The sequence below is a fragment of the Uloborus diversus genome, chromosome 4 (assembly GCF_026930045.1).
Source record: "Uloborus diversus isolate 005 chromosome 4, Udiv.v.3.1, whole genome shotgun sequence".
NCBI lineage: Eukaryota > Metazoa > Arthropoda > Arachnida > Araneae > Uloboridae > Uloborus > Uloborus diversus.
The window spans coordinates 7,704,408-7,848,586 of NC_072734.1; the positions used below are offsets into that span (position 1 = coordinate 7,704,408).

A 144,179-nucleotide genomic window follows, 5' to 3' on the forward strand; every position below is an offset into this window, starting at 1 on the left:
CGAATGGAGCTCCAAATTTTGCCGAATAAGCTAAAAATTTCGCCAAATGATGATAATTTTGTCGAATGGAACTCCAAATTTTGTCGAATGATGATAATTTTGCCGAATAGAACTCCGGATTTCGCCAAATGATGATAATTTTGTCGAATGGAACTCCAAATTTCGCCGAATGATGATAATGTTGTCGATAGGAGCCCAAATTTTGTCGAATGGAATTCCAAATTTTGTCGAATGATGATAATTTTGCCGAATAGAACTCCAGATTTCGCCAAATGATGATAGTTTTGTCGAACCTAACTCCAAATTCTGCGGAATGATGATAATTCTACCGAAACACCAGACAAAACTTACCGAATAAGGAAATTTTTTGGAGGTCACAGTGACCTCTCAAAAAATGCTCGGTCTCGGTGCTCCTGATAACTTGGAAAAAAAACCAAAGAATACAATTATGTATTCCCACACAGGAGCTGAGTTGTCGGTGCTGCTTGTTTCGTATTAAAACTTATAAATAATTCAAATCTTCGGAATGAAAAAAAAAAAAAAAAAAAAAATCAAACGTGTAATGTACCAGACAGTCCAGTTATCACATCCTGAGACTGCAGTTTTTTTCTTATTAGAACTTTTCAGTCTGGATTAGTGAATAACCGAGTCGGAGGCAGATAACGAAACTGCAGTCTCTGGATGTGATAACTGGGTTGTCCGCTATATTCATGTGATACTTGCCCTAGCCCTGACTTAGGGGTGGTAACTCACTGTTAAATATCAGAAGTGTTTTTATTTGATGATAATGCATTCATCCAACTAAGAACTAAGATACATTTATTGTATAATAGTGCTTAAAAATAAAATGACTTTAAACGCTATTATATCCAAATTTTCCCAGAATATTTGTTTTAGAATAAATTTTTATGATTGATTACTTAAAGATTAAAATCACTTTCTGCAAAAAAATTCAATGCATAACTTGAAATAATTGTATACCAATACTATTACATAAGAACTCGGAATTATAAAGAATCTCAGTTATTAATCTTTATCTTCTTTACTAATAATAAAGCTGAAAGTCTCTCTGTCTGTCAGGATCTCTCTCTGTCCGGAGGATGTCTGGATGTCAGGATCTCTGTGACGCACATATCGCGTAGACCGTTCGGCCGATTTTCATGAAACTTAGCACAAAGTTAGTTTGTAGCATGTGAGTGTGCACCTCGAAGCGATTTTTCGAAAATTCGATGTGGTTCTTTTTCTATTCCAATTTTAAGAACAAAATTATCATAAGATGGACGACTAAATTACGAAATTATCATAACGTGGAACCGTAACATGGGCACAAGCCAATTGGCAAGATACGAAATTATCATAACGTGGAGCCGTAACATGGGCACAAGCCAATTGGCGAGAAAATTCACCATACATTATTTGTAAATATACAGGCGAACCAAAAGACCTTTTAATTTTTCTATTACGGGCAAAGCCGTGCGGGTACTACTAGTTTATAATAAACGTAAATATGTAAGTAGTTTCAGAAATGACTTCAATATTGACCCAAGCATTTAAAAAAAAAAAAATCAGCAGCGGGACTGCCGACAGAATACATGCTTTTGCTTTTGTTGAATAACAGCATATAATAGCCAAAATCATTGATCGAGAAACGATCAATGGATTATTGGAATTGATCGTAATCCGTAATTAATTATTGGAACACGTTAAATTCAACGTCACACCCCCGTCATACCGTGATGGGTTATTTTCTAGTAAGTTTATAATGTTGAAGTTGATAATGTTGAATTCATAAATTTAACTGTAGCAAAACATATCACTCTTCCAAAAGAGTTAGATCCGCCAACCTTTTAGTTTACAGCCGAACGCGCTAGCCGATTGCATCACAGAGGCTTCGTTCTAGAATTGTTCAACGAGTTAACTTTGAAGGTAGAACGCCTTTTTATGTCTTTTTTTTTTTTTTCAGTTACTCTCGGCGACAACGTGAAATAAAAAGCACAGCCAAAAAAAAAAAAAAAAAAAGAAACTGTCTTAGATAATAAAAAAAAAATTATTCTTATTATTTTAATTTTTAAACTAAGAAGGGGAAAAACTTGCCCCATTCAACTCCAACCATGTTTTAAAATCATAATTGCATTTTTAAAATGATAATACTAAAATGAAATTCAGGAGTGAATAAAGAAATATCAAATCATAGTTGGGGCAAACCTAACCTAGCAGCGTCGCAATGCTCTGATTAGGATTTTCATTGTAAAATACCGAATTACAGGTATAATTTAAGAAAATTATACCTTTAAATAATGATATCTGGCAACCTAGGAGAGTTATTTTCAACGCAAAAGAAAAATCCACATTTATTTTTAACACAAGGAATTCCGATGTAACCTTGTTTGCATCCCAATTCTTTTCTATTTTATAAGATACTAGCTGCGTTGCCTGGCTTTGCCCGGTCTACCTTGAAAAAAACCATTGCGTCAAGTGAAGTATCTTCAATAACCAGGATTAAATGAAAGAAAAAAAAAACCATCATGCAAAATTTTCTCGCCAAACAATGACGACAGATACTAAAATACTTTTAAGAAATAAAAATAAAATGAGAAAGATTGATTTAAAAGGCGTAACCATGGAAACACAAAATAAAATAAGTTTAAGAATTGAAAATGAGAAAGATAGAAATAAACAATGGATTCAAAAAGCGTTACCGTGGAAACGCAAAATAAAATGGTTAAAAACTTGAATAGAGAACAGACTTTTGAACTTCATTTAATTCGCTTGTAATTTTTTTTTTTCTAATGGAGATAGAGGATTAAACTTTCGACCTTTGGTCGAGTTAGATCTGGAGTAAGAAAAGCAACTCTTTCCAATGCTGTCAAAAAGAAGACTGTGGGACAATTCCTTCATTTTTTATTGATGGATTTAATGAAGAAAGTAGTGCCTAAATTTCAGCTAAGCCTAAAAAAACTCAAGCTAAAAACGTAAAAAACTGCCACGGCAGTTAAGTTAGAGCATTGGAACAAATTGCGTAGAACGCGGAGAATTCTTCCCTTTCCAACGATATGTAATATTACTATTTGCGAGTAATTTTTCACCCCATATTCGGGAATTCATGTGAAATTTGGGCCTAAATTGGAATAAAAAAAGAACTATTCATCGAATTCTTTTCGAACTGGTCTGCAAACCTTCTCAGGACTTAAAGGAAACAAACTGAAAATTTCAGCAAAATCGGCCGGGTAGTTCTCGAGTTTTGCGAGTTCAAACGCACAGACGCTTTTTGGGAACTTCATTTTAGTAGAGGTTCCGATGAAGGAGAGGGGGGGTGGCGGTCCATGGCAAATTACGCACCAGTTTTCACGGGGTGTTTTAAGTGGTCCTTTTCTTTTTTGGGAACGGGGGGGGGGGAGCTCTCCTTCTAGACGGATACTCCGTAAAATTTAGGGAGGGAATGGGGAAGAGGCGCGCCCTTACTCTTGGGGACACACCTCGCCCAATGGGGGCTTTTCTTCAGTCAAAAGTACTACTTTTAGTTATTGAAATGCACAGTATGAGCAAAAAAAAAAAAAAATAACATGGACCCAAAAAATACTTTCATTTTCCCAACAGTTTTTTTTTTAATTATTTTTTTTAAATGTCCGATTTTTCAAACAAGGCGTGGTCTTGATGACGTCACAAATGATGCACTTTGCCGCATCTTTCTACTACGTTTCCACGTTATGATAATCAAGCAGCGAATTAAAATTGCGCTCTACGCTTGCTACCAACCATATCGTTGCCAATCCACGTGAGTAAAGATGCGAATTAAATATTTTGGACAGTGAATGGCAACGCTGAATGGCATTTCATCATTTGTGATGTCATCGGCAGAAGCGTCAAACGATGAAAGAGCACTGATTTAAGTAATTTTTTAAAAATATTAAACTTAAAGACATTATTTAAAAAGTGGTCTGATTCTATGTTTTTAAGCATGTTCTTTCCGAAAAAAAAAACTTTTAAATTTTTGGAAACGACCCCATTTAAATTATGTTTTCTTGCAATCAGGAATTGCGATAGGACCCTACTCGTTAAGTTTCTAGTTTCTACAAATGGAATGGATATGGCCAAGAAATTTGCACCTGTCATATTATAACTCGTGATTTTCTAGCTTAGATAATACAGTAGTCGCTGCTTATATGAATCACGTTTGTTCTAAACAGTTTGGATTCCATAAAGCGGCTGATTCGATAAAGCGGCAAATTCAATAAAGCTGGATTTTGTTCGTTTTTGACGATTTGATTCATTAAAGCGGCTGATGTAATTAACCTGCGTGCACTGTACGAGGCATATCCATGAAACGAGCTGATGTGTGCATCACACGATTTCCTTTTACTCCAATTTAATGTCATTTTCACATTATTAGCAATTTTAATATAATTTAATAGTTTACTCTCTAAATATCACCAACAATGGCCAAATTGAAACCAGATTAAAAAAAAAAAAAAAAATTTAAATCGCCAAATTTGTCGCCAAGTTGGCGACAAAATTTGGCGACCAAAAGACGGACATTATATCGCCAAGTGTCCGAAAAATTATAACACCACTCGAGTTTACATCGAAATTAACAATGATTTCCCTCATAAAGGGGCAAAAGACCCCTTTTGGAGCATACGAATGCAACCAAAAATTAAGGTGCACAACTAGACCCCACCAGGAGTCTACGTACCAAACTTCAGCTTTCTCGGACATTCGTTCTTGAGTTATGCGACATACATACACACATACGTACATACATACTGACGTCACGAGATAACTCGCTGTAATTAACTCGAGGATCGTCAAAATAGATATTTCGGGTGTCTGTACGTTCGTAGGCACATATCCACGTGTGGTCGGGTTGAAAAAAAAACTCAGCATTCATTTGGGGGTGAGCAAAATGGAAATTAAGGCCGATTTTTGGACGAAATATTTTTCGCGAATACAATACTTCCTTTTTTGTAAAAGGAAGTAAAAAGTAATGGTGATTAGGAATTGGTAAAGTAAACGATTTAATGGCCGATATCCACCAGTACACTTAGCACAAAGATTATTTACAACGTAAAACACGAAATGTATTTTTATTTCTTATCAATCCTAAATGATGAGAATTAGAAACCTGGAAATCTTGAATTTTTGTTTTTTAAAGTGTATTTTCCTGAAAAAAACGTAATTTTACACAAACTCCCATTTTTTTAAATGTAAACTCTGTTTGAATTAAGCCTTGGAAAAAATATTTCAGACGACTCGTAACAAATCTCAGACAATTTGTAACTATGACTACGAAAATTTCGCTCTCCAAATAAATTTTTAAAACAACTATCGTCATGATATGAAAAATCAGAGCAGCATCAACTTTGATCAAGTGAGTAATCGATAGTTCGTGATTGCTCAAAAAAAAAATAAATAAATAAATAAAATAAATAAATAAATAAATAAATAAAATAAATAAATAAATAAATAAATAAAATTAATTTGAATTCTGAAATTTTGAATTCAAATTATGTTTTTCGCAATCACGAACTGAGACAGGACCCTACTCATTGGAGTTATTGTTTCTAGAAACGGCTCCTGTTCCCCCCCCCCAAGCCTGCCTCTCCTCCTGGGCGGTTACGTGTGCATAGTTGTGTGTGTGCGTAGACCTGTGTGTATGCACGTAGGCGTGTGTGAGTGTATGTGTGTGAAGTCGTATGTGTGTATGCGTGTGAACGTGCGTGTGTGTAGGACATGGACGCCTCCGACCAGGAGATCGCATAGCTCAAAACCGGAGCAGCCGCCCCGCGCCGCCAGCAGAGGACGGTGGGCGGTGGTGCTGCAAGGCTTCTGGTCCAAGTTGAAAAAGGCACGGACACCTAAAACGGTCAAATGAGAACAATAAGCAATCATGATTGCTCAATAAGCAATCATAATTGCTCAATAAGCAATCGTGATTGCTCAAAAAAAAAAAAAAAAACCTTAAAAAAATTTATTGAAGTTCACCACTTTTATAATGAACGAATCAAGTAGTTAATTATCAACTTGATTCAAATCCTGTCTCTTAGTACTATTTATACTTTTGATTTGATCCGATATTTTCATATTTTTACCAAGAGTAAATAAAATCACGGAACAAGTTTAAACTTGTTTAAGAGAACGAGTCGCAAAATCGAGTGACAAATCATAATAGTTTATCTCAGAGTTTCGTAATTTTTTGCAACTTTTTTTCATATTTAACAAACATTTTATTTGTTTAAAATCAAATACGTGAAAAGCAAGATAAAGCGAATTTCAATGAAGTTGAGTCGGAAAAATAAAATTCCCAATTATCTAAAAACTCTTTTTCATAACATTCGAGGGATGTCTACGACAGTCGAACCCGCTCATAGCGAGCCCTGTTTTAACGAGAACTCGGATTTAGCGAGAAAACCAAAAAGATTTGATCGGTACAATATTAAGTATATGGGAACAAAACTCTCTTTTAACGATCCCGCTTAAAGCGAGCAATATTTTTGTAATTCATAAAATGTCTGTTGATTTCCATCTCGGAAAATTATTTTTGGAAAAATTCCATGAACATTTTGAATTTAACAGAGAGAGTTATGACATAAATCATGATAACTGGTGATGACAGAGCCTTTTTTTTTAAATTCGTGGAGTAGAGGAGCATTAAAAAATTATATATTTTCTGAAGAGAGTTATCATTTCCGAGACATACTTCGGAGGATATTGTAAATGAAAGTCGAGAGAGAGAGCGAAAGAAAAAAAAAATTGAACTGACGGATTGAATTCAAATTATGTTTTTCGCAATCACGAGTGTATGTGTGTATGTAGGAGTGTGTGTTTGTGTATGGGGGCGGTATGTGTGCGTGTAGGCATGTGTTTGTGAGTGTGTAGTTGTGTGTGTGCGTAGGGGGTATGTGTATGTGTGGGTAGTTGTGTGTATGTGTAGGTGTGTGGGTAGTTGAGTGTGTAGGTGTGTGTGTAGGTGTGTGTGTAGGTGTATGTATTATGTGTGTGTGTGTGTGTGTAGATGTATAGGTGTATGTGTGTGTAGGCAAGTAAGTGAGGCAACCTGGAGACTGTTTTCGCTAGAGGAACAGCATCGGGAGGGGCCGGTCGAGGGTGGTGCTGCAGAGGGAGGCGGAGGGGGGGGATAAAATCATAGGAATTCAAAACTCAAGTGAGACCAATAGGCAATCGTGATTGTTCAAAAATGAAAGCGACCACCATAAAGACAAATGTAAAGAATTTGAAGTTAAATAGCCCTCGACATTTGACTTTTAAAGTGCAGAAAAACTTCTTTCTATTTTGAAGCCACGGATTAAGATGTTTTCGGAGCCCACGTTTCTCGAAAACAATAACAAGAAAGAGACATTATGACGGTTCAAAGCAAGTAACCAACTTCTTGGATACTGTAGAGAAATAAAAAAAAATGCCTGCTAGCTTTGTTATTTTTATTTATTTTTTACGAACCCGTTTTTTTACGAGCACTGTTATGACGAGCAAAAATCGCGTCTCTTCGCGTTCGTTATAAGCTAGTTCGACTGTACTTATGTTGCGAGGAGTGATAGAGATAGGATTGTGGACCTTCTCTGTAGTTTATTTTGTAGTCATACAGTAGAACCTCGTTTTACGCGGGCTTAATTTACTCGGTTTCAATTATACGCGGTTTAAGACTTGACACCTTTATTTTACGCGGATGAGTTTCGGTTTTACGCGGATGCGGCAATGCAAACAGATAAAATTTTCCCTTCTTTCAAAATCCAAACTTCTAAAGATTGCAGATTACACGTAATAAACTGCATTTTGGCGTGCTAATAATCGAGCTTGGGCCACTGGAGACATTTTATGCGATTGCTTCCAGAGCTCTTTCCAGAAGTAAAGTCATTAAACTCACACAGTTCAGAAATCACTGAAAGAAGAGCTTTTAGGAGTGACAAAGGAAGTCAAAACCTACGAGGATACCGACTTCGGTGATACACAACCAAAAACTTTCACATTGAAAAATTTAAGTCATTCCTTTACAATAGAAATGATCTTTCTGATTTGTTAGTGAAGGAAGATTCTATCATGGAAATGATGCAAGTGATCATGGATGCGTTAATGCTCTGCAAAGAGTTAAAGAAGAATTCTTAATGACTGCCAAAAGACTATCGTAGCCAGCTCCTTTATAGAAAGAAAACGAAATTAATTTATGTCCTCTTCATGCATGTTATGCATAAAAGTTCATATAAGTACACATTAAACTTATTATGTAATCAGTCATCACTAGAATGAAGTGTTTTGTCATCTACGGAACCAAACTCCTATTTTAACACTATTATTAGGTCTCGATTTACATGGCATTTCCGCGGAACGTAACCCCGCGTAAAACGAGGGTCTACTGTACAGTAAAAGATATGAAGGCGTTCAAAGTTATATTCCGCATGGTTCAAAGTTAATGTACATGACAACTAAAGGAAGCTCGTTTTTACGTGCGAAATCAAAGAGAAACTGAATAAACTTGATTTTTTTTTGCTTTGAAATGACCAACATTGTGTAGTGCACAGGGTTGCCAAATTTAAGTTCAGTAAATACGGGACAGGCTTCTAAAAGTGAAAGAGGGGGGGGGGTGATATTTTTGTGGTTGAGGGCAATTACTGGTTATGGTGTATTTTTAAAGGGTGATAAACAATCATGTTTCAATAACTTCCGAAAGATTCCTCTCAGTATGTGTTTATTTGTTAGTACACTTTTGGAATAACTAACTCAAAGAATATTTCAAGCAATAGAACGAAGTTCAGTACATAGATCGACGTTGATAGGAACAGGTGCTAATTAGTTTAGTAACAATTTTCATTTTACTTAACTTTTTTTAGCTTAAAACACTGTCTCCATACTATAAAATTTTTATTAACCAGAATACGGGACCAAAGCCGTCCCGTATGGAAAATCCCCGGGACGCGGGACGATTTTTCAAAATACGGGACTGTCCCTTGAATTCCGGGATGTCTGGCAACCCTGGTACTACAGGTTCTCAAATTTGCGTTTGAAAATGATAAAGCTGAAATTAAGTTTTTAAAGTAGCTTACTGTTGTATGCTCGTTTCTTTCAAAATTATTTGTTATAATTAGCTAATGAATGGAAAAACCAAACGATATGTAAAAAATATTTAATCAGAAAATTTAAAGATGTCAAAATATACTTATTTACAACAAAATGAAAATGAAATCGTATAGTAATATTAAAATACGTTTTAAGCATTTAAAATAACATAAAAATACAAGACTTAATGAAATTCATGAAACCCCTGTATGTTTTACATACGCGAGTATGCATATATACAAATATAATAAATTCACAGTTATATGAGAAACATAGGTCGAATATTTAATGAAATATTTTTCGCAGAAAAATTCTTTTTCTTCTGATCATTGGAAATGCATTTTTAAAAAGCTTTCTTGTAGAACAGTGGTGTCCAACCTACGGCCCGTGGATCACACGCTGCCCGCGGAACTGACCTGTACGACCCGTCGTTTCGTTCATTGCTACAAATCTCGGACCATGATTAGTCTATTTCAAATTTAGAGCCCAATAGCCAGAAATTTGTTTCTGGAAAACAGCTACAAAGCTCGCATTGATAAAATAAGCTTCAAGTAATACTAATAACAATTCGTGGTTTATTATTTTCTTGACTTTTTCCCCCCATCAAGTTTTTCCATGTTATCTAGAAATTTTTTAAACATCTCGAATTTCTTGTTACGTCAGCGAAAAAAAATCTCACATGAGACCCTTGGGTTCGAAAAGGTTGGGCACCACTGTTGTAGAATATATCAATAAAATTAATCACAAGGCTTTCTTTCTGTTCGCTTAAACGTTCGTTTTCCTGTTGTCCTTATCGGCAAGATGATTTCTACGAAAACTTCAAGAATTAGAAAAGTAGTTGCTATGCATTTATAAAAAAATGAGGTCCATTTGGCGAAGAACTGTTTGATGCCTCAAATGAGGAAATGCAGAATTTACCACCGAAAATATCGTTTGAAGATGAATAAGTTCCATCTGGGTCACATGCTTTCAACAATTTGAGGCACCGTTACTAAAAGTTTCGAATCTTTCTTCAAAGTTCTGCAGAATACAGCGAATCCAGCAAACAGCAAAGATAATTATATGGTGCTTTTCAGTTTAATGCATCAGAGAATATGCGAAAAATTGCACAGTTGATTCTGATGCATCATCTTCGAGGTCTGCAGCAATGTTCAGTTCTACCATACTGTTCGGTTAAGTCGAAGATTTTCCTCTGAAAACGGCAGCGACTTCTTCTACGGTTTTGCCTTTTGTTTCTGGCACGCGGTTGTACGTGAAAAGCCAGAACATCGCCAATAAAGCAGCAAAGATGAGGAACGTATATTCGCCAATCATTTCCTATTTAAAAAAAAATCAAGAATTGATATTAAAAATCAAAAGAAATACAAAGTTTGAACAAAAAGTCATCAAAGGGTTCATTCCAGGGTTGGCTTTCTGCCGGCAGAAACTAGTTTTTGCCGTGCCAGTGGCAGAAACTGGTTATAACCGACAAAATTCGGCAGAAACTGGCAAAATCTTCCAAGTGCCTTTAATAACTCAAGTAATTACTAAATGATATTTGTTTAAGTAAACTAAAAAATTAAACTTAATTTCATCATCGCAAAAAATGAAATCTTATGCTAGTGCCCTTGATTTGGTTCAGAAAGGGAACTTTTCAATTGCAGGGGCTCGAAATATTTCGATTAATCAAACAAAGGACGAAAAAAAGAAAAAAACCATGTGGGTGCTAGGGAAAGAGAAGTGACATACAGAATTAAACATGCATTTTTATTTTTTTTTATTTTAAGAAATTATTATGTACTTCTTCAAGAAGAAAGTGCCTGACTTTTACTTGCCAATATTACCGAGATTTTTTACCTAATGTCGCAGCTTTGCAAAACAAATTGGCCCCCCAATGCAGCAGATGAAAGTTTCACGAACATTGCTTGTTCCTTGATGCATTGCCTGTTAGCTCTTCTGTTGCAAGAATATTCTCTTCTCATTTGTGCATATTAAATTCAGAAACTGCTTAGAGTTTTTGAAACCACCTTTTCTTAGAGGTAACTGAAGGGTCCAAACAATCTAACATTTGACTTTAAATTTTAGATAGTTAACCAAAGCACAATTTAATTACAGTATTAATTATTCTTTCCATGCATTTTCTATTGTATGCCAATAATTTTTTGTCATTTGTGAGTTTTTGCCAGTTTCTGCCGCAAATGTTGCAGAAAGTGGTTTTTGCCATGCTGGTTTTAACCGGTTTCTACCAGTGGTTTTAACCGCCTCGGCAGAAACTTGCCAACCCTGGTTCATTCGAAATAAAAGCGAAATGAGTGTATCTCACAAAAGACTTTAATCTATAGCACCAAATAAAATGTCCAACAAAGAAATAATATTTCTTTTTCTCGAAGTTTTTTCATTGGTTCCCAAACTCTCTAGAAGGCTATGGGAACTTCCCATAACTTGAACTATCAACAACTCGAAGGTTTAAGCCGGTCCTTTGGAACTTCAAGGACAACGGCATGTGTGAGGGTGGTACAGTCAACGCTCGATAACTCGGAAGCCCCAAAGAACCGGCCAAAACGCTCGAGGTATTGGGAGTTCCCACAGCCTTTTTAAGAGTTTGAAACCAAATAAAAACTTTGAGATAAAGGAGCATTCGTGCTGTAAGGCTTCGAGTTATCGAGAGATGACTATAGTATTTTTGCGCACAAAATATTTTTGTTGCTGTTCATACATATGTTGCTGTTTTGGGCTTTCATTTTGTTTGCTGTTTCATGGGAAAACAATCCCGATTTAAGGTATTCTAGACAAATATTAATGAAAGGGTTTGGTCAGCGCCGTTCCCAAAGGTTATTTTGAAACTTTTTTTGGAAGTTATGACTACATTTTCTGAAACATGCGCCGGGCCCGGTTGCAGAAATGTTTCCTTCAGAGTAGGATACTAGATTTTAACCAAACTCGTGTATTAAGAAAAAAGTTGACGAATTTTTAAATACAGAGAAGGGAACAGGAATGCAAGAAAATATTTATGTTAGAGAAACATGTCTAAAAAGCATCAGCTTTACAGTTTATATGTCGTAACGTTGGAGAGAAAAGGACAAAAAAATCAGCCAAAAAATCAGCTACTATGAAACAATCTAACGACCAAACGGCACGACCTTGAAAATTCTTGCTATAGGTCCATTCTCAATGAGTGCAGGTAAAGCGGTTTGACTACATAGGCCCAAGTTTCTCTGCAACGAGGGTCCAAAGTTGCTAGTTTGGCCCCAGAAATGCAATGGCGTTTCCATTCGAATTTCTCTTAACTCGACACTATGTTCAACCTCCCAACATCTTTTTCATCTTTGTTAGTAAATTGAGTATAAGGGAGGACACGTATTTATTTATGGGCATGATCTAAGTTTGTTGAAAAGTCGAAACAATCTTGTATTTTCGTTCTTTTGTGTGCCATGTGCAATAAATCAGTGTTTTCTCTCCTCCCATTTTTTGCTTATCAATGTGGGATATCTTTGAGAGCAGACAATAAATATCCAGTTAAAGTAAATGTTTTTGTTAGCAAATGATTAATATATAATGAAAATAATTAGTTTCATTTGCAAACGATAAATATCCTGTTACTATGTTATTTTGACACTTAAGTTATTGAAATTAAAAGTAGGAGCCAATTGGAATTTGAGAACCGCTTATCAAAAACTAGTATTCAATTTAATTGAAATATAAGCATGAAAACTGTTCATTCTACAGTATAATAGCAGAAAAAGCGATAAAAATGGTAATTTTAAAGGAAATTCCATTGCATTTCTGGGTCCAAATTATCAACTTTGGACCCTCGTTGCAGCCGAACTAGGGCCTATGCAGTCAAACCGCTTTACCTGGGCTCATATCTAGTTGGAATAGACCTATATCTAGAATTTTGTCCAAATCAGTGACCCTCAAGGTCGTGCCGTTTGGTACTGAGTAAACAAAGCTGTCAGTCTGCTTTATGACTTACACCACTGTCGCTTTCAATCTTACAGCTGTTTTGGCTAGTAAACATAATTGGTGCTGCTCATAGTGGCTAAATATTGAACTACTGAGTGACTTACACCACTGTCATTTTCAATCTTACAGCTGTTTCTGTTAGTAAACATAATTGGTGCTGCTCATAGTGGCTAAATATTGAACTACTGAGTGACTTACACCACTGTCATTTTCAATCTTACAGCTGTTTCTGTTAGTAAACATAATTGGTGCTGCTCATAGCGGCTAAATATTGAACTACTGAGTGACTTACACCACTGTCATTTTCAATCTTACAGCTGTTTCTGTTAGTAAACATAATTGGTGCTGCTCATAGCGGCTAAATATTGAACCACCGACTTACATCACTGTCACTCTGAATAGAGTGAACTTAAAAGGAACACATTTCCGTACATAACCAAAATTTGAAAATTTTTGGCAATGATCCTAGTTGGAATAGACCTATATCTAGAATTTTGTCCAAATCAGTGACCCTCAAGGTCGTGCCATTTGGTAGAAAGTCAAATGTCCCATAATTTGCTGTGAAAGACTTGGAGATTTTTTTAATATCTAAGTTTAAGATGAAGTGTAATCTGTGTAAGTTGAAAACCAGCGGTGCACTACTTTAGTGGTCAACTCAAAGAGATTGATTTATATGATAAGGACTAATTCCGTACCTGAAAAAAGCGGTCAACTTAGACAGGTGGTCAACTTACAAGGGTGGTCAACTTAATGTACTTACAGTGATTGGAAGGAAGCCGAGGCTGACGATGAAGTTGGCCAACCAGTTGACAGCCACTGCAATACTTGTTGCTATCGGTCTAGCGCCCTGCCCGAAAAGCTCCGCAACCAGAAACCATGGAATGGAACCTAAGGGAAGAAAATTTTGCTTTTAGGCATCCGAGTAATTTTCAATAGAAAAAATTCTTGAATTCTGTGAGCTATAGAAATTGAAGACTTTGCGCAAGCGACACTCGTTTTAGGTTTCTCATTTCACCATTCGTGCGAGTAAAATTATATAATTGTTTAATGGTTCATTCGTTCCCCAAACACAAGACCGAGCAAATTTCTCCCTGATTTTGGTTCGACGTTTCACGGATATTTTTACAGTGTGGGCAGTTTTACATATTTGTGCACGTACTGTTCATTTTCCTAAGGCATTGGTTTATTAGGCACGAATCGCCGACCTTCGGTGTCGCTTATCGCCGAGAGGAAAAGTTGATTCTTCTGCGCATGCGCGCCCGAGCTAAATCAACGTTGTGAGTGGCCACGCCGGAATCACTTGACTTGGATTTCAGCGTCACGCCGCGTAGCGACGCCAAAGCTCGGTAATTTCGCTTCTAGGAAACCAAGGCTTAAGCCGAGACTTAGCGCCAATTTGCGCATGCGTCAGGTCTGCTGCGATTTTATCAAAATAGGGAGGGAAACCCGGAAGTTAAAAGTGAAAAATAATGTGTTCTAAGACAGCAAGTGCGAGCGGTAAGTGACCATCATTCGCCCCTTTCGGAAATGGAATCTGTCCTGAGTGGTAATCTTCGCTTTAGAGAACGGACAGTAATGGTGGATACAAGAGAAGGGTCATAGGGTCGTGACCCCCCCCCCATAAACCAAACCGTCATCAATATTATCCGTCCACTTTGTGTTTAAACAGTTTACTGAAATCGTTTGCAATTTATTCACAATCTTTTCAATTTATTAATTACTAGTGGTACCCGCACGGCTTTGCCCTTAGTTGAAAATTCAAAGGTCATTCGGCTCACCTATATATTTTCAAATATTGGATGATGAATTTCTCTCCAATTGGCTATGTTCATTTGCTCTCCCATTCCACGTCATGATAATTTCGTAATTTACTCGTCCATCTTATAATTTTGTTCTTAAAATTGGAATAGAAAAAGAACCACATCGAATTTTCAAAAAATCGCTTCGAGGTGCACACCCCCCATGCTACAAACTAACTTTGTGTCACATTTCATGAAAATCGGCCGAACGGTCTAGGCGCTATGCGCGTCACAGAGATCCTGACAGACAGAGGGACTTTCAGCTTTATTATTAGTAAAGATAAAGATTTTTCGAATTAACTATTTGAAATAATACTTCCTTTCATTGCTTATGAAAATGATTAGTAACTTTATGCCTCAATAAATGCCTCATTGGCCCCCAAGCGGTTTCGGAAATTACACATAAAACCGTAAGTTCACTCATGGGGAGGGGCATTCTTCCACGTGACCACGCCCCCCAAATGGTGGCTTGTATCCGTAGTCTGTGTGCACTTAGTACGCATGTTTCATCGTATTGAACATTGATAAATGTAATGAGAATGCAACCGAACTATTTATATTTCGATCAATATTGAAAGACTGAAAAACATTTTGCGCATATACTTTTTTGCAAAGAGAAACAGATTGATATGACTGTACGATATTCTAAAGTTATTAACTTTTGATAAACAATGGTGAGTAACTTACCTGGCCCACTTGCAAACATTATTATGAACCCAATGATGCACACAATACTAATATAAGACAACCAAGGAGCTTTATACTGAAAAAAAAAAACCGAAAAAAAACAATGTCATTAAAAATCAGATTGCATTTCAAAACTTTGAAAATACTACGTTTTATCTTTACAAAACAATACAGTATTTTAAAACCAAGTTACATTTTCTTATTTAAGTATCAAAAATAATTTTAAGAAACAAGCTTTTTCTTCATTCTTGTGGTCTCTTAGGTAAAAAGGAAAAATAGTTAAAACATCTGTTGATTAACCGATAGACAGTAAGACTGCCGTGGCAAGGTACAGCGCAGCGTCTGCAGAAATGAAAGCTTGAGATTTTTGAAGAAACGCATTTTGGATTCAATACTGACAATAGGGAAATGTTGGAGTTCGACGTTTTGTCGTGCTTTATTTTCAGTGGAAACTAATTAAGCAAGCTTTACAAATAAAGTTACAAGTACAATAGATGACAAAAACCAAATAAATTGAAAAACATTTTCGATACTTGTGCTTTACCTTCCCATGGCAGAATACATAGTAGTTAAAATTATACAGCTTATTTTCATGAATAAGTATATATGTATAGAGTGGACTCTATTTTGAACATTCATGAGACCGAACAAAAGTGTTCAGATTAAGGGGGTGTTTGTTATGGAGGGAGACGAACTCTCGGCAAATCGCTAGAGGGCTGTGCGGTTAGGGAGCAGGCTACTTGACGGAGTTCACATTAGTTGATGCGGGATTTAGTTATAATTCGGTTATGCATTATTGTTGTTTTTCCGCTTTTTGTAAAAAAAATTATGAAAGAATTTAAAAATATTTTAATGGATACATCAAAGTCGATTATTAAGAGAAGAAAAGCTACATCTTGTTTTACACCAGCATGCAAAAGTAGTTACTGATCAGGCAGAGAAAACGTTTCGCTTTTCAAAGAGTTTCCGAAGATGAGGAGAAACTTAAGAAATGAAACTCTTTGATTTCGTCTAAAAAAATTTAATGGTGTAGTCTGCGCTATAACCCCCTCCCTCCTACCCTGCGCAGCTAAGGGTAAATTGTTGGAATCGCTGGTTTATCGAGCTGATCGATAGATTTTCTTATCGTAGATCTAAATATGCAGATTTAGCTCAGGTGTCCCCCCCCCCAAAAAAATACGACAGAGAACTTTCCCTCCCTTCAAATGTTCGAAGCCCCATCCCAACCAAAAAAAAATTCCCCAATGACACTTAGTTTTTAAACAGGGGCGTAGCTAAGGGGGGGTTTTGGGGACAAACCCCCCCCCCCGAAAAGTTAGTCTCAAAAAAAAAGAGAAAAAGAAGAGAGAAGAGAAAGAAAAACAAAAAGAAAAGGAAAAAATTCCAAGCGATTATACATATATATATATATATATGTATATATATAAGAAGAACCCCCCCCCCCCCCCCCGAAAGTCGGATCTAGCTACGCCACTGTTTTTAAACACCTCTGAAAGTTTTGATGGCTTAATCTGCAACCCCCCCCCCCCCACCACCTTGGCATCCCTGTTAATTTCTGGAACATTTATTTTCCGAGATGGCCGATAGATTTTGAAAATTGCAGATGGTTTCGCTATAGGTGCCCCCCCCCTCTCCCAGAGCAAACGCGCATCCCCATTCCCAAATTTTAGGAAGCACCCCACCCGTCAGAAATGTTACCCCCCCCCCCCCCAAATGAGACTTTAATCTTTTTAAAGCACTCTGTAAAAATTTTAATGTCATAAACAGACTCATACCTCCCGCCCCCCTCCCCGCTTCAGTAAAATAATTAGAATTAAATTGCTGTAGCTGAAGTATTTACTCACGAGATGGCCGACTAATCCTCAACATAACAGAAACATATATGCTGATAGTTACTCTATGGATGTTATTTCCCAAGAGTGATGGCGCAAAGTACCCCTCCCCCTTCATTTTACCCTGCGTCCCCCCTGTAGAGCTTTTTCCCGATAATGAGACTAAAATCATTTTGAAGCATCTTCTATAAAAAATTTCAATAGTGAAGTCTCCACCACGAACCATCAACCCCCCCCCCCCCCTTGCTATAGCTATAACTATTAGGAAACAATACAGAAACATTAAATTAACAAAATGACCACTGGCTCTTCTATGCAAAAACTTTTGTTAGGAAAGCTCGCCCCAAGGGCAATAGCATTCCCTCTCATAATTTTACAGACCCCCCCCCCCGGAAATGGTTTCCCTAAAATTGAGACTGAAATTCTTTTTAAATGCCTTTTTTGAAATTTTCGCTAGTGTAGTCTCCATCATGACAATGAAAGAAAGCATAGCAGAAAGAAAATCATGGGTCAATAGGGCTTATATTGGAAATTCTGAAAACGAAAAAAAAAAAGTTTTATTCAAAAGTAGAAATAACTAGTTTTGAAAGTAAACTCCTCAATTACCGTCAAGGCCATGCAGATGGTGAGGATCAGTATGACGACCATCATTCCGGCCAGACCAATGAGGTGCAGAGTCCTGCGGCCAGCCTTTTCAACGAGGACCATGGATACGATGGTCATCAGTACGTTGATGGTGCCCATCCCGAGGGTGGCGTAAATGGCCACCTGCTGGCTCAAGCCGGCGTTCTTGAAGATGTCTGTAGAATAGAAGATGACCTGAAAAACAAAGAGGATTTCGTTCTAAAACAATTCATGGTTCTTTGCTTTTGGTAAACATGACGAACTTCTATTACTACGGTACAACTTAGTTTATCCGAAATAACTGGAACCAATGGCAATCCAATAATCGGAAAATGTGAATAGGTGCCAAATAAATAAATAAATAAAACCCTTAAATAGGTAAACCTTTTTAACATAAACTTACAGTTTGACCATCGATTACATGGAAAGGCTAATATCCGGTTTATAGGCGGAAATAGACGTATCTATTAGTTTATAGGGGTGTTAATTGGTTTGTTTCAGATGTGCACTTTTGCATCTTTATTATTTAGCCTAGTTTTGTAAAAATGAAAATTTGCTCGCAGCAACATTTTTTAAAACTAAAGTAGATTCGATCTCTATTCTCACGGCAAAAGTTAATTCGCAACTCCAACGAACTATAGGGGGCACTGAAGTCACTGTCTAATGGCAGACTTAAAAACTAAAACAAACGCACATGGTAACGGAGAAAATGCTAAAAGTGTTGTGATTTTTGTTCGTACGTATGATTTTTTCGCTTTATTCTTTTTAAAATTAATTTTCAAAGTCTTGTGGATATTCTGGCCCACGTAGAAAGAAATGAGAATTCAAGAAGCATTACTAAACGTCAAAGATTAATGCAAACTACGTAGCTTCGTAGTTCTAAGCAGCTATTTCCACGATGTTGAATTCGATATTTATCAATTCTTGATAAAACTAAATAATAATTGTGGCCTGACAAGAATAACAATTAATGCTAGAAAATTCAATATGACATTACAATTTGTTATCGAAAGAAGATGATACTTTTTTGCCTTGCTTGGCTAGCGCTTATTGTTTTCCATTTGTAGCCGAGTTCGAATTCCCGAATCGGTTCATTTAAAAATTTTCTGTATCGATTTTTCTAATTTCTGAGTTACGATTTAATTGTGTCATGTTATGCAAATCATCTACAGAATTCTTACGGATATATGGCGGTAGTTTTCTTTTCAGTTGATTGACCATTATTTCTTTTTACTTATCGAATTTTGTAATCTTACTACCATTTTATTCCACTCATGATGAAAATTAAAAATGGTTTATCTAAAAACGCGAAATCTCGCCTAGGCTACTTTGCTCGCACAATACTAAAACTATAACCCTAAACAAATTTGGCGAAACCTTTCAGCTGAGAATAAAAGGAATAAAGTAAATTCTTTCTCGGTTATTCATTTTGTTCTACGATAATATATTCAAGAAAATATTTTGCATACTGTCCATTCCAACTAAATGCTGCTGTAAAATATGGTAAGTTTAATTAATTTAAGATTAAAAAAAACCCCATATTCTTACAAATTCATACAAAACAATAAAAAAAATTTTACCTTGTATAACGTTATCCAAGTTTGTTAATCCAGAATTTTCGCTTTCACCAATTATTAAGGAAATAATGAAAACTAACATTATTTTGAGAAGATCAAGAATACTACTAAGGGACGAATTAATTTCTGTAGCTGAAAGCAAACTAAGACACATCGATTGCGTTTATAAATACTCAGAACAAACTGCCTGTGTTTACGTCAACAGACACACGTGGAACACAACGTGGCAAAGTTTTAGTTTCATTTGCAGTTTTGTAAATCACCGCAAGGTAGCGTATTCGAGCGCTGGAGTTCCGAATTGATTTATTTATTCACCACAAAGTTTTGAGCTTACCATTTTGCTTTCACGTTCCTGAATGAAATGGAAATATTTTATTTTCTTTTTGTTGTTTCCATGGTAACTATCTTTGTTTCCCCTTACTTTATTTCTGAGAATGCAATAAAGGAATAAGGCAATTCTTTTATTTTTCCAAAATTTAATTATTATTTTTTTTATTTTTAAATTTCAGATTTTTATAACAAAATGTTTCATCGTGTGACGTCACGAGTGAAGACTGCCATCTCGAATCGGAACGTGTGGTTGTCTTTTCTGGTAAGATATCGATTTTTGGTGATTTTGCATTGCGAGCAAGCATTATTAGCGGAACGAGAATGTAGTCAGTTAAATAAAATATTCAGTAAAAAGCGAAGTTTGGCAATGCCTTGGAAATTGATTCTATTAATCCTAGCGTATTGTTCACTTGTGACGTCAGCAACGAAAAGGAAAACAGACTAAACATCTTTTAAGACAGAAAATAAGTCGAAATTAAGAAAAAAGTAACTCACCACATGCCAATGCTCTTTCAGAAAAAAGATTTTTTCCTTTTCGAATGTGAGTGGCGTTTATTGGAGCACAGGCGCGAAAACGCGTCATCATCAGTATTAGATAACAAAAAGAACGAATGTTGGAACTATGGAACTGGATGAACGAGGTTCTACTGTACTTCAGAACAAAGTAACTATGGTCAGATCACTGTTTATAGTGATAGGGCCCCCCGTAGCAGAGCCCAAACAGTACATAGAAACTTAGAAATAGGTACAGCGAAACCTGTGTAAGTTGACCACTTGCGATGCACTACTTTAGTGGTCAACTTAAACAGGTGGTCAACTTACAGAGGTTGAATTATATGATATAGATCTTATTCCGTGCCTGAAAATAGCGGTCAACTTACACAGGTGGTCAACTTACAAGGGTGGTCAACTTTACAGGTTTTTACTGTAGTACGAAACTTGTTTCCGCAGCGTCAATGAGCTTCGTACTAACTTTGTATCCAATGTGCAAAGAAACACCTTCCAATTCAACACTAGTAGCCGCAAATAGCTGGATAACCCAAATGACTAAAAGCGCATTTTGTGGACTTGTTATAGTTTGACCACGGAGAGTTGGCGGATGAATTGGAAACTAAACACCTCAGTATGTAGCAGGTATGAGCGGCGAGATCACCATAGCAGTAAAAACTTACCTGCTTGCGCGTTTTCACCGATCATACCGACTACAAAATGAAGTGTTGTGTTTCCACTTCCGATTCATCCGCCATTTCTCCGTGGTAGTCATAGAAAAAGTTTGTGAAGCATCTGGAAATGGATTTGATATCACGGCTTATCAAGAAACCATTTACGCATAAGAAACACGAATATTTGTAAAAGATGGAAAATCAGAACGCAGATTTCCTGCTGAAATCCCCAGGATTTTCATCTACATGATCAGGCGAAAAATTCAAAATGTCTCTTAGGCCATCAATACACCGCTGCAAAAACAACATATGTAGAATTGAAAAAAAAAAAGTGGGGGGGGGGGGGGCATAATAAGGAGATTTTACCACTAAGAAATCTATTGAAACTAATATGATTAAACTTAAGTTTTAACACTTGGATTTATAGAATTTTTCAAAAAACTCCCAACTGTTTTGTTTATGAATTGACGCGTTTCTTGAACTCTAACCAAGCCCCTAAACGCTAGTCTCATTTTCAAAATGTACGTTTTTTTTAAATAACTAGTGGTACCAGCACGGCTTTGCCCGTAATAGAAAAATTAAAAGAACTTTTGGTTCGCCTATATATATTACAAATAATCTATGGTGAATTTTCTCACCAATTGGCTTGTACCCAAGTCACGGTTCCACGTTATGATAATTTCGTATCTCGCCATTTGACTTGTGCCCATGTTATGGTTCCACGTTATGATAATTTCGAAATTTACTCGTCCATCCTATGATAGTTTTGTTCTTAAAATTGGAATAGAAAAAGAACCACATAGAATTTTCGAAAAATCGCTTCGAGGTGCACACCCCCATGCTACAAACTAGCGTTGTGCCAAATTTCATGAAAGTCAGCCGACGGTCTAAGCGCAATGAGCGTCCATAGATATCCAGACAGAGAGACTTTCAGCTTTATTATTAGTAAAGAAAACTAAGACTCTTTATACTACTGCTTGTAGCTAACTTGTTAACAAGGCCAACGTATCTATTTTATAACTTCAGAAAATATAGCTGATAAACAAAACTTAACTCACCGCATTAATTCCCGAAAGTTGTTGAGAGATCATAACGACCACAGCAATGACTAGAGGTTTCCGCAGCATATCGTTGGTCCACATTTCTTTCAACGTAACCTAAATTTAAAAAAAAATAAACATTTCAAAATTATCAACATTCAAATGGAATAAATTTTCATGTTAAGGGGTTACTACCTCAAAAATGATGAAACGATCAAAAAATATTTTATTGCTTATTTCAAAACTAAAAACTATTCTGAACACAGGGGAAAAGTTTCATTACTTTAAGTCAAATATTTAAAACGTTATGAGTGGTTTTAGGCCATGCTTCCTATGTGTTCTTATGCAAAAGAAAAACTTCAAACTGCTTTTTCTCGATGATGATTTTTTGGAGTTTTCATGTCATTAGAATCCCTAAGGATTTTTTTTTTATTAAAGATACAGCTTTAAAGTAATTACTTTTTGCAATTGTGATAACATATTTGACAAAACTGTGCATTGGATAAGCATTTTATAAATTACTCAAATGTTTAGAGCATGTTAAACCTTTAAAAACAAAATTGTAAAAAAAAGCTTTGATATTTTACATAATTAATCACAGAAAATTTTCTAATAAACTCATAAGCAAATGAATGCACAGATTTTTAGAAATGATTATAGTGATCGTTTAGCAAAAAAACTTTTTTTAAAATAGTGCAAAAATAAAAAAGCCTTATGCAGGGCCGGATTTAGGGGAGGGAAGGCGGGGCTATTGCCCCGGGGCCTCCACAACAAAGAGGCCCCCACAGTAAAATTTTTACAAAATATCCTAACTTTCACGGGTCGAAAATATCGGATATATACATATATATCAAAATATTCGGATATATATCAATGTATCGGATATTTTCGAAAATATGATGATTTTTTCGAACCCTGATTAGTGGTCTCCACTCCTTCGTTGTCCTGGGGCCTCCACACTTCCGAAGCCGGCCCTACCCTTAGAAATTTTTAAAACTTGAAACTTTCCTCCATTTTTTGAATTTTTAAAACAAGTAGGCAATATTTTTAAACTTAGAGAATAAATTATCGATTGCAAAATAAGTATGCATGTTATGGTTTCAAAAAAATAAAATTTACTTCAATTGAAAAAAAAATGTTTGAAAGGTACTGTGACCTTTTGATTACTTTAGAAAAATAGTTCTTACTTTAGGAACTAATTTTATTTGCTCGTATTCTGCTCGCATTTCATCCATTTCGTAATGAATTTCATCAGTGCCTCGCAACCACTTCAAAGCTGAAAGAAAAACAAAAACGCTGTTTCAGTATGCCGGGTCTATCTAAGTATTTAATGAATACAAAAATTTGTGTAACACCGCTACACACACACACACACATAGATGAGTAAACGCTTAAGGCATTTTGAAACACATTTATCATTATTAAAAATCTACGGTAGCCAGAGTGAAGTATCGGGGTGCTGCCTAATTGGTGAAAGTTTAGAGGCTAGAGGAGGGCCGCCGAGAGCAAGATGGACTTCTTGTCCGTTTAGTTAATGGGTCCATGTCCCCCCATAAAACTTGTAAAATTTATAGTACTTCCGATTTCTAGCCGGGCCCCTAGTTTCAGGCCAGGCTGACATGGCCTCTCGTTAGACCTGAGTCAAGGAAAACAAATGTCTGCCATGGTGGATCAGTCGATCAGATTTCTGCTTTTTAAAACTAGGTCTGACCAGGTCCCTTTTCCCTTTTCAAAAATACTGAATCTACCTTCTTCCGCTGTGTAACCCCCCACCTTGAGTCCCCTAGGAGCTGGTTTGGAACTCTATGGAATTCACTTCCAAGATGAACTCTTGTGACCCCCCCCCCCCCCAGTGTGACAAAAAACTCAGATTCCGGCACTTGTTAAGCAATTGGCTGGATACTCTCTCTATATCCATGAAATTCCTTATTCTTCTTTGATGATCTATACAGATGATAGCAGGGGTGATATGGGAATTTCGGGAGTGTACTGTACATACTTATTCCTACCGGAGCTTTGGAATCTTTACTAATAACTAGTGGTACCCTCACGGCTTTGCCCGTAGTTGAAAATTGAAAAGTCATTCGGTTCGCTTGTATATTTACAAATAATGGATGACGAATTTCTCGCCAATAGGGAAGTTTTCGATTTTTCAATTTTATTTTTATATGATAGAGTAACATGTATGAACATCATAGGTGAAAAAAATTTTGCGATACGATAAGTAGTTTTTTTTTAAATTAATTTTTAAAGTTCAAGCCCTTGTGACGTCAAATGGCATAGGAAGTGACGTCATGCGCTCTTCCGATAGGAGAGAAAAGCTAGCGAACCGGTTCTCATGTCATAGGAGAAACCGAAGAACGTGCATTCGACTTCGAAGACGAAACGTAAAAGGCTTATCTCCTCGCATCAAACTCCTCGCGTTTCTGGAACATTAAACCTCTCATCCTCTCGGAAATATTCGAATATCATCATTGATATTATTTGAGGAAGATTATTTAGATTGTGCTTTAACGAATCCGGCCTCCATAGTGTGTTCAAAAGGATTACTGAATTTCTAAAAAATAAAAATATCAGCGCGCTCAAAATGTCCCTAGCGAAAACAAGGGATCTTCGGCGGAAGGCTGCCCCATTCGCGCCCTGTGACGTAGGCTCGTGACGTTTCAGAAGAGCGCTCTTTTGCGCGTGGATTTTTAAAAATTCATTAAAAATCAACCACGGTGTTTTAAAATTCGGCGATGGTGAATTTTTTAGTTTTGAGGGTCAATTAACAATATCCAATAGCCAAAATATGAACATTTAATAGGTTGCAACTTCCCTATTGGCTATGTTCATTTACTCTCCTATTCCACGTGTTCGGAAGTGTCCTTAAAATTGAAATAGAAAAAGAACAAAATCAAATTTTCGAAAAATCGTTTGAAGGTGCACACCCCTATGCTACAAACTAACTTAGTGCCAAATTTCATGAAAATCGGCCGAACGGTCTAGGCGCTATGCGCATCACAGACATCCTACAGACATCCAGACAGAGAGACTTAGAGCTTTATTATTAGTAAAGATAAAGCTGAATGTCTCTCTGTCTGTCAGGATCTCTGTGACGCGCACAGCGCCTAGACCGTTCGGCCGATTTTCATGAAATTTGGCACAAAGTTAGTTTGTAGCATGGGGGGTGTGCACCTCGAAGCGATTTTTCGAAAATTCGATGCGGTTCTTTTTTTATTCCAATTTTAAGAACAAAATAATCATAAGAAGGACGAGTAAATTACGAAATTATCATGACGTGGAACTGTAACATGGGCACAAGCCAATTGGCGAGAAAATTATTTGTAAATATACAGGCGAACCAAAAGACCTTTTAATTTTCTATTACGGGCAAAGCCATGCGGGTACCACTAGTTCGAAATAAAAACCCAGACTTTTGCTCAGTGTTCATATCAGAGCTTATTGCTATCAGCAAAGGCTTGCAGTGCGCAGTTCAGATGAAGGAAAGATTGATAGATGTGGATTTTGACTGATAGTCGTGCCTCGATTCAGCATCTCTATAATTGGAATATAGTTGGTGATCAGACTAGTCTGGACATCTCGAATCTTCTTCACAGACTTCATTACCAGTGGATTCCTTCAGTGGCGTAGCGAAAAAAATCCTTGGGGGGGGGGGTAATTTTTTCTGAAGTTTAAAGTAAAGCCATGCCCTCAAGTTTATACACTTATACTGTGTATATACATAATATATATATACATATATAATATACATATATAATATACATATGATATATACATATATAATATACATATGATATATACATATATAATATACATATATAATATACATATATAATATACATATGTAATATATATATATAATATTCATATATATATATATACATATATATTGTTTTGGGGCTCATGGGGAGGGTTCTAACCCCCCTATCCCCCCCCCCCATGGCTACGCCACTGGATTCCTTCACATGTCGGTGTTGAAGGCAATGAAAGAGCCGAGCCACTGGCTAAGTCAGCTGCAGAGGAGGGTGTGAGTCCTCCACGGGGATCTCACCTTTTGTGACATTTCCACCAAGGCAAAAATGGAGTTAAATATGAGGTCTTAAAAACTGCCGAAATCTTAAAAGTCGCCAAATTTTGCGAGTTTCGACGAGTAATGGAAGACAACTCTCAGACGCTTTGCTGACGTATGTCTTGAGCAGTGATGTTCCCATCAATGTTTCTGAGGGTATGCTTCCAGTAATCCATTACGCACAATAATGTTACAAATTCTGTAAATAGTAATTATTTTTGTGATTAATTTGTGGTAATGTAGCTAAATTTGGTGTTTATTAAATTATCTTTCATCTAGAATTATTGTAGTAACGTAACCTGTAAATAGTTTCATGTAATGAATATACAACCCCCTGACATTTGACTGAAGTACACGGTCCCCCTATTTTTTCATTGATAAAATTTGTGAATGAATAAAAAGAAAGTACGAGATATTTGTAGAATGTCATCGAAACTTCTCAATGGATAATTGTGGAAACTTTTCAAGGATTTATAAATAGCCTCTAGCATAAAAAGTGAGTCTCGATTGAGAAGTTGTACTGAGAGTGTATTAGCTCTGTTTATTGCGAGGCATTTCGTTGTGTTGTTTTACGTATTTGGATGTAAATACATGTGTAACCGTTGAGTTTACGGTGTTGATTTATATTTGCTTAGTTGCTGATGATTAATTTGGCAGTTGTTAACTATCTTTCCTCTACATAGTGTAAATAAATCTGTTTTTCTCAAGAACTGTGTCGTCCTTTCAAGAAAGTTGGAAGTCGCGCCGGTTCCGTAACAATATGTTTATACGATCACGTACATAATATGTCATAATATGAAGAATATTGAAGCTTGAGGTTATACGCTATACGTCTCAAAAATGTTTGAGAGTATACGGCGTACATTGAGTATACCCTATGGGAATACCCCTGATCTTGAGACATTCAGACGGTAAAATCGTATATTGCTTTGAATTTCCTGCTAAGCCTTTAAATTTGGCTATTTTCTCAAAATTTCGCCAGACTTTGTATCTTCCTAACGGCGGGGTGGGGATGGGGGACGATTTTTGTGCCAAAATATGTCTCAATATGCTCTTTTGATTGCTACATATTTCAACTTTTTTCGTTTTTACACTACTCGTGTGGTTCTCTGGGGAGTTCTTTCGCTTGAGTAAAATACGACGCGTTGTTCTGCTCCAAATTACTGGAGCACTACATTCAGAGATCAAATTTCATTTAATTAAAATGCTGTACAAGAAGAGTAGTATAAAAAAGCATACCTTATTCAACTAACGATTCACTTCACCAATAATTATTCTCTGTGAAACATTTTCAGATGTAGATATGCCAGAGAAGACAATCATCAAGCTCTAGATTCATGGTTCTCAACTTTTTAACATGAATTAACAATTTTAATCATTAAAACAATCGGAAGTACACTGGCTATGAAACAAACAGGGGCGTGCACAGAAATTTTGGGGCCCATCACAAATGACTTTGCCGGGCTCCCTCCATATTGTTTACCCCTATATTTCATGCCTAGTTTAAAAATATTTGGCCCCTTTCAGGCTCGGGTCCGGACCAGCAGATGTTCCCCCCCCCCCGTGCACGCCCCTGAAAACAAATAATGAATTTGTCGGTTAATTGGCTCGAACGTCATCAATAATATGAAAGCAAACCTTTTTGTGCTGCTACATCTTTGCCCTTATTGATGAGGATAAATTTCGGCGACTCTGGACATAACGGTAGAGCAGCCAACATGAAAACGGATGGCACCATGGTCAGACCTAAAAAGAATTTAGTTCCAATTACATGGGTGTTTTTTTTTAAAAGAAATAGTAAAGTTTACAGTCTGCAAAACAGAAGGTACAAAATTACTCCCTTTCTGCCACTTTCAAGTACGCAGAGAAACAACGTGATACCAGGTCACACCAACAACCAAAATATGAGAGAGTGGAAGAGATAGAAACAGAGAGCGTTGGTGGGCAGGAAGACATAGAGCGTTATTGGACATGAAAGCGTAGGAAACAGTGGAGGACATGAAAACGTAGGAAACAGTGGAGGACAGGAAGATGTACAGAATAGTATAGAACAGGCAGATATATAGAATGGTGGAGGAGAGGATGATGCACAGAAGGGTGGACGACAGAAAGGTTCACAGAAGGGTGGACGACAGAAAGGTACACAGAAGGGTGAACGACAGAAAGGTTCACAGATGGGTGAACGACAGAAAGGTTCACAGATGGGTGAACGACAGAAAGGTTCACAGATGGGTGAACGACAGAAAGGTTCACAGGAGGGTGAACGACAGAAAGGTTCACAGGAAGGTGAACGACAGAAAGGTTCACAGGAAGGTGAACGACAGAAAGGTTCACAGGAAGGTGAACGACAGAAAGGTTCACAGAAGGGTGAACGACAGAAAGGTTCACAGAAGGGTGAACGACAGAAAGGTTCACAGAAGGGTGAACGACAGAAAGGTTCACAGGAGGGTGAACGACAGAAAGGTTCACAGGAGGGTGAACGACAGAAAGGTTCACAGGAGGGTGAACGACAGAAAGGTTCACAGGAGGGTGAACGACAGAAAGGTTCACAGGAGGGTGAACGACAGAAAGGTTCACAGAAGGGTGAACGACAGAAAGGTTCACAGAAGGGTGAACGACAGAAAGGTTCACAGAAGGGTGAACGACAGAAAGGTTCACAGAAGGGTGAACGACAGAAAGGTTCACAGAAGGGTGAACGACAGAAAGGTTCACAGAAGGGTGAACGACAGAAAGGTTCACAGAAGTTGAACGGCAGAAAGATTTACAAAAGGGTGGACGACAGAAAGATTTTCAGCATAGTAAGGACGGGAAGATGTGGAGAATGGTGAAGGGTATGTAGAAGAAACAGCTGAAAAAGATAAATGATTGTGAAACTATAACTCTTTACTGTAGATTGAAAGATATTTTTAAACGTTCACACAAACTTATCAAGCAATGGATGTCATGAAGGTGTGAAATCAAGATAACTATTTGGATTAATACAATGAATTGAAATTGGAAAAAAATCGCTTGCAGAATCAACTAGGGATATTGTGTTCGGAATTCACGAACGAAGTGAAAAAACAAATCCGTTTAGCTTCCTGATAACTCATACATCAGAGTTTATTCTCCTGAAGTAAATAAAATCATGATATCGTGGCTGCCTTAATTTCTAACTTAAGGGTGAGCGCTCTATTGTTTTAGGCTTTAATCCGTAGTTTCATGCGCAAAAAATCTGAATTTCGAAAAAAAAATGCAAAAATTCACATTCAGCTCAAAATGTACAGAAGCTTCCTTTCAACCAAGTGACGACAAGTGAAAACCTTTTTTTCCTTTCAAATTATTGGCATTAACCTACATCTCCCTCCCCTTTAAAAGAATAGGAATCCCCAGCAATGGCATAGACATTGGGAATTATTGCCATAGCAACATCATACGCAAATCATTGTAATTTGAATAATTTTTCAATGAATTGCATAAAATTTCCATAATTCTTTACTCAATAAAGGTAAAACATTGAATTAAAACTTCAATATTGAATGCGAGTTTAATTTATTATCCAATCACTTCTTTGACTACTCGTTACATTAATATTTCGAAAGCAAACGATTAACATGTCTAGCCGATACTCCGACTGACACACAAAAAAAAATAAAAGTCTGCAGCAGGGGGGGGGGAATCAAGAAAAAGTATTTTTTTGGTAATTTGTGTGTGTGATAAAATGTATTTAAGCATTTTCTTCGCAGTATCTAAGTTTGGTGCACGGCAAGGTATTTTAATTCTATAAAATAAATGTAAATAGGGAAGTCGTTTAGAATACATTTTCTGAAATATGCTCCTGCCTAGTTTGTCCTTTCATCCCATTAAGGATGGTATGACATACTGTCGCACCGCGGCAGCGAAACAGACAATTTAAAATTTTGCAAAACTGTCACGTTGATTTAAAATTAAATTAAATATCTTTTCTTGCCACAAATCTCGCACAAAGTTAGCTCAAAAACAATATAATCAATAGCGACACATCATTAAATTTCCTTTGTTTAGAAGAAAAATTTTCAAACTTTTAGTGCACATTACTATTATTTACAATAAAAACTAGCCCCTAAACATATCAAATTTTTGCACGCATTATAATATTTAAGACTTTAAAAATACTTTTACATAAAACCTTGATTTTTTTTTTCAATGTTTTTTTTTTCAGGTGTGACACTTTTGTTCCGGTGTGTGATATGTTCCCCTAAGCTCAAAAATATATTTTTTTAAATATTGAACTCAAATAATTTGTATTTTTTCCCCACGTTATTGAAATATCAGCAGAAAAAAATGTAATTAATGTCAAAAAAAAAAAAAAATGCAATTTTATTTTGAAAACATAGCATATGAAATATAGACCGAAAGCAACGCATTCAAACAGTCAACTTTTTTTTTGTCCTTTTTTTAAATTTATGGTGACCTTTTGGCTGAAGATTGAAATCAAGTAATGTCGTTAATTATCTAAATATTTCTGAGATAAATAACAATTTAACCAAACTTGGAAATGGTTCAAGCTTTGCATTGCTATGTCCCACCTATTTAAGCAAATTCCACTCAACCCATTTCACAAAACTTGACGTACGAGGGAGGTAAGAAACGTGTCTGACCTTATTTCTTTTTTTTGGTGGGAAAACCTTATGGATATGACCACTTAGAGCAGGAATTAAAACAGAGGGAGCAAGTCCAATTATTGACTTTGCAAAAACTGACCCAAAGGCCCCAAGTCACGTGGCTCAACAAAGACAAATGATTGGCACGCTTTGTGTGAAATTAGGGAAAGAAACCGGATTTCTTCCAATGCCTTAATCACGATATTTGAGGGGACTTACGAATGAAAGTCTACACTCCCCTCACCTCTTTTCTCAATGTATGAATTAGTGATGTTCCGGATATCCGTATCCGCGGATATCCGAGGAAAAATAAAAATCTGTTCCTTTTCCAATCCGTTACTTTTTTGACGGATCTTAAACGGATCTTTTCTATTCTAAAAATTCTTAAATGTTTGAATAAAGGACTCGTAAATTCCGTTTAAAGAAGGTTTTATTCCCTATTTTAATTATAAGGTATCAATTCTCAGAAGCCAACTGCTCTCTGAGACATGTTTTTTTTTCTTAAATCTTAGGTTAATATTAGTTTTTGTTATTGGATTTGGGGTTTCTGTTATTTTTCATTTAGGTTTTTGACGGCATCCTTCAAAAAAAGTGAGACAAAATTCTCTATTTACTGTTTGTAAAGGTGTTCCCGGCTCTGTTATTCCCCCGGTCGGAGTAATTTGGGTGGAATGGATCAGCACTGCATTTATGCTGAAAAAAAATGCGAAAAATTATTTATAGCCTATCCAGTAGCCAGGGGCGTAGCTAAGGGGGGGGTTTTGGGGACAAAACCCCCCCCCCGAAAAGTTAGTCTCAAAAAAAAGAGAAAAAGAAGAGAGAAGAGAAAGAAAAAAAAAGAAGAAAATTAAAAAATTCCAAGCGATTATATATATATATATATATATATATATACACATACATACATACATACATACATACATACATACATATATATATATAAAAGAAGTAACCCCCCCCGAAAGTCGGGTCTAGCTACGCCACTGCCAGTAGCAGCTTTACATTCTTGCTCCTGTATCCTACATCTACCGGGCAAGCTAGAAATAATTTTTCATATTCTATCTAAGCATTAATGCTGCGCTAACCCGTTCGTTCCAACTCTTCATCAATTTTAACGGAGATTTCTTCAAAGAGTAAATCATAGTCTTTATTATATTTTTGCCGCAGTTGCCTTTTTTGAAGAAACTGCCATTATTCTGACGGGAATACCTTCCGTAAAGAACTTTACACTTTGATAGTTAATTTGGGCAAAAAAAATTTGAGATCCGTATCCGTGGATCTTGACACGAATGATCCGGATCCGTATCCGCGGATCTACTTTTTTAACGATCCGGCACATCACTAGTATGAATTAAGCTTGCATGCAAGATCAGACTTTGAACCTTTGTGCACATGTGGGACTTTGTTCCCCTGTGTCAGCAGAGTCAGCCACTGGCAAATAGTGTTTGATTTACGGAAAATGTTGTGTAGAGCCTTGGCCTTTGAAGGATATCTTAATTTCAAGCAAAATGACGAAACGACTGGAGCACCGCCAACCTCTCAATCTGCTTTTGAGAGTTTCGAGCTAGGTTCGCGAATTTTTCGCCCAAAACTTCGAAGTCAAATGCGAGAAAGGTGCTGAGAAATAGTCACCGAAATTCGTCTGAGTCTTTCAAATCGTTTTCAGTTGGCTGTCGCCCAGTTTCTGCAACAATTTGGTGCACTAGTGCTGCTCCAGCCGTTCCGTCATTTTTCTTGAAATTAAAAAATCCAACGGGAGCCTTACACACTAACTCAGTCAAACTGTTTCTTAGCGATTAACGCTAATGAAAGATGAGAAAATTTACGGATGCGCACAAAGGCTCACGTTCATGAAAGCTCGTTTGAGGCAGTGAGAAGCAACGGGATGTAAGTTGCAAAATTAAAAATTTGGAGATAACCAGTACAAATAGTAGGTGAACCTCTCCTCTGTCTTGGGACAAGAGATAGTACTAGTAGCCCTGGTAGGTGTTGTTATACAGCAGGATTTAGGAAAAAATGTCCTTAAAATTCTTATCTTTAAACGCGTTTTACTCAAAACTTGAAAATGTCCACTTGCATCCCTTTAAAGTTCTCACTGCCTCATTTGATTCATATTCATGCGGTTTCTACAAAAGAAAAAAAAGTCGGATACTTTTCAGACAGCCCTTGCATATAGTCGAACCTCGATATAAGGTCACCCCTCAGGACTTCACGAAACTGATCTTATAAGCGGGGTGACCTTATAACCGATTCATGTATATTTATTGATAAATAAACATGTACATTCATTAATTCCTTTTTAAATTTAATACGTTCAAAAATATCAGAAATTAGGTTATAATAGTTCAGTAGATTTGAACCAATTAAAATTTTGGAATCAATAAGAAATTTCGAAACATTTTTTAGAACTTTTATTTAGAGTAAAGCTGCAGAGAACTAATGTGCAACTTACCTCACTTAAAACTACCATTAACACTGGACAAATTGGTTTTTTCTTTAATTTAAGCCCAATGTTTCCTCATTGTTTTCTGAAAATATTCCTCCGCTGCTCATGACTGGTAAAAAAGTGCGATATGTACACTCTGAGTATCCTCGTTATTGCTTCATATTTTATGTCACTATCGTAGTAGTCACTTTCTACTGCATTCGGTGCACTGCATACTATGTAAATAAAAGTACGACTTTTCACTTTTTAAGGATCGTATATCGCGGTAAATTCTTGGAAGTGAATCAATTAAGCACCGAAATCATTTAAAGAAATCAGACAGAAGTGACCTTATAAGCGATTAATGTATTTTGACCTGACTATATATCGGATAAGACATAACATAGAATTCCTATTCAGTGAGCCGGGAATTAAGAAAAGTGACCTTATATGCCAAGTGACCTTATAAGCGAGTAACCTTATATCGAGGTCTGACTGTATTATTTACTTTGCCATCTAATAGTTTTACGTGCAGTAAAATATTCCACCCCAAAACGTTTGGTCTTTAAAAGGTTAAAGTAAGCCCGTTAAAGCAAGTTCTACACCACACTATTATTCTACGAGACATTTTGTACTGTAACGGATCCGGCGAGACTTCCAACTTTCTTGAAAGCACGACACAGTTCTTGATTAAAAACACAGAGAATTTATTTACACTATGTACAGGAAAGATCGTCAACAACTGCTAAATTAATCATCGGCAATTAAGCAATTATCACACAACACCGTAAACTCAACGTTTAACACGTATTTACTTCCAAATACGAAAAACAACACAGCGAAATGCCTCGCAATAAACAGAGCTAATACACTCTCAGTACAAATTCTCAATCGAAAACTGAACTCTTTATCATGCATAACGCTTTTTATACGCACCGAAAGAGAACTCTCAAATATTCCAAACGCTTCTAGAAAATAGTAAACCGTTATCAAATTTTATCAATGAACAAAAAAGGAAATAGGGGGTCATATACTTCAGCCGAAAAAAAAGGGGTTGTATATTCATTACGGGAATCTATTTACAGGTTACGTTACTACAATAATTACAATTTACAGAATTTGTAACAGTACTTACCGAAAAGAATAGGCCATCCATGCTCGGTCCCAAGTATCTGAGGCATGCCGAATATCTGAGACACCAGAATTGAAAACGCGATGATGAGCTGATAGATAGTTCCCACCGCTCCGCGAAGGTGTACTGGGGAAATTTCTGTCAAGTACATTGGCGCTAATCCTGCGTTTAGTCCTGATCAGAATAGAAAGAAAGAAAATGTTAACATATCTAGGAAAAAAAACTTTGGTTAAAAAAGTTAAAGTAGAAAGTTAGAAAACTTTTATTCAAGTCACATTCTGAGCAGTCGAACTTTTTCGATGTCTATTTCAACCAGTCACGTGGTCCAAATAGCATCTGAGTCACCAATTAGATGTCAAATTTGTCACATGACCGAGTCGACTTGAGCCATTTAAGATTCAAATGCTCTATAACAAGAAATCGGTACGGACTTGGTCTTTCCAGAGAGAGAAAAAAAAAACGAGCTGATGTGTGTACATCACATGACTTCCTTTTACTCCAATTTAATGTCATTTCCGCATTATTTTCAATTTTAATGTGATTCAATTGTTTACTCTCTAAATATCACCAACAGTGGCCAAATTGAAACCAAATTAAAAAAAATCGCCAAATTTGACGCCAGGTTGGCGACAAAACTTGGCGACCAAAAGACTGGCGATATATCGGCAAGTGTCCGACAAAATATAACACCACTTGAGTTTACATCGAAATTAACGATGATTTCCTCCAAAAAAGGGAGCAAAAGACCCCCTTAGGAACTTCCGAATGCAACCAAAAGGGAAGGTGCACAACTAGGCCCCACTAGGAGTCTACGTAGCAAATTTCAACTTTCTAGGAAATACCGTTTTTGAGTTATGCGAGATACATACACACATATATACGTACGTCACGAGAAAATTTGTCGTAATTAACTCGGGGGTTGTCAAAATGGATATTTCGGGTGTCTGTAGGTTCCTAGTCATATATCCACGTGTGGTCGGGTCGAAAAAAAAACTCAACATTCATTCGGGGGTGAGAAAAATGGAAATTAAAGGCTGATTTTTTAGTGAAATTTTTCGTGAATAGAATACTTCCTTTGTTGTAAAAGGAAGTAAAAAGGAGCATGGTTTTTATATATGCCTAGGGCACTGAACCTAATGGGGGGGGGGGGTAATTTTATTGCACTTTTCCGTTTTTGAGATAAGAGATAGAATTACAGCACATATAATCGTATATTTCAATGGCGCAAATTCCTCGTTGCCGTGAGTTAACGAAAACTAGCTCCGCAGCAGCGAAGCGGATCTTTGATTATACGCGGCTGCGCCCATGAGTCCAGGAGGTAGTTATAGCTTGACCATGGAGAGATAGCGGATGAATTGCAAGCGGAAACTGACCATTGCATTTTGTAAGAGATAGGATCAACGAGATCGAGTAAGTAGTAAAAACTTTCAGTTTTTGCTCGTTCTCGCTGATCCTTCCTATTACACAATGAAATGTTCTGTTCCCCCATCAAGTTCATCCACCATCTCTCCGTGGTCAAACTTTTGCTACGCAATGCTTACGAGACGTTCCGGTAGTTATTGGTCTTTCTGAAGTCGCGTTTCCTTTTGTTACGCTAGTGCTCGTGCTTCGGTCTTTTCTCCGCCGTAGCGATCCGTGAGACCAAAGCAGAAGAAAGGAAGTGCCGGGGAGAAAATGACACCTGACTAGGATGGCGCGCTATTGGTCTAAATGACCAACATAAATTTCCAAAAGCTATGCAACCTTGAAATACTGAAGAAAATTCTCAGAACTAAGTGTGTGGGCTGGGGAGAGTGACCTTCAGCTACACAGATGGGCCCCATTATTAGAATAAGGGGTGGTGGGATAGAGCGAAATATCTGACAACGGGCGGAGAATCGACCGAAGTGCGACTTCTCTAGGGTAAATAGCGTATTAGTTTTCAATTCCTATATTAAATTCGATGACCATGCATGATGGTTAAAGTTAGTTCTAGTATTTAGAAGGTGCATGAAAATCTTCTGCGCCATAGCAATACACCACTGCATGCTATACTTCAATCACGTATATCTCAAAAACGGAAAACTTGCGAAAAATTAGAATTCCACCCCACCAGAATTCTGCGCCCTTGATAAAGATAAGAATCAGGTTTCAGTTTTTTTTTCTGGGGAAACACGACCGTACCTTTCCCTTTTAAGTTTTTACTTCCTTTTACAAAAAAGAAAGTATTGTATTCGCAAAAAAATTCCACTCAAAAATCGACCTCAATTTTCATTTTGCTCACCCCCAAATGAATGTTGAGTTTTTTTTTCGACCCTACCACACGTACATATGTACCTAAGAACGTATAGCCGCCCGAAATATCCATTTTGACGCTTCCCAAGTTAATAACAACGAGTTTTCTCGTAACGTATGTATGTGCGTATGTGTCGCATAACTCAAGAACGGTATGTCCTAAAAATTTGGTACATAGACTCCTAGTGGGGTCTAGTTGTGTACCTCTCTTTTTGGTTGCATTCGGGTGTTTCTAAAGGGGTCTTTTGCACCTTTCTGGGGGATATTCATTGTTAATTTCGATGCAAACAGAAGTGGTGTTATAATTTGGGGGACATTTGGCGATATATCGCCAGTCTTTTGGTCGCCAAGTTTTGTCGCTAATTTGGCGACAAATTTGGTGATTTTTTTTCAAATCTGGTTTCTACGTAGCCACTGTTGGTGATATTTAGAGAGTTAACGCTTGAATCACATTAAAATTGCAATAATGGGGAAATAACAATAAATTAGTGTAAAAGGAAGTCATGTGCGCACACATCGGCTCGTTTTTTTAAGACCAAAAAAATCCTTTTAACTATGGTTGCTTCTTACCCGAATTGAGGCCGATGATGAACCTGCCGACGATGAGCATCTCGTAAGATCCCGCCATTTTCGAGAATCCCATCATGGCGGCGGCGACGAAGACGAGTGCGTTGTTGAGCAGTAGTCCACCCTTGCGCCCGAACCTCTCCGCCAGGAAGGCGGTGCCCAGGGCACCCAACATGCCCCCGAGGCAGAACACGGAGACCATGATGGAGAAGATGAGCGTGACCACGGTGATGGGCGGATCCTCGTCGTATTTTTCCCGGTATGTCTTGATGATGAACTCTTCCACCAGCTGGAAACAGAAATTGGTTTGAATCACTCTTGCTGCAACGACTTCCTAAGTTACGCCGTCCTCGATCCCGGGCTAAGGCAGAACTGCGAGCATGTACCGAGAGTCTGGCTTCGGCATTCAGAGAAACAAAATCCAAGTTGCATGGGTGGGACATTTTTAAGCACATTGGAGTACTAGCACTTTACCCTCAGTTTTTCTTAAATAATTAAGTTCCGCATTAAGAAGCTCAGGTGTAGAACAAATATTCATTGCACGATAAACAAATGTGTTGAAAGCAGAATATTTTTGATTAGGGGGGCGAGACGATAATTTGTGTGAGGGTAAGGAAACAGCAAAAGGTTTACGATAAACCGCAGTTTCAAAATCTGACTCAGTTCGAGAAACGAGAACATACAAAAATGGAAGGCAATTATCCTGTTCTTTTTCACAAGAGAATTGAATATGAGGATCAATGGAATTTAAAATAGATAAAACTTCATCAATGTTAAGTCGATCGTGGTTCATAAGAACAAATCAGTCATCAACATAGCGAACATAGAATTGAAACTGTAGTTTCTGATACAACTTGATCTCAAAGTAATGCATGTAAATATTACTAAGGATGGGGCTAAGTGGGTTTCTCATTGTTAGACCATCTGACATAGTATAAAATTTACCATTAAAAACAAAGGAACATTGCTTTAGACAAGTATGCGTGAGGAAAACTAAATCCTCCATTTCTTTAGACGTAAAATGAAATTCAGAAAGTCTACTCTGAAGGCTCGACCGGAACGTTCGTAAATAATGAGTTCACATCAAAAGAAGCCATAAAAGAATTATTTGGAACGAAATTCCGAATTTTTTTGACAAAATCAATCTGCGGGGATTTTTTTTTTTTTTTTGTGCGGTTTTCAATCAAATTGGTCCTTAGTTGACGAAATTCATGAAACTAGTGCGAGGTAGAGCCGCTATATATAGGTGGCCTTAGTGCGAAGTATTATATTCGAGTGACGAAAGTGATTTTGAACCAGTTGATCATAAGAAAGTTCGCGTGTTGTCGAGACTACACTGTTAAAAAAAAAAAACTGAAAATTCAGGTGGTTTTCTGACTGATTTTAACAGAATACTTCCGTAATGCTTCAAAACGTATTTTTTCCTGATAATAACAGAAACATCACGAAAAGAAGTAACGAAAACAGAATTTTTCCATCTCTAGGGTTGCCGCTGTGCTGTACTTCGCTCTGATTAGCCTTCAAGTCATGATAAATATCACTTTTGATAGTGCTTATAATTCGCACTGTTACATTTTGCTAATTAAAAGCATATTTAGAATAACAACTCCGTTGCTGTAGACAAAATAGATAGCTTGCTATTTCATGTCTGGAGAGTAATAGTACTCGTATGACAAAATTGTTTATACGCTTTTGAGCTTTGTAAGTTTGGAAAAATGTCGGCGCCATTTTTAGGTTGGCAGATGTGTTTTGATCGTCTTGGTGATTTGATGTGGGTTTTACTGAGTCAGTATTAGAATATCCTTGTGGTTTTAATATTTTGCTCACTACTTAGAACAATTCTATTCTTTAGTCATATTGTGTGTTCTAGAGCGGTGAGAATAGTTTTAGGATCTCGTGTTATCCATTTCAAATAAAGGCTATTTATTGGATTACTTGTATCCAGATGCAATGGAGATACTTAAATTTAGCACCGCTGGTCACATGTAAGTATTGTTGAATATCTTTGTACATGTTAATATACAAATGTATTTTTCTTGTTAATATGCATTTGATAGAATTCTGATGTTAGCTTATTTAGAATTTATAGAACTATTATAAAGTTATTTTTTATTGCTCTAACGCATTGCATTCTTGAAAGTCATTAACGCTAAATGCCGTATCTACCGGAGAGGTGTGCGAGCAAGATAGGAAAAATCACTTAGTTTTTTTTTTTTTTTGGGGGGGGGGGGGTTCGCTTCACAGTTTGGAATACTGAAAGTCACTATTTTAAATCTCTAAGTAAAGGTGTATTAATGATCTTTGAAAATACAATGAAAGTTTTGGCAACAATAAGTACTTAATTCAATTTGTTAGGCTCTTATCCAACAACTTATTTGAGATTATTGCAAGTTTCTTGGAAAAACAGTTCAGGTAAAACGAACTGATTGATATTGATATGCTTAAGTATGATGATTATGTACTAAAAATCTATGTTGCGATTCCAATGGGTGAAAAATTGGGATATCGTTGGGGGGGGGGGGGAGGCATGCAGCATCTGAATCAAAAATTCTTCACGTGCATGTCAATGATTCTGTTTTTAAATACAATAGATATGCGGTACTCTCTATCAGGTATATTATTAAATGATAACGTCAACCTGCTTTTAATAGTATTTTATTTGACATATTCTGCAAATAAAAATATCATATTTTTTCATGTATGTTTTTCCATGCCACCCCAGACACTGTACGAAGAAGGGAATATCGAACAGTATCAGCAGGGATAATTGGTGTCATATTCAAATCCATCAATTTTTCTGCTAGTACTATTTGATTAATTTGATTCATCTGAAGTTGATATAAAAAATTTTGGTCACGGATGCTCGGAGTAGAAATTATGTTAGGTAAGTTCTCTGTCCAGTTGTTAATTTAAAAAATCTTTGAGTAACAAATGCAAATAAAAAAAAGTAATAATTTTAGAAAGTTAACTATATTTGTATTATATATCATTTTAAAGAACTAAATTTTTGATGAAATGAAAAGTCAATACTTGACATAACTTTTTAAATATTTTTTTGAAAATAAAATCTTTTTACTTAAATACGGGAAAGTGAGAAATGGAAAAAATATCACAATGAAAAAATAAGGAACGTAAATTCTGTTAAAACACAGAAAGATCGTAAAAGGACGGAAAAATAAGAAATGGAATTTTCGTTTAGTCACGGGAAATTTATAAACGGAAAACTACAACTACGGAGAAATAAGAAATGGAACTTCTGTTAAATCATGGAAAGTCATTGAACGTAAACGTAATATTTACGGCAACTTTGCTGCCGGTACTTTCTCCGTTATTTTCAGGAAATTTTTTTAACAGTGTACGAAGGATAATGGTTAAATACGTTTTGAAAAATTTTGCATACGTAAAAATAAGAACATATGCAAATAAATTTTTTAGAAATGTTCTCACGTGTACTTTTTCTTTACTCTTTACTAATAATAAAGCTGAACGTCTCTCTGTCAGTCCCAGTGTTCGGAGGATGTCTGGATCTCTGTGACGCGCATAGCGCCTAAACCGTTCGGCCGATTTTCATGAAATTTGGCACAAAGTTTGTAACACGGGAGTGTGCACCTCGAAGCGATTTTTCGAAAATTCAATGTGGTTCTTTCTCTATTCCAATTTTAAGAACAAAACTATCATAAGATGGACGAGTAAATTACGAAATTATCATAACGTGGAACCGTAACATGGGCACAAGCCAATTGGCGAGAAAATTCACCACACATTATTTGTAAATATACAGGCGAACCAAAAGACCTTTTAATTTTTCAATTACGGGCAAAGCCGTGCGGGTACCACTAGTTACTAATAATAAAGCTGAATGTCTGGATGTCTGTGACGCGCATAGCGCCTAGACCGTTTGGCCGATTTTCATAAATTTCGGCACAGAAATAGTTTGTAGCATGAGGGTGTACATCTCGAAACGATTTTTCGAAAATTCGATTTTGTTTGTCTTTCTATACCACTTTTAAGAACATTTTAACGAGCAAATTGTCACAACGTGGACGGGAAAATTATCATAACATGGACGGGCAAACCACCATAACATGGACGAGCATGGAACAGCAAATTGGCGAGAAATTCATCCCTCCATTTTTCGTAAATATAAAGCCGTACGGGTGCCGCTAGTAAACAATATAATAAAAGGTTTGGCGAGATTCCGAGTAGCTGCGGTGTCTTGAATTCGTTTAAAAAAGCAATTCCTAGTTATTTCGTAGGTTTTTGGGTTACTTTCTACATGAGACTTTATGCGGTCCCTATCCACCACATAAAAATAGTAGTTTTAAATTGTGTTGCAAAAGCTATTTTTTGTAGCTACTAGTGAAGTTTTGAGGGATTTTCTAAATGCGATTTTTTATGCGGTCCCTATTCACCGCCCAAAAACAGGTTTGAGTGTATTCGAATACATGGAACAATGTGTTATAATGTGAAGAACTTCAGGAACACGTTTTAGAAAATTGATGGTTCATAACATGGTGTATAAATGTTTCCTGTATTAGAATGTATCAAATCAGAAAGCCAAAGTTTAAAATTCCGGAATAAAGCGCAAATATATGCGTAAATGTCACTTTTGTACAAACGATTTGAGCAAGACAGCAGTTTCCACCGTGTTATAGGTTTATCAATCTGAAGTAGTCTTAGCTGGAGGCAGGTGTCCTCTCATTGAAGCTGTGATTAAGCTAAAGGCAGCCTTATTAATCTTAGCTACCAGTTTGAAGGCAATCTCAGTTTCATGAGAGGACATTTGCCTCCAGCTCGGCTATGACTTTTCCAGACTCATGACTCAATAACAAGTACGAAACCGCAGTCTCTGGATGCCGTAACCAAGTTGTCGGTATATACTTGTAACTTTATATTTCCACCTTCAGCTTCACTTCCTATTCCGGACTGATGAGGGCCAATAAGCACGAAACTGCAGTCATCGGATGGAATGACTGAGCTGGCGGTTTATTCTATCGTATTATTGTGTTAAAACCAGGTTAAGCATTATAAACAAATAACGAACAGCTCATTAACGCAATCGAAGATCGCAGTTCCGCCTTTGTTAGAGATCTGTCTGGATTAGTGCCCATAGAGCTGAACGGAATAAACTTCTCAAATGAACTGAGATTACTTCCACATTGGTCATTAAAATTATTTAGCCACATGCTATTATGCTTAACATTTTTTAAATGGTCCTAATAAATGCAATTTGGTCCTGATTTTCATTTTCAAAATATTTTACAAACTTTTCTTCCATAGTACCAGATAGTGAAATTATGTTTGGTATGGTTCACAAATTCCAATTGAAATCAACTTTTCTTATCAAAACCTCCACATTAAGTTTATTTTTCAAGAGAATTTATTTTCACGAACTTGAAAAAAGTAGAAAGTTTCTGGTTTTGGCGTTTTAATAAAAGTAACTTTTGTAACCCTAGTAATGATTGAAAAACAGCTTGTATTCGTAATATTCTTTTCAGACAATGCTGTTAAAAATAAAATTCTATGTTTTAACAAGAAGTTGGTTCAAATCTAGCAACATTTAGCTGCAATCATCTTATTGGTGCCAATTTTACATTGCTTTTTGGTGGTCTCTAGTTTTGCAAGAGCACCCCTATATGGGACACTTAGCACCAATAAAATAGCTGCTGATAAACTTTCCAAGAGTTAACTTACTTCTTGGTGAAACACTGAACTGTTTTCAAGAGTGTAGTATACCATAATACAAGTATAGAACTTGACAATCGAGTTCTTTATAAGTTGGAATTTAGCGGTATTGAAAACTGAATTGAGTTCAAAATTCAGAAACTGGTTTTTACGAAGGAAATCACTACCCTATAGAAAGGTAAACTTGTCAAATTTTCGGTTCTTAATTTAAGTAGTCCCTATATTTAACGCTTTTCTGCAAGAAATTTTGTGTAACATCAATTGAGAAAAACTAGTGATCGATTAACTGATTTTCTAGTTTGAGCTATCAGCCACCTGTGTTATCAGCTCATTACCACCAACCGATTCGAACATCCGTTAAACACCCAAAACGGTGATTTAAGCATTTTGATTCGTTGGGGAGGACTTGAAACGGTGGTTCAGATGTTTGACCGAGGTTCGAATTAGTCGGTGAAAATGATCTTTTGTCATTTTATGAGGATGAAAGTTACAAGATTGAAAAAAAATACGAATTTTGATGTTTGAGAATCATATTTAAGAACTCACTTCTTGCGGCGCATTGACCACTCCTGTGTTGTAACCATGCTGGAACGATGAACCAAAAGCTGCTGCGGCAATTGCAAACACTAAATGCCCGGTTAGGCCCTGAAAAACAAAAAATAATCTATGCCACTCTTCCTGTTGGATGCAAAAAACCAAGACTTTGCATTAAAACTTTAAAGAATCCAAGCACACAAGGTTGGAATGGGGAGGTTTCCTTCAGTCAAAAGTACTACTTTTAGTCATTGAAATGGATAGAATGAGCAAAAAAAAAAAAAAAAGAAAAAGAAAAAAATAATAATAATAACATAGACCCAGAAAATACTTCATTTTCCCAACAGTTTTTTAAAATTATTTTTTTTAAATGTCCGATTTTTCAAACAAGGCGTGGTCTTGATGACGTCAAAAATGATACACTTTGCCGCATCTTTCTACGACGTTTCCACGTTATGATAATCAAGCAACGAATTAAAATTGCCCTCTATGCTTGCTATCAACCATATCGTTGCCAATACACGTGAGTAAAGATGCGAATTAAATACTTTGCACTGTGAATGGCAACACTGAATGGCTTTTCATCATTTGTGATGTCATCGGCAGAAGCCGTAAACAATGAAAGTGCTCCGATTTAAGTAATTTTTTTAAAATATTAAACGTAAATAAATTTATAAAAAAAATGGTCAGATCCTATGTTTTTAAACATGCTCTTTCAGGAAAAAATACCTTTAAAATTTTGGAAACGACCCCATTACAACCGCTTTATTAAGCTTCAGAAGCTTAAGCGAAGAGTTTAAGTTCATACAAAAATAAGTTTTCCTTTCGAATGGAATCATTTCTTTACACAAAAACTATTGAAACAAAGTTCTATTTATGACTTGGACAATTGAAATTCTTCTGGTATCTAACGAAACTAAAATTTCAATAACAATTTCAGGATTTTAAAAGTAGGGTTGGTTGGGGGAAGTGGTTCACTGGGGTAAGCGGGTCACCCCCCTAAAACTGAAATATGGATATTGTTTTTATACTATTTTATACTAAACATGTCATATTTCATCAAAGTGATTGGTTTTTGCATACACAGGGTGTTCCGTTGTTAACCTGCAAGACCTTTAATTTCGAAACCGTTAGTCCTAGCTGTATACTTCCAATTGCAAAAATGTTCAAATTCAGATGCAGGGTTAAGGTATTGTAAGTTTGAAGTAAAAATAAAAATGATTCGAAAAATACAAAATTTAACCTTTTATACGGGCCCCAGGTCCTCTAACTTATATTTAGGGAAATAATCTCCATTGAAAACTATTACTGACACAAAAACTTGACGTTTGTGCGACCAAAACTCATGGAGATATTCCAATTCAAAGCTTTAAGGGACCATACAAAAGATGAGATTGAAACTTACCTCCCTTTCAGAAGAATGAAAGATCGTCAAAGTAAGAAAAACAAGGTATTTATATTTTTCATTGCTATTGCGGCTATTCAAAAATAAATGCAAATGTTATGCCGTGAAATGCAAAACACATGACAAAACCTTGAACAATTTGAAAAACCACACTCTACGCACAAGTATAATTTTAAACACATGTTAACTGCTCTGTTTTCCCCCAAAAGGCGTTATTGACCGCGTGTGAAAAGTGGTGAAGTCACAAAACGCAGCGTTTCATATCTCTGTGAATATTGGTGTACTAATTTCAAACTTTTTGTTGGAATTGTTTTTCAATGGAAATTATTTCCCTAAATATAAGTTAGGGGACATGGGGCCCGTAATAAAAAGTTAAATTTTGTATTTTTTTGACTCATTTTTATTTTCACTTCAAACTTTCAATATCTTAAGTCTGCATCTGGTTTTGAACATTTTGGCAATTGGAAGTATACATCTAGGACTAACGGTTGCGAAAATAAAGGTCTTGCAGGTTAAAACGGAACACCCTGTATATTTGGGTTTCGTGGAATTTGTTTCTAGGTCATAGCACATAGACAAACACAATTTCTAAAAAATATTTTTTTGCGACATATTTCAAAGAAGTGTTTCCGGATTAGTTTATATTATTTTTTTATGATCATTGCACTTTCATGTATTGTTTAACTTAAAGTTCATGTTGCAACAAAAAAAAGTGTTTAAAAGGAGGGTTACCACTTACCCTGTAAATTTTTTGTTTTAAGGTAAGTGGCTCCTTTCACTATGTGGTAAGTGGGTCCCCCTCGTAATAGTGAGGATTTTAAAATCAAAAGCAACTCTGATGAAATATTTTAGTAGTGAAATACAAGACAACTATGATGACCTGGTAGGAATCTATAGTTGAGCCACAAAATTACTAAAGCTGGTGATTATGTATTTGTGAAACTTACAGCAAAGAAAACCGTAAAGAATTATGTAGATCTAACAGTTAGTAACAGTAGAAGTTGATGATACAAATTTTAAAAAATGCTGAATTTTCAAGAACGAATAGAAATGGTAACTTTTTATTGACCAGTTGCAGAGGATTTTGGAATTATTACTGAAGATCAAGTGATAATACATCCCAAATTCAAAATAATAGAATATCGGAGCTGTTTGAACAAAACTTGTCAGTGAGTCGGAAAAAATGAACGCATGTACATTAAAAAGACTAAAACTCGTTAATCATGAATGGGTAAATCAATTTAAACAAATTTTCAGATATTATTTTAACAATTTATGGATCATTAATACATTGAAAAAATAGATTTCTTATATGGGTTAAAAAATTAGAATAATCTATCCATTCAATGTGAATTTTAAAAAGTAGCGAAAATATTTGTATACCTGTTACCCTATAGTTTGTCACAAGTATGAAGCTTGGATAGTTTTACGCTCTTTTAAAAGACCTTGATTGCTCAAAATGGGTAACTTTAAGGTCTAAGAAAGGTGGCGCGTTCATTTAAATACCCAACTTGCACTTGTATTTGGTTAGAATAAACTTTTTCCCAAAAGGTGGGAAGTATTCTATTATTTTAAATTTGGGTTGTAGTTCTTCCTCAGCCAAATTTAAATTGACGCAGCTATTTAGTATTTCCAATTTCTTTTTCAACTTATAGTTTTGGCTAATTTACCAAAATTGATTTTGATAAACTGTACTACGTTTATTCAACACAGCTTCATATGTGAAAGTAAAATCTGTACCGATAGGCTTTCCATAAATTTCACAGATTTAATTGTTTTGTTTTACAATTTTACATCATACAGATTTAAAAGACAGTAAATATCTAAGAAATGGATGCATTTACAAAGAAATCCATTCTACAAAATTACATACTTTATGAAGTAAAAACCTCCTTGCCCCTTTTTTAGATATGCTTGATTTCTAATTCAAATAAAAGAGAGGTGATTCATTTACCCCTTATTGTGGGTTAAGTGGAACACCCATCTGATTGAAAATTTTTAAGTTATATTTTTTAACAAAGCGCTATTTTAGAAAATAAAAAACTTTTGTTTATCAATAATGTCCAAGACAATAAGTATATATATATATATATTTTTTTTTTGCTTCAAAACTTTTGTATAACGTTTCAACCCAGTAACTTTTACTGGGTGTCTTTACATCTAGAAGCTCACACCTTTGAATTGAAAAAGGGGTTCCTTGAAACCTCGAAACACGTGTATTCTGAAATCTGTTTATTTGTGCTAAACAACGTTGGATATTTCCTGTTATTTCTCGGCACAAAGGTATTTATTTATTGCTTAAACTTGCGTAAGTTCAAACTTGGCATGCAAACTATTGAAGGATGAAATTCATCACTACACATTCCAGTTTTTTTTTTGAGCAATCACGATTGCTTGTTGTTCTCACTTGACAGTTTTGAATCCCTGTGATTTTATTCCTCCCCCCCCAGCCACCCTCTGCAGCACCACCCGTCGACCGGCTCCTCACGATGCTGCTCCTCTAGCGAAAACAGTCTCCAGGTTGCGTCACTTACTTGCCTACACTTACTCATTCACCTACACACACAAACACATACACAACTACCCACACATACATACCCCCCCCCCACAAACACTTAACTACCCACATTAACATACCCCATATACACCTACACACAAACACGCATACATACAGACAACTACACATACACACACCTACCCACACACACATACCCCCCCCCCCACCCACAAACACACACGCCTTCATACACACACGCACTCGTGATTGCGAAAAACATAATTTGAATTCAAGATGTCAAAGTTCAAATTATTTTGGGTTTTTTTAAAGGCGATCCTCAGCAACATTTTAAGAAAAATTAAAGCGACTTTTAATTTAAGATTGTGTAGAATGCGCCATTGAAATCAAAGGGAGGGGGGACTATTTCCTATTTCTTTCGGGGAGGGGGTGTTTTTATTCTTGTGGGTTTTCACGGTATTTGGAGGGGGTGAGCCCCTGCTCTTTCCCATGGCAGCTAGGTTAGAAAATGAGCAGCATCAAGACAGTGTTTTATAATTCCACAGCTTTGAGTTGTCCATAAAGTAACAGAAGTTGCAAAATTCAAAATTGATTCAAAAAACATGTCACTTAAAACATTCAGTTACAGCTACATTAAAAATCATATTTCTCCACTGAATTATTTGATAACAGTAAGAAAAGTAACAAAAATGTCATTGCTCACTGGATAATATACATAATTAGGTGAATGTAAGACCCCAATATATATTTATATAGCGGCTCTGGGTGAATGAAAGGCCCCTATATATACGAGCCGGCGCGGCGCATCAGCTTAAGATCAGCCATTTTGGATCGGAGCGTGTGTTTGAGTGGTTGTCTTTTCTGGCGAGTTATTGCTTTTGGTGATTGTTCACTGCAAGCGATTATTAGCTGCACGTGAATTGTTCATTCAATAAAATATTATTTACTGCAAATTTGGCGAAGTACGAAACTTTGCTGTGGTAACCCTAGCTCTGCAACAATGAAAAATCCTATCCAAAATGGCTAAACTTAAGCTGATGCGCCGGCCTATCTATATAGCGGCTCCAACTGAATGGACTATAGTAACGTCACCACCCCCGAGTTTCTGAAACGTCAACAAACACGTAGCAGACAAAATTTAGACTATTCGTTCGGAACGAAATTCTTTAAATCGTGTTTTCCAGACCTTAAGTGTATGGGTTTCTTATCAGAAACGTAGGTAAAAACTCAGTTCCTTCGTTCCATTTATAACTTTTCTCATCACTCATCACACAATCATTAGTCTGTATAAAATCTATGCATGTTCAAAATGTTTACAAATGCTAGTGGTTATAAAGTAAAGCCCTACTCTTTGACGCTTTTTAATACGGAATCTAAAACATGTAGACGTTAAATTAAATGCATTATTGCTGCAACGTGGACAGCGCCAAGGCCAGCCCTTAGTCAGTTGTGTCACCTCTCCCCCCCCTCCCCCCCCAAAAAAAAAAAGAAAAATAAAAAAATTCAAAACTGCTTACTGGAAAACAATTAACTATTTTAAGTGACACAACAGTAAACACCAAATGAGTAAATTTGTTTCATCTTTACGTTTTCGTTCATTCCAGATTCTTTTCCCCCTTTTTAGCCTACTTTCCCAGTAAAAGTCAGAAAAAGAAAAAAGCACGAAAGAAGGCTTAATGCATCTAAAAATATCTCGAAAAACAAGAAAAAGTCAAAAATTAATAAAATAATTAAATAAATATCGAAAAATTAAAAATTGGAAAGTAGAGTATTGAGATGGGAAAAAATGTCGGTCTGTCTCTCCCCCCCCCCCCCCCCCTAATAACTTTTGAATGAATAGTCCGATTCCAACAAACTTCTTTTTGTTCGAAAGATCTCGGCGAGGACACCTCATCCCCTTATTTCACTTTTTGATTTGAACTATTTTTTGTTCAATTTTGAACAGTTCAAAAAAACTTAACATTAGCGCCTACGGCTAAATTCAAGGCAATTCCGAACTGTGAGGCGAATTTGCTTCAACAAACTTTGTACGTAAAAGCTTTTGATGAAAAACTTGTATATAAAATATCTTTTTGATTTGAACAATTTTCCGTTCAATTTTGAACAGTTCAAATCCTTTAACATTAGCGCCTACGGGGAAACTGAAAGTCAATGTAGATTCCGTACTTGAAGGCGGATTTACTTCAAACAAATTTTGTTGGAAATAGCCCTTGACGCCAAACCCCAGACTCCGAGAATTTAGGGGCAACTGACTCCGCATCCGACTCCTGTGCCCGACAATTAATAGGACTCCGACTCTCCGACTTCGAAGCTTTGGCAAAAATTTATACACGGAGGACAAATGACTGACTCCGATTCTTGGATATTCGTCTCCGACTCCTTTATCCCAAAATGAGATTGACTCCGCCTAAGCAGCTATGGTTTTCACTGTGAAATAATTATTGTTGATATGACTTGTTTTTATTTTCACGCTAAAGTTTTAATTTAGGTACTCAGTTTTCGGCGAATAAACTCGAAGTCATTTATGTTTCTACATCAAGATATGCGCAGTTTTTTTTTTTGACAATGAAAATTATTTCTTTAAGTTGACATTTTATTGTTTTTATTTATTTTGACAAGTGCATTAATTCATATTAAAATTATTTTTGGCAACAGGCGAAAAAAAACAATTTTTTTTTGATATGATGTATTTATTCTAATGAGCTTATTAATTATAATTATTTTTTTTTTCGTTTTGAAAGCTGTTAAAGAATTTTTTTAAATGGAAATAAAGTATTAACTGCTTTGTTTAAAAATGTGCTGCCATTTTATTTATTTATTTATTTTTTTTTTACGCATCTAATTTTTTTAGATTGAGTGAGGAATATTTTAGTCCTAAAAATTAGCTTAAAATATTAAAAAATATATATGTTTGAAACAATTTGTGATTTTAGCTATTTGAGAAAATTGATCAGGTACTAGAAAGTAGTATGGGTATACGGAAACGTAGGCTCGTATAGTTCTAGACGGAACTTCTTTCCTCCTTTCTTTTATGCCTTTCCTTTTTTCTTTGCGTCAGTATCGCCCTCCAAGACCCTGCCACCTAGTTTCCGACTAGGCTAACATGGCCTCTTGTAGGGCCTGATTATGACCAAGTAATGGTAAAGATATATGGGTGAGGCATTGAAATATACAAATGAGATATGCTTCCCTCAAGTCATTTTACAACAAAAAATAAACATAAACAAGGAGAAAACACAGAATGAGACCACACAAAAATATATGCGTTAGAACTGGACAATAAAACTACTAAACATTCACGCTCGAAATGAGAAAAATGCTGCAAATGTAAGCATTTAATAAATTAACCCAGTTTCAAATTCGATTAACTAACAAAAAGTGCCCCTTCAAGCTTTCAGTCGATAAACACGACGTTTGCTGTCTTTTCAGAGAACTGTTGCGACCCGATTTTTTTTTTCAACTACTCAAGCCGAAGAAAATAGGGCAGAGAAAAAATTTGAGGAGAAGTAGGGCAATCGATGAAGCGCCCTCCCCTGTAGAATCTTGGAAAAGAGGAAAGTGTTTTGGTGGCGTGAGAAGAGAGAAACAGAAATACATATCAACTCGTTCTGTATCTTGACAGAACATTATTCCTTCAATATCAGGAAAAGGAAATTTATTCTTTTGTTTTTTTTCCTTCAGACCTCCATTTTTTCTCAAACTCCGAAAAACGAAAATGCTTCAGTACTGACTCATTTGTTATGACTAACCCTTAGAAGTTTTTTTTTTTGAGCAATCACGATTGCTTATTGCCCTCACTTGACTGTTTTGAATTCCTATGTTTTTTCCCCCCGCCTCCCTTTGCAGCACCACCGTCGACCGGGTCCTCACGATGCTGCTCCTCTAGCAAAAGCCGTCTCCAGGTTGTATCCATGTCCTACACACACGCGCATACATACATACAGACACACATACACTCACACCTACACACATACACAAACACAGACACCTACACATACACACGCATACAGACACCTACACATACACACACAACTACCCACATATTCATGCATGCACAGACACATGCCTACACACACATACCCCACGCACACAAACACTCATACACACAACTACCCACACACTCATGCCTGCACACAGACACAAACACACACTACACAAAACCCCCCACTTACTACACCCCCCCACACACTACACACAACCCCCCCCCCCCCACGCACAAGCACACACGCCTACATACACACACTCGTGATTGCGAAAAACATAATTTGAATTCAAGATGCCAAAAATTCAAATTAATGTGTATATATATATATATATATATATATATATATATATATATATATATATTTGTTTTTGAATTTGTAGAAACGCATGGTCAAAGGTATTATAACTTAGAGCCATGGCGCCCAGCCGATTTTCACTTGAAGGTTAAGATGAATCTCGCGGGTCAGAACAGATACCAAATTTTATTAATACAGGGTGCTTGAAAAGTCCTTGACATGTTTTAAAAATTCATAGAAAAGCAACGAATTGTAGCGTGAATATGCTGTTTTGCGATATAATACTTCGGCAGGGGCGGATACAGACTATCATTTTTGAGGGGGGGGGGGGGAGAGCTGATGTTGAGGAATGATCCCATCCTCCTCCTCCCCAACAAAGGAACCTATGGTTTTGGGTGCGAATCATTTCTGGAACTGAGGGTGTAAATAAAAAGCATCAAATAGACCAAGAATAATGCACTAATAGGACAAAAATGTTAAGCATTAATTTTATAAGCAGTGAAACAAAGTATTATTTGAAATGTTTACTTTAAAATGTTTTTAATGAATTCAAAAGACTACTTCAATCGTTTACATTTTGTTCATAAATTGTTTGAACACGATCAGGACCGACGAGAGGCCATGTCAGCCTAGTCGGAAACTAGGAGCCTGGGACTGGGGGTGGGGGGGAGGCGACAGTGACACAAAAAAAGAATGAAAGAAAAGGAAAGAAAGAAAAAAGAAAGAAAGGATGAAAGAAAAAGAAAGGTAAAAAGAAAAAAAGGGGGGACTCCGAATTAGAGAAAACGTAAAGATTAAGTAAAATTTAATCCTTTGGTATTTACTGTTGTGGTTGTGTAAAATAGAGTTAATTTTTTTTCCTTACCCCTTTTTCTTTTCCATCCCTTTTTTTCTCTTCCCCCCTTTTTTCCCTCCTTTTCTCACTTTTTTTCTTTTTTCTCTCTTTTTTTGGGGGGGGGGGAGGGGGGTTGCGGGAGAGGCCAGGCGACATAACTGGCAAGGACCCGCCCTGGCTCTCTGCGGCCCTGAACACAATGTGGATGTCGACAGTTTAAGGGTTTGGGGTCATGAACTTCATGACAGCCCCCTCCCGCATCAGCCTCTGGGTTCAATAACTTTGTATTAAACTTTAAAAAAAGAAATAGTAATAACATTACATTTGTTACTTCTTCCCATTTAAAAAAAATAGAAGTCACGGTCCTGATCTGCTGTTGTGTTTTATTGCAGTACATTGCATTTTTTGTTTATTGGGATTAATCAGGATTATAAAAATCCGTCCTAGTGGGTGAGAGAGGTGCGATTAGTTTTAGATAGGTACAGGAGAAAAATCTACAATGTGCCGAAAGCTCTGAGCCAAGTAAAACCCGGGAAATGCTGATTAACAAAATAGTATTAAAACATTTTTCTTCAAAACCAGTGGAAAGAAAATCGATCGCATTTTAGTTAAAAGAGCAGTAAATCCTAAAAATTCGTACTTTAACTTTAAGCATGGCCGGTCTGAAGATTTCAGCACTCTTTGGAAAATAAATATGATAAAATATTCCAAAACTTGTGAAGTGCTTAAAATTGCTGAAAGAGTTTTTGTGACTAAAATTGCTGTAGGAAAGAGTTCTTATGGCAATAAACATAAAATTCTGGTTAACATGGATTTTTTTTCTGACGGTTTAGGAGGGTATTTTACAAAAAAATTGTTAGATTATGTACCTAACAGCTCATTGAAAAAAAAACCTTCACTAATATCAGTAAAATCAATATCTGTATTCTGAATGGAATTTCATTGATGAAATCTATGTATTTTGTAAGGCTTGTGTAATCTCAATGCACAAGCGTCAAAAATTTGTTATAGTTCTAGGTGATTCAATTTTTATGATTTAGTAGTATAGAAATTAGAGAAAAAAAAACAGTCATTCTGAAATGCCCATAGTGAAATTTCGAAGTGTCAATATTGGCGTTCGAACTTTTTCATTTTTATTTAGTACTAGTGATACCCGCACGGATTTGCCCGTAATAGAAATATCAAAAGGTCTTTTGGTTCGCCTGTATATTTACAAATAATGTATGGTGAATTTTCTCGCCAGTTGGCTTGTACCCATCTTACGGTTCCACGTTATGATAATTTCGTATCTCGCCAATTGGCTTGTGCCCACGTTACGGTTCCACGTTATGATAATTTCGTAATTTACTCGTCCATCTTATGATATTTTTTTTTCTTAAAATTGGAATAGAAAAAGAACCACATCGAGTGCACACCCCCATGCTACATACTAACTTTGTGCCAAATTTGATGAAAATCGGCCGAACGGTTTAGGCGCTATGCGCGTCACAGACATCCTACAGACATCCAGACATCCTCCGGACAGAGACTTTCAGCTTTATTATGAGTAAAGATAAAGATTGCATAATGTGTTTGAACCCTGAAAAAATGAAATCAGAATTATCTCCTCCGCAATGCGCGCTAATCTTATTCATTGTCATATAGCTTTACACACTGGTACCTAAGACGAATCGTGCGGGACAGAATCCATATAAATTTTTAATGCATTTAAATCTTTTTTATTCATAGTCAACAAAAAATGTGGAAAATTAAAGAAAATTACAAACCAGGAACTGTCAACATGCTTATACGGTTACTTAGCAGCCGTAGGTTGGACCGCAAAACCGATCCAAGTGGCCCGTCATTAAGTTCAATGTTATGAATCTAAAAAATATTGTCTGGAATACATGAAATCCACCGCCAGCTCAGTCAATTCCAGCCGAGGACTGCAGTTTCGTGCTTATTAGCACTCATCAGCCCGGCATAGGATTAACTGAGCAGGAGGTGAAAAAAATATTAGCTACCAGTTTGTTTGGCACTCTAGGCTTCCTTAGAGGTTTTCCACCTCCAGCTCAGTTAATCCTATTCCGGGCTGATGAGTGCTAATAAGCACGAAACTGCAGTCCTTGGCTGGAATTGACTGAGCTGGCGGTGTATTTCATGTATTTCTGCCTTAGCCCTGGCTATAGGGTGGTAACTTACTGAATATTGTCTGGAATGTTCAAAAACAACCGATATAAAACAACGTAATACCTTGCTACTACTTAACAGATATCCCCTCCCCCCGGACTTGGAAATTATCTACGAATGATTACTACAAATGATAGTTGGTACAATGAATGATTGTTGTAAATTTGAAGCCAAATAGTCAGGAATTTGTTTCTAAAAAAACCACGATGGAAATTTCGTATCAACAAAATAAGCATGTTAACAGTTCTTGGTGAGTAATTTTCTTTACTTTTCCGCATATTTTATTGTTAGCTATGAATAAAAAAGATTTAAATGCATTAAAAATTTATATGGCTTTTGTCTCGCGTGATTCATCTTAGCATGAGGTGCGGCAATCGGGTAAAAGAGGTAGGACACCATTGAATATATCAGCGAAGCAAAAAAAAACTTTCGTCCCTCGCTGCTGTTTCAAACACAACAAAATGCAACCAAAACTTACAAGTTGCAGTTTCAACCAAAAACGTCTAATTAGGTTTTCTTGGCCGAAGTAGGATGAGTGACTTTTGCTAATTTATTAATATTAGAATTGAAATCTATTCTACCATATCACACAAAAAATGATTTCTTTAGTTTTTTTTTCAGCAATCACGGTTGCTTATTGCTTTTATTTGACTGTTTTGGCGTCCTATCATTTTATTCCCCCCCCCCCAGCACCCTCTGCAGCAGCACCGTCGACCAGCTCCTCACGATGCTGCTCCTCTAGCGAAAACCGTCTCCAGGTTGCGCCAATATCCCACACGCATACAAACTCACACACCTACACACACACGAACACACACGCGCATACACACACAGCACTGCATACACAACATGCACACACATGCATACATACACACACACGAACGCCTACACACACACACCGGTACACACACACAGCACTGCGTACACAACAAGCACACACGTGCTTACATGCACGCACACACGCACCCACACACATGCGCCTACACAAACACACACGCGCATACATACACACACACGCTCGTGATTGCGAAAAACATAATTTGAATTCAAGATGCCAAAAATTCAAATTAATATTGCCTGCACACACACATCTACACACACATGCAAACAGACAAACACACACATACAAATTCCTATACACACACACCCACACACTCATGCCTGGGCACAACACACTCGCGATTGCGAAAACATAATTTGAATTCAAAAAGCCAAAATTCAAATTAATTTATCTTTTTTTTCTTGCACCATTTGTTCACAACATTCAAGTATGAATAAAATATAGCGTGAGCTTCTACAGAAGAAAGCAATAATGAGCATTATCCTTCTTTCAGAAATCTCGCAACATACCTTAGGTAGAGAGAAAAAAAAAAGGAACGTAGTGAAAAACAACAAACGCCAATGAGACAAAAAAAATAGTTGTCATACGATGAATAATGACAAATAATTAGCTTAAGAATGTAAATTTTTTGTTCTCAACTTTTTTCAAGAAATAATCTCCCTGTAAAAAAAATAATAAATCTTTATCTTTTCTATATATTTACTAATAATAAAGCTGTAAGTCTCTGTCTGTCAGGATCTCTGTCCGGATCTCTGTGACGCGCATAGCGCCTAAACCGTTCGGTCGATTTTCATGAAATTTGTCACAAAAGTTAGTTTGTAGCATGGGGGTGTGCACCTGGAAGCGATTTTTCGAAAATTCGATGTGGTTCTCTTTCTATTCAAATTTTAAGAACAAAATTAACATAAGATGGACGAGTAAATTGCGAAATTATCATAACGTGGAACCGTAACATGGGCACAAGCCAATTGGCGAGAAAATTCTCCATACATTATTTGTAAATATACAGGCGAACCAAAAGACCTTTTAATTTTTCTATTACGGACAAAGCCGTGCGGGTACCACTAGTAAATAAATAAAAAAAGAAAGAAAAAGTAAAAAACTACGATGACTTTGCATCTCAGTTATGCTATAAACATAATTTGATTTTTGAATCTCCACAAGATATCAAACTTTATTACTTTAAACGCAAACACATACATAAGCAATTTTGAATTCATCCAACCACACTTGTTTCAAATATTGATGCAACGGCTGAAATAACACAAAATGCGTAAGAAAGTTGCTTTTTGAGAAACACCGAAGAAAAGCATATAATTAATTCAAAATGCTTTTGTGAGATAAATGAATAAATCCAGGCCCGTCATTTAGAAATCTTCCGGGGTTTGAGGGAAGCAAAGGGTATTTACTCAAAGCATTTTATTAGAGAAAAGCAATTGCATATAATTATTGAAAAGTTCCAAATCCAAGAAGAAACGAGCTAATGTGTGCATCACATGGCTTCCTTTTACTCCAATTTAATGTCATTTTCCCATTACTGGCAATTTTAATGTGATTCAATAGTTTAATCTCTAAATATCACCAACAGTGGTCAAATTAAAGTCAGATTTTTAAAAAAATCGCCAAATTTGTCGTCAAGTTGGCAATGAAACTTGGCGACCAAAAAACTGGCGATATATCGCCAAGTGTCCGCCAAATTATAACACCACTTGAGTGTGCATCGTAATTAACAATGATTTCCCCCCAAAAAGGGGCAAAAGACCCCTTTAGAAACAACCGAATGCAACCAAAATTGGAGGTGCGCAACTAGAACCCACTAGGAGTCTACGTACCAAATTTCAATTTTGTAGGATATACCGTCCTTGAGTTATGCGACATACATACACACATACATACATATAAACGTCACGAGAAAACTCGTTGTAATTAACTCGGGAATCGTAAAAATGGATATTTTGCGTGTCTATACGTTCTTAGGCAATTATCCACGTGTGGCCGAGTCGAAAAAAAAAAACTCAACATTCATTCGGGGGTGAGTAAAATGGAAATTCAGGTCGATTTTCGAGTGAAAATTTTTCGCGAATACAATGCTTCCTTTTTTGTAGAAGGAAGTAAAAATTATAATTGGCATCTATGTTATGATTGAATTCCGTATCCTCCAAATGACGGAACTGAATAATGTTAATGAAGTACGTATTTTGCATCATTTTTTCCGAGTATTATTGATATTTGGAACACGTTGAATGTTTTCTTTACAATGAAACCAATTAGCACGAAATAAATAAACGAAAAAATACGGCATTTATTGCAACCCCATTCAGTAGCATGTCCTAATGTTAATTTATCAATTCGCAGCAATAACTGCAATGTAAGCAATTTTTATTTGACAGCCATTTAGGGATATTTACGATTGCAAATTTAAAACTTACTTCCAAGTACAGATGAGGCATGAGCTAACCAGCACCAGAGCTATAATTATAAAATTCTTGAAGTTATTTAAAGCCAATAGTCGCTAATTGAGCCGTTTCCGACAATTCTACGAACACAGGAGTAGTAAAAGTGACAATCCCGGCTATCACATGGAGGCTTATATCCCACAATGCATTGTGTTACCACACCTTCTATTCCGCCAATGAAATAGCGCCTGGTGCACACACCCCGCAAGGAAGACGTGACGTCAGTACAGTGGAAAAGACTTCCCCATCTTCCCGTTTCGTTATATTGATTTCATGGCTTAAGGAAACACTACTTCTTTTCTTCGGGAAAATAGTATTTGTTTTTTAATTTAAAGACAGTTTCGGAAACAGGCCTTTTTACAGTGATTCTTTGAAGAGCAATGAATTCAAAATTGCGAGTGGATGGTACGAAAAAAAAAAGAATGTTTGTGGTGGGTCCGTCATTTGACGGAGCGGGGAGGAGGGGGGGGGGGGCAAGCACACCCTCGGAGTTTAAAAACCTAATTTAATTATGCATTCTGTTGTTTCCCCCGCTCCCCCCCAAAAAAAATGAGATCGAATATATACACTCCTCCCCCCAAGATTGAAATTATCTTCCTGTTAAGCGGTCATTCCCAAATGAATGTCAAGTTTTGAGGGAGTATGCTCGTAATATTGTGAGTTTATGACAATGGGGTGGGAAGGGTAACATAGAATAGAAAATGAGATAATCACGAGATAATAATTTTTACGCTTTTTTTTTGAGCAATCACGATTGCTTATTGTTCTCACTTGACAGTTTTGAATTTCTATGATTTTATTTTCCCCCGCCTCCCTCTGCAGCCCCACCGTCGCCGTCGGCCGGCCGTCTCACGATGCTGCTCCTCTAGCGAAAACCGTCTCCAGGTTGCGTCACTTACTTGCCTACAGTTACACATAAACCTACACACACAAACACATACACCTACACACATAAACACATACACAAACGCATACACCTACACACAAACACATACACAAACGCATACACCTACACAACCAAACGCATACACCTACGCACACAAACACATACACAAACGCATACATACAGACACACAAACACATACACACACCTACACATACACACAACTACCCACACATACACATACCCCCACACAAACACACATACACATAACTACCCACACACACACATGCCTACAAACACATACACATACTCCCCACACACAAATAAACATACCCCCCCCCACACACACACATACACTCGTGATTGCGAAAAACATAATTTGAATTCAAGATGTTAAGATTCAATTTTTTTTTTTTTTTTTTTTTTTTTCATTTAAGAGAAATACGCTATTTTCTTCTGCTGCTTCTTATTTTGTATTCCTATTTTATCTCTTTCGAAAACATGGATAATGATTTAAGGTTATATAAAATCCTGGTTAGAACTTTAGTGCTAAAAGAAAACTGGGACCAAGTGAAAACTGGGAAATATATCCTCCCCCTCCCCCCACCTTGACTCAAAAATTTTCTTTTTTTGACTCTAGAAAAAGTCCAAAACTAACTAAAATCTCCTCCGAGTTTTTTCCCCTTGCTACGCCACAAAAAGAAAATCTTGGGCATTTATTACACTTTTAAGGGGAAAAAAGCGGGTCATTTTCACAAAACTGGAATTATCTTAATAGAGAAGATAAAAAAGGTAAGATAACTTTTGATTTCATGACATTCCCCCCCCCCCCCTGAAATTGCAGCAGAATGCATCATGCGGTGGAGAAAATAGTTTTTCCCTGTTTTAATGTAAAGAATATTTCTATCAACCTCCCATGTCATTCTGACAAACGCAATACATACATTAATAAAACCAAAAGTACTGGGACACTTTCAAAAACTCACATTTTTAAGAACTTCTCTAGAAATAACAGACCAATTATTCTGTAACTTTTGTCACATAAAAAATATGCTTCAACTGACAGTTTTCATTGAAAATTGAATCAGCCATGCATTTCAGGGAACAGCAACAAATTGAAGATTTTTTTAAAACAATTACAATTGCTTATTGCTTTCATTTGACTGTTTTGATGTGCTATCATTTTATTTTCCCGCCAGCACCCTCTGCAGCATCACCGTCGACCGACTCCGCACGATGCTGCTCCTATAGCGAAAGTCGTCTCCAGGTTGCGTCCATATCCTACACACACGCGCATACATACACACACACACAAACACATACACACACATATAAATGCCTACACACACATACACAAACACATACACACACGCATACATACAGACACCTACACATACATATAGACACCTACACATGCACACACACCTACACACAACTACCCACACATTCATCACACTCATGCCTGCACACAGACACAAACACATATGCCTACACGCACATACACATTCCCCACTACACACAAAAACTCATACACACAACTACCGACACACTCATACCTACACACAGACACAAACACACATGCCTACACACACATACACATATCTCCCTACACACAAACAGACATACCCCCCACACACATAAATACACATGCCTACATACACACACACACACACACTCGTGATTGCGAAAAACATAATTTGAATTCAAGAGGTCAAAATTCAAATAATTATTTTTTTTTTATTATATTTTGTCGTAAATAGCAGAAGAAGCTGTAAATATCAGAAATTAGTTCACTTATTACGTGCAACATTTTTTTAGATTTTCGTAAAACTATGATTTATATTCACATAGATAAAGGCAGTTCCTACAAAAATATCAATTTTGCTCGAATGTTTTGACTCATTACACGCAGAGCTTTCGAAAAATGTGTTCCCCACCCCTAACTTTTGAGAAAACGAGCTGATGTGTGCATCACATGACTTCCTTTTACTCCAATTTAAAGATAATAGTGCCTCAGAGTGAGCAAAAAAACATTTTAAAGACTTTCATTCCAAGTTTATTGCGAACCGAAGCAAAGAAAACGTTTTATACAGATAAATTTTCCCAATATTGGCAGTTTTAATGTGATTCAATGGTTAACTCTCTAAATATGTGTGGCCAAATTAAAACCATATTAAAATAAAAATTTTAAAAAGAAACCGCCAAATTCGTCGCCAAGTTGGTGACAAACCTTGGTGATCAAAAGCTTAGCGATATATTGCCAAGTGTTTGCCAAATTATAGCACCGCTTGAGTTACATTGAAATTAACAATGATTTTATCCCAAAAAGATTTAAAAGGCCCCCTTTGGAACATTCGAATGCAACCAAAAGAGAAGGTGCTAAACTAGACCCCACTTGGAGTCTATGTGCCAAATTTCAACTTTCTAGGACATACCGTTCTTGAGTTATACGAGATACATACACACACATACGCACATACATACGTACATACGATGCCACGAGAAAACTCGTTGTAATTAACTCGGGGGTAGTCAAAATGGATTCTTAAGGTGTCTATACGTTCTTAGGCATGTATCCACTTGTGGTCGGGTTGAAAAAAAAAATCAATATTCATTCGGGGGCGAGCAAAATGGAAATTAAGGCCGATTTTTGAGTGAAAATTTTTTCGCGAATACAATACTTCCTTTTTTGTAAAAGGAAGTAAAAAGTCCGAATCGAAAATTTTTCTCACTAAAAGAAATAAATCTAAATGCAGAAAAAGGCAGACGCGTGGTTCAGGGTTTCAAGGAATTTCCTTCTTCAATGCAAAAATGTGTGCATTCAATAAGAATCCAGAAATGTTTTTAAATGGAACTGGAATTACTTGTTACAAATTTTAATCTGGAAGGGCATTAACTAGTGCCCCTTTGAGCTCTAGCAGTTTCAGCGAAATCCCAAGGGCTTTAACTTTAGCCTTTGATAGCTGAGCGTCATACACCATCTAATAATGTGATAATTTCATGAAAAAAAATTCTTTAATCAAAATTCATTTTGTGAAACTTCATAGATATCATGGTAATCAGAAAACTTCAAACCACTGAGAATTGGAGCATACTTTCTACTGCGATAAATTTAAAGTTGGAATTTCGCACGTTTATTACATTTCTCCACTTTATTGCAAAAAGTACGCAGTGAAATTATTAAACAAAAAAATAAATAATAATAATAATAATAATAAAAGAAAAAAACAGCACAGTTGCAGTTAGCAGTTATTGCTCCACACGGACTTCTTTTAAAAATATCTTGAAATAATATTTATCTACTCTCTGAATAAATTAATAACGTGATAATGAAAAAAAAAATAATAGAAACAAACAAATAAAGCTTGAAAAATACTAGAAATTAGATATTTTTTAAGAAATATGTTCATATTTTACTTCTCATCGTTTAAAAAAAACGCACCTTTTTTTTTAATAATTGGAAGCAAACTATAAAATATATGGGAGCGAACGATGTCTAGGAGTGTGAAAAGTGTTCATTTACAGAAAAGTAGGCTTGATTACCTCAAAGTGAACGTCTTAGTTGAAAATGACTAACTTGTAGAATTTATTGCTTGGAAATGATCGAAAAAGTGTCAAAGATAATCAAGATTGAAAAAAAAAAAAAAAAAAAAAATTGGAATTTTGATCTCTTGAATTCAAATTATGTCTTCTGCAATCACGAGTGTGTGTGTCTGTAGGCATGTGTATTTATGTGTGTGTGTGGGGTATGTGTGTGTGTGTGTATAGGGGGTATGTGTATGTATGTGTAGACCTGTGTGTTTATGTCTGTATGCAGGTATGAGTGTGTGGGTAGTTGTGTGTATGAGTGTTTGTGTGTGGGGAGGGGAATGTGTATGTGTGTGTAGGCATATGTGTTTGTGCCTGTGTGCAGGCATGAGTGTTTGGGTAGTTGCATGTAGGTGTATCTGTATGTGTAGGTGTCTGTATGTGTTTGAGTGTGTGTATGTGTTTGTGTATGTGTGTAGGCGTATGTATGTGTGTGTATGTGTTTGTGTGTGTGTGTACGTGCGTGTATGTATGCGTGTAAGTGTAGGATATTGACGCAACATGAAGACGGCTTTCGCTATAGGAGCAGCATCGTGAGGAGCCGGTCGACGGTGATGCTGCGGAGGGTGCTGGCGGGAAAATAAAATGCTAGCACATCAAAACAGTCAAATGAAAGCAATAAGCAATCGTGATTGCTCAATAAAGAAAAAAAGAAGTATCTATAGATTGAGCCATCATCCTGTCAAAGTAAAAAAGAATCGTTAAATTTTATAGAAAAACCCTTTATTGTCAAACAGGATAGTTGACACAGTTTGGAAAATCCCTGAAATAAATGAAAACTTACAGAAAAAAAACCTTCCTCTACCAAAGGCTTTATTTTTATTTACAAAGATTTCAACATGTTGAAAGTTTAAAATGCAATAAAAAGTTGACTAGAACAATCATTCGAACGTTTTACATCAAAACGAAGAAACAAAATAGCGTTGCTTCGAAACTGTGTTGTAATAGAAGGCAGATGTATTTTAATGATGACGCCCGCGAAATAAATTGTAACTTTATGTTAACGCGCAATGCTGTAATTTATCAACTGCTGAATACAACTGCAACACCGTAATACGAGCTAAAGAAGATCTAAATCCCATTAATTTTTTGCGTCAAATTCAGGGATCAGGTTTTTGGATTCCTCTTCTTTTTGTAAATGATATTAGTCAGCTAAAAAGAATAATATCAATCAATATTTGAAAGGGGGGAGGGGAGAAAAGAAAGCTACTTTCAGTTATCCTCTTGCAACCAGGGATGCGGAGTCGAAAGGAAAATTACCAACTCCGCCTCAGACTCCGACAATTTTAGAGCTCGCGAGTCCAAGTCCGACTCTTTTACCACAAAATCTGTCCGGCTCCGACTCTGCAGGTCTGGCAGAGGCGGATTCTGAAGGCAAATGATTGACTCCGACAATTTTAGTGCTCACGACTCCGACTCTTTTACCACAAAATCTGTCCGACTCCGACTCTGCAGCTCTGGCAGAAGCGGATTCTGAAGGCAAATGACCGACTCAGATTCCTTCAATTTTAGAGCTCGCGAGTCCAACTCCGACTTTTTTACCACAAAAACTGTCCGACTCCGAATCCGACTATGCAGCTCTGGCAGAGGCGGTTTCTGAAGGCAAATGGCCGACTCCGACTCCGACAATTTTACAGCTTGCGACTGCGACTCCGACGCTTTTACCACAAAATCAGTCCGACTTCGACTCTGCAGCTCTGGCAGAGGCGGATTCTGAAGGCAAATGACCGACTCCGACTCTTGAAATTTTAAAGCCTTCGAATACCGACTCCGACTCCGCAGCCCTGCTTGCAATACTACCGACGCTCGGTTTTACGAGCTGTTAAGGACCACGAAAATTATGAAATAGAGAATGCTCATTAACTGGTGAATGCTCATAAAATTCCGAGTAGCATTGTTTCAATAAAAGACGTTTTGGGGCTGGAGGACTTTTCACAAAATCGTGTCCGTTCGTAAAATATAAGTTCGTAAAACTGATCTTCTATCAATATTTCAAATGCTCTTGTATATTGTAATGGGACACGGTCCTGCTTTTCAAAATTCAAACTCTCAAAGAATTTCTAATAGTTCGCAACTGAAGGGCTTATGACAGAAATGGGACAAGCCACAAGGAGTGATTTTTCGATCAAAAGTTTTGTTTATCATAACTAAAATTGAAATAAACATGACGATGGATTATGTCACTTGGAGAAAAACACATCTGGTTTTACTATTGCAGAATTATAATGTACTAGTGGTACCCGCACGGCTTTGCCCGTAATAGAAAAATTAAAAGGTCTTTTGGTTCGCCTGTATATTTACAAATAATGTATGGTGAATTTTCTCGCCAATTGGCTTGTGCCCATGTTACGGTTCCACGTTATGATAATTTCGTAATTTACTCGTCCATCTTATGATGATTTTGTTCTTAAAATTGGAATAGAAAAAGAGCAAAATCGAATTTTCGAAAAATCGCTTCGAGGTGCACACCCCCATGCTACAAACTAACTCTGTGCCAAATTTCATGAAAATCGGCCGAACGGTCTAGGCGCTATGCGCGTCACAGAGATCCAGACATCCTACAGACATCCAGACATCCTCCGGACATCCAGACAGAGAGACTTTCAGCTTTATTATTAGTAATAAAGATAAAGATAATACCTTTGAAAAATTCAAAAATATTTTTCATGAGTTGAAGTTTGGCCTATTGAAAAATTCACATCATGTGGCACATCACATTCTTGCCCCGAGCCCTTCAATTCATTTTCAAGGTACAGTATAAAAATGAATTAAATTGAACCCCGAAAACGTGTACCAGTAGTGAAGTACGAAATAACAACGTCAAAAAGCACAAACTAAGATTTCTGCAGACACGTGTTTCAGTGTTACAAGGAACGCCTTTTCCAATGCTTTTTGAGTTGTTATTTCTTACTTCACTTTTCAGCACAAAGGTATTTGTTTATCTTATTGTGTACTAGTAGGTCAAAAACGGTCCTTTTTTAGTCTACTTTCCCAGAAAAAATCAGAGAAAAAAGAAAAAAGCATGAAAGAAGGCTTAATGCATCTTGAAAATATTACAAAAAAGAAAAAAAGTCGAAAAAAAAAATCAAATAAGTATTGAAAAATTAAAAATTGGAAAGTAGGGTATTGAGATGGGGGAAAATGTCTGTCGGTCTGTCTGTCTGCCCCCTCCCCTCCTAATAACTTTTGTGTGAATAGTCCAAATCGAACAAATTTTGTCTTTGCTCGAAAGATCTCGGCGAGGACACCTCATTCCTATATTTCACTTTTGATTTGAACTATTTTTTGTTCAATTTTGAACAGTTCAAAAAAACTTAACATTAGCACCTACGGAGAAATTCAAGGCAATTCCGAACTGTGAGGCGAATTTGCTTCAAACAAACTTTGTAGGAAAAGGCTTTTGATGAAAAACTTATATATAAAATATCTTTTTGATTTAAACAATTTTCCGTTGAATTTTGAACAGTTCAAATCTATTAACATTAGCGCCTACGGGGAAACTGAAAGTCAATGTAGATTCCGTACTTGAAGGCGGTTACTTCAAACAAATTTTGTTGGAAATACAGTGGCTCCCAAAAGTGTTCGTACACTTTGAAATTTTTTAGTAAAACCAAAATAACTCAAAACTGAATTCGAATATAAAGTCCAATATTTTTTCACATCATTCCTATGTCATTCTAAATATAACTCATAGGTTTTTACAAAATATTGACGGATCTTCTTTTTGTAATGGGTCAGAAAACGAAGAGACGGAGAAATAACACGCCACAAAAGTCATCGTACACTCAAGTATTTTCGAATAAATTCACGATTAAAATTATCATATGCCGTTTTATTAATATTTTTGCATTGTGTTGACTCTTATAAGTCATTTGACTTTAATTTTTTGTTTATTTATTCCTTAATATATTGCTTATTACTGTAAAATAGCTAGTATTCGTAAAAAACCGCAAACGCCATTCAAAATTTGAATTTTTTTTCCCACAGTCGTGGTAAATTGGTTTGAAATGTCTCTAAATTAGTTAATTCATTTGTTTGTATAGTAGAGTGCTTGATAAAATGCTTTAAAGAAAGGAATCGGACCGAAAACAAGGTAAGAAAAGGTCAAACGGCAAAGTTGACAAAACGTGATCGTGGATTTAAAGTTAAAAAAAATATGTAAAATACACATTTGAGTACTGTAAAAGTTTCTGCAGAGTTAAATGAAACATTTTACATTTAATTTTCACCTAAAATTGTTCGCCAAGTTCTTTGATTAGCTGGATTAAATGGGACCTCTTCCTGCAGAAGTTTTCGTGGTCGTGCGAAAAACAGAAAGCTTACGCTTTTCGTCCCAAAATCAATGATAAATAAGCTAAAAACAGTTTAGAATCATGTCTTACTTACAGATAAAAATTAATTCAACATTTTTGGTTAAATTGTTGTATAACTGTAAGTAGAAGAAAAAATTAGGAACTTAATCTTAAGAACTTAGTTGGATCAGTTAATCAGGACGGTGAAGGTATTTTAGTGTGAGGGTGCATATCAGCATCAGGATTTGGTAGTTTGTAATTTTTTGATGAAATAATGAATCATGCTGTTCCTTTAAATATTTTAAAAACCAATTTTCAACTCTTAGCCAAAAATTTGGTTATTGGAAACAACTTTGTTTTTTTACCAAGATAACGATAAGAAGCACACGGTTTTCAACGTTTGCGTCTAGTGCCTCGAAAATTGTCCTAATGTTTAGAAAATACACCCTCAATCTCCAGATTGTAACTTAATGTAACGTATTTAGATACAGTGGCTCCCAAAAGTCTTCGTACACCTACGACTTTCAACGAAATAGGCCCCAAATCATTGGTTAGAATTAATATTTCGGAATAGGTGATTAATTATAAGATCTATGATCAATTTTTAACAAAACTGCATGAAAAGTTTTCAAAAAATATTAAAATTTAATTTTTTAAAAATTAGAAACCGAAAAGTGCCGGAAATTTTATCTCACAAAAGTCTTCGTACGCTTTATAAAATGTCTATATATTAATGAATAATCTAACTTTTGATTAAGTTATTAATTAGTAGAATATCATACAGTATTTATAACACCTTTTAAACGTCTGGGAATAGATTTCATACTTTTTCTTTCTTTTTTTAGCGTAATTTCTGAGTAAGTGTTCTACCACACTTCGAGTATTACTATTTCTAGCTCTATTTTCGTTTTAAAGCCCTAGTTTCGTAATCTAGCCTCCAGATATCTCTAAATACGTTACATTACGTTACAATCTGGAGATTGAGGTGGTATTTTCTAAACTTTAGGACAATTTTTGAGGCACTAGACGCAAACGTTGAAAACCGTGTGCTTCTTATCTTTATCTTGATAAAAACAAATTTGTTTCCAATAACCAAATTTTTGGCTAAGAGTTCAAAAGTGGTTTTTAAAATATTTAAAGGAACAGCATGATTCATTATTCCATCAAAAAATTACAAACTACCAAGTCCTGATGCTGATATACACCCTCACACTAAAACACCTTCACCGTCCCGATTAACTGATCCAACTAAGTTTTTAAGATTAAGTTCCTAATTTTTTCTTCTACTTGCAGTTATACAACAATTTAACCAAAAATGTTGAATTACTTTTTATCTGTAAGTAAGACATGATTCTAAACTGTTTTTAGCTTATTTATCATTGATTTTGGAACGAAAAGCGTAAGCTTTCTGTTTTTCGCACGACCAAGAAAATTTCTGCTGGAAGAGGTCCTATTTAATCCAGCCAATCAAAGAACTTCGCGAACAATTTTAGGTGAAAATTAAATGGAAAATGTTTCATTTAACCCTGCAGAAGCTTTTACAGTACTGAAATGTGTATTTTTCATAAATTTTTTAACTTTAAATCTACAATCACGTTTTGTCAACTTTGCTGGTTGACCTTTTCTTACCTTGTTTTCGATCCGATTTCTTTTTTTAAAGCATTTTATCAAGCACTTTACTATACAAACAAATAAATTAACTAATTTAGAGACATTTCAAACCAATTTACCACTACTGTGGGGAAAAAATTCAAATTTTGTTGGCGTTTGCGTTTTTTTTTACGAATACCAGCCATTTTACAGTAATAATCAATATATTATGGAATAAATAAACAAAAAATTAAAGCCAAATAACTTAAAAGGGTCAAGACAATGCAAAAATACTAATGAAACGGCATATGATAATTTTAATCATGAATTTATTCGATAATATTTGAGTGTACGATGACTTTTGTGGCGCGTTATTTCTCTGTCTCTTCGTTTTCTGACCCATTTCAAAAAGAAGATCCCTTAATATTTTGAAAAAACCAATGGGTTGTATTTAGAATGACATAGGAATGATGTGAAAAAATATTGGACTTTATATTCGAATTCAGTTTTGAGTTATTCTGGTTTTACTAAAAAATTTCAAAGTGTACGAACACTTTTGGGAGCCACTGTATATCTGGAGGCTAGATTACAAAAATAGGGCTTTAAAACGAAAATAGAGCTAGAAATAGTAATACTCGAAGTGTGGTAGAACACTTACTCAGAAATTACGCTAAAAAAAGAAAGAAAAAGAGTGAAATCTAATCCCAGACGTTTAAAAGGTGTTATGAATACTGTATGATATTCTACTAATTAATAACTTAATCAAAAGTTAGATTATTCAATAATATATAGCCATTTTATAAAGTGTACAAAGACTTTTGTGAGATAAAATTTCCGGCACTTTTCGGTGTTTGATTTTTTAAAAATTAAGTTTTAATATTTTTTAAAAACTTTTCATGCAGTTTTGTTAAAAATTGATCATAGATCTTGTAATTAAATACCTGTTCCGAAATATTAATTCTAACCAATGATTTAGGGCCTATTTCGTTCAAAGTCGTAGGTGTACGAAGACTTTTGGGAGCCACTGTAGCTCTTGACGACAAACTCCATACTCCAACTCCGAGAATTTAGAGGCACCCGACTCTGACTCCGACTTCTGTGCCCGACAACTAGTCGGATTCCGACTCCCCGACTTCGACTCTGATTTCGTAGCTTTGACAAAAATTTATACACGGAGTCAAAATGACTGACTCCGATTCTTGGATATTCGACTCCGACTCCGACTCCTTTATCCCAAAATGAGATTGACTCCGTCTCCGACTTCGCAGCCATAGTCTTAACTGTGAAATAATTATTGTTAATATGACTTGTTTTTATTTTCACTCTAAAGTTTTAATTTAGGTCTTCAGTTTTCGGCGATAAACTCGAAGTCATTTATGTTTCTTCATGAAGATAAGCGCAGACGATTTTTTTTTTTTCGACAGTGAAAATTATTTCTTTAAGTTGACATTTTATTGTTTTTATTTATTTTGGTAAGTGCATTAATTCATTTAAAAAGTTATTTTTGGCAACGGAAAAAGAAGCGATTTTTTTTCTTTTTGATATGATGTATTTATTTTAATGAGATTATTAATTTTAATTATTATTTTTTCGTTTTAAAAGCGGTTAAAGAATTTTTTTAATGGAAAAAAGTGTATTAGCTGCTTTGTTTAAAAGGTGCTGCTATTTTATTTGTTCGTTAATTTATTTATTTATTTTTTACGCATCTATTTTTTTAAATGAGTAAGGCATATTTTATTCCTAGAAATGAGCTTAAAATATTAAAAATTTATGTTTGAAACTATTAGCCATTTCAGCTTTTTTTGAGAATATTGATCAGGTACTAGAAAGTAGTATGGGTATATGGGAAAGTAGGCTCGTTTAGTTCCATACGGAACTGCTTGTTTTCTTCATTTAAATGGTGACTGTTGGTTAAAATTAAAAAAAATACATGAAACAAACAGACTTTCTTTAAAATTCCACTTAAGTACACACTTAGATATCTCTTGAAAGACTTGTGAAAATTGTAAGTTTCCACGATTAAAAATTTTTGAGTTAAAAGTTCATAACATTTCGGAATTTAACATTTACTCAACACACAGCTCACAACTTACATAATCTTTTATCTCTCAAAAAACAATTTTTTCAAATGCATTTTGCAACGATAATCCCCGACATTTGTTTTGGTTCTTCAAGAAATGTATTGCACTCTTCGTAAATTAGCCCTTGAAGGATGAATTTATAATTATTGCCACCGAAGGCTTCTTACTTCACCTGCTTTATTTTTCGTGTGAAAAAGAGAAAATAAAGGCTTTAATTAGTACCATTGTTCGTTTCAGAAAAAAAAATAATTACGATTTATTCCTTCTTTATGTTGTAACGTTACTGTACTTTTGTTTGCAGTATTTCTCCTAATAATTTATTTTTCTTATATTTGCATCGCAATTTTTAGATTTAAAAATTAGATGGAGTGTTTTACGTTTTTACGGTCAATTTCCCCCATAAAAATTTGCTAGAAAAATGATGAAAGTAAATATGAAATAAGGTAAAAAAAAAAAGAAAAACTAATTTGAATTTTGACATCTTGAATTCAAATTATGTTTTTCGCAATCACGAGTGTGTGTGTGTGTGTGTATGTAGGCGTGTGTGTTTATGTGGGGGGGGGGGTATGTGTGTTTGTGTGTAGGGGGGTATGTGTATGCGTGTAGAAATGTGTGTTTGTGTCTGTGTGCAGGCATGAGTATGTGGGTAGTTGTGTGTAGGTGTGTGTGTATGTGTGTATAGGTGTATGTGTTTGTGTATGTGTGTGTTGTGTGTATATGTTTGTGTGTGTTAGTGTGTACAAACGTGTATGTATACGTGTAAGTGTAAGATATTGATGAAACCTGGAGACGGTTTTCGCTAGAGGAGTAGCATTGTGAGGCGGTCGGCCGACGGTGATGGTGCGGAGGGTAGCGGTGGAAAAATAGGACATCAAAACAGTCAAATGAAAGCAATAAGCAATCGTGATTGCTCAATAAAGCTAAAATCTAAAACTAGTCAACAAAGAAAATAAAGTTAGGGGTTGTCAACAAATGTTGTCACGCTTTGAAAGGGGGGGGGGGTATTCATGAAATTGTGAGAAAGTCATGAATATCCTGCTCCCCCTTGTCAAAGTGATGACAAAAAGTGGGGACTAAAAGTGTGACACCACGCGTTTTTTAGCATGACTTGTAACAAAGGGAGGGGTATGGAGAAGTGTGACGCTTTGTTACAAAGAGGGAAGGGGGTCAAAAAGAAAAAATGAAATACTTGAATGCAAAAAGAATCACCTCATTTATAGACAGCCCTTACTCAATAATTGTTCAAATAGTAATATGGAAATCGGATTACGAGACGTTAGAAATATTTACCTGTGTGTTTTTTTCGTGAAAGAACAGGCGATTCGATATCCTGAGGCATGGATTTTTCGCTAAGACTCCTCATTCAAGTATTTCATTTTTTCTTTGAATAATGGTTCGTTCAATTTTGAGCAGTTAATACTAACTTATTAAAAAAACTTAGAAGGTTAGGATTTTTTAAAGTTTATTTTATTTTCTTTTAAATCCATATCTAATTTATTGAGTTTACTAAAATTATCTTAAAGGGTAAAACTTACCCAAAAAATGTATGTAGATATTTTAAGACTGCTTTTAAAAAACTAAAAAATGTTTCAGAAGCATCCACGGCAGAAATTCAAACCTTTTTATTTAAAAACGCGAGAAAAAAAATATTTGCCCAAAAAATAGAAAACAATGTACAAATATTTTAACTTAAAAACACTTTAATCGGCGATCTTTTCATACATATAAGATCTTTTAAGATCTTTTTTTTTTTTTTTTTTTCAACTGAAAAAGCGGTTCTGTCAAACTTCGAAACATCGGCCAGAAATTCTTGCTATTCGGAAAACGTTATCGTTGTTACGATGTTTTCAACTTTTCTCATAAGAGGTTTTTGTTTTTGATGTTAGAACATATTTTATGTAAAAGAAAAATATTTTCCCAGATAAAAACAGTCCTAAAGCGACATTCTGACACCAATGTACATCTGATGCATAGTATTCTATTCAAATACTGAGTATCTTAGGCCAAGAATCTTCCAAGATAATCAGTATTTGAATACGCCAAGAATCTGCCACTATCTTAATGCAAAACTCGTGATGTTGCATTTTTAACGCACCAGGCAAGGGGATTTGGCCTTACGCCATGGCAAAAAAAAAAAAAGCAAGATGCTACCTTTTCTCTAGGTGGTTGATCCTGCCCCAGTTAATTGCTGGGGGACAAACTTACCTTGATCGACTTTCTTCTATTTGTTGCCTATTTACAAACTAGGGTGGTGATGTTTTCTTGCTGTATCATTACTGCCTTATACATTTTTCAAAGAATACATATTTAAATTCTTTCCACAGTATCTGAAATATTTTTCGCAATGGGGTGGTTTCCTTCAATCAAAAGTAGTACTTTTTGTCACTGAAATTGATTGAACAAGCAAAAAAAAAAAAAAAAAAACGTGGATCCAGAAAATACTTTCATTTTCCCTACAGTTTTTTTAAAATTAATTTTTTAAAATGTCCGATTTTTCAAACAAGGCGTGGTCTTGATGACGTCACAAATGATGCACTTTGCCGCATCTTTCTACAACGTTTCCACGTTATGATAATCAAACAGCGAATTAAAATTGCGCTCTACGCTTGCTATCAACCATATCGTTGCCAATGCACTTCAGTAAAGATGCGAATTAAATATTTTACACTGTAAATGGCAACACTGAATAGAATATCATCATTTGTGATGTCATCGGCAGAAGCCGATGAAAAAATGGTCAGATTCTATGTTTTTAAGCATGCTCTTTCAGAAAAAAAAATCTTTTAAAATTTTGGAAACGACTCCATTCGGAAATTATGATGAAGTAAGGTTTCACTCAGATATGCGAAAAGGATTTTTGAAATACACACGCACACATTTATATGAATGCATACATACAGGTTTTGGTTTGCAATGGGACTCAGGGTGATGAAAGTCCTGCATGTTATTTTTTTCTTTTTCGGTGAGTTTTACAAGTTAAACAAAATTTCAGATTATTTACGCATGAACGTAGCTTCTGAAGAATTTTTGGGGACTGCTTTTTAAGCAATCAAGAAGAAACATTAACGATCTCACTTAGCCCAAACTTGAAGCCTCGATTTCCACTGTCTTTGTGACATACCGATTGCAAGCTCCTTTTTAATTTCAAATGAATTTTCAAAAATATATTCGAGTGAATTAAAATGAAATTTATTTGCTGACACAGCCTAAAAGTTAGGCCCGTGCTCTCTTCCATCTTTTGAACACTATCCTTGAACTGGTTCCCCTAAATACTACTGCATCGAAGTTGTGCTATGAATTGAAATTTTCAATTAGAAACTACGGGCTCTACCTCCTGCTCGCTTCGCGCGTCAACCTCTGTTCGCCTGTTTCGGATGACGAAACGTGGTGGCCTGATCGGTAAAGCCTTGGTTTCCTAGAAGAGAAATCGCCGATCTACGTCTCCTCGCCGTGACGCTGAAATCAAAGTCAAGTGATTCCGGCGTGACCATTCACAACGTCGATTTAGCTCGGACGCGCATGCGCAGAAGAATCTAGTTTTTCCTTCGGCGAGAAGCGACGCCGAAGATCGGCGATTCGCTCCTAGGAAACCAGGGCTTAAGGCATCGGACTCGTGACCGGAGGGTCCCGGGTTCGATCCCAGCCGAATCGAAGATCCACCGTCTTCATTAATGGTGACTGGGGGACGTTAAATATGCTCGTGGTCACAAAGTTCTCCAAGTGAAAAGATACCTCTGGGGGTGCTGGACCAGGGATTTCCCGGTTTCTGGTGTGGATCAAAAAATTAGAGCTGTCTTCAGGGTCCCATCCAACCGGTTAAGCCACAAACAGTGGTAGGTATAGGGTTCCTGGAGTGTGGAGTGTGGCGGATGACAATTTATGATTTAAATTTTTTTACCCTGGATGTCCTCAGGACTTACAGGTGGTGAAGGACTTCCAGGGGTGAGAATGATCTCAGGACTTCCTCAGGTATGAATATCCTGTTCATTAAGTTAATCATTACCGTTCTGTATCCAACGGTATCAGATTTGACCTGTTAGACATTAACATTTTGGGGAGAATAGGATTTCAAACACACACACACAGACGCGCACTGGTTTTAAAAGAAAAGACCAGGGGTTTCCAAACTTTTTCGATTCGCGGCAATTTATTCTAAACTGAATTATAATGACTTGCTTGATTATTCATTTACCATTACGAACCGAATAACAACTTGATATTTATTAAAATCAATAAATGATACTTTATTAAAAACCAGCAAATCATTACTTTTCAAAAGAGCTAATTTTAACTTTCATTGAATAGTTAATCAGAGAATTCAAAGCAGGGCCGGATTTAGGGGAGGGGAGGCGGGGCTACTGCCCCGGGGCCTCCTTAACAAAGGGGCCCCCACAGTAAAAGTTTTACAAAATATCCTAACTTTCACGGGTCGAAAATATCGGATATATACATATAAATCAAAATATTCGGATATACATCAAAGTATCGGATATTTTCGAAAATATGATCTTTTCGAACCCCGATTAGGGGCCTTTACTCCTTCGTTGTCCCGGGGCTTCCACACTTCCAAATCCGGCCCTGATTCAAAGGTATTTTCTCTCAATTTTATTTCAGTACTTTTATATTAATTGATAAGTAGTATTATGCACACTATGAAGGGTGCATTTGAGAAAATTTCATTGGGGATCGTTTATGACTGTTTTATAGTGAATGACTATTTTACCGACTGACTTAAAAATTATATAAATTTGGAAAAGAAAAAAAAATTAATTTGAATTTTGACATCTTGAATTCAAATTATGTTTTTCGCAATCACGAGTCTGTATGTAGGCGTGTGTGTTTGTGTGCGGGGGGTATGTGTGTTTGTGTATAGGGGTATGTGTGTTTGTGTCTGTGTGCTGGCATAAGTGTGTGGGTAGTTGTGTGTATGAATGTGTGTGGGGGGTATGTGTATGTATGTGTAGGCATATGTGTTTGCGTCTGTGTGCAGGCATGAATGTCTGGGTAGTTGTGTGTATGTGTTTGTGTATGTGTGTAGGTGTATGTGCTTGTGTGTGTGTTTGTGTGTGTGTGTGTGTGTGCGTGTGTGTAGTTGCGTATGTACGCGCGTGTGTGTGAGGACATGGATGCAACCTGGAGACGGCTTTCGCTGTAGGAGCAGCATCGTGAGGAGCCGGTCGACGGTGATGCTGCGGAGGGTGCTGGCGGGAAAATAAAATGATAGGACGCCAAAAACAGTCAAGTGAAAGCAATAAGCAATCGTGATTGCTCAACAACGACAATCCGGCGGCGCCTAGCACAAAAATGGAAGTAGGGCACCGGGCATTTTCTCAAATGCCCACATGGCCAGTCCGACTCTGACTGTGCTGTTTGTACTATACCACAAACTGTACAGGAGCTGTACATTTAACCAAAATAAAAAGCGAATGTTCGGCATACTTTCGTTACGTTCTTAGCTGTCATAATTCAAAATGATCTTCGTGAACCTATATTTTATTTAACCTACTAGCGGTACCCGCACGGCTTTGCCCGTAGTAGAAAATTAAAATATCATTTGGTTAGCTTGTATATTTACAAATAATGGATGATGAATTTCGCGCCAATTTGCTATGTTCACTTGCTCACTTATGTTCCATTTCATAATAATTTGCTCTGTAAAATGTTCTTAAAATTGTAATAGAAAAAGAATAAAATCGAATTTTCGAAAAATCGCTTCGAGGTGCACACCCCTATGCTACAAAGTAACTCTGCGCCAAATTTCATGAAAATCGACCGAACGGTCTAGGCGCTATGCGCGTCACAGAGATCCAGACAGAGAGACTTTCAGCTTTATTATTAACTAGTGGCACCCGCACCTTCGCCCGTAATAGAAAAATTAAAGGTCTTTTGGTTCGCTTGTATATATTTACAAATAATGTATGGTGAATTTTCTCGACAATTGGCTTGTACCGACGTTACAGTTCCACGTTATGATAATTTCGTATCTCACCCATTGGCTTGCGCCCATGGTACGATTCCACGTTATGATAATTTCGTAATTTATGATAGTTTTTTTTTTCTTAAAATTTGAATAAAAAAAACCACATCGAATTTTCGAAAAATCGCTTCGAGGTGCACATCCCCATGCTACATACTAACTTTGTGCCAAATTTCATGAAAATCGGCCGAACGGTTTAGGCGCTATGCGCGTCACAGACATCCTACAGATATCCTACAGACATCCTACAGACATCCTCCGGACAGAGAGACTTTCTGCTTTATTATTAGTAAAGACTAGTGGTTCTCGCACGGCTTTGCCCGCAGTTGAAAATTATAATGTCATTCGCTTCGCATGTATATGTACAAATAATGGATGACGAATTTCTAGCCAATTGGCTATGTTCTTTCGCTCTCCCATTCCACGTCATGATAATTTTGTAATTTATTCGTCCATCTTATGATAATTTTGCTCCGGAAAATATTTTTTAAATTGAAATAGAAAAAGAAAAAAAAACGAATTTTCGAAATATCGCTTCGAGGTGCACACTCCCATGCTACAAACTAACTTTGTGCCAAATTTCATGAAAATCGGCCGAACGGTCTAGGCGCTATGCGCGTCACAGATATCCAGACATCCTCCAGACAGACTTTGAGCTTTTTTATTAGTAAAGATAGAGAAATATTTGACCCGGATAATCACGAGATCCGGATAAACGAGGCCCAGAAAAACGAGATTCTACTGTGCTTCGAAACTTCTCCTCAATTGCATAACGTTGAAATACATCTGTTTCGCTCAGAATTCCAGTGGCGGCCGAGAACCCTCGAAATAGATAGTACAAATTTCCAACCTCGAGAGGTGTGTCTAAAAATAATCAAATTTAAGCGTCGCCATTTGTCGAGGTTCCTTGACGTCGGAATATGCCGGAAGACTACATCTACAGTAGGACGTAAAGTGTCACTTCTACGCAAATAGATATTACGCCGTGAGAATCTTTGAGTTTTACTTCCTAAAAACACAATCGCCACTACTTTAGTAAACTATCCGTTAGCGAAACCAACTTATTTACTTTCATCGAGAATCAGAAAAGAAAATCAAAAACATGCTAACTGGGAAAATTATTTTTCACTATTAGTCCATGTCATCTTTACCACCTATCGTGGTCGTAGAATTCTTTCTAAAAGATTTTTCAAAAAATTAGTAAAATCTCAAAACAAATCTCAGAGGAAAACATATTAAAACGAAGAGCTTGCTAAAATACAGCATAATAGTTTGGTTCTTTAGTTTAATAGAAAGAAAATTCTCTCTCTTTCTCGTTTTACAAAAACCATAATAGCGCTAATTGTTGCCAAAACATAGTTATAAAATAATGTAAGATTAAACAAAAGCAAAATTTGGCGAGAGAGATTTAAAAAAAAAAGAAAAAAATTATATTAATTTGAATTTTTGGTATCTTGAATTGAAATTATGTTTTTCGCAATCACGAGCGTGTGTACGAATGCGCGTGTGTGTTTGTGTAGGCGCATGTGTATGTGTTTGTGTAGGCGCATGTGTTTGGGTGCGTGTGTATGTGTGTATGTATGCATGTGTGTGCGTGTTGTGTATGAAGTGCTGTGTGTGTACGCGCGCGTGTGTCTGCGGGCGTTCGTGTATGTGTGTGTGTATGTAGGCATATGTGTTTGTGTCTGTGTGCAGGCATGAGTATGTGTATGTGTGTGTGTGTAGGAGTGTGTGTTTGTGTCTGTGCGCAGGCATGAGTGTGTGGTGTATGTGTATGTAGGCGTGTGTGTGTATGCGTGTGTGTAGGATATGGACGCAACCTGGAGGTGGTTTTCGCAAGATTAACAGCATCGTGAGGAGCCGGTAGACGCGACGGTGGTGCTGGCAGAGGGTGCTGGCGGGAAAATAAAATGATAGGAATTCAAAACAGTCAAATGAGAACAATAAGCAATTGTGATTGCTCAAAAAAACACTTAAGGAATATTTTTATTTAATTTTAATTTTTTTTTTAAAGATAAAAACTTAGTTTTGACAGTAAGAAGATATTTTTTTACTAGCGATTCCCAAACCATTTGGATTTGAGGAACAATTTGAAAAATTACAGCACACTAGTCCATCTATAAATAAACTTATTAATGGATACCACGGTTAATTCGAGGCACCCCTCGCCTCTTCCTATGACACCCCAGGGTACCGCGGCATCCATTTGGGAACCGCTGATTTACACCTTGTGAAGAATGCTTTGAGTTGCTCAGAGACTGATTACGAAGTTTTGCATTCTAGGTTTAGCGCAACGTTTCTAGTTTTTACTAACGCAATAGCGCAGCCAGAATTTACCTTGTATGTGTGTGTGTGTGTGTAGTGGAAGGGGGATGACAAAAACTCTTATACAGTAGAATCTCTCAATAAGGGACACTAATGGGACCAGACATTATGTCCCTTAAATAGAGGTGTCCCTTCTTCGGAGGTATTTTAGTTTATCTATGCAGTGTGTTAATTCAGTATAATTTTGTTATTAACTTAAGCTATTAACACTTAAAACTAAATACTTTTCATTTTTCATACACAAGTAAATGAAATTAACACTTATTGATTTTTTTTTAAAAGTTTTTTTTATTTCATTAATTATGATTAAGTCAAAAATTTGTTAAGTCCAAAGTTTTGCAGCATAAAGCAATTATTTGGAAGTAATTCATTGCATAAATTTTCTTCATGTCATGTAATTTACAGTGCAAGACATTGTGAATTACAATAAGTGTTAACATTTCAATTTTTTTATAAAAAGCTAGTCATTTTCTGTGCCCTCTCCTTTGCCCCTGAGCCTACTTGAATAAATATCCGGGTGGGCAAATCATGCAATACAATATATACTTCTCTCTTTTACAATATATACTTGTTTCTTTAACATATGTTAATGTTAAGCTCTCCTCAATTAATTTTTAGAGGAAAATTGAAGCTTGAATTCCAGTAAATTCACTCTTTCTTATGCACTTGTACATAATTTTTTAAAATAATTTTTTCTCTGTGACTGTCCCTTAAATATAGTGTCTCTAATTAGAGGCAAATACATGGAGGACCCTATTAAAAGGGACTGGGACCAGAAAAAATGTCCCTTAAATAGAGGTGTCCCTTATTCGGAGGTATCCCTTAAGGGAAGTTCTACTGTATTTGTATACTATCATATTGGTATTAGTAATATATTTTAAAACTAAGAGCCCGTCCACACACACACACATATGGGGGTTGAACCTCAAATCCGCCTCCTCCCTCGCTGCGTTCCTACGCTAACCGAAATGAATTTTAAGGAAGATGTTAACACTCCCTGATGTAACACAAAATAGGGTTCTTGAGTGAAGAGGAGTGGTAAATAGATCTCTTTTAGAAGAGTGTAAGGTAGGGAAATTTTCGTTCTTCATTCAGATATTGCGGATGTTCGATATTTAGAAGAACGACGAAATGTCTGTATTCGGTTTAAAGTACATTTTAATTAAAAATGAACTAATTTTTAAATGTTTCTTCCATTCCATTTCTAATTGAGAAATATATTTGAGCTGAAAAATCATTATTATTCTAGCAACAACCTTAGAAAAGGTCAATGCGTTAACGGGAATAAATTAAAGAAAATTTCGGCAAGAATGAGCAAAGCATTAAAACAACCTCATCCTTCAAAAAATAATTCCTTACTTACGAAGCCACTCTCTATTAGAATCCAGATTCATTCCCGTAGACATTAAAAATAATAATTCATATCAAGGATTGAATAAAAGTTGAAAAAAAAGTAATAAGAATAATTTTATTTACATTTGATAGTTTCATTATTTTTCAAAAAATATTTTTTTGAATTTCTTAGCTCATCATTGAACCATTGATGCCCAATGTATATTCGTGGGATAACCTCAAGCAGTTGAGAAAGTTTAAAAGAAACGAGCTGATGTGTGCATCACATGACTTATTTTACTCCAATTTAATTTCATTTCCCCATAACTGGATATTTTAATGTGATTCAATGGTCTACTCTCTAAATATCACCAACAAAGGATAAATCAAAACAAGTTTTAAAACAAATCGCCAAATTTGTCACCAAATTGGCGACAAAACTTGGCGACCAAAAGACTGGCGATATATTGCCAAGTGTCCGCTAAATTATAACACCACCTGAGTTTACATCGAAATTAACAATGATTTCCCCCAAAAAAGGGTGCAAAAGACCGCTTTAGAAACACCCGAATGCAACCAACAGGGGAGGAGTACAAATATACCCCACTAAGAGTCTACGTATACCAAATTTCAACTTTCTAGAACATTCCGTTCTTGAGTTATGCGACATACATACGCACATACGCTCATCCGCACATACGTACGTACATACAGACGTCACGAGAAAATTCGTTGTAATTAACTTGGGAATCGTCATTATGGATATTTCGCGTGTCTATACGTTCTTAGGCACTTATCCACGTGTGGTCGAGTGGAAAAAAAAATTCATTCGGGGGTAAATAAAATGGAAATTAAGGTCGATTTTTGAGTAAAAAATTTTTCGCGAATACAATGCTTCCTTTTTACTTTCTTCTATATCTAATATATAGAAGAAAGTATTGGATTCGTGCAAATTTTCGAATTTCGAATTTTGACGGATTCGAACGTTTTGAGGAGTGCTGAGTCCATTTCGACCATTTTTGGAAAATGTCTGTCTGTCTGTGTGTGTGTGTGTATGTGTGTGTGTGTGTATGTGTGTGTGTGTGTATGTATGTGTGTCACGTCTGTGTGTGACCAGTTTTTTGTGGCCGCTCTACAACAAAAACTACCGCATGAAATCGAACGAAATTTAGTACACATATGTGCCCCTATGTGAACTTGTGCCCATTAGTTTTTGGCGCGAATTCCTCCAAGGGGGGTGGAGCAATGGGACGTTTTTCGAGTTACGCGTGCTTGCTATTCCTCAGGAAGTTACTGGCGGAATCAAACAAAATTTGGTCCATATGTTGGTATTAACAGGAACAGGTGCTGATTCAATTTTGGTGTCAATAACTCAAACGGGGGTGGAGCTATAGAACGTTTTTTGTCGTCAATTGTGACTGCTGTATCTCAAGAAATAATGAACGGAATGAAAGAAAAATTTATCGGCAAGTAGCCCTTAGTGGGTATAAGAATTGATTTTATTTTTGTGTCAACAGCTAAAAAGGGGGTAGCGCAATCACCCGTTCTTTTTTTCCATTTTGAGTGCCCTATCTCAAGAAGTAATGCTACGTTCTGGTTGAAATTTGGAATATATGTGAATCCATATGTAAACAGGCTTTGGTTCAATTTTGACGCCGATCGCTCCAAGAGGTGTTGATTTTTTTTTTTTTTTTTGCGAATAAAAATAGTTTTATTAATGCAACAATAAGAAAGATAAATCGTAATAGATTGTCGTCTGCGTATTTCTCGTGATTTTTACTTTCTTCTATATCTAATATATAGAAGAAAGTATTGGATTCGTGCAAATTTTCGAATTTCGAATTTTGACGGATTCGAACGTTTTGAGGTGTGCTGAGTCCATTTCGACCATTTTTGGAAAATGTCTGTCTGTCTGTGTGTGTGTGTGTGTATGTATGTGTGTGTGTATGTATGTGTGTCACGTCTGTGTGTGACCAGTTTTTTGTGGCCGCTCTACAACAAAAGCTACCGCAGGAAATCGAACGAAATTTAGTACACATATGTGCCCCTATGTGAACTTGCGCCCATTAGTTTTTGGCGCGAATTCCTCCAAGGGGGGTGGAGCAATGGGACGTTTTTCGAGTTACGCGTGCTTGCTATTCCTCAGGAAGTTACTGGCGGAATCAAACAAAATTTGGTCCATATGTTGGTATTAACAGGAACAGGTGCTGATTCAATTTTGGTGTCAATAACTCAAACGGGGGTTGAGCTATAGAACGTTTTTTGTCTTCAATTGTGACTGCTGTATCTCAAGAAATAATGAACGGAATGAAAGAAAAATTTATCGGCAAGTAGCCCTTAGTGGGTATAAGAACTGATTTTATTTTTGTGTCAACAGCTAAAAAGGGGGTAGCGCAATCACCCGTTTTTTTTTTCCATTTTGAGTGCCCTATCTCAAGAAGTAATGCTACGTTCTGGTTGAAATTTGGAATATATGTGAATCCATATGTAAACAGGCTTTGGTTCTATTTTGACGCCGATCGCTCCAAGAGGTGTTGATTTTTTTTTTTTTTTTTTTTTTTTTTGCGAATAAAAATATTTTTATTAATGCAACAATAAGAAAGATAAATCGTAAAGATTGTCGTCTGCGTATTTCTCGTGATTTTAATTGTATGGAAATGATAGGAAATATTATCTCAATGATTTAAAATTTTTAACTGTTGCCATCTTATGTTTGTTAACAAATAAAATATTTGTAATTCATTCAAGCAAGGCTTTTAAAATAACTTTCAATTTTCGCTCTTTGCTTTGCTTTTGCAATAATTCAGACATTGGGATGGTCGTCAAGTTTTTGCATGTGTAATTTTGTTTTTGTTGGGAATATTGCTTCTTCGTCAAGCATGGGGAGGGATCAGAAAAAAAAAGAAAAAGAAAAATATAGAAGAAAGTTTCGTGATGGCCACAACATACTAGTAATTGTATGGAAATGATCGGAAATATTATCTCAATGATTTAAAATTTTTAACTGTTGCCATCTAATGTTTGTTAATAAATAAAATATTTGTAATTAATTCAAGTAAGGCTTTTAAAGTAACTTTCAATTTTCGCTCTTTGTTTTGTTTTTACAATAATTCAGACATTGGGATGGTCGTCAAGTTTTTGCATGTGTAATTTTGTTTTTGTTAGGAATATTGCTTCCTCGTCAAGCATGGGGAGGGATCAGAAAAAGGAAAAATATAGAAGAAAGTTTCGTGATGGTCACAACATACTAGTTTGTAAAAGGGAGTAAAAAGTTAGAGAGAAACGACATACTCTTTTAACATCAAACAAACGAAATAATTTATTGACGTGCTATTTACTGCCCCAGTGTTCTCAGAACCCGATGTTCTGATCTTCCAATCTCCAAAGATATCTTCTATGGAATGCTATCAATGACTTTTTGAAAAGTTAGAAAGTTTCTCCCGCGCTTGTTTTATTTCGAAAGTCTGAAGCTGCTTGAGCCTAATCTGTTCTACGATCAATTAACTGCTTTATCAAGATGCGATGGCAGACGCTAAACCAGTGTAGAGGTTTTTTCCGGAAGGGGGGAGTCACGATACTTCTCAGAAATATGAGACCTCAGAAATAAACTAAGTTTCAATATGGATCAAAGACACAAAAACAAAAAAACTAATGAAATAAATTCTATGTTATCTATTTTTAACATTTTCTTGAACGATTCTTCGAAACAAGTTATTCAGTGCTACAAATTATAGTTGGGGCAAACCTAACCTGGCTACGTCGTAATGCTGTAATTAGGGTCTGTGCAGCCTTCACAATGCTGCCGGGTTAGTTTTGTCCCAACGTAGATCAGTAGTATTGATTGTAGATTTCTCTTAATTTTATCGTAAATCTGTATAAAAATGCTTCAGCATCACAAGCTCTATTATTAAACTTTGAGGACCTGCAAAAGAATATAAAAGTTTGCTGTTTTTTTCCAAGAAAATAAATTTGAACAATAGAGCAATTCCACGGTGTCGGACGTAGAATTTGCACGAAATTTACCAAAAATGGTTCATATTTTTCAGAGTTAAAATGGATGAACTGAGCCATTTTTTTTATAATACTTATACATGTACGAACAATATAAAAACATACAGAATTTCTGGGGAAAAAAATCAAACTTTAAATATTAAAAATAAAAAACCTCATGGGGTCGGACGTAGATGAAAGGGGAACTGAAAATCGACTCTTACGTTTCAAAAACACAAGTTTCAGCTCAATGAACTGTTTTTAAATTTTTTGACCACTTGAATGTTTAAAAGCAAAGCTGAAATATGAATATTTTTCCTTTTTGACCAAATTAATTCAGGAATAAATAGCAAACTCGAATTTTTCATACGAAAATTTAATAAATGATTTTGTCAAACGGAACAGTCCGTAAAGAATCCGCCGTAATTGTTTGAATCAATCCCTTTGCTAAGCTTTGTTTACTCTCTGATATTGCAGTTGAAGCCGTTTTTTCTAGAACAATATAATGGACGATTGAGAACTTCTTTGCATTCTTTTCCAGAAAGTTAACTGACGCAAGTAGAAAACGTGCAACACTTTTGTCAGAGGATTACTCGTAATTTATGCAGCAATTCAGAATTTCCAACGCATGGAGAGTTCGTTATTTGAGGAAACTTTTAATAAGAGTTTAATCACGCGAAATCAAAAAGTGTGAAGGGGAGGGTGGGGCACAGTGAGATGTAAGGTACAGTGAGACAAAGATATTTTTCTGAATTTTTACTTCCTTTTTCAAGCGAGCTGATGTGTGCATCACATGACTTCCTTTTACTCCAATTTAACGTCATTTCCCCATTATTGGCAATTTTAATGTGATTCAATTATTTACTCTCTAAATATCACCCACAGTGGCCAAATTGAAACCAAATTTAAAAAAAAAGCCAAATTTGTAGTCAAGTTGGCGACAAAACATGGCGACCAAAAGACTGGCGATATATCGCCAAGTGTCCGACAAATCATAAGACCACTTGAGTTTACACCGAAATTAACGATGATTTCCTCCCAAAAAGAGGCAAAAGACCCCCTTAGGAACATCCGAATGCAACCAAAAGGGAAGGTGCACAACTAGGCCCCACTAGGAGTCTACGTACCAAATTTAAACTTTCTAGGACATACCGTTTTTTTGGGTTATGCGAGATACGCACCAAGGTGTTCCAATTTTAATCTTCAGAAGAGGAAGAGGTGTACCTGTATATACTCGCTGAATAGATCATCCTCAACAACCGAAATTCCGACAAGAGAATTGACTTTGAATTGGACATCAATATTTTATTCACAAGTAAACTACTTCAAAGTACAACTGTTTACACAATAAAATAAATATGGAGCGCTTATTGAGCACCTCTATATGTCGTGGGCGTGGGGTTTATTTAGACACAATCCCCCCCCCCCCCCTTGATAAATCCGACACAAGAAAAATTCATTTTGAACTGAACACCATTAACTAATTCAAAAGTAAATCACTTAAAAGTAAAATTTCTCGGGCATCGAGCCCATGATCCTCCAATCGCAAGTCCGATGCTCTAATCACTACGCTTCACAGTGTTTTGATTAGTACAGGCTAGATGGACAAAAGTCAAGTTCAGAATTCATCATTTCATCAATCAAAATTAAAGTGTTCCTAAATTCACATGATTTAATTGTTCAAGATGGGTATTATTTATACTAGTAAGCGCTTTTTTCCCCTAATTTAATTACTCTATCTGATAATTAAACAATATTAAAAAAAATTCAAGATAAACGAAATAGTTTTTGCTACTTTAAAAACCTTTAAGTGATGGTAATAACTTGTACCCATCTGTACCCGACTAAATTTTCGGTATTATAGCTGCACTTTTCTCATTATTAATTAGACGTATTTTAATCAGCACACTTCAGTACAACATACATTTCTTCTCTACAGTACTTTATTTCGAGGAGGGATTTCTTTGAAGAATGATTAAAGCACCCAAAGCTTTGGATTTGAAAAAAAAAAAATATATTGTACTCGAGTATTCTGACGTCATATTAATAATGGGAAAGCTGCAGCTAGTATATACAGAAAATTTAGTTCTGGTACAAATGGGTATAAGTTATTTCCATTACTTGAAAGTTATGAAACGAGCAAAACAAAACTCGTTCATCTTTAAATATTTTTTTATATTGTTTAACTAACAGATTTGTCGGTTAAATTATGAAAAAAAAAGCATTTACCAGTATAAATAATATCCATCTTGAATAATTAAATCATCTGAAATTAGGAACACTTTAATTTTGTGTGATGAAATGATGTCTGGAACTCAACTGATTTTATTCTATTACAAACGGATACGTACCTTCGCATCTTATTACTCACGTGACGGAAAGGAGGTAGACATTGAAGTATAATGTTTTGGTGCATTGTTTACGTTATCCAAATATCAAAGCTTTGAAATTTGAACGTGATATTTGTTCACTTATCTTGTACTAATCGAAACACTGTGCGCTCGTCTACTCATCGGACTTAAATTGCATATATTACTAAACGCTTTATTTTTTAATTCCTTTTACAAAAAAAAAGGAAGTATTGTATTCGCGAAAAAATTTTCACTCAAAAATCGACCTTAATTTCCATTTTACTCACCCCCGAATGAATCTTTTTTTTTTCGACTCGTGCCTAAGAACGTATAGACACGCGAAATATCCATAATGACGATTCCCGAGTTAATTACAAAGAATTTTCTCGTGACGTCTGTATGTACGTATGTATGTATGTGCGGATATGCGTATGTATGTCACATAAATCAAGAACGGTAAGTCCTAGAAAGTTGAAATTTGGTACGTAGACTCCTAGTGGGGTCTAGTTGTGCACCTCCTCTTTTGGTTGCATTCGGGTGATTTTAAGGGGGTCTTTTACCCCTTTTTGGGGGGGGGAATCATTGTTGATTTCGATGTAAACTCAAGTGGTGTTACAATTTGGCAGACACTTGACGATATATCGCCAGTCTTTTAGTCACTAAGTTTTGTCGACTTGGCGACAAATTTGGCGATTTTTTTAATTTAATTTTTTTTTTTTTTTTTCTGAGTCTGATTTCAATGTGGCCACTGTTGGTGATATTTAGAGAGTAAACTATTGAATGACATTAAAATTACCAATAATGGGAAAATGACATTTAAATGGAGTAAAAGGAAGTCATGTGAGGTACACATCAGCTAGTTTTTCCACAAATTGACTTTTCCGTTGCTTCAGAGCAATTTGGAAAATTAAATGCATTTGCACTTAGCAAATGAAAACAAAACTTGAAACCCATATTTGTGTGTTTATACATCAATTTTCTAGAGAGAGGGTGTTTCTTTGTATCGACCAAAATAATAATCTACAAATTAGATGCTCATTTTTGATGAATGGACTGGAAATTAGCAGGAAAAAGTTTCGTTATATCATCATGCAAATAAAATACATTGCAATTGAAAAGCTTTTCTCTTGTCTTGTACCCGGACTAAAAAAAAACAGAAGAATCAATCAAAAATAAAGGTATAGTTTTTTGAGTAATCGAATGAATTGAATCAGTCTTTAAGTCTAAAAGCCACTTTATTGTTTGTCGGATTTGCTATTCATGCTAGATATGCAAACACACTGAACTGTTTAATAGATGCATTTCAAATTAAACGACAAGGAAAACCTTTTGCAAAAATTTGCAACATCTAACTTGTATCTTCGTGATTTAAGACTGAAAGCATTTCTCAGTGATGATTCAAAGTATAACAAAATATGGATAAGATTTTTTTTGACCAGATAGTTTCGTGGAATTTGGCCAGTATTAAATAGAAATTCTGCAAAGTGTACGAAATATATCGGATGAGATTTTCTTGTACAGGTAGCTTCGCTAAATATCGACAGTATTAAATAGAAATTTTGCTTTGTGTACAAAATATAGCAGATAAGATTTTCTTGTACAAATAGCTTCGCTAAATATGGCCAACTCTAAATAGAAATTCTGCTAAGTACGAAAAATATCGCATAAGACTTTCTTGTACAGATCGTTTCACTAAATTTGGCCAGTATTGAATATAAACTCTGCTAAGTGTACGAAATATATCGGATGAGATTTTCTTGTACAGATAGTTTCGCTAAATTTGGCCAATATTAAATAGAAATTTTGCTTTTTGTACGAAATATATCGGATAAGATTTTCTTGTTCAGATAGCTTCCCCTAAATTTGGCCGGTATTAAATAGAAATTCTGTTAAATGCACGAAAAATATCGTGCAAAAAGTTTCCATCGTTTGATTCAAAGAAAAAAAAATTTTTTTTTGACTCAAAATTCTTGGTGGTGAAATTCCAAAAGATCTGATTTTACTACTTATGAAGTTCTCTGGAAGATCTTGTCTTGGATGAGAATCGAAACTAAAAAGTCACCAGAACGAAAAAGAATTTATAGAACAATATTTTTCTATTGGATCGTTTTCGTTCAATTGATTACTTACGTGTATTCTCTGTCTACAAATTTTAAAGCTCTATTCTCGCACACTGTATTTTCGAAAAAAATCATACTGAAAAAAAAAATTTTTTTTTTTTTCAGTATGATTTTTTATTTCAAATGTTTTTGTTGTCAGAAGTTAAATCATGAAATTAGTCACATCAAAGTAAGTCTTAATTAAAAGTTTTCTTGCTAAATATTTCGTAAGCTATCAATGACTTCGCTCTGATAGTTTGAAAATACCAGCAATGAAGACTTTAACAGAAATTGTGTGTATTTTAATTGTTTCAGGAAATTCTAAGCATGAATGGTTGGATGGTTGAACAGATGATTAAAATAGGAAAATACTGACAAGCAAAACCTTTGAAAAAAAAAAGAAAAGAAACGAAAAACATGAATATTCGCATTTTTTGAGGCTTATGCACTAATTGGCAAAATAATTCTCACGCAAGATATTTTTTCAACTGAACATTTAAGACTTTTAACCAACTTTCAGATTAAAATCAATTTGTTCGAAATTTGAAACAAATAAAATTGTAATGCTTTAAAATTCCAACTGATTTTATTTGAAAATAGTTCATAAGGAACATTGTGGATATCACGATGACTGCTTGAAATGATTGGTTAAAAAGACCTGATTTCGAAAAGCTATAGGAAAATACTGCTTTACAGTTGAGCTTCGTGTGTTTGATAACTGTAACTGAATGTCATCAAGTCCACGTCGAAGATAGATGATTTCACTAAAAATTCAACAAATCAAAAATCTTTGAAGCATGTCTCACCTTTGACTGTAGCTGAGAATTATTGATTTCTAGCTTAAAAAATAGACCGTAGTGGAAAATCTTGACCACAGAATTCATTTAAAAAATTGGGGTTAAGCACGTATGGAAGACCAATTGTGATTACATCTTATTTAATTTCTAGCTTAAGATAGATAATTGTAGAAAATCTTGTTAAGAGAATCATCAAAAGTAATATGTGTCAAACGTGTAATTTTAGCCAGCTGTGATTACATTTTATTAAAACTAGCTGAAGATGGCAAGTACTCAAAATTCTTGGTGGTGGAATTCCAAAAGATCTGATTTTACTACTTATGAAGTTCTCTGGAAGATCTTATCTTGGATGAGCATTGAAGTTAAAAAGTCACCAGAACGAAAAAGAACTTATAGAACTATATTTTTCCATTGGTTCATTTTCGTTCAATTGATTACTTATGTGTATTCTCTGTCTATAAACTTTAGAGCTTTATTCTCGCACACTGTATTTTCGAAAGTCTTTGCGTGTTCTATATTTGTGAGCACTGCTTCAATCGTATTGTGGTTCGTTGTTCGTAAAAAACTGCTAGATATACAAACATTCGTTAAAAAGGCTTCTAATCTTTTACCTTTTGATAGCAACACCATCATCAAACCTAACACCATGAAAGCAATAATTTTTTTATTAATGTCAGAAGCACTAATTTTTTTCAGCAGCTTGCGTTGCATCAATGTATTACACCCAAAAAGATTTTAACAGTTTTTATTCACTAGGGCACAAAATAGATTTTTCCATGTCTAACAACTTGCTTCGATTTGCAGCCGTACTTCTAACTAACATATTATTGCTCTCCTTTCCATGCTTCGTTACGTTCATTCTCTGCACAATGCTCTATCATTGCAACTGTTTATTATCTAAATATGAAGAAAAATTGCTTTTTGCAAATACTGATACGACACATCGTTTGATTGACACTTATTTTCGCTTGGCGCAATTAATCGAAGATTTAAATGACGTCATTTCACTTCCAACGTTTCTTGCTTGCTTCACATTGTTCTTACAGTTGATGACCACTCTCGCTCTCCTGTTATTGGGTGGAAAACGCTTGACCCCACTACTAATTGCAGACACGTGTCACAATTCTGTTATGTCACTAGTATTTCTGTCATCCTTAGTCATCTCGGCTTCTGAAATTACGATTAGGATGAAAAGAATAAAGAATATATTTCAAAAAATGTACGAGAACGCCATCCAGAAATCGACTAATTTGGCCAGTTTGAAACACATTGAGGCTGCTGTGAAGAAAGAACCGACAGTAATCTCTGCTTGCAATGTCATGCATTTCAACAGAAGCAATGTGCTGTCCATATTTGGAGCGTTTTTCACTTATGGATTGTTATTCGTTAGTATAAAAGGTAATTCTAACAGTATATGTTGCACGAACGCATCAACTGAATTCGAAAAAAATCAATATTGTTGATTTTGATATCTTACGGGGAGAAACAATTGAGAAGGAATAGATAGAGAGAGTGCAACCCTACTATCCCGATACGGCAACAGTACCATGTGACCTGGGGAGCAATTTCGAGTTGACCGTAACCGCTGAAGAAGTTTTCATTAGCTGAAGCCATGCATGATATCAACCTTTAACTGTAGAAGGGAAAAATTAGGTTTATAGTAATAGTGCAATATTGTAGCATTGTAAACTGTGAGGAAAAAGCCACACCAGGAGGTCCAGTAACTTTTCCCTAGCATGTACGAATGTTTTTTACTTCTAAATAAAGAAAAAATAACATTTATATGCATTCAACGAGTACATATTCCACAGTTGCCTATAATTTTTAAATTTTTGTACATATTTTACCTATAAAAATTATAAAACATTGTATATCTCGAGTGCAAATACCATTTTAGTTCCATAAAAACACATTTTACTTAACTAGTAATTATTTTAACGGCTCTTAAGCATTTTGTGTACATTTGCTTTGTTGGAGAGTATCTTCTCGCCAAGCTCCTGTGAACAGCGGATGCGCAAGAATAAAGATTTGCTATTTTTATGCTTCAAATTAAATACTAGTATGCTTGCGTATGAAATCATTTCAAAACATTGATTACAATACATATGAGTCCATAAATTTTCAGTCAATAACAGAACACTTTAAACTATTTGTACATGCCCGTCATTTCAAGGAATAAACATCAAAATACATGAAAAATTCAGTTACATTATATTTTAAAATCCGGAAAGAAGTGGGGAGAGGGAGTTTGAATGACATCCTTGTATTTGTATCCGTTATTTATTTATTTATTTACTATTATGCGGTAAAGGAGTTGGAGCCAGAGTTGCTCTGATTTGTGGCCCCGACTTCATAATAAGCGCCGTCGCGTCATCTGAAAAATATTTAATGCCAAAAGAGCGATTGCGTGCCAAAACGCAACAACTTCCCAGCCTAACAAGTCACCTGACCTGGAAACATTGGGTCCCAAGCTTTTTTCACCGAGACATTTGCTATGGCTCCCTCCATTTGTATTCCTTCTCAATGGGGGAAACCATGTTTTGGAGCCCGAAATATTAGTGTTTTGCGTAAATGTTTTTTTTTTTTTTTTTTTTAACAGAGAAGGAATAATAACAATTTATTCAAACTTGGAGGATGTTTTATTCTTCTTTTGATGTATGTTTTGTAATTTTTCAAGACATTTCCATCAGAAATAGTGGAGTTATAAATTGCTGCCCATAGGCGGTCGCCATCAGAGCTTGTTGCTAGTGGTCATTACCAAAGCCGCAAGTTTTATCTGTCATCATTACAATTTTTCTTTTTCTTTAAAAACATATTTGCTAACAATATGAACCTAATTGTGATCAAAAAAAGTTCAAATTTGCATGTTTTTGAGGTGTTTGATTTCAATGTCACGTTTTTCTACGATTGTTTCACATTTCTTGCATTAAAAAACATATTTTCATTAATAATGTCATCCTATTTCATATAAATTATAATTGAATACAGAGTATCCACACACATTTTCAGAATGATTTTTGATAACTCTTTGAACTAGAATGCCCACCAGTTGAAAAAAAGTTGTTTCGAGAAAAATGCATTTTGTGAAAAAACTACTGCGAACAATTTCGAATCTCAGTCACTTAAGTACTGATAGCAACAGAACTGATCGGAATTTTTCACTTAAATTTTGGCAACATAATCTCGAAGAGTTTTACTAGCATTTTATGACATAAAAAAGGGTGGATTTTTTAATCCATCTAATTTGGTTTCCCCCCTTAAATCACTCGGCATTTGAAATTACCATAAGGAGGAAAAGAATAAGGAATATGTTTCAGAAGCTGCACGCAAACGTCATCCAGAAATCGACAAGCTTTGAGTAGTGTAAAATATAGGGTAAAGACAAAATATGGAGTACTTTTGGTTTTCGTCTCTTACAACTGAGATAATACAGAAAAAAATTATAATAAAATTAAGCAAATAATAAAATTCAGTGTTCTGAGGTAAATGAAAATTGAGGTAAATGGCGCTTTCATTGTTTACGGCTTCTGCCGATGACACCACAAATGATGAAATGCCATTCAGTGTTGCCATTCACAGTGCAAAATATTTAATTCGCATCTTTACTGACGTGCATTGGCAACGATATGGTTGATAGCAAGCGTAGAGCGCAGTTTTAATTTGCTGCTTGATTATCATAACGTGGAAACGTAGTAGAAAGATGCGGCACCAATTGCATCATTCGTGACGTCATCAAGACCACGCCTTGTTGGAAAAATCGGACATTAAAAAAAAATTTAAAAAGAAAACTGTTGGGAAAATGAAAGTATTTTCTGGGTTCACGTATTTTTTTAACTATCACGATTGCTTATTGCTTTCATTTGACTGTTTTTGGCGTCCTATCATTTTATTTTCCCACCGCCACCCTCTGCACCATCACCGTCGACCGGCTCCTCACGATGCTGCTCCTCTAGCGAAAGCCGTCTTCAGGTTGCGTCCATGTCCTACACACACGCGCATACATACACACACCTACACACACACACAAACACACCCATACACCTACACACATATACACCTACACACATACGCATACACACACGCATACATACAGACTCCTACACATACACGCACACAAAACATACACACACATACACACAACTACCCACACATTCATGCCTGCGCACAGACACAAACACACATGCCTACACACACATACACATACCCCCTACACACAGACATACCCCCCAGACACAAACACACACGCCTACATAAACACACTCGTGATTGCGGAAAACATAATTTGAATTCAAGATGTCAAAATTCAAATTATTATTATTATTATTTTTTTGCTCATTCAATCCATTTTAATGACTAAAAGTACTACTTTTGACTGAAGGAAACCACCCCATTGTTCTAATTCATGTAACACGAATATTTTTTTTATGTGTATTTAAAAAGCGTTTTTTCAAGTTTGGCAGCATTTGAATATAGGACATTCTTCAAGATGTTTGTCAGAGTGAGAATGGGGGCTTTGCCTCATTTAATTTATCTTCACAAAACGTCTGTAGCTAACGAGTTAGGCGCGGGTTATGTGACATGTTTCGCACCCCAATTACCAGCCTCCTCAGGACGACTGCCAGCACATGAAGGAGGACGAAAAGATTATTTGTTTTTATGTATTTAGCAGAGAATGCTCAAGCCATTGCTGCTGTGTTACATGTGAACATTTTTTTTTTCATTTACAGTCGAACCTCCATATATCGAACTTCCACATATCGAAATTTTCTATATATCGAAATCCTAGCCAATTTCTTTGTTCATTATATAGAAAAATTGTTTCTATATATCGAAAAAAACTCTATATATCGAAAAACATTTCGAGACATTCGTAGATTTTTTTTCTATTTTAGACTTTGCTTCATGAAAAATGTAGGTTAGAGGAGAGAATTATGTTTACTAAAGGTTGCTACGGAACTCCTAAGGAATCTGGGGTTGAAGGGTGTGCAGTTAAGTCGTTGTTCTGTTCTGAAGTACTTAAATTCCCTCAAGTTTATTTCAAATCTTAGTTGTCACCAGTAACACTGTAAAATAAGTTTCAAGCTATCCCTTTTGTCTGTTGATTATCATTCCTAGTCTTCTTAGCTTCAGTAAAAATCATGCAAGTTAAGTAGATTGCTTTGTTACTTTTCTCTCGATCACATTGTTAAAACGAAAATTCCCTAATGTTGCGATCAAGTTGAATTGTCGAAGAATATGAAGATGTATATTGGCGTTAAAATATAGTTTCTGTTAATGATTAAAAAATTAACTTTCATTTAATCCGATGCTCGTATAAATTATAAATTGAGTTTCATACACGAAAATTAGCTTTTATTTTAATGTTTTAGGATACTTTTATGATAAAATAAGATCGTTTCCATATATCGAAATGTCTATATATCGATTTTTTTTCCGGCAATTTGCTACTTCGATATTTGGAGCCCCGCTTCCAAAAATATTATCAATTTTTCAAAACAAAAGTGTCGCTATGACTGAATAGCCCTTTCTTTGTGTCATAGAATTTTTGAAAAACATATTGAGCGATCACGAATTGCTTATTGTCCTCACTTGGCCAAAGATGAAATTGTTCTGATTTTTCAGATTGCCATCACGACGAGAATAAGCTAATTCGTAGTTTAAATATTTATTAAGAACAAAAATTGTCGTCGCCATGGTTACAAATCGTTTGCATTCATTCAAGGCTTAACTTAAGCAGATTTTACTTTTAAAGGGGAGGTGTGAAATTAAGTTTTGTTTTCTTTTTATTTTATTTTATTTTATTTTTTTTTTTTAAGGAAAAACATTAGCATAAGAACTTAAACTTAAACAGCAAAACTTCATCTTAATACAAAATTTGCTAATTACTCACTCCCATTATTTAAGATGGACAAGATATAAAAATACATCACGTTATAAGCTGTAAATGTGTAAATAATCTTTATGATAAGTGCACTGGTGGATTCCGTCATAAATTCTTTATTTTTACTTTCTTCTATATCTAATATATAGAAGAAAGTATTGGATTCGTGCAAATTTTCGAATTTCGAATTTTGACGGATTCGAACGTTTTGAGGTGTGCTGAGTACATTTCGACTATTTTTGGAAAATGTCTGTCTGTCTGTGTGTGTGTGTGTGTGTGTGTATGTATGTGTGTGTGTATGTGTGTGTGTCACGTCTGTGTGTGACCAGTTTTTTGTGGCCGCTCTACAGCAAAAACTACCGCATGAAATCGAACGAAATTTGGTACACATATGTGCCCCTATGTGAACTTGTCCCATTGGTTTTTGGCGCGAATTCCTCCAAGGGGGGTGGAGCAATGGGACGTTTTTTGAGTTACGCGTGCTTGCTATTCCTCAGGAAGTAATTGGCGGAATCAAACAAAATTTGGTCCATATGTTGCCATTAACAGGAACAGATGCTGATTCAATTTTGGTGTCAATAACTCAAACGGGGGTTGAGCTATAGAACGTTTTTTGTCGTCAATTGTGACTGCTGTATCTCAAGAAATAATGAACAGAATGAAAGAAAAATTTATCGGCAAGTAGTCCTTAGTGGGTATAAGAGCTGATTTTATTTTGGTGTCAACAGCTAAAAAGGGGGGTAGCGCAATCGCCCGTTCTTTTTTTCCATTGTGAGTGCCCTATCTCAAGAAGTAATGCTACGTTCTGGTTGAAATTTGGAATATATGTGAATCCATATGTAAACAGGCTTTGGTTCAATTTTGACGCCAATCGCTCCAAGAGGTGTTGATTTTTTTTTTTTTGCGAATAAAAATAGTTTTATTAATGCAACAATAAGAAAGATAAATCGTAATAGATTGTCGTCTGCGTATTTCTCGTGATTTTAATTGTATGGAAATGATCGGAAATATTATCTCAATGATTTAAAATTTTTAACTGTTGCCATCTTATGTTTGTTAATAAATAAAATATTTAATTAATTTAAGCAAGGCTTTTAAAATAACTTTCAATTCTTGCTCTTTGCTTTGCTTTTGCAATAATTCATACATTGGGATGGTCGTCAAGTTTTTGCATGTGTAATTTTGTTTCTGTTAGGAATATTGCTTCCTCGTCAAGCATGGGGAGGGATCAGAAAAAGGAAAAATATAGAAGAAAGTTTCGTGATGGCCACAACATACTAGTTTATTACCGCATCTCAATCACTATTTCTGTTCAAGCTTTGTAACTTTAAGTTTAACTGCAGGTGGCGCAGTTGGGACACCGATATATATTGCATGTCTGTTTAAATTATTTAGCTTGTTATTTTGTTTCTTCTGAGTTCTTGTACTTAGTTCATTTAGCCTTGGTTTGAACGTTATCTCTTGACTCTTGAAATCAAATGATTAACTTTAATTTCTTTAGTATTATTTACAAAAGTTTTAGTTGCTTTTAATGTTTTAAGTAAAATAAAGGACGTTTTTATGAACTTTTTTGAGTTGTGGAATGAATTGCAAATTTTTTGAAAATAGCACATGTAGCTACGATACAGTTTCTTTTTACTTCCTTTTCCAAAAAAGGAAGTGTTGTATTCGCGAAAAACTCTTCACTCAACATTCGGCCTTAAATTCCATTTTCCTGACCCCCGAATTAATGTTGAGTTTTTTTTTTCAACCCGACAACACGCGGATAAGTGCCTAAGAAAGTATAAACACAAGAAATATCCATTTTGACATTCCCCGAGTTAATTACAACGACTTTTCTGGTGACGTCCGTATGTATGTATGTGCGTATGTGCGGATGTGCGTAGTGCGTTTGTGCGTATGTATGTCGCATAACTCAAGAACGGTATGTCCTAGAAAGTTGGAATTTGGTACGTAGACTCCTAGTGGGGTCTAGTTGTGCACCTCCCCTTTTGGTTGCATTCGGGTGTTTCAAAAGGGGTCTTTTGCGGGGGTAATCATTGTTAATTTCGATGTATACTCAAGTGGTGTTATAATTTGGCAGACACTTGGCGATATATTGCCAGTCTTTTGGTCACCAAATTTTATCGCCAAGTTGGCGACAAATTTGGCGATTTTTTTTTAAAAATCTGGTTTCAATTTGACCACTGTTGGTGATATTTAGAGAGTAAACTATTGAATCACATTAAAATAGCCAGGAAAATGACATTAAAATTGGAGTAAAAGGAAGTCATGTGATGCACACATCAGCTCGTTTTTTAATGGATATGCCTCGTATTACCTATTCTAGAAAACCACCAGTCATAATATGACGAGGGAAATTTTTTTGGATATTTCCATTATATTCCATTTGTAGAAACAAGAAACCCAAAGAGTAGGGTCCTATCGCTATTTGTGATTGCGAGAAACATAATTTTAATTCAAGACGTCAAAATACAAATAATGCTGGATGCTCACATTTTCTTTGCTTTATGGCATTTTTTAAAAATGTCTTCAATTGTTCACCATGTGCTTCTACAGGAGGGCACATGTAAATAAGCCTGGAGAACATATGAACAAAGAACTTTCATCATTGCACATAATGCACGTATGAACTAAGATTTGAAAAACGGAACTTCCATATTTCAAAGAATAACTTTTTAATATGAAACATATACGAATGTAGATATTAGGTTGAAGAGTTTACAACCTATAATGCGTCAGTGTATAGCAATGTATTAATAAGATACTATTTTGTTCGTGCTGTCAAATTTTAATGCTCCCTTTGCATGTTCTAATATAATGAGGTGCTTTCCTTCAGTCAAAAGTACTTCTTTTAGTCATTGAAATGGATAGAATGAGCAAAAAAAAAAACATGGACCCAGAAAATACTTTCACTTTCCCAACAGTCTTTTTAAATTAGTTTTTTAAAATGTCCGATTTTTCAAACAAGGCGTGGTCTTGATGACGTCACAAATGATGCACTTTGCCGCATCTTTCTACCGTGTTTCCACGTTCTGATAATCAAGCAACGAATTAAACATTGCGCTCAGCGCTTGCTATCAACCATTCGTTGCCAATACACGTGAGTAAAGATGCGAATTAAATATTTTGCTCTGTGACTGGCAAAACTGAATGGCATTTCATCATTTGTGATGTCATCGACAGAAGTCGTAAACAATGAAAGCGCTCCGATTGATGTAATTCTTTAAAAATTTTAAACGTAAACAAATTTATCAAAAAATGGTCAGATCCCATGTTTTTAAGCATGCTCTTTCAGAAAAAAATACTTTTAAAATTTTGGAAACGACCCCACTGGATAGACAAGAAAAAAAACCTATTAGACAATTTAGAAAAAATTATATTTTATTATGTAACGATTATTTTTATTATATAGGGTCTGGTGGGGTAAAGTGGTCATAAAATCGTAGGTTTTCAACTTTGGTGGATAATAAATACAACAAATAATTTAAACACCTCAACTTTTTTTTGTTGTTATTTTACATTGCATTATTAAAGAACACAGTACATTGAAGTTTAGAAAAAAAAATATTGATTTTTTTAGTTTTATAACACTTTCTTTTCCCTTTGTATTTATGACCACTTTACCCCATGGGATGGGGGAAAGTGGTCATAGCATGGGGTAAAGTGGTCATAGTTAAAAATAAATGTAAAACCGTATTACATAACCCTAATATTTGTATATTTCAGTTATTTTTATGGTTACAAGTACATGCACTAATATATGCGTGTATTCACGAGTATATACGTGTCGTGTAAACATGAGTAATCACGTTCATATATGAGTAGATACCGCGCATACCTGAATATATACATGTATAGTAGACGTATATACGCATATATGTACAAGTGTACATGTGGGTATATACATAATTGTACATAAATGTATATACGGGTATACACGAGTTAATTCGTGGATGCATCCAGTGCGTGTTTGTACGTGTCTACTCACGTATATACATGTACATATGGAAGCACGAGTATATACGCATGTATACGTGTAAACACAATTTTATACCTGAAAAAACGTATATACGTACATTTATATGTACGTACATACTCGTCAACCTGTACGTATATGTATTCACGAGTATATACGCTTACATACATGTATGCCTACAGAGTGAATCCAAGCTCTTGAGTAAAAACCTAAGGGGTGTGAGAGGTGAGGATAAAAAGCAAAGAATAATAAGGAGTTGATGGTCGTTGACGCGCTACATGCACACAAAGCCAGAAACTGATGGATGCAAAGCAGGTCACAAATTTTTTACACAAAGATGATTTTACTCAAAATTTAGTTTTTAAGAAATATTTAGAGCATTTGTTAAAAGTTACGGCCTGTAGTCGCAACAAAGGCGCAACGACAGATGAAACTTTTTCAAAAGTCTCGTTATTGCAACAGAGAGTGCTTTGTGATTGCGACGCACATGTATTACAGCTGCAGGCCACAAATTTCATCAATCGCTCTAAAACTTTCTTGAGACCTAAAATGTTGTGTAAAATTTTCTGTGTGTAATAAATTTGTTACCTGTTTTGCATCCATCAGTTTCTGGCTTTGCGTGCATGTAGCGCGTCAGCATTGTGTTTGTGACCATATGTATCTTATGTGATTCTTGCTTCTTATCTTCCCCTCTAACACATTTTAATAATTTGCCCAAAAGTTTAAACTAACCCTGTATACTTGTATGCCATATGCTTGTATGTAAGTGTCTACTCGAGTACGTACGTGTATATACGTGTCTACCTGAGTATATAAGTGTTCGTATACATACGAGTAAATGTCGAATGTATATCTACCTAGATAAAAAATACCCATATCGCAGATACCCATATACGTATTTATTGGTGCATTTATGTGAATACGTTTATATACGTGCCTACAAGAGTATATGCGTATGCATACGTATATACTCGTATATTTAACCCCATTTGCGGTATTAACAATACACATTAAGTGAAATTAATATTTAATTCATCTCTGCCTTATATATAACTATTAAGTGACATTAGAAGAAAAATATTCGTTAAGCCTAATATTATGACCACTTTACCCCATCTTACTGAAATTGTTCTAAAAAATGATCTAAAATATATTCAGCTAACTGCTAATGAGTTAGTGATCTTAAGACATGTAGGAAGCTTCCTGTGCCGTCAATCTGTTCATAATTACAACAAACAAAATTTCCCAAAGAAGTTAAAAGAGGTGTTTAGATTTTTTAAATTTTCATATTTATACAAAATATTTTTTTTACCACATAAAATTTTGCCAGGTTTGGAAATTTTGTATTCAAAATGTAGTTTCTAACTCCCCGAACCTAAAATAAAATTTTCACATTCATTCGAACATTTATTTTCAAGCTATGGTCATTTATTTGACGTATGACCACTTTACCCCATTGACCACTTTCCCCCACCAGACCCTATAATGCTTTTAAGCTTCAAGCAGGGTATGATAATGTATTTAAAGTTACTTTTAACTGAAGTTTTTAATTAAATCAAAATTTTTATTCTCCTTTTCTTATATGGACCTTCGATATTAAAGTTTGTGAATTCTATATGAACGTGCAAGGAAGTAAAATATGAGCAATATTTGTCCACAAAAAAATAATGACGAATGCCTTGAAATGCGTAGGGTCGTCGAGCAAAATATTACGGTTTCTTTTATATTTATTCTTTGCTTGCTTGTTTATTTATTTTTCTAATTTTTGTTTAAATTTTTATGTAATTATTATTCTTTTCACTATTTGTTTAATTTTTCAATTTATTATATTTATTTGCATTTTTTAACTATAGCAACAATTATAATAAATACAAGCTCAGGTGCAATATTTTTTTAAGCAATCACGATTGCTTATTGTTCTCACTTGACTGTTTTGATGTGCTATCATTTTATTTTCCCACCAGCACCCTCTGCCAGCACCACCAGCACTCACGATGCTGCTCCTCTTGCGAAAACCGTCTCCAGGTTGCGTCCATATCCTACACACACACGCATACAATACACGCACCTACACTGACACATACACACACATACATACACCTACACATACACAAACGCACACCTACACACACAAACACATGCACCTACACATACACAAACGCACACCTACACACACAAACACATGCACCTACACATACACAAACACATATGCCTACACACACATACACATACCCCCTTACACACACCTACACACATACACACAACTACCCACACACTCATGCCTGCGCACAGACGCCAAACACACACTCCTACACACATACACATACACACACTCATGCTTGCGCACAGACACAAACACATATGCCTACATACATACACGAACGCCTACACGTACACGCGCGCGTACACACACAGCACTGCATACACAACACGCACACACATGCATACATACACACACAACGTGATTGCGAAAAACATAATTTGAATTCAAGATGCCAAAAATTAAAATTAATATTTTTTTCCTTCTTTCTAATTGGGCTACTTTAGTCTCTTTAGCCTTTTGCAGACCTAGTAAGATCTCCTGAATCGCAATAATTTATTTCATGATTCTCTAATGCTCAAAATTATATGTATTTTTCCTTTCTTCAATAAATTGTCCCTGCTATTTAATAACTAGAAAGTCTCCCGTCAATGTGTGACGAGTGAAAATTGCTTCTACATTAATTTGAACGAAGCCATTGCCTGTTTGGTGATATTTCATAGTTGAAATTGTAACCCTAACTCCAGTGGATTAACCCTAAACTCTAGTAGGTAGCGGTCATTGTTGACCATTTTTTCGTCCATTCATAACCCTGAAATGACACAGTCTTACCAGTAAAACAGTTAAGTGGCCGGATCGAGTTCAGCCCTGTCACAATAAGGTCTTTTCCTGCCATTTTAAACATTACCAAAACACATTATCAAATTATCATGCCGTGATGCGGGTTACTCAATCATCGGCTATTATTTATGTGAGGATGCCTCAGATAATGCAAACCCTTTTTATGTGTGTGTGTGTAAATATTTTCTGTAGTGCTTATTTATGACTTTGTTCTCTTTTATATGTTTTAGGAAATTTAAACGCATGCTGTAACTGGTTTACAACCGTTGAGTGCTGCTGTTACATTCTTTTTTATTACAATAAAGATTATTATGTCATTGTTATCACTTTACGTCTGCGTGAACTTTAATTATTTTTGAGGAAACGTGATCATTTTTGAAAATTGACTGGTTTTTATTTTTGCATTGTTTTTTTCAGTTCAATGTATTTTTTAAAAACCCCTCCCCATAGATATGAAATTTGGAGGAGGGGATTGAGCACCCTCTTTCAATTGAAATAGGAAGCTAAAATTCAAAAAAAAAAAAAAAAAAAAATGAGCATTATTTTTTTATCCAAAAGTCTAAAGAATATTAAGGGGTGTCCTGTGTTATCTAGGAGAAACGTTTTTTACACGTATTTTTGAACCACCATAGGGTACTTGTCCCTCAAAAATTGATGTTAAAACTCTTCTTTCTAATGGGGCAGCGTTGGAGGTTTTACCTGTTGCAGACCTAGTGCGATCTCTCGAAATAGCATCTTTCACGTAGCATCACTATCAGCGGATGTCGTTATCACGAGAATTTTATAGCCCAGTCTCCCCACTATATGGATAAATGGATGCACCCGGACTCTCTCGATGAGAAACTTCTCAAGGAATTTAATTTTTCCAAGTGTATTCAAAGCCAAACGAGTACTTGAGGGATCGTTTGCTCGTTTATGTTTGTTTATTTTATGTTATGTAACATATAACGCATATACATTTGACATAGATCTGTTTATTTTCCGCATCTTGAAAATTCACAGCCATGTACGAACCAGCGCCTACGGTTGCGTACTACTCATTCTGAGTAAAGATTTTTTCAAATATAAATTTGGAAAGATTTCATAATTTTTGACTTTGGGCGCCTCCAAATATAAATTTCGATGCAAGCTCCAGAGGGACATATTAATAGGTGGCTATCACCACAAATCAGTATCCTAAGCAACATTCCCAATTCACTCACAGATGGCAGCACCAGCACAGTTCAGAAGAGAAGAAATATAAAATTCATCTAATATTGAACAGCGTAATCCTTAAATAGTTGCCCAAGAAGAAATCAGTACCAAAAATAAATTATTAAAGACTTGAAACCCAGAAAACGTTTCGAAATATCTAGTTCCAGCGAAGAAAAGAGAGAAAGAGAGGCATGAAAACATAGTTTACCTGCAACAAACTGCTTTTCCTTCAAAAATATTTACAGTAATACAGTATAGTACAGCAAGCCCGTTGGGCGATTTGGGGGGAGGGGGAGGATTACTCTCTTTACTTCTGGATTTTAAAAACATAATATGGTTAGTTATGCGTTTTACGTGTATTTTGATGAGATTCTTGCTTTAGTCATTGAGTGACCCCCCTCCCCCCTTTGACTCTCTCCCTCCCCCGGAAAACTTTGAAACGGTGGCCCTAATTAGCAGTATTTTTAATAAATTCATTCAATTCAAATCCAAAATTCTGAAGTAAGAAAAATTCAGATATTTTTATTATTTTTTTCTTAGATGTGAATGTGTTCCAAATTTAGAGCAATAGATGGCAGCACAACAATTATTTTTCTCTCTAAAATGTTTTTCACTTTCTTTTTCAACACCAGCCGAGGACTTCAGTTTCGTGCTTTTGGCTTCCTCAAGAGGTTTTCCACCTCCAGCTCAGTCACTTCCTAAGCCGGGCTGATAAGTGCTAATAAGCACGGAACTGCAATCCTCGGCTGAGATGACTGAGCTGGCGGTGTATTTCATGTATTTCTGCCTTAGTCGTGGCCATAGGGCAGTAACTTACTGAAAAAAACTACAAAATGTTCATGTTTTTTAACTTTTCACCTCTTTAGTCTCTCAGAAGAATGTTAATGGTTTCTATGCTCCCTTCCCCTCGAAACTAGTATGTTGTGAGCATCACGAAACTTTCTTCTATATTTTTCCTTTTTCTGATCCCTCCCCATGCTTGACGAGGAAGCAATATTCCTAACAAAAACAAAATTACACATGCAAAAACTTGACGACCATCCCAATGTCTGAATTATTGTAAAAACAAAACAAAGAGCGAAAATTGAAAGTTACTTTAAAAGCCTTACTTGAATTAATTACAAATATTTTATTTATTAACAAACATAAGATGGCAACAGTTAAAAATTTTAAATCATTGAGATAATATTTCCGATCATTTCCATACAATTAAAATCACGAGAAATACGCAAACGACAATCTATTACGATTTATCTTTCTTATTGTTGCATTAATAAAAACTATTTTTATTCGCAAAAAAAAAAAAAAAATCAACACCTCTTGGAGCGATTGGAGTCAAAATTGAACCAAAGCCTGTTTACGTATGGATTTACATACTATATTCCAAATTTCAACCAGAACGTAGCATTACTTCTTAAGATAGGGCACTCACAATGGAAAAAAAGAACGGGCGATTGCGCTACCCCCTTTTTAGCTGTTGACACCAAAATAAAATCAGCTCTTATACCCACTAAGGGCTACTTGTCAAAAAAATTTTTGTTTGATTCCGTTCGTTATTTCTTGAGATACAGCAGTCACAATTGACGACAAAAAACGTTCTATAACTCAACCCCCGTATAGCTATTGACACCAAAATTGAATCAGCACCTGCTCCTGTTAGGGGCAACATATGGACCAAATTTTGTTTGATTCCGCCGGTTACTTCTTGAGGAATAGCAAGCACGCGTAACTCAAAAAACGTCCCATTGCTCCACCCCTTTTGGAGGAATTCACGCCAAAAACCAATGGGCACAAGTTCACATAGGGGCACATATGTGTACCAAATTTCGTTCAATTTCATGCGGTAGTTTTTGCTGTACAGCGGCCACAAAAAACTGGTCACACACAGACGTGACACACATACACACACACACACACACACACACAGACATTTTCCAAAAATAGTCTAAATGAACTCAGCACACCTCAAAACGTTCGAATCCGTCAAAATTCGAAATTCGAAAATTTGCACGAATCCAATACTTTCTTCTATATATTAGATATAGAAGAAAGTAAAAAAAAAAATATGACTATGAAAATGTCGAAAACAGGAAAAAAAAAAAAAAGGAGGGGGGGGGGGGTGCGCTATTTAAAAAAAAAGGGGGGGGGGAGTTTGAAAGAAACTGGGATCGTATTCAGTAGATTCAGGGAGCCGGTTTACACAAGAATCGGCAAGAATGGTGCCAGATACATTTTGATTTTTTTTTTTACTGCGCAGTGTTACTTATCTCATTTGAGAGAGAAGGGGGGGGGGGGGGGGGACCAGTTCATACGGGTCAAAAAAATCCACTTGTTATATGTCATAAAATGTTAAACAAAATATTCAAGAACATGTTGCCGAAATTTCAGTGGAAAATTCCGATTAGTTCCGATTGGAGATTCGAAAACTCTCACAACAGTTTTTTTCAAACGCGTTTTTCTCGATACAATTTTTTTTTCAGTTATTGGGCATTCTAGTTCAACGAGATATTCACCAATCGTTCTAAAAATTTGTGTGAATATTCTTTATTCAGTTACAATATATATGAATCTAACTCTGGGATGATATTATTAACTTTAAAATTTAAAAAAAAAAAAAAAAAAATCCAAGAAATGTGGAAAAAATGGTGGAAAAACATGTCATTGCAAACCAAAAAACTTAAAACATGCATTTTTGAACATTTTTTTATTACATTTGGGTTTATATTCTCTGGAAATATGTTGTTAACGAGAAAAAAAATTTGAAACGATTACAGATAAAAATTGCGGCTTCGGTAATGCCCATTAGCAACAAGCTCTGATGGCGATGGCGACCGCCCTTGGATAGTAACTTGCAGTTTCACTATTTCTGGAGAAAATAACTTGAAAAAAATCACAAAGTGTACTTCACAAGATGAATGAAATATCCCCCAAGTTTGAACGAAATTTGATTATTCTTTCAATGTTAAAAAAATCCCAAAAAACACTAAAATGTCGACCTCCTAAACTGCTTTCCCCCTTAATTTTGATTTGACCGATAGCATATTCCGAAAGGGCTCCATTTTGAAGGTTTGGTAATTGATTCCAAAAACGAGTAAAAACCCTTCCAAATCCAGCGATGCAATGTAAAATTGATGCTTGATGTTTTTCTTGGGATGAACCTTCTAAACGTCCTCTAAAGCACATTCACTCAACATATGAAATTGAACCGACATAAGTCAAGGAACAAAACGGGGTAAACTTTAAATTGAACGACAAATTATTCGGAAGAGTGAGGATTTTTAAACTGATACAATTTTAATATATTGGATATAGCTTTTGATAGCTACAGGGCCACAGAGGGGCCTTACCAACTTGGTCGTCAGGCTCTCCTCCCCCAATAAAATTTGTCAAATTTATACAACTTCTACTCCGAACTCGGAGCTGGGACCCCTCAAAGGACTGTCCCCTACTTCCGACTGGGCTGACATGGCCTCTCGTGGGCCTGAATAGAGTTGAATATGAGGATCAATATCTATAGACAGCTTCGGTTTTTTAATTTTGGTGGCTCATACCGATGCAATTCCTCCAATTGTTTGCTATTTCGATTCAATGTGTGGAGTCTATATAGAAATTCTTTCCCAAACACCACTCATCGTGAGAAAAACACGTTACGCTTGTGTTTTATATCTATCACCAGAATGGAAGCTAGATAAGTCTAGGACCACACGTAAATACTGTTTGACCACGGATTGTATGTAATTCGGCAATCTGCCAACTAAAGACGATTCCATCTGAATGAATCTAGCAGGGGAGAAGGGAAAATAACGATGGGATTTTTTATGCACGCGTTTTATAATGTCACTAGTGCCTTATTCATTTATTGCAAGCTCAAAAATAAAATAGGAGAAAAACTAGTTACCATGGAAACAACAAAAAGAAAATAGAATGTTTTCATTTCGTTCAGGAACGTAAAAGCAAAATGGTAAGCTCAAAAATTCGTTGTGAATAAATAAATATATTAATTTTTGCCGTAAGAATATGAATAGAATATAGTAGATTTAAAAAATGCTGCTGTGAGTAAATTTTCATTTTTACAAAACTAAGGCTAAATAATATAGAAGCAAAAGTGCACATCTGAAACAAATCAATTAACAGCCCTATAAACTAATAGATACGTCATTTCCGCCTATAAACCGGATATTAGTCTTTCTATGAAATAGATGGTCAGACCATAGACTAATAATAAGAGTAGACCGAGCTATGGCAACCCTTTTGCTGCTCATAAACCAAACCATGTGACTGGTGGATATCCTAGCAACAGCGGGCGTTAATCGTAGCAGACGATCAACGTTCGCGAGAAATAAAATAAATAGAATTGATGGAACACGGAAGAATGATCTTTTATGAAGTCCGATTTGTAAATTTGTTATTCTAAGTTGTAAATATTTTGTTAATATAGTGTGTTTTTCGTTTAGATAGTATTGTGCATTTTCTTTAGTCAATTTCAATAACTCTCTAAGCAATAAAAGATGCAAGCGACCAAGAAGAATCAGCAAACGGTAAGATTTTTACCTACAGTTTCAATTTAAGATACCGATTAGTACATTTTTGTGTTAACGCAAAACGTTTACGCCATTTCGTTCACGCCAACGCTGACAGCTCCAAATGAAATAAAAGTTACCGAAAACTGATCAAAAACTATTACTAATGTCAAAATAATGCATAACTAAAAGAAAAACAGTTCAATCTCTGCACTTGGAAGTTTTTTTTAATGAAAACACATTGTCTTAAAATACATGTCGAGTGCCAAACTATAGATAATGCTGCGATCTAGCAACCATGCTGCCAAAGTCTTCGCCAAGCCCTTCCACTAGTCACATGATACATCTCTGAACCAATTTTCTTCATCAGCAAGAATGAGAAAGCTCGGTCTACTCTTATTATTAGTCTATGGGTCAGACAGTAGCTTTCCCTTTTCTAAGAAATGCTGGCAATATGATCTTCAAATTAGCTGAATTCTATCCGGAGCTGGACATTTGTTGTGCACATCAACTTTCTCCGTTTCGTGTGCAGTGCCGGATTTTGGGGAGGGCAGGCGGGGCTACAGCCCCGGGGCCACCACAACAAAGGGGTCCCCCACAATAAAATTTTTACAAAATATCCTAACTTTCACATATCAGCAAATTTTACGTTTTTTCTTTTCTATAAATTACAATAATAATATCAAAAAATAAATAGCAGTAACTTCAGGATGTATTTACTATTAAAGTACTGCCCGAAAATATCGGACATATACATATGTATCAAAATATTCGGATATATATCAAAGTATCGGATGTTTTCGAAAATATGATGATCTTTTCGAACCCTGATTAGGGGCCTCCACTCCTTCGTTGCCCCGGGTCCTCCACACTTCCAAATCCGGCCCTGTTCGTGTGAGATGATGTCTGTGACATTATAGCGAACATTCTTCAGGCCACTGTCATCGAGCTTCCAAATCCCAGATAGCAGGGAAATTCTCACCGAGAGTCTAACGTAAACAATAACAGGCTCCTTCACTTAAGGGGTCCCGTATATTAGGAAAGATAAAGAAGGTCAAAGGGAAAGAGATATTACTGAGTAAAGACCTGAGAGCCACAGACGATGGTCTCTCGAAGTTCACATATATCTTGTAACATAAAATATAGTAAAATAGCTGCAAATATTAGATGTATATTAAACGTCTCATAGAGTCTATGCATTCTCTAGTTGTCCTGACACGAGAGATGAAAACGTTACAGGCTGCGTAGAATCGAAACTTGACTTCGCATCGGTAAGTTATACAAATACAAATACAAATACAAAAGTGACGACCAGCAACAGGCTCTGGGCCCAGCTAGACTGGTCCTAGTCAATTTACAATCCCCAGTGAAGATCAATGGCCCCCTTAAAACTATCTACTTCATTACCACCTCCTCGGGTAAGCTGTTCCAAGGTTCCACTACCCTGCTATAATAATAATTTTTCCTAATATCCATGTGAGCCTGAGATTTAAATAGCTTAAAACAATGACCCCTTGTCCTGTTTTCAGTGCTAAACTTAAGCCCCGTAACATCTTTCATTTTAATAAATTTAAACAACTGAATCATGTCCCCTCGGTCTCTTGTTTGCTCAAGACTGTACATTTTTAGTTGTGGCAAATAAAATCTGATTTAAGGTTGTTCTGAAAGAACTACTCCCCAATGCATTTTTTTAGTCACCCGAATGACCTCGCATCCTGTATTTTTCAGACCTTTTGAAGGTAAGAATCCTGAAAAGTATAGATTTTAAGGTGCAGTCTGAAATAAATGGCTATCAAACATTCATATTTCCGTGACGACAGACTGAAGTTACCATACATCATCTTTCAGTATTGTACCTCGAGATGTCGGAAAGTAGTGCTCAAAGGACAAAGCCATACTTCCAAAGTTCAAATTCGGGATTTTTAAGCGCAAAAGTATTATTTCATTATCATTTTAAGTTTTTAAACTTTTTTTTCTTTAAAGTTTGCCGCCGATCCTCCTACTTAGGCGTCGGTGAAACCCCAAGGGATCGGTAGACTACAGTTTGGGAAGCTCTGTTGTAAGTTATATATGTGCTGATTGTTATTATATTCTGTTACCAAGTTTTTCAACTTGTCAGTGCTTGCTGTCTCCTGTACTATCCGCTAAGTACTTGTTCTTGAGCAATTTTAAACACGGACTTTAACTCCCAGAAAACGATCGTCTGTGATTACTCTTTACGAAAATGCTAATCTTATTCAACGTAAGATTCTTAAAATGCAAAAGAAAGTATATCTGCGGCCATGAAAAATATTGAATTAAAAAGTCAGATAGTTTCACCTCGTTCTAATGGTCAGTGCTGGCGAAAGCGTGGAACAAGTACCAGTGATATTAAATTTCTTATTCAAATTAGAAAAAAAAGAAAGAAAAATACTTTGTGTGACTGGTATACAAATGTGTTACTTAAGTAGGTATGTTATCCAACTTGCTCCAGGCAGTACAGCATTTCTTTAACACAATCTTGCCAACTGCCACGTGCCCAAAACACTGAAGGCCTTATCGAAAAACCTTGGTCAATTTTCAAGGATGGACTTCTTTACTAATAATAAAGCTGAAAGTCTCTCTGTCCGGAGGATGTCCAGATGTCTGTAGGATGTCTAGATGTCTATAGGATGTCTGCAGGATGTCTGTAGGATGTCTGTGACGCGCATAGCGCCTAGACCGTTCGGCCGATTTTCATGAAGTTTGGCACAAAGTTAGTATGTAGCATGGGGGTGTGCACCTCGAAGCGATTTTTCGAAAATTCGATGTGGTTCTTTTTCTATTCCAATTTTAAGAAAAAAAATATCATAAGATTGACGAGTAAATTACGAAATTATCATAACGTGGAGCCGTAAGATGGGTACAAGCCAACTGGCGAGAGAATTCACCATACATTATTTGTAAATATACAGGCGAACCAAAAGACCTTTTAATTTTTCTATTACGGGCAAAGCCGTGCGGGTATCAGTAGTAGTAAATATAACTGCACAAAAAAGGAAAAGCTTAATTCAGCTACAATTCGTATTTTGTTTCACGGGGCCCGGCCGACTATGATTTTCGTGATCAGGGCCTGACTATGAATTTTAAAGACACTAGATGAATTTTTTTTATAAAACCCACGGTTTATTCTTTCTAGTGAAGCAACATACAAGGGAGTCGCAATGAGAGGTCATGAGAGATCACTGTGACTTCATAAAAATAAATTTCTTTATTCGACAAACTTTGACGATTCGGCAAATTTGGGGACAAAATTGCAATGCTGCAATTTTTAATGTCCGAATGTCCCTTTTCATTATGTGCGCATCCCCGTATTTTATCCTTCGGCAAAATTTGGAGTTCCATTCCGCAAATAGAGAACTTCAGCCCTCCCAAAAATTTAAGTTCACCCTATCCGTCGGGACGTGGGGAGGGGGATGTGATATTCTCTTTGCTGTGCCATTGATAAAATCCTGACCAAAACAATGTTTTTTTAATTTAAAAACTTGTTAAGAATTCATAACAAGTTTCATCTGTAACTCCATGAAAATTTTTGCGGACACAAACTAAAAACAAAGCGAGTTTTTCTTTCTTAATTATTAAAAACCTAGAAAATGGCCTGTACTGTTTACATGGAAAGGCTCCGGTTTATTGGCGGAAATGGACGTATCTATTACTTTATAGGGATGTTAGTTGGTTTGTTTCAGATGTGCATTTTTTCCTCTCTATTATTTCGCCTTAGTTTTGTAAAAATGAAAATTTGCTCACAGCAACATTTTTTTAATCTCAAGTATATTCGATGTATATCCTCACGGCTAAAGATAATTGATTTATTTATTTACAACAAAGTTTTGAGATTACCATTTTGCTTTGACGTTCCTTAACGAAATGAAAACATTTTATTTTCTTTTTGTTGTTTCCATGGTAACTATTTTTGTTTCCCCTTATTTTATTTTTGAGAATGCAATAAATGAATAAGGCACTAGTGACATTATAAAACGCGTGCATCAAAATCCCATCGTTATTTTCCCTTCTCCCCTGCTAGATTCAATCAGATGGAATCGTCTTTACCTGGCAGATTGCCGAATTACATACAATCCGTGGTCAAACAGTAAAGGTGTGACGGGTGAAAATTGCTTCGACATTTGAACGAAGCAATTGCCTGTTTGGTAATTCTTTAACTGCTGAAATTTTAACCCTAACTCCAGTGAATGAACCCTAAACTCCAGCTGATAGAGTTCATTGTTGACCACTTTTTCGTTTCTTCATTGTCCTAAAATGAAAGTCTTGCCAGTAAAGCAGTTAAGTTACCGGATCCTGTTCAGCCTTGTCTAAATAAAGCATTTCCTTGCATATCAAACGTTACCAAAAGATATTATCAAATTATCATGCTATGGCACGAGTTTCATTGCTGGTGACGTCAGCGTTGCTCGGTCAGTGAATTGGCTATTATATATATGAGGATGACAGTGTTACCGGCAAAGCAGTTAAGTTATCGGATCTAGTTCAGCCTTGTCAAAGTCAAACATTACTAGAAAATGCTAGCATCAAGTTATCTTGCTATGGCGCGAGTTTTATTGTTGGTGAGGTTTGCGTTATTCAATTAGTAAATTGTCTACTATATCCTATACTAGCTGCGTTGCCCGGCTTTGCTCGGTCTACCTTAAAAAATCATTGCGTCAAGTGAAGTATCTTCAATAACCAGGATTAAATGAAAGAAAAAAAAACATCATGCAAAATGTTCTCGCCAAACAATGACGACAGATACTAAAATACTTTTAAGAAATTAAAATAAAATGAGAAAGATGGATTTAAAATGCGTAACCATGGAAACACAAAATAAAATAAGTTTAAGAATTGAAAATGAGAAAGATGGAAATAAACAATGGATTCAAAAAGCGTTATCGTGGACACGCAAAATAAAAGGGTTAAAAACTTGAATAGAGAACAGATTTTTGAACTTCATTTAATTCGCTTGTAAATTTTTTTTCTAATGGAGATAGACGGCTAAACTTGCGTCCTTAGGTCGAGTTAAATCTGGAGTAAAAAAAGCAGCTCTTTCCTTTGCTGTCAAAAAAAAAAAAAAAACAAACCGTGAGGACAATTCCTTCACTTTTTATTGATGGATTTAATGAAGAAAGTAGTGCCTAAATTTCAACTAAGCCTAAAAAAATTCGAGCTAAAAACGTAAAAAACTCCCGCTGCAATTACGTTAGAGCATTGGAACACATTGCGTAGAACGCGGAAAATTCTTCCCTTTTCAACAATATATAATATTACTATTTGCGAGTAATTTTTCACCCCCATGTTCGGGAATTTATGTGAAAATTGGGCCTAAATTGGGATAAAAAAAAAGAACTATGTACATCGAATTGCTTTCGAACTGATCTGCAAACCTTCTCAGAACTAAAAGGAACAAACTGAAAATTTCAGCAAAATCGGCCGGGTAGTTCTCAAGTTTTGCGAGTTCCAACACACAGACGCTTTTTGGAGACTTCATTTTATACTATGTAGAGATGAGGAAGGTGGTCCTTTCATCGATTTTAAAAAGTATTGAAGAAATTTAAAATAACTTTTTATTCCAAAGTTAAGCCTGATTTTTTTCCAAGAAAGTAATGTTTATTCGTGGTACTCGGTCAAAAAAGTTTAAAACCGGCTCGAGATCGACCGGTTGATCACAATAGACTGATTGCTTGTCACTATTTTGTAAAATTACTTTTCGCCAGCAAATCCGCGCAAGATCTAAAAGCTTCAATTACAGAGAACCCCCGATTTTACGTCCCTGAAATTACGTTTTTCCCTCATTTCACGTTTTTTTCATCAGGTCCCAGTTTATCAGTTTGCAAATGTTAATTTAACTCGGATGAAAAGTTTGTTATTTATGAATTTCCTGCATTTGATGTTTTCCCTGGGAAGGGAAAAAAAGTTCTAAAATAAGCATATCGTTTCCTAAGTTAATCCCCGCTGTTGCAAATAAATCAAGGAAAACATACTATAAATTATGTGCCATCCTGTTGTATTACGGACTATTTTCACCCTAAACGCCCAAATTCGAAACCTAAATGTTAAAATAATCGAAAATAGAAAAAAAAATTAATTTGAGTTTTGACATCTTGAATTCAAATTATGTTTTTCGCAATCACGTGTTTTTTTTTTTTTTTTTTTTTGCGTGTGTGCAGGCATGTGTCTGTGTGTGTGGGTATGTGTGTGAGTGTGTGTAGGTGTGTGTTTGTGTTTGTGTGCAGTCGTGTGTGTGGGTATGTGTGTGAGTGTGTGTGTGTAGGTGTGTGTTTGTGTCTGAGAGCAGGCGTGTGTGCGTGTGTGTGTGTAGCCGTGTGTTGGTGTCCGTGGTCAGGCATGAGTGTGTGGGTTTGTGTGTGTGTGGGTATGTGTCTATGTGTGTGTGTGTGTGTGCAGGCATGTGTGTATGTATGTGTGTGTGTGTAGGATATGGGCGCAACCTGGAGACGGTTTTCGCAAGAGGAGCAGCATCCTGAGGCCGGTGGACGGTGGTGCTGGCAGAGGGTGCTGGCGGGAAAATAAAATGATAGCACGCCAAAAAATAGTCAAGTGAGGACAATAAGCAATCGTGATTGCTCAAAAAAAATTTCGGGAAAATATCGATATTATACTTTTTAAAAGAATCATCTTTACTTCCGTAAGTTTTTCTTACTGAATTTTTGCTTTCTGTGCTTTTCCCTTATGTTCCCTTTTCCCGCATTTTACGTCTTTTTAACCCAGTCCCTTAAGAAACGTAAAATCGGGGTTTCGCGGTAATTCAGAAAGCAATTAAAGTACTTACTTCCGTTCTTCTATTACTGCGTGCCATCCTGGATTCCACTGTACACAACACGTCTTCAGATGGGAAAGGCACAACCCGAAATCCAAAACACGATGAACGAAAGATAAGACCTTCACAATTTATCTCGAGCCTCTTTTTGCGTAACAAGTGGTCAAGAGAGACTCGATTCCGTTCCGCTCTGCTCTTGCTGTGCTTTTCTTTATCATACTCTCCTTCCTCTCCCCCCCCCCCTCTCTCTTTTTCTTAAGTTTCCGTAGCATATTCTGTAGTTTTCTCAGATACTATAGCTGCAGACCTTAAGGCCACTATGTAAGGAGAGCTGATGTAGCGGACATTTTTGGTTCCAAAAGTGTAACGTGATAACATTACAATCGACGACAGGCCGACGGGTCGACGATGTTTGCGGTTTTTACCATGGGCCGTGGAGTCGCAGTAGGACGGATTTTGATGTAAAGGAGTCGGAGTCGCAGTCAGGAATCGAAAGTTTTAAGTTCCAAGAGTGTCGGTCATTTTCCCTCAAAGTCCACTACTCTGCAGCGCTTGCAGAGTTCGAGTCGGACTGATTTTGAGGTTGAGGAGTCTGAGTAGAAACTTCTAAAACTTCCAAAGTCGGAGCCAGAGTAGATCCTTTTCCCTCCAACTCAGCAGCCCTGATTATAACTGAGTGCTAGTAAAAATTCGAGATCGTGAAAAAAATCGTAAAAATTCATACTTAATAGGGACGGATGCAGACTACCGTTTTAGGGGGGGGGGAGTCATGATGAAGCATATCCGTAACGTTGGAAATCCGAATGCAAAACTTGGCGATCAAAAGACTGGCGATATATCGCCAAGTGTCCGACAAATTATAACACCACTTGAGTTTACATCGAAATTAACAATGATTTCCCCCCAAAAAGGGGCAAAAGACCCCCTTAGGAACATCCGAATACCAAAATAGAAGGTGCACAACTAGGCCCCACTAGGAGTCTACGTATCAAATTTCAACTTTCTAGGACATACCGTTTTTGAGTTATGCGAGATACATACACACATACACACATACGCACATACATACGTACATACGGACGTCACGAGAAAATTCGTTGTAATTAACTCGGGGTTGTCAAAATTGATATTTCGGGTGTCTGTAGGTTCCTAGGCATATATCCACGTGTGGTCGAGTCGAAAAAAAAACTCAACATTCATTCGGGGGTGAGAAAAATAGAAATTAAAGCCGATTTTTGAATGAAAATTTTTTTGCGAATACAATACTTCCTTTTTTGTAAAAGGATGTAAAAAGAAGTCAACAATTTCCACCTTTTTTTAAAAGTACAAACTTATTGTCAAAAATTAAAAAATAATGTTTCAATGCAAGTTATACTATAAAATACATTGTTCTTTGCTTATGCACCATAATTTTCAGAATAAATTTCCAAATTGTTCATTTTGAAAAAAGTAAGTTATCTTAACCACTTCACCTTGCCCCACATTCCCCTACATTTCATATTGTGCAGTCGAATTCGCTTAAAGCGAGCACGAAAAGATCACAATATTTACTCGTTATGACCAAGTGCTCGTAAAAAAATTCATACACACTTGTTTATTATTATTATTATTATTTTCTGGTTAGTTTGCTTTGAACTGCCTTACTTACTGTCTGATTGTATCTTTTTTGTGCACGCAAAAAAAAAAAAAAAAAAAATCGACATTTTCACCGTGACTTCAAAAAAATATTAAAGTTTTTCTGCACATCGAAAGCCATTGACTATATTTCTTCATATTTCTTATTATCGTCGTCGCTCTCATTATCTGCATTTGCATGAATTTGATCAACAATATCCTCGGAAGAATACCTCGGAAGTGATAACATATTGGCGAGTGCAAATATGTAGTTTTTAAATGTTTCGCTACTCCACAAATTCAAAAAAAAAATTAATAATAATAATAATAATAATTTGAATTTTGACCTCTTGAATTCAAATTATGTTTTCCGCAATCACGAGTGTGTGTGTGTGTGTATGTAGGCGTGTGTGTTTATGTGTGGGAGGGGTAGGTGTGTTTGTGTGTAGACATATGTGTTTGTGTGTAGGCATATGTGTTTGTGTCTGTGTGCAGGCATGAGTGTGTGGGTAGTTGCGTGTAGGTGTGTGTGTTTGTATTTGTGTATGTGTGTAGGCGTATGTATGTGTGTGTACGTGCGTGTATGTATGCGTGTAAGTGTAGGATATTGACGCAACCTGGAGACGGTTTTTGCTAGAGGAGCATTATCATGAGGCAGCCGGTCGACGGTGGTCCTGGCGGGAAAATAAAATGATAGGACTATATCGATGCGACTTCTCCAGTTGTTTGCTATTTCGATTCAATGTGTGGGGTCGATCTAGAAATTCTTTTCCAGACCACACTCATCGTGAGAAAAACATGTAACGCTGGTGTTTTATATCTATCACCAAAATGGAAGCTGGATAAGTATAGGACCACACGTAAATACGGCTTTTGCTCCCCTTTTCTGAGAAATGTTCGAAACTAGATCTTCAGAATAGCTGAATTTTATCCGGAGCTGGACATTTGTTGTGCACATAAACTTTCTCCGTCTGGTGTGATATGATGTCTGTGACACTATAGGGAACATTTTTCAACCACTTTGTCAACGCGGTTAGAAACCTCAGACAGCAGAAGGAAAAGATCTTAACGCATTTTGTCAACATCGTCTGACTGTTGTAAACAGAGGTGCATTCCCCGCCAAACGATTCCCCGTACATAAGAAAAAATAAATAGGTCAAGAGGGGGGAGACACTCGTAGAGCAGAGAGCTGGAGAGTCACAGACGATGGCTCTCATAGTTCAAAATATCTTTGTAACATTAAATAATCTGTAATTTGTAATATAGCTGTAAATATTGATCGCATTAAACGTCTCTAAAAGACCATGCATTCTCTTGTCATCTTTACACAAGAGGTGGAAACAGTACAGGACCTCAAAACAGTCAAGTGATAAAAATAAGCAATCGTGATTGCTCAAAAAAAAAAAAAAAAAAACTCAAAATATTTTCTCAGGATTTATGACTCATCACTAACTTTTGCTAAACTTCCGAGTATCAAAGAAATTTTTTCTGAGAAAAGATAATCTGAGATGAAAGTCATATCAATAAAAATTTTATGAATCACAAAAATATTGCTCGCTTTAAGCGAGCGAGGTTTGCTCGTTTGAAAGCGAGTTATGCTCCCATAGACGTAACATCGTACCAACCAAATATTTCGGATTTCCTCGCTATATCCAGGTTCTCCTTAAATCAGGGCTCGTTATAAACGAGATTGACTGCATGACAACATTATTTGACTAAATGACATGCTATTTTCACAAACAAATTTTTATGTTTATTTTCGAAAATCAGTGCAATTTGAATATTCGAAGAACATGTGGCCCCATTCATTTTTGATTTTCGACATTCTAAGAAATCAGTTATTTTGCTAGATATGCTCAAAGTGCTTTACTCTACTTTTTATCAGTTATTTTTACCAGGGCTGCTGAGTCGGAGTCGGATTGATTTTAGAGCGTAGAAGTCGGAGTCGGGAGTCGATGGCTTCAAATTCTAAGAGTCGGAGTCCGTCATTTTCTCTCCGAGTCCTTGAATGTATGTCACCACCACAATGGGGTTGTTTCCTTCGGTCAAAAGTACTACTTTTAGTCACTGAAATTGATAGAATGAGTAAAAAAAATAACATGGACCCAGAAAATACTTTCATTTTCCCAACAGTTATTTTTTAGTTAATTTTTTAAAATGTCCGTTTTTGAAAACAAGGCGTGGTCTTTATGACGTCACAAGTGATGCTCTTTGGCGCATTTTGTACCGCGTTACCACGTTATGATAATCAAGAAGCGAATTAAAATTGCGCTCTACGCTTGCTATCAACCCTATCGTTGCCAATACACGTGAGTAAAGATGCGAATAAAATATTTTTCTCCGTGAATGGCAACACTAAATGGTATTTCATCATTTGTGATGTCACACTACAGAAACATAAACAATAAAAGTGCACCGATTTAACTAATTTTTTTAAAAATATTAAACTTGAAAAAATTGTTTTAAAAATGGTCAGATCCTATATTTTTAAGCATGATCTTTCAGAAAAAAATACTTTTAAAATTTTGGAAACGACCCTATTTACACAGCGCCCTCTCCAAATATGGCAAGTTAATATGCCAGACCCTGTAGAGCCAAAATCCAAAGCTCTTTAGGACCCAAAATGGCGCACGGGTCGACCCGTCCTCTAAAGTGGTTCGACCTATCTCTGCAGAACTGGTTCTCATTATTATCCGAAAATGCGTATTTTATTTACTCTTCAATTGCATGAAAGGTTCCGCGAAGAACGCCAGAAAAATAATTAAATGGAAGGGTTATTTTTATCGTCTTCATGCAGCCTTTGAATATGAAATTACTGTTATTATTATTGGAAGTTCCTTTTGGTGGAATTTTGATTTGTGCTCTCGTTTCCCCGAAGACAAAATAAAGTGAAGTATTTTGAATTCTTATTTGAGGAATAGCACAGTTGAATGTTTTCGTAGTGTATGCTCATATTTGATTTTTTTCTGAAGGACTGAAACGAAATTGCACCCATTTCAGAATGAATTTCGTGATTTAGTCCCGGAAATGCATCAAATTAAGTCTGAACTTCGGCAGTTCAAAATTATGAACTTATTCCCTATTTTTTAGATCATTAGCATCATTTTTTTTCTCTCCACAAAAATAATCTAGTTTGATCTGACTACTAAACGCACAATTTTATTTTCAGAAATAGTGTTGTTTCCAAAATTTTATAAGTATTGTAACGGATTCGGTGCGACTTCCACTTTCTTGAAATGAAGACACAGTTCTTGATAAAAACACAGTAAATTTATTTACACTATGTACAGGAAAGATCTTCAACAACTGCTAAATTATTCATCAGCAATTAAGCAATTATCACACAACACCGTAAACTCAACGTTTACACACGTATTTACTTCCAAATACGAAAACAACACAGCGAAAATGCCTCGCAATAAACAGAGCAAAAATGCACTCAGTTCGAAATCTCAATCGAAACTAAACTGTTTATCCATCGCTAACGGCTTAAATACACCGAAAAGAAATTTCTCAAATATTCCACACGTTTCTTTCGGCTTCCAAATGCGTAGACCGTTATCAATGAAAAGAAAAATAAAATAGGGGTCGTATACTTTAGCCGAATGAAAAAGGGGTTGTATATTCATTACGGGAAACTATTTACAGGTTACGTTACTACAATAATTACTATTTACAGGATTTGTAACATTGCCCCCTTCCTAAGGACTGCACGTCCCGGGCAGTACAATCCCCAGACAGGGTGCCAAACTTCTATCACATGTTCACAAATACACACATTAAATAATAACATATAAATAATTATAAATGCATAGGAAACACAATAATAACAAGAAATATTTCTAAACATTAAAAGCAAAAAAATTATCTACAACTTTTATGTTATCAACCATGGTTGTTTACGTAATACTCATGAACTATGGCCATAGTATGGGGCTAACCGATCATAATGTACAACCCTAGGTTTTGCATTAGGTGATTTTTGGATCCTCACTACGACGTCATTCAGTCGGTTAAGGACTTTGTAGGGTCCATCCCAATGCGACTGCAATTTGGGTGAAAGACCTTTCCGTCGAATGGGATTCCATAACCAAACCTTGTCGCCTTCGTTGAATTCATGTCCAGTAGACCTTGTGTCGTATCTGGTCTTCATCTTCTCCGCCGCGATGTTGATTCGCTCTCGTGCGAAGTTATGAACGTCTTCCAACCGGGCCTGGAGATCCTGGATATACTCCTCAGGCGATGAAGGCGCATCCGGAGGACGACCGAAGACGAGATCACAAGGTAGCCGAAGCTCTCGTCCGAAGAGCATCTGAGATGGGGCAAATCCGGTAGTCTCGTGGACAGCACTGCGATAGGCCAGCAGGAACAAAGGAAGCTTCTTGTCCCAATCCTGTTGATTTCTGGATACCATAAGTGAGAGACTATTCAGGATTGTGCGGTTAAATCTCTCCACCATGCCGTCCGATTGTGGGTGTAGTGGTGTTGTCCTAGTTTTCTCAATTCCGAGAATTTGACATAGTCTCTTAAACACAGCAGAGATGAAATTCCTCCCTTGATCGGAATGAATCTGCAAAGGTGTTCCGTATCTCGAGATCCAATGTTGGACTAGAGTCTCTGCTACGGTGGTAGCCTCTTGATCTGGAATGGGATATGCTTCCGGCCATTTGGTGAAGTAGTCGATGGAAACAAGAATGTATTTGTTCCCATCAGCAGTCCTTGGTAGAGGACCCAGGATGTCGATCCCAATTCGTTCGAAAGGAGCTCCAACGTTGTACAGATGCAACTTCCCTCTGCTTCTCTTCTTCGGTCCTTTACGAGCAGCACAGGCGTCACAAGAATGGCACCACTTCTCCACGTCATCCTTCGCCTTGCTCCAGAAGAAGCGCTCCCGAACTTTATTGAGGGTTTTCAAGACACCAAAATGTCCTCCAGTCGCACTATTATGTATTTCTTTCAGAACATCTGAAATCCTTGATCGGGGAAGTAGTAACTGCCACCTAGATGTTTTGCCGTCGTCAGATTCCCATTTCCGGTGTAGCACGCCGTTCCGTAAATGGAGTGAGTTCCATAAAGCCCAGTATCTTTTTGTTGCAGGACTGAAGATGGAAACGTCCTGCCAGCTAGGGCGTCGACTGTCACTTTCCATGAACTCTAAAATTGGTTTTATGTCGGGGTCTTCAAATTGATCTTTTCGAACTTGGTCATCACTCCATGGATCAGGTTCTGATAATGTTGGAGTCACTGTCACCTGATAGGCGGTAGGGCTAGTCGTTCCATACTGTTTCTCGATTCGGGAACAATAGTGGCAGTTCTCAGGACAGGGTCTCCTTGATAAAGCGTCAGCATTACCGTGAGATAACCCTTTTCGATGCTTGATCTCCATGTCATATTCCTGGAGCCGCTGTATCCATCTGGCTATCTGGCCTTCCGGATTTTTGAAGTTCAAAAGCCAAGTTAATGAGGCATGATCTGTCCGAAGCAGAAATTTTCGGCCGTAGAGGTAATGATGGAAGTGTTCTACAGCTTTCACTATGGCCAGTAACTCCTTTCTGGTGACGCAGTAATTTCGCTCCGACTTTGATAAGCATTTGCTCCAGTAAGCGATGACATGTTCATTTCCGTCAATTTCTTGGGATAAAACAGCTCCGATGCCCTCGTTGCTCGCATCAGTGTCCAGGATGAAGGATTTTTCAGGCTGAGGATAGGCGAGGATAGGCGTTGATGTTAAAGCCTCCTTCAGTCGTAGAAATGCATCTTCGCATTCTTTGGACCATTCGAACTTTTGCTTGCTCTCCGTCAGCTTATGCAAAGGTCGTGCAATGTTGGAAAAACCCTTTACAAACTTCCTGTAGTAGGTGCAGAGCCCCAGGAAACTTCGCAGCTGATGGATGTTTTCGGGACGACTCCAACTCTTGACAGCAGACACCTTTTCTGGATCGGTTTGTACACCTTCAGAAGAGATGATGTGACCAAGGTAGTTCACTTCCCGGCGGAACAAATTACATTTGGACGGGCTTAACTTCAGATTGGCTTCCTTAAGCCTTTGCAGCACCTTCCTAAGATTTGCCAGATGTTCTTCGAAACTGCGTCCCACGATGATGATATCGTCTAAGTAGACCAGACAGGATTCGTAGGAAAGTCCTCTTAACACTGTCTCCATAAGACGCTCGAAAGTAGCTGGTGCATTGCAGAGGCCGAAGGGCATCACTTTAAACTGCCATAAGCCTTGTCCAGTTGTAAACGCTGTCTTTTCTCGGTCATCAGGGTGTATCTCAACCTGCCAGTAGCCGCTCTTCAAGTCCAGGGTCGAAAACCACTTGTGTCCGGAAAGAGTGTCCAAGGTGTCATCTATCCGTGGAAGAGGGTAACTGTCTTTCTTGGTGATTTCATTCAGCCGCCGGTAATCGACACAAAATCTGGTGGAGCCATCTTTCTTTCGGACCAAGACGATGGGAGACGCCCAAGGACTGGATGAGGGTTCGATTACATCGTTCTCATACATCTCCTTCAGGAGGGTCTCAACCTCTTCCTTCTTGGCGAACGGTAGTCGTCTTGGATGCTGTTTAATAGGGAGGTGTTCTCCAGTGTAGATCCTATGCTGCGTTAAATTCGTCCTGCCCACATCCTCCGATGTAGATGAAAACAGATGCTTGAAGTCCTCCACCAATTGTTCCGCAGCAGTTCTTTGATCTTTCGATAATGGCGCACTCCCAAGTAACTTCGATGTCAAGGACTCAGAAGACACAGTCTCGGGGGAATTGATTCTTCTAATGATGTAGTTTACTGGAGTACAAGTTGCTAACACTTCACCTTTCCTAATATTCCTTGGCCTTTCACTCACGTTGGCGACTCTTACAGGAATTACATCTTTAGAAAGGTCCACAAGCGTAGATGCTATCATTACTCCTTTTAGATTATTGTTTAGGTTGGGGGATTCAATGAGTCCAAATCGAAAACTATTGCTTTCTTCAATGGAGCCAGGTATTAATGATTCTGACCTTGAGGGAATCGAAAAATCTGTTTGGGCTATTATTTGATGAGCGGATTTTACATCACTTTCTGCGGGGAAAACGGCTATGTCTTCTCTCATCGAGTGCAGCTCATTTGTCTTGAAGTCGAGGTTGAAGTCATACTTCTTTAAAAAGTCCAATCCGAGAATGAAGGGATCTGCGATAGCAGCAACGAATGCCGTATGGTGGTAAGTGGCATTTCCAAACACAATTTCTAAGTTTACTTTACCTTCAATCTCGATCTTGTCACCTGTCACAGTTTGGAGGGTAACGCAGGGCGGCGTCCATAGAATGTTGAGTCCAAATTGACGAGCCACATCTGTTCTAATGATTGTAACATTGGCTCCAGTGTCAATAATCAGTTCGCAGGGAAACCCGTTTACGTATGCGTAAACAAACAGTCCATTACTGCCGCCACTCGTCGATGAAATCTGGAAAACTTTAAGATGGGGCTCATTCCAACACTGTAAAAAATCTCGGAAAACTCTCTGAATATATAAAAAAGTTTTCCGTAATACACAGATTCGTACGCCCTCCGCAGTTTTCTGCTATAATCAAAAACGTTTCCCGTATAGCAAGAAAGTAAGAGTCGACGCATGCGCAGCTCACAATTTTATAGTCCAGCAGCAAATCTAAACTAAAACTTTCGAAAGCACGCAATGAAAACAAGTGCTGTGACTCATGTATGCGAAGTAACACTCATCAAGGGGATTAGTAGAAGTTTTGTTCCTCGCATGAATTCACTGAAGATAATTCTAAAGTCTTATATTTTCTTGCATATATATCGTCATAAGATTGAATTTGAAGCTATGTCACTTATTTTTAAGTACGAAGTGCAAATTCTCGACGCATGCTCGCGGAAGGAATACAAACTGAAATTGAAAACCAAATAACTACCGAGAGGACGCCATGTAAATTCATTGCGTCGCATAACTTGTGTAGGTAATTTACTTTTTTCTTGGATACTTTTCTTCTTTCTACCAAATGGGTAATTTTTGTTGGCAGAATTTTATTCTGTCATAAAAATCACCTTTTTGGTGACCAAAGCCTGCAAAAGACCACCACCGACGAATAGGTAAGTCGCTTTGCAACTCTATTACTTTAAAGAGATTTAGTTCATATAAATCTCGTTAAAAAAAACTATTTTCTTCAGTATTATTTTTTCGTTGTGAACTATTGCAATTTGAAAATATTTTACATTACATAGAACACATATTTAAAGTGCAAGTGTGTCTAGTTTTATTCTGTAAAATTTATGAATTGAAGATTATAAAAAAATTTAAATATGTGTTATTGTGTACTTTGTTTTTATGTGTCAATCTCAGTTAATATTTGGCTATGTATCAAGCATTATGAATTAAATGTTATAATATGCAAATTGTCAGGTTTGATAGTTCGTCTTTAAGGTTGCATGTTTTCATTCTCTTGTAAACAGTGTAGCTAGATTGTATGAAGTAAAAAAAAAAAGAACTATCTCTTGTAATTAGGAACATAGTGCTTCAGTATTATCTAAATGACGATATCTCTTTAAATATTTGCATTAGCGAAACGCTTTAAATTAGTTAAATGTGTATTAATTTATTTAACAAATAGATACATATATGTATTTAAAAGTGTCTTCATTTTTTTCGTTTTACGAGCCTCAATTTTACCAAAAGCAAAAAAAAAAAAAAAGAAAAAAAAAGACTTAATAAAATAATTTTGTATTTTTACACCATATTAAAGTATTTGACTTATAATTTATATGATAATTTGATTTATAATGTGTGTGATACTTTGATTTATAATGTATATGATGTTGCTTTTTCAAGGGGGGGGGGCGCTTCATAGCATTTTATGGGTGCACCATCACTTTTATGGTGGGGGAGGGGTTATTCTCGTATATATGAAATGGAATAATCATGTAATAGAGTTCAATGTTTTAATAAATAAAATATATAATGCATTTTGCGCACACTGTAAAAATAAAACCTATTTTGAATAAGTATTTATATTTGTGATGAACTGGAAAAGGGCAAGAACAGAAGAATCAACCCGAATGGTTCCAGCAGGGGGACTTGGTGTCATATTTAAATTCATCAATTTCTCTGTTGGTACTTTTCGGTACACTTTGTTCGTCAGAGAAATTGACTTGAGGTGAACGAATTCCGGAACGCGAAGGGTAGGTAAGTCCTGTCAAATTTTATCCGAAGATAAAAGCTATCAAGTTTGATACAAGATATGTTTTTAAGTTCTGCATTAAAAATACAATATGTTGATAGTTTTGTCTTGAAAATATTGAGAGAAAAACTGAAGTTTAAGATTGTTTAACAAACAATCCCCACTTTTCAGAAGGTACCCCCACTCCAATTCCCCGACGATTTTGTGATTAGGAATGAAACTACTAGATTATTTCATAATTTTTCAAAAATTTATAACTGTGCATATGTTATGCTGTTAACCATGCTATTTGTCATTAGAAATTCCAAAAAAAAAAAAAAAAAAATCCACGAATAATTCTAAAATTGCTTGTATTATTGCTCTTAGATATGAAAGAATTGAAACTGATATGGTATGCAATACTATAATAAAGAATTATGTTTTAGAAAAAATCACGGAAAAAGGATTCCGAAATTCTCGGAAACGTTTTTGAAAATTGTTTGGAGAATTCCGAAATACTCGGAAACGTTTTCGAAACTTTCATGAACCACAGCTGCACAGAATACTCAGAAACATTTCTGGAAATTACGGAAAGAGGATTCCGAAATACTCAGAAACGTTTCTGAAAATTACAGAAAGAGGATTCCGAAATACTCAGACACGTTTCTGGACATTACAGAAAGAGGATTCCGAAATACTCAGACACGTTTCTGGACATTACAGAAAGAGGATTCCGAAATACTAAGAAACGTTTTTGAAACTTTCATGAACCACAGCTGCACGATATACTCAGAAACGTTTCCGGATTTTTTTTACAGTGAATTTGGCGACCTCCGCCCCGCGAGATTGCCATGGCTTAGTTTTCCTGGACCTGGGAGGGAGAGGTGCTCTTCCCTCTGGTTTCTTGGCGAGCTTCACAGTTTCTTCGTAAGTGACCCTCGCCGCCACATTTCCAGCACTTAAGTGATTGTCCATTTTGGTACTTGGGAGCCGAAGTCCTTTTGAGGATTCCTGCAATTTCCTTTATTTGCTTTTCCAGTTCAGCAACGCGTGACGAAACCGGATCAGGCTCATCAGTTTTCACGCCGCGGATTGAATGGCGATCCTTGCGGGTTGCTTGCCGGGCGGCCTCCAACTTCATCGCATACACAACAGCAGAACTCAGGTCTTTGACATCCGCCATCCGTAGAGCTTTCTGGATTTCCGGATCTCGAACCCCGTCGATGTAGTAGTTGAGTGCCAGGTTGTCTCGAACATCCGCAGGACAGTCGCAAAAAGCAAGATGAGACAGTCTCTCGACGTCCGCCGCTAGCTCTTGCAGGGTTTCCCCGGTTTTCTGGAAACGGGACTTCAACTGGAGTCGGCTGAAATCTTTCTGACACTTCTCACCGAAGCGAAGCTCCAACGCAGATGTGAGGGCGGCGAAATCCAGGCGCTGGCTGTCCGGAAGGGTCTGAAGAATGTCCGCTGCGTCACCTCTCAGGGATGCTGCAAGGTGGCAGACCTTGGTAGCAGAGTCCCATCCGTTCGCTTCCGCCACTATCATGAATTGAGTTTTGTAAACCTGCCACGAAGTTTTCCCATCAAATGTGGCAAGTTTAATGGACGGTCGAGCAACCGATGTGGGAGCGCCAAACTGTACAGAGCTGCTTTCCGCGGTCGCCAATCTCCTTTCCACGTCCTTAAAGATCTCTTCTTCTTCAAATTTATTTTCTACAGCATTGAATCGGCTTTCAACGGTATCAAATTTTTCTTCAATAGCATCAACTCGATGCTCTATGTCATTAAATTTATTTTCCATCACAGTCTTTACCGAAATAAGGTCGTTTTTAATTTCCTGTTGGTTAGACGCTAAGTCCTTTTTCAGCACCGTTAAATCGCTTTTTAACTGGTCTTGATTTGCCAACATACTTGCAGTCAGATCACTTTTTAATTGTTCTTGATTAGCCGCCATATCATTTTTTAATTGTTCTTGATTAGCCGCCATATCATTTTTTAATTGTTCTTGATTTGCAGTAAAACTTGCAGTCAAATCACTTTTTAATTGGTCTTGATTAGCCGCCAATTCATTTTTAACAGAGTTGATTGCATCAAGAAGTTGTTTTAATTGTTCATCCATTGCGCGAGTAATCACTATAAAAATAAAGTCCAAATTTAAAAAGTCTTTATGAAAAAATGTCCAAAGTCACACTTACTGCAAGAAAGTCCTGAAGTAGCCCCACGTTGGGCGCCAAATTGTAACGGATTCGGTGCGACTTCCACTTTCTTGAAATGAAGACACAGTTCTTGATAAAAACACAGGAAATTTATTTACACTATGTACAGGAAAGATCTTCAACAACTGCTAAATTATTCATCAGCAATTAAGCAATTATCACACAACACCGTAAACTCAACGTTTACACACGTATTTACTTCCAAATACGAAAACAACACAGCGAAAATGCCTCGCAATAAACAGAGCAAAAATGCACTCAGTTCGAAATCTCAATCGAAACTAAACTGTTTATCCATCGCTAACGGCTTAAATACACCGAAAAGAAATTTCTCAAATATTCCACACGTTTCTTTCGGCTTCCAAATGCGTAGACCGTTATCAATGAAAAGAAAAATAAAATAGGGGTCGTATACTTTAGCCGAATGAAAAAGGGGTTGTATATTCATTACGGGAAACTATTTACAGGTTACGTTACTACAATAATTACTATTTACAGGATTTGTAACAGTATTTTTTTCTGAAAGAGCGTACTTAAAAACATAGAATCTGACCATTTTTTGATAAATTTTTTTGCGTATAATATTTAAAAAAGTTATTTAAATCGGAGCGCTTTCATTGTTTTCGGCTTCTGCTGATGACATCACAAATGATGAAATGCCATTCAGTGTTGCCATTCACAGTGCAAAATATTTAATTCCCATCTTTACTCACATGTGTTGGCAACGATATGGTTGGTAGCAAGCGTAGAGCGCAATATTTAATTCGCTGCTTGATTATCATAACGTGGAAACGGAGTAGAAAGATGCGGCAAAGTGCGTCGTCAATACCACGCCTTGTTTGAAAAATCGGACATTTAAAAAAATTAATTTAAAAAAAACTGTTGTGAAAATAAAAGTATTTTCTGGGTCCATGTCATTTTTTTTTTTTTTTTTGCTCATTCTATCAATTTCAGTGACTAAAAGTAGTACTTTTGACTGAAGGAAACCACCCCATTCTTAATATCGTTAAAAACTGCAGCATTTGGTTCATGCTATTAAAAACATCTGTTATGGATATGTGTCATAAGTTTTTTTTTTTTTTTTTTTTTTTTTTTGAGGGATTAGATGACCCGGTAACTGAAAATATGAGACAGTGAGAAGCAAAAGGATGTAAGTGGGAAAATTAAAAATTTGGAGAAAACCAATACAAATGGTAAGTGAACCTCTTCTCAGTTTTGGGGGCAAGAGATAGTACTAGTAGCCCTGGTAGGTGCTGCTATGCAGAATGATTTAGAAAAACTTTTCAATGAAAGCCTACTTAGAACTGGAACTCAAAACGCGTTTTACTCAAAACTTGAAAATATCCACTTATATCCCTTTGCTTCTCACTGCCTCATATGCCTACCCAGAAAAGAAACACAACATTTTCATGCCATTTCCTTTTTAGAATTGTCTACTTAAGAGAAATTCCAAAAGAATGGATTTTATCATTTGTTGCATAAAACGTAAAACACAAAGAATCCAAATATGCTACAATCTTGTTTCATTGAATGAGAGACGAATATACGATGCAAATAAATTTTAAAGATTTCCAGAAATATTATTTAAACTATCGGTACCCGTGCGGCTCTGCCCGTAGTCGAAAATTAAAAGGTCATTTGACTCGCCTGTCGATTTACAGTTAACGTCTATCATGCGTTTATTTATTTACTAGTGGTACCCGCACAGGGGCGCCGACTTGGAAAAATTATTGGGGGGGCCGGATGTCACCGGGGTCTAGGGAGTATCTTAAAGCACGGAGCCCCCCCCCCCGAAAAAAATTCAGATTTTTGTGCCTTGAAAATGCCAACTTACATATTTTCGGTGTGTATAATTTATACAAACAAACATATGTGACAGGGCATTTTCAAAGTAAAACAATCTAAAAAATTGGTACACAAATTTTCTGCTTCAATTAGATCATGTCACTTGCCTTAAGTGAGGGATAATTTTACAGTTCCATTTTGTAGGGAGACGTGCAGTACCATAGCTAGGCTACGCCACTATACAAGGTAGTGCACTTGAATTGCATGGAAAGGCACTCCCAGTGGCACCGATTCAAAACAACTATTGGGGGGAGGGTACCATAACGGGGGCCTTGCCAGGGTAAATTTTCTAAATTTGAGATAAAAAATAGTGAGTTTTATAGTTTTTTAAGCATTTTAGAGTCATATGATCAACATTAGAACCCCAAAAACTCGACTCTCGGTAAATCGACACTCTGAGAAATTCGACAAGCCGACACATTTCTTGGCTTTGGAAAAAAAAAGAAAAAATGGTATTTTTGTGAAAAGCTAATTTAATTTACACTAATAATTATACTTTTAGTCTATTAGCAGTGAATATATAGCTCTGAAAAGATTGAAATGATATTTAATCAAATCTAAACTATCATTAAAAGAATAAAGCAAAAAAGATTGATGTCGCACTTTGATTACTAAAAGTGAAATAACTAATTTAAGCTTGCTTTGAATAAGGCCCAGAGTTCATTAAATAAAAATAATGTCTCAAAATTAATGCTTTAATAGAGTTAAAAAAGTTAATAAACAGATTACTTCATTAACTCTAATAATTAAAGAAAACTATCACGCCTTCCATTAAATGTATACAAATCAAACCCTGATATATTTTTTCCAGATCAGCAACACTTAGATGAGAGCTCCGCCAGCGAGACTTCATCCGAAGGTTTGCGCACTGGGACAAATTCTATGAGTGCTCTCAGCACCGTAACACTATCCTTATTCACACCACTCGTTTTCAATTAACCTTCTTACTACAGCAATAGTTATTTGTTTTAATTCATTACTAAATGTATTTTACAATGTAACTATCTTCAAACAAGGAAAGTAAAAAATACCAACATAATTTTGTGATTTTAGAAACCATAATATGACAAATTATGTTCTTAAATTATTGAGGGGGCTCTGCCCCCCAAAACAAACTATTGAGGGGGCTCGAGCCCCCTCAAGCCCCATGGAGTCGGCGCCACTGTACCCGCACGTCTTTGCCCGTAATAGAAAAATTAAAAGGTCTTTTGGTTCGCCTGTATATTTACAAATAATGTGTGGTGAATTTTCTCGCTAATTGGCTAGTACCCATGTTACGGTTCCACGTTATGATAATTTCGTATCTCGCCAATTGGCGTGTGCCCATGTTGCGGTTCCACGTTATGATAATTTCGTAATATACTCATCCATCTTATGCTATTTTTGTTCTTAAAATTGGAATAGAAAAAGAACCACATCGAATTTTTGAAAAATCGCTTCGAGGTGCACACCTCCCTGCTACAAACTAGCTTTGTGCCAAATTTCATGAAAATCTGCCGAATGGTCTAGGCGCTATGCGCGTCACAGAGTTCCAGACATCCAGACATCCTACAGACATCCTGACATCCAGACAGAGACTTTCAGCTTTATTATTAGCAAAGAAGATTTCAAGATTGCTACACATTTTTGACAGACTTGAAAACTTAGCAATACTACTACCAGTTGAGTTGCCGCTAATACAACAACTGCATTTGTTTTCGAAAGAAATTTGAAAGAAAACAAAAATATGACTGCATGTATGCTAGTTACTGAATTGGGTGCATCATTTTCGGTTTACAATTTTTCATTTGTCATCAAATGATCGCCCAGTTTTGACGTCATTTTCAGGGGTGCCCACAGGGGGGGGGGGGAGATTATGGCGCAAGCTGCGCCATCAAAATTTTTGGGGAGGATTTAAAATTGGTTTAAAAATTATTTATTTAAATTTATTTATCGATTTATTTTTAAATCAAATTATTTTTATTTTATTTTATTCTGTTTATATTTTATTTCATTTATTTATTTAGTTGGCGTGTGTGCTATTGGTGTAGCACAGAACTTTTCTAATAAAATATTAATAATAATTAAAAATAAATAAATAAAAAATATTTTTAAAAAATAAATAAATTAAAAAATATTTTTAAAAAATAAATAAATTAAAATATTTTAAAAAAATAAATAAACAAAAACTATTTTTTAAAAATAAATTAGTAAAAAATATTTTTAAAAACAAATGAATTAAAAAAGAGCTAAAAAAAATAAAATGAGAAAGAGGGTTGAGAAAAATGGGGGGGGGGGGAGATTTGTGCCATTGAACTTGGGGGATGGGGGATGGGCACCCCTGGTCACTTTCGTCCCATTACTTCCGTGGTTTTGCTACCAAAATATAGGTTGAAAGTTTACCGTTATCGGGCAGAAAGTAGTATAACTTAAAGATTTGTGAAATTCAAAAATGTTTGTTTCGTTTATTGAATTCAAAATTCGTTAGTACTGTTTGGTTATAAAGTAAATGTAACTTTTGATATAGTAATTACATTCAATTAATAATAAATCAGAAACGGCTCCGACTCCAACTCCGGGAATTTTAGAGCTTTAAAAACGCTGGCTCTGACTTCTAACACCAAATCAGAATAACTCCTCCAACGCCGCAAAGCAATGGTAGAACAGCGGAAAGTGACCGACTCCGACTTTTGGAGTTTTAAACCTTGTACTTCTTTACCTCGAAATCTATCCAACTCCAACTCCATGATTCCGTTCACAGTCCTAGTGGGCACATGTGAAACCAAATATGATTCAGATATAAAAATACTTCTTTTTCTTATGTATGACTATAACTTCATGTGGAAACTTACACATATGATAATAATGCACTAACGCTAAAGCCCTTCAACAAAAAACTTGACCTCGACTCCATTAATATCCATTTTTTCCCCATTTAATGAAAGTGCTATGTCACTGAAATGCGCGAAAATGGTAAGGTCCTTAAAAAAGTTCTTAAAGAGAACATTAATGTAGAAGTTCCCTTTGGTCACGCTCATTACGCTCTTGATGCATGTAGTACTTAGCGCACATCTAGTACAGTAAAATTAGGCCAAAAAATGGCCAAACCCAAACATCCAAAAAAAAAAAAAGTGAAACCTGTTGCAAATTACTTCTTACCCTTCCAGCAAGAAGGGGTAAAAAGTCCCAGCACTTTGCGCGTCGGGTTTTGGGGGGAAGGGGGGGGGACGAAATAATCCTCTATTTAAATAAAAATAATTTCTATTACTTAAAAATAAGTCTCAAACCTCGCAGAAACCACTCTATAATAGTAAAATAATAAACTCTTACAGAAAAAAATTCCAATTAACAGGGGTGCACAGGCGGGGGGGGAATGGGGGGGTTATGGAGCAGCTTTGCGTCATTGGAATTTTTAAGGCAGTTTTTTCAAGGTCTATTTCTTTCTTTTTTGAGGGTTTTTATTCTGGATGGATACTCCGTCACACTTAAGGGGTGCGCCATCGCTTGGGGGGGGGGGGTGACCCTGAATTTACATTCTAAAATCAACTATTGCAGTGAAGTTCGCGAAAAAAATTTCCCTGATTTAAACTTTTCCGAAGTACAAAATGCCACACAATGATATGGTAATGTCAGAATGATAATTCTAAAAGATCTAAGCGAGCTCAGTAACCAAATTATTTGTCTTTGAAGTTATTAAACTGTTTAGAGCGCTGGAAAACAAAATTCCTGTGCAGCATAAAAAAAGTCCAAACTGACCAAAGTTTCCCTACTTCTTCTTGATTAACTTACTTCAACTTTTCTAAAATCTTTTGCCATCATCGTAAGGGGGGACAAACCAAAATTGCCAACAGTGAGACGGGCAATGCTGCAATTCTGCATCCTCTAAGTCGGTGGGGGTTCTCATTTGCAAACACCGAGCTACCTCTCTTTTACGCAGCTGGTTATGTGAATTATGCTAAATATGCAGACATATACTTGCAACACTATCTCAAACTTTTGAGTATATTATGCAATAAAAAAAATTGATCATATCAAACATCAGCTAAAACATCAGCTATCCAACGATGCAACGCAGTGACAAATTCAGGTGGTCTAGAACCTGTAGTGATTCAACGATAGAACAAGACTTGATGAGAGCAATGAGCAATACAACAATAGAATGCTAAATATTTTCAGCTTTTTGTCTCCCAGTTTGGAAATCACAATCCGTTTCTAAAGCCCCCAGAAGTTTCCTACCACTCAAGTTGGTAGTGGTATTGGTCGCTGATTATAAGGTGAGTTGCGATGAGAACTTTAACGTTCGGGTAGTAGCATCAAAGGATATTGAAGGCAAACAATTTTGTGGGCATTTCTTTGTAAAGGAGGTAAGCAGTTATGTCTTTAGCTTCTGTTACGAGAGTAGTTACTATCTGTAAAGATGGAATAACAAATTGTTAAAAACTTCTGGTGCGAGTTATGCGCTGATCCTCCATCAGTATTCGATGAATCTGGTTTCAGAAGGGAAGAAATCTTGTATCGTTAAAGTGCTATTATCTGAAGCAAAAGGTTCATCCACCATCACAGAACAAACAGCTGGTGTCATATATGAGGCAGTGAGAAGCAAAGGGATGTAAGTGGACATTTTCAAGTTTTGAATAAAACGCGTTTAAAGATAAAATCCTAGATAGGCTTTCATTGATTTTCTTTTCTAAATCATGCTGTATAGAAGCAACTACCAGGTCTACTAGTACCATCTCTTGCCCCAAGATAGAGGAGGGGTTCACCAACCATTTATACTGTTTATCTCCAAATTTTTAATTTGCCACTTACATCCCTTTGCTTCTCACTGCCTCATATGTAATAGATAGGAGATACCTGCTTGATCATTTTTTTGGTAATAATCTGTAAGCTTCAAGGAAATATGCCAGCAATGCAGGGTTAGGTAACTTGTAAGTATGGGAAAGCTACTGTCATTTTTGATGGATGCAAAGAAAGCACCACAGAAATATAATGTGCGTCCTATTACAACAACCAAGCCTTCTGCTCTAGAAGACTTTCTGCGTCTCAAATCTTGTGCTTGCTCTGAGAGTTTCATTGGATGTAGTGAATGTTTGAAAAGTCTGAAAGTGCACTGAAGTGCTCAATTATATGCACAAACTGTGTTAGACATATCTGCAACAATAACAATTTTGCTGAGGATCTAGATTCCAAAAAACATTTTGATAACGAAGACTTTTTGTTACAAGCTTAGAAGAAATCATTTGAAAGCAAAACACAGTTCAGCGTAATTTTTCTGGCCATATAGTTAAATGTGCACCATCAGAGGGGGCGGGGGGGGGAGGGATAATATTTTAGTATATAATTTCGTTTTGGGAGGTGAGCTAGTGTTCTTATGAGGTGGACAGTCCTGATTTAATGCATTTTAGATTTGATTGAAATAATACTTCTAATTGAAATAAAAAGGGGGGGGGGGTGAGGATTTATTTTATTTTGCGGAGGGGGGATGCTGTAGCTTTGAGAGGAGGTGCACCATCGATCTTGGAGGATGGATACACTCGATTTCTAACTTTAACTTAGCATAACATAATGTTTCCATTTGAAATTTATGGAGGGGGTTTCGGGGGTACTGCTTCGTTTTACCGGGATAGGGGGGCTCTGTAGCATTGGCGAGTTATATCATCCCTTTTGGGGGTCAAACACCTTTAATTTCATGCTTTTAAATTTAGTATAACATATTATTCTCACTTTAAATTTACTCTAAAAATTCTGGAAAAATACTCAAAACGGCAATTTTTAGATGCCCCCCATTCCAAAACCCGACGCACAATGGGGTGGGACTTTTTACCTGTTCTTATTGGGAGGGTAATAAACAATTTGCACCAGGTTTAGCTTTTTTTTTTTGGATGTTTGGGTCCGACCCCTATTTTTACTGTACTAATCTGGATAGCATCAACAGAAGGATTTTTTTTTTTTTTTTTTATGTTTCATTTAAGTTGTGTTATTCACCTGGGAACACAACTTACTGGGTTACTATGTCATTTTAATCCGAATACTGTTTGACCACGGATTGTATGGAATTGGCAAACATCCAGTTAAGGCGACTCCATCTGAATGAGGGGAAAAATAAAAATTTTATGAGCTCATTTGAATGAGACTCTGCTCAATTTAGAGGCTAACATACATCTGCAAAATCTGACATCCCTGAAAACTAATAGATGCTTCCATTTCCGCGTGTAAACCGGATGTTTGCCTTTCCATGTAATCCGTGGTTAGACAGTATCAGGTAACTATGGACACGATATCATCAGACGATACTTTTCTAATATTTAAGATCATTTTCGCTTGAGCAGGAGAGGTTTGTGTTCGCTTTCTATAAGCCTTTTGGTTTGAAATTTATGATAAACTTGACTAAATTTGATCCTGTTTGTGTCTTGTTGTTTCTTATTCGTTTTCGATTCCTTTTCAAATATCTTTACAATTATAACTATTTAAATATCTAAAAATATGTATCAAATGATTGTGCTTTTTACCTCTATGAAAATTTTAAAAGCACTATATAATTTCTAAATATTATCTTGCCAAGTATAAAGCCAAATAGCGAGATAGAACAATAAATCAATATTGGTGACAACAAATTAACATCTATTATGCTAACAAGAAAAGTTTTTTTTTAATCAAAATTTAGTACAGTTAAGACAATCATTTTTTAAAAAATCATAAAATATTATTGCAAATTGATGATTAGAATAAATTGTTCATGGGACAAAAATGCATTCTATATACATTACAATCGAAATTAACTTTCCCAACATAGAAAGCGAGTGAATCAGGGAAATGTAAAAATAAAATGCTTAAAAGAAAGGAATCAGACCGAAAACAAGGTAAGAAAATTAACTTGAATTCTTAAATTTTGAATTCAAATTATGTTTTTCGCAATCACGAGTTGCGACAGGACCCAGCCCATTGAGGGTTATTGTTTCTAGAAACGGCTCCTGTCCCCCCAAGCTTGCCCCTCCTCCTGGGCGGTCACGTGTGTATAGTTGTGTGTGTGTGAAGGCGCGCATGCGTGCATGTATAGGCTTGTGTGTGTGCGTAGAACTGTGTGTATGCACGTAGGCGTGTGTGTATGTTTGTAAAGACTTGTGTATGAGCGTGTGTGTGTGTGTGTATGAGCGTGTGTGTGGGTATGAGCGTGTGTGTGGGTATGAGCGTGTGTGTGGGTATGAGCGTGTGTGTGGGTATGAGCGTGCGTGTGTGTGTGTAGGACATGGACGCCATCGACCAGGAGAAACGGATTCCAGGAGGCAGTGCTCGGAGAAGCGCCTGCAGAGGACGGTGGACGGTGGTGCTGCAGAGGCCACCTGGTCCAAGCTGAAAAAGGCACGGACACCAAAAACGGTCAAATGAGAACAATAAGCAATCGTGATTGCTCAAAAAAATATATGGGTGCACAAAAGCGCACGAAAATGCGATTCATCTTACCATCTAGTAATGACAATATCATTTTGCAATCTTTCTGCTAATTTTGTTTAATGATATTTTATTAGCTCGTGCTTTTGAAGTCGAAATTTGACATCAATAGATTGATTTTGGTTCTGTATCACTGGAAAAGAAATGTACATTTAAAATATAAGTAGATATTTCATTAATTAAACTGAAAATTCTTTAATTGAAACTATTTTTATTACTTTTCGCCAATACCGAAAGTACCGGTATTTTACCCCAGCAAATACCGGTATTATGAAATTGCAAAATTGCTCGAAACACCGGCATTCGGTATATCGGATATATCGGTATTGAAATCGTTATACTGAACTAATGAAAAATAATCTAAATAGGTAGCGATCAAAAGAGCATAGTAAAACATATTTTTGGACGCATCAATTATTTACCCCCAAGTCCTCGTTATCGAAATATAAGATCTTAAAGTCTGTCAAATTTGGCGAGTTTCGGCGAGTAACCGAAGACATTTTTCATACGCTTTGGCAAATGGATGTCCTGTTACCTGTTACATGCAGACGGTGAAGTTCCTTGGTACCTTTAATTTTCGCCAAATCTTTAAATTTAGTTACTTTTCTTAAACTTCGTCTGACTTTAAGACCTCATATCTCGATAACGGGGGGTACGAGGGCAAATAATTTTTGCGTCAAAATAGTATCTGTATACCCTCTTTCTTATGTTTACTTATTTCAACTTTTTCCATTATTACATCTTTTTTTTTTTTTTGTGTGTGTGTGTGTGTGGTTCCCTGGTTAGTATATTTCTTTTCCTACTACGAGGGCAAATCAAAAAAATCTTTGCCCCTATTTTTATTTGCCAAAAAAAAGATACCTACAGGTATTTACAAATATGCGTAGTGAACTATGTCACTTACTGTCTGACCACGGATTGTATGGAAAGGCAAACATCCGGTTTACAGGCGGAAATGAACACATCTATTAGTTTTTAGGGATGTCAGCTTTTGCAGATGTATGTTAGCATTAACCACTTTGGCGGCTCTAATTCAAGGAAAAATTGTAGCCATATTGCAGCAGGTTTTTGCGCGTTAGTTTCACTGCAGCACATATTGGAACTCTGCTTCTCCCCCTGAAAAGTGTCAAGATTATCTTCGACCACGCCTGCCTTTTAGTTCGCACGAGTGACTTCCAATGCTCCCCATTCCTGGGCGTGTTCGACGGTCAGTTGTAGAAAGGTGTAAACAGAAGGAATTTGAAACGAATTGAAAACAGATACTTAAACGCTTGGCTTCGTTCTTCTGAAACAACATCGTGTTACTATGCTTTTCAACACAATGTGTGTATAATATTACACATCAACACTTCGACACGCGCATACACTATATGACCAAAATTAGTAATTCGGTATTAGGAAACTTTGAAAAATTCAGTTTTACGGATTTCTCCAGAAATAAGAAGCTAATTCTGTGTAATTTTTTTCAAATAAAAAGTATACTCCAGTTATCATTTTCCAATAAAAATTAAGTCTATTCAGTTAGGGGACTAGCAACAATATGAGGAAACAAAAAAAGGTTTTTGATCTTCTTTTACTGTAAATAGCTTAGAATACGCTACAACTTTCAGAAATAAGTTAAATAACTATGTAGAATTCATTTTTATATTTTGGTGAAAATATCACTTGAAACTACGGAGATATAAGCATTTCTTTGAAAAATACAAATTGTTTTGACGGTTTTCGGCTCGTAACACGCAGTTTTCCGTCAAACGTTACTAAACTTTCAGAATATTTCACAGCATACTTGAGAAATATAGTAATAAAATTTGAAGTAAAAGTATTGAAAATTTGATGAAATATGAACGTTTAAAGCAATTATTTTTTCACTGTGCATGCACGAACTATAAGAAAATTATAACTTTCATAATCCAAATTCCAGATAGATCCTTCAACTATTGAACAAATTCCACTTGATATCTTTACAATTTGAAAAGTTGTCAGCTATCTAATAAGCCGAATTCTTGGATAGGCGACGAAGCATGAGGGATCGTTCGGAAATAATCCGTTTTTATCATGAATCATTTTGCACGATAAGAGGAAAGTTTTGCCGGTTTGAGAACTACCCCTTATCATTCGTTGCCTAGCCAAGAATTATTGAAATTCGGTTCATTTGAACACTGATAACTTTTTAAATTTTAATGATATCGAAGTGTAATTTTTTTATGAGTTGTAAGATCTATCTGGAATTTGAATTATAAAGGTTATAAATTGTTATCTTTCGCGCATGCACAGTGAAAAAATAATTGCTTTAAACGTTCCTATTTCATCGAATTTTCAATATTTTTGCTTCACATTTTATATTATGTTTCTCTTGTACGCTGTCAGACATTCTGAAAGTTTAGTATCGTTTGAAGGAAAACTCTGCATGTTATGAGCCAAATATCGTCAAAAAAAATTGTATTTTTGAAAGAAATACTTTTATCTTCCGTACGTATAAGAGATACTTTCACGAGAATATAAAAATAAACTCTGCATAGTTCTTTTACTTATTTCTGAAATTTATAGCTTATTCCCAGCTATTTAGAATGAAAGATGATCAAAACCCCCTTGTTTTTGTTAACTCAATTTGTTGCTGGTCCCCTAAATGAGTATTAAGTAGACTTAATTTTAATTGGAAAATGATAACCGGAGTATATACTTTTTATGTGCAAAAAACTACAGAGCAATTGGTCTTTTATTTTTTGAGAAATTTGTAAAATTGTGAATTTTCAAAGTTTCCCAATACTTTTGGTGATATGTTTATGTTTGGTGTTTTGCTCCACAATATTAGCTACTCCTTTCCTCTTCGTAAGCGCAGCATCTGTGTCGATAAAGTAATTTATAATTTCATTTTCTTTTTAAATTTCCTCAGAAGAACCACTGAAATCTTCCTTCCCAAAGGTAGATTGAAGTTGATTTCAATTCAAAAAATGAAATTGGAAGGAAACGCCTTCCTTTTTTCAGTTCTTTCTAAATAACTTATAGTTGGTTATGTTGCAACAAATAATTCCCTTAGCTCATTCAGTTATGGAATTGCTATAGGCTTTTTATAATTACTCCCTGAAATTTTGATAAGTACATATGAGCGGCATAGCGACAGATGTGAAGTAAAATTACATTTTTCGACTTTTTTCTTTATATCTATCGATTAATATTATTGGGTAGTTTGTATCCGTAGCAGCGGCGTAGCGTAGGTTTCTGCCGCCCGGGGCAGGCACAAAATTTGCCGCCCCTCTTACACTCTCCTGCTAAATGCCCCCCCCCCCCCCACCTGAAAAACGACATTTTTAGTATTTTACAGAATGAAAACCGGATTTTATTATCCAAAACGAGTTTTACATTTTAATATAATCTTACGTCAAAACAATTTGCTTTCGATTGCACTTCTCGATGAAAAATCAAAATATCGGCTTCATTTCAATGAGTTCCATGTCCGAAAAAATGTGCACGTTGAAACAAAACATGCAAATAAATAAATAAAATAAAATAAATGTAAATTTTAAAAAAATATATACATCTCGAAGCACTTTATGTTGCACATGAGCCGACTCAACAGACCTTTAGTGGCAAACCTACCCAAATTATTTATACTTATTGAAGTTACGACCACACATAGAGTCCGTTTTTCACGAGAAGGCACATCGTCACGCCTCCTCGAACGCAGAGTACCATTTTACGCGTCTCGTGAATCTTGATTGCGAAATACATAATTTGAATTCAAGATGTAAAATATTCAAAATTTTAAAAAAATTTATATGCGCCCTCGAACGTGCGCGTCTTCATTTTTTCTTCTTTTTTTTACGCCTTCTAACCATCTGTGCACCTTCGTGTTCTTTTCTTTCTTTTTTTTTTTTTTGCACCCTTTGGTAGTCAAGGTTGGCGCCCTCTGGGGGGGGACCCAGTCCGCCCCGGACTGCCTGTCGATTTTTGTGATATTTATAATCCTCTTGAACGAGGTTGAACTCTCCCTTCTAGTCTTACTATATCAGCTCCAGTGATCAATAATCCACATGCATGTTAGTATCCATTATTTCGTGCTCGTGGTTGAACGAGAAAAATTTCTTGAGACAATATAGAACTGAAGAATAAAAAAAAACGTTTTTGATGTTCATTTAGTGAGACACAATTCGCCATTCATAGCAAAGTGCCGTTAGAAAAAAACTTTTTTAATTTTAATGTAGTGTTACAGAATTTGCCGCCCCTAGCATAGTGCCACCCGGGGCGAGTGCCCCCTTTGCCTCCCCCTACGCTACCCCACTGATTCGTAGCTCTCCTCCCCCCTCAGAGACATGAGTAACCTTTTATATTAGGTACACCACCATATTCCTGTGTTTCAAGGAGCCACACATTGTGTTTGCTCGCTGTAACGGAAATTTCGTAGCAATTTAACCCATTAATGCCTGACATTTTTTTTTCAAAGATTTTTTGTTTACGGGTTGCAAATAGTGTTTAATAGACAGGAAAAATAATTAAAAAAATCTAATGCAAAAAATAAATGTTTTATTAATAACAGAAAAATTGTCCCTAAAAAGGGACGCTAGGCATCAGAGGGTACATGCTTTTTCAACGACAAATATTTTTTTGCCGACGATTTAAAACTTTCCGACTTTGTCATTTTTGTTGAGTTTGGTGTCAGCAAAATGTAAATACTGCATAATTTGCTCAAATCGATTTCTACTCATTGTAGAACTAATTGCTATGTCGTTGACATCAGTTGATGGACTCCAGTAGAGTCTCCGCTGGGGCAAGCATGCATATCCACTTGTTAATAGGATAGCCAAGAATAAACGCAGCTCCTCTCGCGTTATAGAAGAGTATGTATTGTTTTTTTGTCGAGCATAGAGGGTGCTCTGAAAAACAAATTCATCTAGTATTTCATCTGTAAAAAACTCTTCAAATATTGACACTGGCGTCCATTCAACATTCAAAAAGCTTGGTGTTTCCACATTCCATACATTTTTTTTTATTATTATTGATGGATATATCTTTCTTAACCCAATTTCTTTCTGTATTTTTTTTCTTTATTTTTCTGCGTTTGCTTGGAAGATGCTGCTCAACATCATCACTGTCACTTGACTGACTATCTCCAACACATACTACCTTACCCTGATTAACTTTTCTAATGGTCATTGTAGCAGAAGATTTCAACTGTTGACCTGATAATTGATTAACATCAACTGAGTCATCCGGCCCACTGTATTCGTCAGTAATTTCACTAACTTGTGAAGGTGGACAAATGCATGTATCAGCCTCATTGAATTCTTTATCATCAGAGAGCTGTTCCAGAAGTGTTACGGCTTCTTCAAAGTCAGACAAAACAATGAGAAAACCTCAATGAGTTACTGAAGATTATTAATGTCAAAAAATAACTCAGGTTTCAAAGAAGTTAATTTTTGAAACAGTTAGCTTTTCAAATTTACCTAAGTATTTTTCGAAATTGCAGAAAAAATTGTTACTGAAATATCTTTAAAAAAAGTAGTTTTATTATTAATTAGTCTTTTTAATTTTTAAAAATAAAACATATTGCCTATTTTTTAGTCTAAAAACATTTAATAACTTCTTTTGGGGCCAATTTTGAATTCTAAGCAAGAAACTAGCAACGATTCAACAATGCAGCCTTTACTGCCTAGCGTCCCTTTTTAGGGACGCTCTTAAATTGCTATAAAATCCATAAAATTTTTAAAATCTACAAAAATGCAAGAAAAGGTAAACTGAAATATTGATCAAAGTAACATATGTATCAAATACAAATTGATTTACTTGTTAAAAATTTTGAAAACTTACTTTTTTGTTCTTGACATTGTGAACAATGAAATTCTTCACGAAGATCATAACAAAATGGTTACAGAACACACTTTATAACGATTATGTGCTGCCGTCTGCTAGTAACGAATTGAAACAATACTAAATTAATAAATGAACACAATTATTGAGTTGAAATGTTTACTTTTGGGAAATTGAGATACAATTTTTGGACCGTCCCTAAAAAGGGACGCTAGGCATTAATGGGTTAATTCAAGCAATTTAACAGCAATTACCTTGGGATTAAAAAATCATTTCGCTGAAACAGAAATTTCGTTTTATTAGTATTCGTTGTAATGTGATCTCACTATATACAGTGCTGTAGTCGAGAAAAAATATTTTGAGGGATGCGCCAAACAGAAAATGTTAACATTACAATTTACATTACACTGGAATCGATTATTTCAGAAAGGGCATGTCCCTTTTTTTTTTTCAAAATTGATTTCGCTGCGGTTTTAGTTTTACCATACTTGTATGTAGAGAAATCGACTTGTATAGCAGGGAAGTCTATCCTTGTACAACAAAGCACTTTATTGAGGGGTCACATTTTTCGTTAGTGTAAGTTAGTGTTTCGTTAGTAAGAGCATAAGTCCCGGACTTATGCCCTTTCGTCACTAAACACGAATGACGGAATAGTAAGATGCACTGTGAATGTATGGCAAGATCACAGAAGAACTAGATGTTTTTGGAGTAATGAAATAAAAACAAATAACTACTTAGATCTAGCATTATTACGGTAATGGTAGGTTCGTCAGTTAGGGGGGTTAGGGGGGAGGGGAGGGGATTCGAAATCACTACCTGAATAGAGATAAGGCAGAAAACTATCAGAACGAAATTCGCTAATTTATTGGGGATTTTATTATTATCACTCTACTATCTATATTACCCAAAAAATCACGTGATTTACATATCCATTCTGGGGAATTGTGAATGCCTCATACAATTTTATTTTTGTAAGGAATTCGTTACAAAGTTGTGTGATACATTCTGATTGATGTAAAAGTTGGAATGTAAGTTCTAAAATGTGATACTTTTAAACACTTTTTTTTAAATTAATGATTTGCCTTGAAAACATCAAAAATCATTCACAATTATCGGTCAATCACAATAGTTTTCTATCTCTTTGTTCATTAAATTTAGGTCTCTGTGTCATATATATTTGTAAGTACAAACCAGTTAGAGGTGACCTTAGACCATTGAGACAAGCTCTCCTGCTAAACACACGTGAGGTAGAAGATCCCCCAGGAGCGACCCCCCATTGATAAGAGCTATTGTGTATTGTGAATGTGCTCGCTCTTTCTACTCATGCCTTTCTTTCAAACTAGAATAAGTAGAAACTGAATTCCTTATCGATTTCAACATCGGGTGCAATAAGGTGCTTTTCATGTTTTCTCGAAAGATCCTACATCTCACCCTTCCCCAAGAAAGCTATAGAAAAAATGCTAAAGAAAAAAAGCTGTCTCTTTTAGAACAGAATTATTTCTATATTAATTTCACAAGAGCAAAAAAAAAAAAAAATATTTTCTCTTAAAATTTGTTGGTTCTTAACCAACTAATTAATTTATAAATGAATTTCATATTTTTTATATTCCTCATTTAAGATCATTGTAAAAGCCCAGGTATATATTAATAATATATATTTGCACTCTCATAATTAATGAATAGTCTGCTTATGATCATGC

General features: G+C 36.1%; 1 protein-coding gene across 2 annotated transcripts; it reads right to left on the reverse strand.

Moving 5' to 3' along the window:
* Positions 1 to 9,146: 9,146 nt before the first annotated feature.
* LOC129219847 (solute carrier family 2, facilitated glucose transporter member 1-like) lies at positions 9,147 to 114,563 on the reverse strand. 2 transcript variants are annotated; one of them, XM_054854155.1, is made up of 11 exons: positions 114,432 to 114,563; positions 43,384 to 43,482; positions 37,156 to 37,441; positions 34,315 to 34,485; positions 27,771 to 27,878; positions 23,248 to 23,336; positions 22,079 to 22,177; positions 17,933 to 18,145; positions 15,495 to 15,570; positions 13,769 to 13,896; positions 9,147 to 10,383 (listed from the first exon to the last, which is right to left on the reverse strand). In XM_054854155.1, exons 1-11 carry the CDS (start codon positions 114,456 to 114,458, stop codon positions 10,240 to 10,242), a joined length of 1,440 nt encoding a protein of 479 aa, XP_054710130.1. In that variant the 5' UTR covers positions 114,459 to 114,563; the 3' UTR covers positions 9,147 to 10,239. The 2 variants fall into 2 exon arrangements, with proteins under 2 accessions (XP_054710130.1, XP_054710131.1); XM_054854156.1 differs by lacking the exon at positions 114,432 to 114,563 and adding an exon at positions 57,846 to 57,881.
* Positions 114,564 to 144,179: the final 29,616 nt, after the last annotated feature.

What these genes read in the sequence shown, in the direction of transcription:
- LOC129219847 (XM_054854155.1), bottom strand. Translation starts at nt 114,458, where the DNA reads ATGGCACGCAGTAATAGAAGAACGGAA. An exon ending in CATCATCGGCCTCAATTCGG is followed by an intron (nt 34,486 to 37,155) that starts GTAAGAAGCAAC and finishes TATTCTGATCAG; the next exon opens with GACTAAACGCAGGATTAGCG. An exon ending in AATGTTTGCAAGTGGGCCAG is followed by an intron (nt 13,897 to 15,494) that starts GTAAGTTACTCA and finishes TTCTTCCCTTAG; the next exon opens with GTTCCATTCCATGGTTTCTG.